The 144179-nt window shown below is 46.0% G+C and overlaps 1 protein-coding gene, 1 non-coding gene and 1 pseudogene across 2 annotated transcripts; 1 reads left to right on the top strand and 2 right to left on the bottom strand.

Moving 5' to 3' along the window:
• Window positions 1–58899: 58899 nt before the first annotated feature.
• On the bottom strand, window positions 58900–77775 carry LOC144502021 (signal recognition particle subunit SRP68-like; annotated as a pseudogene).
• LOC144502020 (uncharacterized) lies at window positions 77517–124118 on the top strand. Its single transcript, XM_078226036.1, has 4 exons — window positions 77517–77637; window positions 78259–79277; window positions 116932–117093; window positions 120658–124118. The coding sequence occupies exons 2-4, from the start codon at window positions 78604–78606 to the stop codon at window positions 121439–121441; spliced, it is 1620 nt and encodes a 539-aa protein (XP_078082162.1). The 5' UTR covers window positions 77517–77637; window positions 78259–78603; the 3' UTR covers window positions 121442–124118.
• Window positions 93134–93206, bottom strand: trnan-guu (transfer RNA asparagine (anticodon GUU)). The gene has a single exon. It is a non-coding gene; the product is annotated as a tRNA-Asn (tRNA).
• Window positions 124119–144179: the final 20061 nt, after the last annotated feature.

Genomic DNA, 144179 nt, shown 5'->3' with positions numbered 1-144179 from the left:
CTCAGTGCACTCACTGTCCTACAACAATGCTCAGTGCACTCACTGTCCAACAAGAATGCTCAGTGCACTCACTGTCCGACAACAATGCTCAGTGCACTCACTGTCCTTCAACAATGCTCAGTGCACTCATTGTCCTACAACAATGTTCAGTGCACTCACTGTCCTACAACAATGCTCAGTGCACTCACTGTCCTACAACAACGTTCAGTGCACTCACTGCCCTCCAACAATGCTCAGTGCACTCACTGTCCTACAACAATGCTCAGTGCACTCACTGTCCTACAACAATGCTCAGTGCACTCACTGTCCTACAACAATGCTCAGTGCACTCACTGTCCTACAACAATGCTCAGTGCACGCATTGTCCTCCAACAATGCTCAGTGCACTCACTGTCCAACAACAATGCTCAGTACACTCACTGTCCTACAACAATGCTCAGTGTACTCACTGTCCTACAACAAGGCTCAGTGCACTCACCACCCTCCAACAATGCTCAGTGCACTCACTGTCCTACCACAATGCTCAGGGCACGCATTGTCCTCCAACAATGCTCAGTGCACTCACTGTCCAACAACAATGCTCAGTGCACTCATTGTCCTACAACAATGCTAAGTGCACTCACTGTCCTACAACAATGCTCAGTGCACTCACTGTTCTGCAACAATGCTCAGTGCACTCACTGTCCGACTACAATGCTCAGTGCACTCACTGTCCTACAACAATGCTCATTGCACTCACTGTCCTACAACAATGCTCAGTGCACTCACTGTCCAACAACAATGTTCAGTGCACTCACTGTCCTACAACAATGCTCAGTGCACTCACTGTCCTACAACAACGCTCAGTGCACTCACTGCCCTCCGAAAATGCTCAGTGCACTCACTGTCCTACAACAATGCTCAGTGCACTCACTGTCCTACAACAATGCTCAGTGCACTCACTGTCCTACAACAATGCTCAGTGCACTCACTGTCCTACAACAATGCTCAGTGCACGCATTGTCCTCCAACAATGCTCAGTGCACTCACTGTCCAACAACTATGCTCAGTGCACTCACTGTCCTACAACAATGCTCAGTGCACTCACTGTCCTCCAACAATGCTCAGTGCACTCACTGTCCTACAACAATGCACAGTGTACTCATTGTCCTACAACAATGCTCAGTGTACTCATTGTCCGACAACAATGCTCAGTGCACTCACTGTCCTACAACAATGCTCAATGCACTCACTGTCCAACAACAATGCTCAGTGCACTCACTGTCCTACAACAATGCTCAGTGCACTCACTGTCCAACAAGAATGCTCAGTGCACTCACTGTCCGACAACAATGCTCAGTGCACTCACTGTCCTTCAACAATGCTCAGTGCACTCATTGTCCTACAACAATGTTCAGTGCACTCACTGTCCTACAACAATGCTCAGTGCACTCACTGTCCTACAACAACGTTCAGTGCACTCACTGCCCTCCAACAATGCTCAGTGCACTCACTGTCCTACAACAATGCTCAGTGCACTCACTGTCCTACAACAATGCTCAGTGCACTCACTGTCCTACAACAATGCTCAGTGCACTCACTGTCCGACAACAATGCTCAGTGCACGCATTGTCCTCCAACAATGCTCAGTGCACTCACTGTCCTACAACAATGCTCAGTACACTCACTGTCCTACAACAATGCTCAGTGTACTCACTGTCCTACAACAAGGCTCAGTGCACTCACCACCCTCCAACAATGCTCAGTGCACTCACTGTCCTACCACAATGCTCAGGGCACGCATTGTCCTCCAACAATGCTCAGTGCACTCACTGTCCAACAACAATGCTCAGTGCACTCATTGTCCTACAACAATGCTAAGTGCACTCACTGTCCTACAACAATGCTCAGTGCACTCACTGTTCTGCAACAATGCTCAGTGCACTCACTGTCCGACTACAATGCTCAGTGCACTCACTGTCCTACAACAATGCTCATTGCACTCACTGTCCTACAACAATGCTCAGTGCACTCACTGTCCAACAACAATGTTCAGTGCACTCACTGTCCTACAACAATGCTCAGTGCACTCACTGTCCTACAACAACGCTCAGTGCACTCACTGCCCTCCGAAAATGCTCAGTGCACTCACTGTCCTACAACAATGCTCAGTGCACTCACTGTCCTACAACAATGCTCAGTGCACTCACTGTCCTACAACAATGCTCAGTGCACTCACTGTCCTACAACAATGCTCAGTGCACGCATTGTCCTCCAACAATGCTCAGTGCACTCACTGTCCAACAACTATGCTCAGTGCACTCACTGTCCTACAACAATGCTCAGTGCACTCACTGTCCTACAACAAGGCTCAGTGCACTCACCACCCTCCAACAATGCTCAGTGCACTCACTGTCCTACCACAATGCTCAGGGCACGCATTGTCCTCCAACAATGCTCAGTGCACTCACTGTCCAACAACAATGCTCAGTGCACTCATTGTCCTACAACAATGCTAAGTGCACTCACTGTCCTACAACAATGCTCAGTGCACTCACTGTTCTGCAACAATGCTCAGTGCACTCACTGTCCTACTACAATGCTCAGTGCACTCACTGTCCTACAACAATGCTCAGTGCACTCACTGTCCTACAACAATGCTCAGAGCACTCACTGTCCAACAACAATGCTCAGTGCACTCACTGTCGTACAACAATGCTCAGTGCACTCAGTGTCCTCCAACAGTGCTCAGTGCACTCACTGTGCTACAACAATGCTCAGTGCACTCACTGTTCTACAACAATGCTCAGTGCACTCACTGTGCTACAACAATGCTCAATGACTCACTGTCCTACAACAATACTCAGTGTACTCACTGTCCAACAACGATGCTCAGTGCACTCACTGTCCTCCAACAACGCTCAGTGCACTCACTGCCCTCCATCAATGCTCAGTGCACTCACTGTCCTACAACAATGCTCAGTGCATGCATTGTCCTCCAACAATGCTCAGTGCACTCACTGTCCTACAACAATGCTCAGTGCACTCACTGTACTCCAACAATGCTCAGTGCACTCACTGTCCTACAACAATGCTCAGTGCACTCACTGTCCTCCAACAATGCTCAGTGCACTCACGGTCCACAAACAGTGCTCAGTGTACTCACTGTCCTCCAACAATGCTCAGTGCACTCACTGTCCTACAACGATGCCCAGTGCACTCACTGTCCTACAACAATGCTCAATGCACTCAATGTCCTACAACAACGCTCAATGCACTCATTGTTCTACAACAATGCTCAATGCACTCACTATACTACAACAATGCTCAGTGCACTCACTGTCCTACGACAACGCTCAGTGCACTCACTGTCCTCCAACAATGCTCAGTGCACTCACTGATCTACAATGATGCTCAGTGTACTCATTGTCCTACAACAATTCTCAGTTCCCTCACTGTCCTACAACAATGCTCAGTGCACTCACGGTTCTGCAACAATGCTCAGTGCACTCACTGTCCTACTACAATGCTCAGTGCACTCACTGTCCTACAACAATGCTCAGTGCACTCACTGTCCAACAACAATGCTCAGTGCACTCACTGTCGTACAACAATGCTCAGTGCACTCACTGTCCTCCAACAGTGCTCAGTGCACTCACTGTGCTACAACAATGCTCAGTGCACTCACAGTCCTACAACAACGCTCAGTGCACTCACTGTCCTCCAACAATGCTCAGTGCACTCACTGATCTACAACGATGCTCAGTGTACTCATTGTCCTACAACAATGCTCAGTGCACTCAGTGTCCTCCAACAATGCTCAGTGTATTCACTGTCCTACAACAATTCTCAGTTCCCTCACTGTCCTACAACAATGCTCAGTGCACTCACTGTTCTGCAGCAATGCTCAGTGCACTCACTGTCCTACTACAATGCTCAGTGCACTCACTGTCCTACAACAATGCTCATGCACTCACTGTCCTACAACAATGCTCAGTGCACTCACTGTCCAACAACAATGCTCAGTGCACTCACTGTCGTACAACAATGCTCAGTGCACTCACTGTCCTCCAACAGTGCTCAGTGCACTCACTGTGCCACAACAATGCTCAGTGCACTCACTGTCCTACAACAATGCTCAGTGCACTCACTGTGCTACAACAATGCTCAATGACTCACTGTTCTACAACAATACTCAGTGTACTCACTGTCCAACAACGATGCTCAGTGCACTCACTGTCCTCCAACAACGCTCAGTGCACTCACTGCCCTCCAACAATACTCAGTGTACTCACTGTCCTCCAACAATGCTCAGTGCACTCACTGTCCTACAACAATGCTCAGTGCACTCACTGTACTCCAACAATGCTCAGTGCACTCACTGTCCTACAACAATGCTCAGTGCACTCACTGTCGTACAACAATGCTCAGTGCACTCACTGTCCTCCAACAGTGCTCAGTGCACTCACTGTGCTACAACAATGCTCAGTGCACTCACTGTCCTACAACAATGCTCAGTGTACTCATTGTCCTACAACAATGCTCAGTGCACTCATTGTCCTACAGCAATGCGCAGTGCACTCACTGTCCTACAAAAATGCTCAGTGCACTCACTGCCCTCCAACAGTGCTCAGTGCACTCACTGTCCTACAACAATGAACAGTGTACTCATTCTCCTACACCAAGGCTCAGTGTACTCACAGTCCTACAACGATGCTCAGTGCACTCACTGTCCTACAACAATGCTCAGTGCAATCACTGTGCTACAACAATGCTCAGTACACTCACTGTCCTACAACAATGCTCAGTGCACTCAATGTCCTACAACAAGGCTGAATGCACTCATTGTCCGACAACAATGCTCAGTGCACTCACTATCCTACAACAATGCTCAGTGCACTCACAGTCCTACAACAATGCTCAGTGCACTCACTGTCCTACAACAATGCTCAGTGTACTCATTGTCCTACAACAATGCTCAGTGCACTCATTGTCCTACAGCAATGCGCAGTGCACTCACTGTCCTACAAAAATGCTCAGTGCACTCACTGCCCTCCAACAGTGCTCAGTGCACTCACTGTCCTACAACAATGAACAGTGTACTCATTCTCCTACACCAAGGCTCAGTGTACTCACAGTCCTACAACGATGCTCAGTGCACTCACTGTCCTACAACAATGCTCAGTGCAATCACTGTGCTACAACAATGCTCAGTACACTCACTGTCCTACAACAATGCTCAGTGCACTCAATGTCCTACAACAAGGCTGAATGCACTCATTGTCCGACAACAATGCTCAGTGCACTCACTATCCTACAACAATGCTCAGTGCACTCACAGTCCTACAACAACGCTCAGTGCACTCACTGTCCTCCAACAATGCTCAGTGCACTCACTGATCTACAACGATGCTCAGTGTACTCATTGTCCTACAACAATGCTCAGTGCACTCAGTGTCCTCCAACAATGCTCAGTGTATTCACTGTCCTACAACAATTCTCAGTTCCCTCACTGTCCTACAACAATGCTCAGTGCACTCACTGTTCTGCAACAATGCTCAGTGCACTCACTGTCCTACTACAATGCTCAGTGCACTCACTGTCCTACAACAATGCTCAGTGCACTCAATGTCCTACAACAATGCTCAGTGCACTCACTGTCGTACAACAATGCTCAGTGCACTCACTGTCCTCCAACAGTGCTCAGTGCACTCACTGTGCCACAACAATGCTCAGTGCACTCACTGTCCTACAACAATGCTCAGTGCACTCACTGTGCTACAACAATGCTCAATGACTCACTGTTCTACAACAATACTCAGTGTACTCACTGTCCAACAACGATGCTCAGTGCACTCACTGTCCTCCAACAACGCTCAGTGCACTCACTGCCCTCCATCAATGCTCAGTGCACTCACTGTCCGACAACAATGCTCAGTGCATGCATTGTCCTCCAACAATGCTCAGTGCACTCACTGTCCTACAACAATGCTCAGTGCACTCACTGTACTCCAACAATGCTCAGTGCACTCACTGTCCTACAACAATGCTCAGTGCACTCACTGTCGTACAACAATGCTCAGTGCACTCACTGTCCTCCAACAATGCTCAGTGCACTCACGGTCCAACAACAGTGCTCAGTGCACTCACTGTCCTACAACAATGCTCAGTGCACTCACTGTCCTCCAACAATGCTCAGTGCACTCACTGTCCTACAACGATGCTCAGTGCACTCACTGTCCTACAACAATGCTCAGTGCACTCAATGTCCCAAAACAACGCTCAATGCACTCATTGTTCGACAACAATGCTCAATGCACTCACTATCCTACAACAGTGCTCAGTGCACTCACTGTCCTACAACAACGCTCAGTGCACTCACTGTCCTCCAACAATGCTCAGTGCACTCACTGATCTACAACGATGCTCAGTGTACTCATTGTCCTGCAACAATGCTCAGTGCATTCACTGTGCGACAACAATGCTCAGTGCACTCACTGTCGTACAACAATGCTCAGTGCACTCACTGTCCTCCAACAATGCTCAGTGCACTCACTGTCCTACAACAATGCACAGTGTACTCATTGTCCTACAACAATGCTCAGTGTACTCATTGTCCTACAACAATGCTCAGTGCACTCACTGTCCTACAACAATGCTCAATGCACTCACTGTCCAACAACAATGCTCAGTGCACTCACTGTCCTACAACAATGCTCAGTGCACTCACTGTCCAACAAGAATGCTCAGTGCACTCACTGTCCGACAACAATGCTCAGTGCACTCACTGTCCTTCAACAATGCTCAGTGCACTCACTGTCCTCCAACAATGCTCAGTGCACTCACTGTCCTACAACGATGCTCAGTGCACTCACTGTCCTACAACAATGCTCAGTGCACTCAATGTCCCACAACAACGCTCAATGCACTCATTGTTCTACAACAATGCTCAATGCACTCACTATCCTACAACAGTGCTCAGTGCACTCACTGTCCTACAACAACGCTCAGTGCACTCACTGTCCTCCAACAATGCTCAGTGCACTCACTGATCTACAACGATGCTCAGTGTACTCATTGTCCTGCAACAATGCTCAGTGCATTCACTGTGCGACAACAATGCTCAGTGCACTCACTGTCGTACAACAATGCTCAGTGCACTCACTGTCCTCCAACAATGCTCAGTGCACTCACTGTCCTACAACAATGCACAGTGTACTCATTGTCCTACAACAATGCTCTGTGTACTCATTGTCCTACAACAATGCTCAGTGCACTCACTGTCCTACAACAATGCTCAATGCACTCACTGTCCAACAACAATGCTCAGTGCACTCACTGTCCTACAACAATGCTCAGTGCACTCACTGTCCAACAAGAATGCTCAGTGCACTCACTGTCCGACAACAATGCTCAGTGCACTCACTGTCCTTCAACAATGCTCAGTGCACTCATTGTCCTACAACAATGTTCAGTGCACTCACTGTCCTACAACAATGCTCAGTGCACTCACTGTCCTACAACAACGCTCAGTGCACTCACTGCCCTCCAACAACGCTCAGTGCACTCACTGTCCTACAACAATGCTCAGTGCACTCACTGTCCTACAACAATGCTCAGTGCACTCACTGTCCTACAACAATGCTCAGTGCACTCACTGTCCTACAACAATGCTCAGTGCACGCATTGTCCTCCAACAATGCTCAGTGCACTCACTGTCCAACAACTATGCTCAGTGCACTCACTGTCCTACAACAATGCTCAGTGCACTCACTGTCCTACAACAATGCTCAGTGCACTCACTGTCGTACAACAATGCTCAGTGCACTCACTGTCCTCCAACAGTGCTCAGTGCACTCACTGTGCTACAACAATGCTCAGTGCACTCACTGTCCTACAACAATGCTCAGTGTACTCATTGTCCTACAACAATGCTCAGTGCACTCATTGTCCTACAGCAATGCGCAGTGCACTCACTGTCCTACAAAAATGCTCAGTGCACTCACTGCCCTCCAACAGTGCTCAGTGCACTCACTGTCCTACAACAATGAACAGTGTACTCATTCTCCTACACCAAGGCTCAGTGTACTCACAGTCCTACAACGATGCTCAGTGCACTCACTGTCCTACAACAATGCTCAGTGCAATCACTGTGCTACAACAATGCTCAGTACACTCACTGTCCTACAACAATGCTCAGTGCACTCAATGTCCTACAACAAGGCTGAATGCACTCATTGTCCGACAACAATGCTCAGTGCACTCACTATCCTACAACAATGCTCAGTGCACTCACAGTCCTACAACAATGCTCAGTGCACTCACTGTCCTACAACAATGCTCAGTGTACTCATTGTCCTACAACAATGCTCAGTGCACTCATTGTCCTACAGCAATGCGCAGTGCACTCACTGTCCTACAAAAATGCTCAGTGCACTCACTGCCCTCCAACAGTGCTCAGTGCACTCACTGTCCTACAACAATGAACAGTGTACTCATTCTCCTACACCAAGGCTCAGTGTACTCACAGTCCTACAACGATGCTCAGTGCACTCACTGTCCTACAACAATGCTCAGTGCAATCACTGTGCTACAACAATGCTCAGTACACTCACTGTCCTACAACAATGCTCAGTGCACTCAATGTCCTACAACAAGGCTGAATGCACTCATTGTCCGACAACAATGCTCAGTGCACTCACTATCCTACAACAATGCTCAGTGCACTCACAGTCCTACAACAACGCTCAGTGCACTCACTGTCCTCCAACAATGCTCAGTGCACTCACTGATCTACAACGATGCTCAGTGTACTCATTGTCCTACAACAATGCTCAGTGCACTCAGTGTCCTCCAACAATGCTCAGTGTATTCACTGTCCTACAACAATTCTCAGTTCCCTCACTGTCCTACAACAATGCTCAGTGCACTCACTGTTCTGCAACAATGCTCAGTGCACTCACTGTCCTACTACAATGCTCAGTGCACTCACTGTCCTACAACAATGCTCAGTGCACTCACTGTCCTACAACAATGCTCAGTGCACTCACTGTCCAACAACAATGCTCAGTGCACTCACTGTCGTACAACAATGCTCAGTGCACTCACTGTCCTCCAACAGTGCTCAGTGCACTCACTGTGCCACAACAATGCTCAGTGCACTCACTGTCCTACAACAATGCTCAGTGCACTCACTGTGCTACAACAATGCTCAATGACTCACTGTTCTACAACAATACTCAGTGTACTCACTGTCCAACAACGATGCTCAGTGCACTCACTGTCCTCCAACAACGCTCAGTGCACTCACTGCCCTCCATCAATGCTCAGTGCACTCACTGTCCGACAACAATGCTCAGTGCATGCATTGTCCTCCAAAAATGCTCAGTGCACTCACTGTCCTACAACAATGCTCAGTGCACTCACTGTACTCCAACAATGCTCAGTGCACTCACAGTCCTACAACAATGCTCAGTGCACTCACTGTCGTACAACAATGCTCAGTGCACTCACTGTCCTCCAACAATGCTCAGTGCACTCACGGTCCAACAACAGTGCTCAGTGCACTCACTGTCCTACAACAATGCTCAGTGCACTCACTGTCCTCCAACAATGCTCAGTGCACTCACTGTCCTACAACGATGCTCAGTGCACTCACTGTCCTACAACAATGCTCAGTGCACTCAATGTCCCAAAACAACGCTCAATGCACTCATTGTTCTACAACAATGCTCAATGCACTCACTATCCTACAACAGTGCTCAGTGCACTCACTGTCCTACAACAACGCTCAGTGCACTCACTGTCCTCCAACAATGCTCAGTGCACTCACTGATCTACAACGATGCTCAGTGTACTCATTCTCCTGCAACAATGCTCAGTGCATTCACTGTGCGACAACAATGCTCAGTGCACTCACTGTCGTACAACAATGCTCAGTGCACTCACTGTCCTCCAACAATGCTCAGTGCACTCACTGTCCTACAACAATGCACAGTGTACTCATTGTCCTACAACAATGCTCAGTGTACTCATTGTCCGACAACAATGCTCAGTGCACTCACTGTCCTACAACAATGCTCAATGCACCCACTGTCCAACAACAATGCTCAGTGCACTCACTGTCCTACAACAATGCTCAGTGCACTCACTGTCCAACAAGAATGCTCAGTGCACTCACTGTCCGACAACAATGCTCAGTGCACTCACTGTCCTTCAACAATGCTCAGTACACTCATTGTCCTACAACAATGTTCAGTGCACTCACTGTCCTACAACAATGCTCAGTGCACTCACTGTCCTACAACAACGTTCAGTGCACTCACTGCCCTCCAACAATGCTCAGTGCACTCACTGTCCTACAACAATGCTCAGTGCACTCACTGTCCTACAACAATGCTCAGTGCACTCACTGTCCTACAACAATGCTCAGTGCACTCACTGTCCGACAACAATGCTCAGTGCACGCATTGTCCTCCAACAATGCTCAGTGCACTCACTGTCCTACAACAATGCTCAGTACACTCACTGTCCTACAACAATGCTCAGTGTACTCACTGTCCTACAACAAGGCTCAGTGCACTCACCACCCTCCAACAATGCTCAGTGCACTCACTGTCCTACCACAATGCTCAGGGCACGCATTGTCCTCCAACAATGCTCAGTGCACTCACTGTCCAACAACAATGCTCAGTGCACTCATTGTCCTACAACAATGCTAAGTGCACTCACTGTCCTACAACAATGCTCAGTGCACTCACTGTTCTGCAACAATGCTCAGTGCACTCACTGTCCGACTACAATGCTCAGTGCACTCACTGTCCTACAACAATGCTCATTGCACTCACTGTCCTACAACAATGCTCAGTGCACTCACTGTCCAACAACAATGTTCAGTGCACTCACTGTCCTACAACAATGCTCAGTGCACTCACTGTCCTCCAACAACGCTCAGTGCACTCACTGCCCTCCGAAAATGCTCAGTGCACTCACTGTCCTACAACAATGCTCAGTGCACTCACTGTCCTACAACAATGCTTAGTGCACTCACTGTCCTACAACAATGCTCAGTGCACTCACTGTCCTACAACAATGCTCAGTGCACGCATTGTCCTCCAACAATGCTCAGTGCACTCACTGTCCAACAACTATGCTCAGTGCACTCACTGTCCTACAACAATGCTCAGTGCACTCACTGTCCTACAACAAGGCTCAGTGCACTCACCACCCTCCAACAATGCTCAGTGCACTCACTGTCCTACCACAATGCTCAGGGCACGCATTGTCCTCCAACAATGCTCAGTGCACTCACTGTCCAACAACAATGCTCAGTGCACTCATTGTCCTACAACAATGCTAAGTGCACTCACTGTCCTACAACAATGCTCAGTGCACTCACTGTTCTGCAACAATGCTCAGTGCACTCACTGTCCTACTACAATGCTCAGTGCACTCACTGTCCTACAACAATGCTCAGTGCACTCACTGTCCTACAACAATGCTCAGAGCACTCACTGTCCAACAACAATGCTCAGTGCACTCACTGTCGTACAACAATGCTCACTGCACTCACTGTCCTCCAACAGTGCTCAGTGCACTCACTGTGCTACAACAATGCTCAGTGCACTCACTGTTCTACAACAATGCTCAGTGCACTCACTGTGCTACAACAATGCTCAATGACTCACTGTCCTACAACAATACTCAGTGTACTCACTGTCCAACAACGATGCTCAGTGCACTCACTGTCCTCCAACAACGCTCAGTGCACTCACTGCCCTCCATCAATGCTCAGTGCACTCACTGTCCTACAACAATGCTCAGTGCATGCATTGTCCTCCAACAATGCTCAGTGCACTCACTGTCCTACAACAATGCTCAGTGCACTCACTGTACTCCAACAATGCTCAGTGCACTCACTGTCCTACAACAATGCTCAGTGCACTCACTGTCCTCCAACAATGCTCAGTGCACTCACGGTCCAAAAACAGTGCTCAGTGTACTCACTGTCCTCCAACAATGCTCAGTGCACTCACTGTCCTACAACGATGCTCAGTGCACTCACTGTCCTACAACAATGCTCAGTGCACTCAATGTCCTACAACAACGCTCAATGCACTCATTGTTCTACAACAATGCTCAATGCACTCACTATACTACAACAATGCTCAGTGCACTCACTGTCCTACGACAACGCTCAGTGCACTCACTGTCCTCCAACAATGCTCAGTGCACTCACTGATCTACAATGATGCTCAGTGTACTCATTGTCCTACAACAATTCTCAGTTCCCTCACTGTCCTACAACAATGCTCAGTGCACTCACGGTTCTGCAACAATGCTCAGTGCACTCACTGTCCAACAACAATGCTCAGTGCACTCACTGTCGTACAACAATGCTCAGTGCACTCACTGTCCTCCAACAGTGCTCAGTGCACTCACTGTGCTACAACAATGCTCAGTGCACTCACAGTCCTACAACAACGCTCAGTGCACTCACTGTCCTCCAACAATGCTCAGTGCACTCACTGATCTACAACGATGCTCAGTGTACTCATTGTCCTACAACAATGCTCAGTGCACTCAGTGTCCTCCAACAATGCTCAGTGTATTCACTGTCCTACAACAATTCTCAGTTCCCTCACTGTCCTACAACAATGCTCAGTGCACTCACTGTTCTGCAGCAATGCTCAGTGCACTCACTGTCCTACTACAATGCTCAGTGCACTCACTGTCCTACAACAATGCTCAGTGCACTCACTGTCCTACAACAATGCTCAGTGCACTCACTGTCCAACAACAATGCTCAGTGCACTCACTGTCGTACAACAATGCTCAGTGCACTCACTGTCCTCCAACAGTGCTCAGTGCACTCACTGTGCCACAACAATGCTCAGTGCACTCACTGACCTACAACAATGCTCAGTGCACTCACTGTGCTACAACAATGCTCAATGACTCACTGTTCTACAACAATACTCAGTGTACTCACTGTCCAACAACGATGCTCAGTGCACTCACTGTCCTCCAACAACGCTCAGTGCACTCACTGCCCTCCAACAATACTCAGTGTACTCACTGTCCTCCAACAATGCTCAGTGCACTCACTGTCCTACAACAATGCTCAGTGCACTCACTGTACTCCAACAATGCTCAGTGCACTCACTGTCCTACAACAATGCTCAGTGCACTCACTGTCGTACAACAATGCTCAGTGCACTCACTGTCCTCCAACAATGCTCAGTGCACTCACGGTCCAACAACAGTGCTCAGTGCACTCACTGTCCTACAACAATGCTCAGTGCACTCACTGTCCTCCAACAATGCTCAGTGCACTCACTGTCCTACAACAATGCTCAGTGCACTCAATGTCCTACAACAACGCTCAATGCACTCATTGTTCTACAACAATGCTCAATGCACTCACTATCCTACAACAGTGCTCAGTGCACTCACTGTCCTACAACAACGCTCAGTGCACTCACTGTCCTCCAACAATGCTCAGTGCACTCACTGATCTACAACGATGCTCAGTGTACTCATTGTCCTGCAACAATGCTCAGTGCATTCACTGTGCGACAACAATGCTCAGTGCACTCACTGTCGTACAACAATGCTCAGTGCACTCACTGTCCTCCAACAATGCTCAGTGCACGCAGTGTCCTACAACAATGCTCAGTGCACTCACTGTCCTACAAGAATGCTCAATGCACTCACTATCCTACAACAGTGCTCAGTGCACTCACTGTCCTACAACAACGCTCAGTGCACTCACTGTCCTCCAACAATGCTCAGTGCACTCACTGATCTACAACGATGCTCAGTGTACTCATTGTCCTGCAACAATGCTCAGTGCATTCACTGTACGACAACAATGCTCAGTGCACTCACTGTCGTACAACAATGCTCAGTGCACTCACTGTCCTCCAACAATGCTCAGTGCACGCAGTGTCCTACAACAATGCTCAGTGCACTCACTGTCCTACAAGAATGCTCGGTGCACTCACTGTGCTACAACAATGCTCTATGCACTCACTGTCCCAAAACAATGCTCAGTGCACTCACTGTCCTACAACAATGCTCAGTACACTCACTGTCCTACAACAATGCTCAGTGTACTCATTGTCCTACAACAATGCTCAGTGCACTCACTGTCCCACAACAATGCTCAGTGTACTCACTGTCCTACAACAATGCTCAGTGCACTCACTGTCCTACAACAATGCTCAGTGCACTCACTGTCCTACAACAGTGCTCAGTGCACTCACTGTCCTACAACAACGCTCAGTGCACTCACTGTCCTCCAACAATGCTCAGTGCACTCACTGATCTACAACGATGCTCAGTGTACTCATTCTCCTGCAACAATGCTCAGTGCATTCACTGTGCGACAACAATGCTCAGTGCACTCACTGTCGTACAACAATGCTCAGTGCACTCACTGTCCTCCAACAATGCTCAGTGCACTCACTGTCCTACAACAATGCACAGTGTACTCATTGTCCTACAACAATGCTCAGTGTACTCATTGTCCGACAACAATGCTCAGTGCACTCACTGTCCTACAACAATGCTCAATGCACCCACTGTCCAACAACAATGCTCAGTGCACTCACTGTCCTACAACAATGCTCAGTGCACTCACTGTCCAACAAGAATGCTCAGTGCACTCACTGTCCGACAACAATGCTCAGTGCACTCACTGTCCTTCAACAATGCTCAGTGCACTCATTGTCCTACAACAATGTTCAGTGCACTCACTGTCCTACAACAATGCTCAGTGCACTCACTGTCCTACAACAACGTTCAGTGCACTCACTGCCCTCCAACAATGCTCAGTGCACTCACTGTCCTACAACAATGCTCAGTGCACTCACTGTCCTACAACAATGCTCAGTGCACTCACTGTCCTACAACAATGCTCAGTGCACTCACTGTCCGACAACAATGCTCAGTGCACGCATTGTCCTCCAACAATGCTCAGTGCACTCACTGTCCTACAACAATGCTCAGTACACTCACTGTCCTACAACAATGCTCAGTGTACTCACTGTCCTACAACAAGGCTCAGTGCACTCACCACCCTCCAACAATGCTCAGTGCACTCACTGTCCTACCACAATGCTCAGGGCACGCATTGTCCTCCAACAATGCTCAGTGCACTCACTGTCCAACAACAATGCTCAGTGCACTCATTGTCCTACAACAATGCTAAGTGCACTCACTGTCCTACAACAATGCTCAGTGCACTCACTGTTCTGCAACAATGCTCAGTGCACTCACTGTCCGACTACAATGCTCAGTGCACTCACTGTCCTACAACAATGCTCATTGCACTCACTGTCCTACAACAATGCTCAGTGCACTCACTGTCCAACAACAATGTTCAGTGCACTCACTGTCCTACAACAATGCTCAGTGCACTCACTGTCCTCCAACAACGCTCAGTGCACTCACTGCCCTCCGAAAATGCTCAGTGCACTCACTGTCCTACAACAATGCTCAGTGCACTCACTGTCCTACAACAATGCTTAGTGCACTCACTGTCCTACAACAATGCTCAGTGCACTCACTGTCCTACAACAATGCTCAGTGCACGCATTGTCCTCCAACAATGCTCAGTGCACTCACTGTCCAACAACTATGCTCAGTGCACTCACTGTCCTACAACAATGCTCAGTGCACTCACTGTCCTACAACAAGGCTCAGTGCACTCACCACCCTCCAACAATGCTCAGTGCACTCACTGTCCTACCACAATGCTCAGGGCACGCATTGTCCTCCAACAATGCTCAGTGCACTCACTGTCCAACAACAATGCTCAGTGCACTCATTGTCCTACAACAATGCTAAGTGCACTCACTGTCCTACAACAATGCTCAGTGCACTCACTGTTCTGCAACAATGCTCAGTGCACTCACTGTCCTACTACAATGCTCAGTGCACTCACTGTCCTACAACAATGCTCAGTGCACTCACTGTCCTACAACAATGCTCAGAGCACTCACTGTCCAACAACAATGCTCAGTGCACTCACTGTCGTACAACAATGCTCACTGCACTCACTGTCCTCCAACAGTGCTCAGTGCACTCACTGTGCTACAACAATGCTCAGTGCACTCACTGTTCTACAACAATGCTCAGTGCACTCACTGTGCTACAACAATGCTCAATGACTCACTGTCCTACAACAATACTCAGTGTACTCACTGTCCAACAACGATGCTCAGTGCACTCACTGTCCTCCAACAACGCTCAGTGCACTCACTGCCCTCCATCAATGCTCAGTGCACTCACTGTCCTACAACAATGCTCAGTGCATGCATTGTCCTCCAACAATGCTCAGTGCACTCACTGTCCTACAACAATGCTCAGTGCACTCACTGTACTCCAACAATGCTCAGTGCACTCACTGTCCTACAACAATGCTCAGTGCACTCACTGTCCTCCAACAATGCTCAGTGCACTCACGGTCCAAAAACAGTGCTCAGTGTACTCACTGTCCTCCAACAATGCTCAGTGCACTCACTGTCCTACAACGATGCTCAGTGCACTCACTGTCCTACAACAATGCTCAGTGCACTCAATGTCCTACAACAACGCTCAATGCACTCATTGTTCTACAACAATGCTCAATGCACTCACTATACTACAACAATGCTCAGTGCACTCACTGTCCTACGACAACGCTCAGTGCACTCACTGTCCTCCAACAATGCTCAGTGCACTCACTGATCTACAATGATGCTCAGTGTACTCATTGTCCTACAACAATTCTCAGTTCCCTCACTGTCCTACAACAATGCTCAGTGCACTCACGGTTCTGCAACAATGCTCAGTGCACTCACTGTCCAACAACAATGCTCAGTGCACTCACTGTCGTACAACAATGCTCAGTGCACTCACTGTCCTCCAACAGTGCTCAGTGCACTCACTGTGCTACAACAATGCTCAGTGCACTCACAGTCCTACAACAACGCTCAGTGCACTCACTGTCCTCCAACAATGCTCAGTGCACTCACTGATCTACAACGATGCTCAGTGTACTCATTGTCCTACAACAATGCTCAGTGCACTCAGTGTCCTCCAACAATGCTCAGTGGATTCACTGTCCAACAACAATTCTCAGTTCCCTCACTGTCCGACAACAATGCTCAGTGCACTCACTGTTCTGCAACAATGCTCAGTGCACTCACTGTCCTACTACAATGCTCAGTGCACTCACTGTCCTACAACAATGCTCAGTGCACTCACTGTCCTACAACAATGCTCAGTGCACTCACTGTCCAACAACAATGCTCAGTGCACTCACTGTCGTACAACAATGCTCAGTGCACTCACTGTCCTCCAACAGTGCTCAGTGCACTCACTGTGCCACAAAAATGCTCAGTGCACTCACTGACCTACAACAATGCTCAGTGCACTCACTGTGCTACAACAATGCTCAATGACTCACTGTTCTACAACAATACTCAGTGTACTCACTGTCCAACAACGATGCTCAGTGCACTCACTGTCCTCCAACAACGCTCAGTGCACTCACTGCCCTCCAACAATACTCAGTGTACTCACTGTCCTCCAACAATGCTCAGTGCACTCACTGTCCTACAACAATGCTCAGTGCACTCACTGTACTCCAACAATGCTCAGTGCACTCACTGTCCTACAACAATGCTCAGTGCACTCACTGTCGTACAACAATGCTCAGTGCACTCACTGTCCTCCAACAATGCTCAGTGCACTCACGGTCCAACAACAGTGCTCAGTGCACTCACTGTCCTACAACAATGCTCAGTGCACTCACTGTCCTACAACGATGCTCAGTGCACTCACTGTCCTACAACAATGCTCAGTGCACTCAATGTCCTACAACAACGCTCAATGCACTCATTGTTCTACAACAATGCTCAATGCACTCACTATACTACAACAATGCTCAGTGCACTCACTGTCCTACGACAACGCTCAGTGCACTCACTGTCCTCCAACAATGCTCAGTGCACTCACTGATCTACAATGATGCTCAGTGTACTCATTGTCCTACAACAATTCTCAGTTCCCTCACTGTCCTACAACAATGCTCAGTGCACTCACGGTTCTGCAACAATGCTCAGTGCACTCACTGTCCAACAACAATGCTCAGTGCACTCACTGTCGTACAACAATGCTCAGTGCACTCACTGTCCTCCAACAGTGCTCAGTGCACTCACTGTGCTACAACAATGCTCAGTGCACTCACAGTCCTACAACAACGCTCAGTGCACTCACTGTCCTCCAACAATGCTCAGTGCACTCACTGATCTACAACGATGCTCAGTGTACTCATTGTCCTACAACAATGCTCAGTGCACTCAGTGTCCTCCAACAATGCTCAGTGTATTCACTGTCCTACAACAATTCTCAGTTCCCTCACTGTCCTACAACAATGCTCAGTGCACTCACTGTTCTGCAGCAATGCTCAGTGCACTCACTGTCCTACTACAATGCTCCGTGCACTCACTGTCCTACAACAATGCTCAGTGCACTCACTGTCCTACAACAATGCTCAGTGCACTCACTGTCCAACAACAATGCTCAGTGCACTCACTGTCGTACAACAATGCTCAGTGCACTCACTGTCCTCCAACAGTGCTCAGTGCACTCACTGTGCCACAACAATGCTCAGTGCACTCACTGACCTACAACAATGCTCAGTGCACTCACTGTGCTACAACAATGCTCAATGACTCACTGTTCTACAACAATACTCAGTGTACTCACTGTCCAACAACGATGCTCAGTGCACTCACTGTCCTCCAACAACGCTCAGTGCACTCACTGCCCTCCAACAATACTCAGTGTACTCACTGTCCTCCAACAATGCTCAGTGCACTCACTGTCCTACAACAATGCTCAGTGCACTCACTGTACTCCAACAATGCTCAGTGCACTCACTGTCCTACAACAATGCTCAGTGCACTCACTGTCGTACAACAATGCTCAGTGCACTCACTGTACTCCAACAATGCTCAGTGCACTCACGGTCCAACAACAGTGCTCAGTGCACTCACTGTCCTACAACAATGCTCAGTGCACTCACTGTCCTCCAACAATGCTCAGTGCACTCACTGTCCTACAACAATGCTCAGTGCACTCAATGTCCTACAACAACGCTCAATGCACTCATTGTTCTACAACAATGCTCAATGCACTCACTATCCTACAACAGTGCTCAGTGCACTCACTGTCCTACAACAACGCTCAGTGCACTCACTGTCCTCCAACAATGCTCAGTGCACTCACTGATCTACAACGATGCTCAGTGTACTCATTGTCCTGCAACAATGCTCAGTGCATTCACTGTGCGACAACAATGCTCAGTGCACTCACTGTCGTACAACAATGCTCAGTGCACTCACTGTCCTCCAACAATGCTCAGTGCACGCAGTGTCCTACAACAATGCTCAGTGCACTCACTGTCCTACAAGAATGCTCAGTGCACTCACTGTGCTACAACAATGCTCTATGCACTCACTGTCCCAAAACAATGCTCAGTGCACTCACTGTCCTACAACAATGCTCAATGCACTCACTATCCTACAACAGTGCTCAGTGCACTCACTGTCCTACAACAACGCTCAGTGCACTCACTGTCCTCCAACAATGCTCAGTGCACTCACTGATCTACAACGATGCTCAGTGTACTCATTGTCCTGCAACAATGCTCAGTGCATTCACTGTACGACAACAATGCTCAGTGCACTCACTGTCGTACAACAATGCTCAGTGCACTCACTGTCCTCCAACAATGCTCAGTGCACGCAGTGTCCTACAACAATGCTCAGTGCACTCACTGTCCTACAAGAATGCTCGGTGCACTCACTGTGCTACAACAATGCTCTATGCACTCACTGTCCCAAAACAATGCTCAGTGCACTCACTGTCCTACAACAATGCTCAGTACACTCACTGTCCTACAACAATGCTCAGTGTACTCATTGTCCTACAACAATGCTCAGTGCACTCACTGTCCCACAACAATGCTCAGTGTACTCACTGTCCTACAACAATGCTCAGTGCACTCACTGTCCTACAACAATGCTCAGTGCACTCACTGTCCTACAACAATGCTCAGTGCACTCACTGTCCTACAACAATGCTCAGTGCACTCACTGTCCTACAACAATGCTCAGTGCACTCATTGTCCTACAACAATGCTCAGTGCACTCATTGTCCTACAACAATGCTCAGTGCACTCACTGTCCTACAACAATGCTCAGTGTACTCATTGTCCTACAACAATGCTCAGTGTACTCATGTCCTACAACAAAGCTCAGTCTACTCATTGTCCTACAACAATGCTCAGTGCACTCACTGTCCTACAACAATGTTCAGTGTACTCACTGTCCTACAACAATGTTCAGTGTACTCACTGTCCTACAACAATGCTCAGTGCACTCACTGTCCTACAACAATGCTCAGTGCACTCACTGTCCTACAACAATGCTCAGTGTACTCATTGTCCGACAACAATGCTCAGTGTACTCATTGTCCGACAACAATGCTCCGTGTTCTCACTGTCCTACAACAATGCTCAGTGTACTCATTGTCCTACAACAATGCTCCGTGTACTCATTGTCCTACAGCAATGCATTCACTGTCCTACAACAATGCTCAGTGCACTCATTGTCCGACAACAATGCTCCGTGTACTCATTGTCCTACAACAATGCATTCACTGTACTACAACAATGCTCAGTGCACTCATTGTCCGACAACAATGCTCCGTGTACTCATTGTCCTACAACAATGCATTCACTGTCCTACAACAATTCTCAGTGCACTCATTGTCCTACAACAAAGCTCAGTGCACTCACTGTCCTACAACAATGCTCAGTGCACTCACTGTCCTACAACAATGCTCCGTGCACTCACTGTCCTACAACAATGCTCAGTGCACTCACTGTCCTACAACAATGCTCAGTGCACGCACTGTGCAACAACAAAGCTCAGTGCAATCACTGTCCTATAACAATGCTCAGTGCACTCACTGTCCTACAACAATGCTCCGTGCACTCACTGTCCTACAACAATTCTCAGTGCACTCACTGTCCTACAACAATGCTCAGTGCACTCACTGTCCTACAACAATGCTCAGTGCACTCACTGTCCTACAACAATGCTCAGTGCACTCACTGTCCTACAACAATGCTCAGTGTACTCATTGTCCTACAACAATGCTCAGTGTACTCATGTCCTACAACAAAGCTCAGTGCACTCACTGTCCTACAACAATGTTCAGTGCACTCACTGTCCTACAACAAAGCTCAGTGCACTCACTGTCCTACAACAATGCTCAGTGCACTCACTGTCCTACAACAAAGCTCAGTGCACTCACTGTCCTACAACAATGCTCAGTGCACTCACTGTCCTACAACAAAGCTCAGTGCCGTCACTGTTCTACAACAATGCTCAGTGCACTCACTGTGCTACAACGATGCTCAGTGCACTCACTGTCCTACAACAAAGCTCAGTGCACTCACTGTCCTACAACAAAGCTCAGTGCACTCACTGTCCTACAACAATGCTCAATGCACTCACTGTCCTACAACAAAGCTCAGTGCCGTCACTGTTCTACAACAATGCTCAGTGCACTCACTGTCCTACAACAATGCTCAGTGCACTCAATGTCCTACAACAATGCTCAGTGCACTCACTGTCCTACAACAATGCTCAGTGCACTCACTGTCCTACAACAATGCTCAGTGTACTCATGTCCTACAACAATGTTCAGTGCAATCACTGTCCTACAACAAAGCTCAGTGCCGTCACTGTTCTACAACAATGCTCAGTGCACTCACTGTCCTACAACAATGCTCCGTGTACTCACTGTCCTACAACAAAGCTCAGTGCCGTCACTGTTCTACAACAATGCTCAGTGTACTCATTGTCCGACAACAATGCTCCGTGTACTCATTGTCCGACAACAATGCTCAGTGTACTCACTGTCCTACAACAATGCTCAGTGCACTCACTGTCCTACAACAATGCTCAGTGCACTCACTGTCCAACAACAATGCTCAGTGCACTCACTGTCCTACAACAATGCTCAGTGCACTCACTGTCCTACAACAAAGCTCAGTGCCGTCACTGTTCTACAACAATGCTCAGTGCACTCACTGTGCTACAACGATGCTCAGTGCACTCACTGTCCTACAACAAAGCTCAGTGCACTCACTGTCCTACAACAATGCTCAATGCACTCACTGTCCTACAACAAAGCTCAGTGCCGTCACTGTTCTACAACAATGCTCAGTGCACTCACTGTCCTACAACAATGCTCAGTGCACTCACTGTCCTACAACAATGCTCAGTGCACTCACTGTCCTACAACAATGCTCAGTGCACTCACTGTCCGACAACAATGCTCTGTGTTCTCACTGTCCTACAACAATGCTCAGTGTACTCATGTCCTACAACAATGTTCAGTGCACTCACTGTCCTACAACAAAGCTCAGTGCCGTCACTGTTCTACAACAATGCTCAGTGCACTCACTGTGCTACAACAATGCTCCGTGTACTCATTGTCCGACAACAATGCTCAGTGCACTCACTGTCCTACAACAATTCTCAGTGCACTCACTGTCGTACAACAATGCTCAGTGCACTCACTGTCCTCCAACAATGCTCAGTGCACTCACGGTCCAACAACAGTGCTCAGTGCACTCACTGTCCTACAACAATGCTCAGTGCACTCACTGTCCTCCAACAATGCTCAGTGCACTCACTGTCCTACAACAATGCTCAGTGCACTCAATGTCCTACAACAACGCTCAATGCACTCATTGTTCTACAACAATGCTCAATGCACTCACTATCCTACAACAGTGCTCAGTGCACTCACTGTCCTACAACAACGCTCAGTGCACTCACTGTCCTCCAACAATGCTCAGTGCACTCACTGATCTACAACGATGCTCAGTGTACTCATTGTCCTGCAACAATGCTCAGTGCATTCACTGTGCGTCAACAATGCTCAGTGCACTCACTGTCGTACAACAATGCTCAGTGCACTCACTGTCCTCCAACAATGCTCAGTGCACGCAGTGTCCTACAACAATGCTCAGTGCACTCACTGTCCTACAAGAATGCTCAGTGCACTCACTTTGCTACAACAATGCTCTATGCACTCACTGTCCCAAAACAATGCTCAGTGCACTCACTGTCCTACAACAATGCTCAGTACACTCACTGTCCTACAACAATGCTCAGTGTACTCATTGTCCTACAACAATGCTCAGTGCACTCACTGTCCGACAACAATGCTCAGTGTACTCACTGTCCTACAACAATGCTCAGTGCACTCACTGTCCTACAACAATGCTCAGTGCACTCACTGTCCTACAACAATGCTCAGTGCACTCACTGTCCTACAACAATGCTCAGTGCACTCACTGTCCTACAACAATGCTCAGTGCACTCATTGTCCTACAACAATGCTCAGTGCACTCATTGTCCTACAACAATGCTCAGTGCACTCATTGTCCTACAACAATGCTCAGTGTACTCATTGTCCTACAACAATGCTCAGTGTACTCATGTCCTACAACAAAGCTCAGTCTACTCATTGTCCTACAACAATGCTCAGTGCACTCACTGTCCTACAACAATGTTCAGTGTACTCACTGTCCTACAACAATGTTCAGTGTACTCACTGTCCTACAACAATGCTCAGTGCACTCACTGTCCTACAACAATGCTCAGTGCACTCACTGTCCTACAACAATGCTCAGTGCACTCACTGTCCTACAACAATGCTCAGTGTACTCATTGTCCGACAACAATGCTCCGTGTACTCATTGTCCTACAACAATGCTCAGTGCACTCATTGCCCTACAGCAATGCATTCACTGTCCTACAACAATGCTCAGTGCACTCATTGTCCGACAACAATGCATTCACTGTCCTACAACAATGCTCAGTGCACTCATTGTCCGACAACAATGCTCCGTGTACTCATTGTCCTACAACAATGCATTCACTGTCCTACAACAATGCTCAGTGCACTCATTGTCCGACAACAATGCTCCGTGTACTCATTGTCCTACAACAATGCTCAGTGCACTCATTGTCCTACAACAATGCATTCACTGTCCTACAACAATGCTCAGTGTACTCATTGTCCGACAACAAAGCTCCGTGTACTCATTGTCCGACAACAATGCTCAGTGCACTCATTGTCCGACAACAATGCTCCGTGTACTCATTGTCCTACAACAATGCATTCACTGTCCTACAACAATTCTCAGTGCACTCATTGTCCTACAACAATGCTCAGTGCACTCACTGTGCTACAACAAAGCTCAGTGCACTCACTGTCCTACAACAATGCTCAGTGCACTCACTGTCCTACAACAATGCTCCGTGCACTCACTGTCCTACAACAATGCTCAGTGCACTCACTGTCCTACAACAATGCTCAGTGCACTCACTGTCCTACAACAATGCTCCGTGCACTCACTGTCCTACAACAATTCTCAGTGCACTCACTGTCCTACAACAATGCTCAGTGCACTCACTGTCCTATAACAATGCTCAGTGCACTCACTGTCCTACAACAATGCTCCGTGCACTCACTGTCCTACAACAATGCTCAGTGCACTCACTGTCCTACAACAATGCTCCGTGCACTCACTGTCCTACTACAATTCTCAGTGCACTCACTGTCCTACAACAATGCTCAGTGCACTCACTGTCCTACAACAATGCTCAGTGCACTCACTGTCCTACAACAATGCTCAGTGCACTCACTGTCCTACAACAATGCTCAGTGTACTCATTGTCCTACAACAATGCTCAGTGTACTCATGTCCTACAACAAAGCTCAGTCTACTCATTGTCCTACAACAATGCTCAGTGCACTCACTGTCCTACAACAATGTTCAGTGCACTCACTGTCCTACAACAAAGCTCAGTGCACTCACTGTCCTACAACAATGCTCAGTGCACTCACTGTCCTACAACAAAGCTCAGTGCACTCACTGTCCTACAACAATGCTCAGTGCACTCACTGTCCTACAACAAAGCTCAGTGCCGTCACTGTTCTACAACAATGCTCAGTGCACTTACTGTGCTACAACGATGCTCAGTGCACTCACTGTCCTACAACAATGCTCAGTGCACTCACTGTCCTACAACAATGCTCAGTGCACTCACTGTCCGACAACAATGCTCTGTGTTCTCATTGTCCTACAACAATGCTCAGTGTACTCATGTCCTACAACAATGTTCAGTGCACTCACTGTCCTACAACAAAGCTCAGTGCCGTCACTGTTCTACAACAATGCTCAGTGCACTCACTGTCCTACAACAATGCTCCGTGTACTCATTGTCCGACAACAATGCTCCGTGTTCTCACTGTCCTACAACAATGCTCCGTGTACTCATTGTCCGACAACAATGCTCAGTGCACTCACTGTCCTACAACAATGCTCAGTGCACTCACTGTCCGACAACAATGCTCAGTGTACTCATGTCCTACAACAATGTTCAGTGCACTCACTGTCCTACAACAAAGCTCAGTGCCGTCACTGTTCTACAACAATGCTCCGTGTTCTCACTGTCCTACAACAATGCTCCGTGTACTCATTGTCCGACAACAATGCTCCGTGTACTCATTGTCCGACAACAAAGCTCAGTGCACTCACTGTCCTACAACAATGCTCTGTGTTCTCATTGTCCTACAACAATGCTCAGTGCACTCACTGTCCTACAACAATGTTCAGTGCACTCACTGTCCTACAACAATGCTCAGTGCACTCACTGTCCTACAACAATGCTCCGTGTACTCATTGCCCGACAACAATGCTCAGTGCACTCACTGTCCTACAACAATGCTCAGTGCACTCACTGTCCTACAACAATGCTCAGTGCACTCACTGTCCTACAACAATGCTCAGTGCACTCACTGTCCTACAACAATGCTCAGTGCACTCACTGTCCTACAACAATGCTCCGTGCACTCACTGTCCTACAACAATTCTCAGTGCACTCACTGTCCTACAACAATGCTCAGTGCACTCACTGTCCTACAACAATGCTCAGTGCACTCACTGTCCTACAACAATGCTCAGTGCACTCACTGTCCTACAACAATGCTCAGTGTACTCATTGTCCTACAACAATGCTCAGTGCACTCACTGTCCTACAACAATGCTCTGTGTTCTCATTGTCCTACAACAATGCTCAGTGCACTCACTGTCCTACAACAATGTTCAGTGCACTCACTGTCCTACAACAATGTTCAGTGCACTCACTGTCCTACAACAATGTTCAGTGCACTCACTGTCCTACAACAAAGCTCAGTGCCGTCACTGTTCTACAACAATGCTCAGTGTACTCACTGTCCTACAACAATGCTCAGTGCACTCACTGTCCTACAACAATGCTCAGTGCACTCACTGTCCTACAACAATGCTCAGTGCACTCACTGTCCTACAACAATGCTCAGTGCACTCACTGTCCTACAACAATGCTCAGTGCACTCATTGTCCTACAACAATGCTCAGTGCACTCACTGTCCTACAACAATGCTCAGTGCACTCACTGTCCTACAACAATGCTCAGTGCACTCACTGTCCTACAACAATGCTCAGTGTACTCATTGTCCTACAACAATGCTCAGTGCACTCACTGTCCTACAACAATGCTCTGTGTTCTCACTGTCCTACAACAATGCTCAGTGTACTCATGTCCTACAACAATGTTCAGTGCACTCACTGTCCTACAACAAAGCTCAGTGCCGTCACTGTTCTACAACAATGCTCAGTGCACTCACTGTGCTACAACAATGCTCCGTGTACTCATTGTCCGACAACAATGCTCAGTGCACTCACTGTCCTACAACAATTCTCAGTGCACTCACTGTCGTACAACAATGCTCAGTGCACTCACTGTCCTCCAACAATGCTCAGTGCACTCACGGTCCAACAACAGTGCTCAGTGCACTCACTGTCCTACAACAATGCTCAGTGCACTCACTGTCCTCCAACAATGCTCAGTGCACTCACTGTCCTACAACAATGCTCAGTGCACTCAATGTCCTACAACAACGCTCAATGCACTCATTGTTCTACAACAATGCTCAATGCACTCACTATCCTACAACAGTGCTCAGTGCACTCACTGTCCTACAACAACGCTCAGTGCACTCACTGTCCTCCAACAATGCTCAGTGCACTCACTGATCTACAACGATGCTCAGTGTACTCATTGTCCTGCAACAATGCTCAGTGCATTCACTGTGCGTCAACAATGCTCAGTGCACTCACTGTCGTACAACAATGCTCAGTGCACTCACTGTCCTCCAACAATGCTCAGTGCACGCAGTGTCCTACAACAATGCTCAGTGCACTCACTGTCCTACAAGAATGCTCAGTGCACTCACTTTGCTACAACAATGCTCTATGCACTCACTGTCCCAAAACAATGCTCAGTGCACTCACTGTCCTACAACAATGCTCAGTACACTCACTGTCCTACAACAATGCTCAGTGTACTCATTGTCCTACAACAATGCTCAGTGCACTCACTGTCCCACAACAATGCTCAGTGTACTCACTGTCCTACAACAATGCTCAGTGCACTCACTGTCCTACAACAATGCTCAGTGCAGTCACTGTCCTACAAAAATGCTCAGTGCACTCACTGTCCTACAACAATGCTCAGTGCACTCACTGTCCTACAACAATGCTCAGTGCACTCATTGTCCTACAACAATGCTCAGTGCACTCATTGTCCTACAACAATGCTCAGTGCACTCATTGTCCTACAACAATGCTCAGTGTACTCATTGTCCTACAACAATGCTCAGTGTACTCATGTCCTACAACAAAGCTCAGTCTACTCATTGTCCTACAACAATGCTCAGTGCACTCACTGTCCTACAACAATGTTCAGTGTACTCACTGTCCTACAACAATGTTCAGTGTACTCACTGTCCTACAACAATGCTCAGTGCACTCACTGTCCTACAACAATGCTCAGTGCACTCACTGTCCTACAACAATGCTCAGTGCACTCACTGTCCTACAACAATGCTCAGTGTACTCATTGTCCGACAACAATGCTCCGTGTACTCATTGTCCTACAACAATGCTCAGTGCACTCATTGCCCTACAGCAATGCATTCACTGTCCTACAACAATGCTCAGTGCACTCATTGTCCGACAACAATGCATTCACTGTCCTACAACAATGCTCAGTGCACTCATTGTCCGACAACAATGCTCCGTGTACTCATTGTCCTACAACAATGCATTCACTGTCCTACAACAATGCTCAGTGCACTCATTGTCCGACAACAATGCTCCGTGTACTCATTGTCCTACAACAATGCTCAGTGCACTCATTGTCCTACAACAATGCATTCACTGTCCTACAACAATGCTCAGTGTACTCATTGTCCGACAACAAAGCTCCGTGTACTCATTGTCCGACAACAATGCTCAGTGCACTCATTGTCCGACAACAATGCTCCGTGTACTCATTGTCCTACAACAATGCATTCACTGTCCTACAACAATTCTCAGTGCACTCATTGTCCTACAACAATGCTCAGTGCACTCACTGTGCTACAACAAAGCTCAGTGCACTCACTGTCCTACAACAATGCTCAGTGCACTCACTGTCCTACAACAATGCTCCGTGCACTCACTGTCCTACAACAATGCTCAGTGCACTCACTGTCCTACAACAATGCTCAGTGCACTCACTGTCCTACAACAATGCTCCGTGCACTCACTGTCCTACAACAATTCTCAGTGCACTCACTGTCCTAAAACAATGCTCAGTGCACTCACTGTCCTATAACAATGCTCAGTGCACTCACTGTCCTACAACAATGCTCCGTGCACTCACTGTCCTACAACAATGCTCAGTGCACTCACTGTCCTACAACAATGCTCCGTGCACTCACTGTCCTACAACAATTCTCAGTGCACTCACTGTCCTACAACAATGCTCAGTGCACTCACTGTCCTACAACAATGCTCAGTGCACTCACTGTCCTACAACAATGCTCAGTGCACTCACTGTCCTACAACAATGCTCAGTGTACTCATTGTCCTACAACAATGCTCAGTGTACTCATGTCCTACAACAAAGGTCAGTCTACTCATTGTCCTACAACAATGCTCAGTGCACTCACTGTCCTACAACAATGTTCAGTGCACTCACTGTCCTACAACAAAGCTCAGTGCACTCACTGTCCTACAACAATGCTCAGTGCACTCACTGTCCTACAACAAAGCTCAGTGCACTCACTGTCCTACAACAATGCTCAGTGCACTCACTGTCCTACAACAAAGCTCAGTGCCGTCACTGTTCTACAACAATGCTCAGTGCACTCACTGTGCTACAACGATGCTCAGTGCACTCACTGTCCTACAACAATGCTCAGTGCACTCACTGTCCTACAACAATGCTCAGTGCACTCACTGTCCGACAACAATGCTCTGTGTTCTCATTGTCCTACAACAATGCTCAGTGTACTCATGTCCTACAACAATGTTCAGTGCACTCACTGTCCTACAACAAAGCTCAGTGCCGTCACTGTTCTACAACAATGCTCAGTGCACTCACTGTCCTACAACAATGCTCCGTGTACTCATTGTCCGACAACAATGCTCCGTGTTCTCACTGTCCTACAACAATGCTCCGTGTACTCATTGTCCGACAACAATGCTCAGTGCACTCACTGTCCTACAACAATGCTCAGTGCACTCACTGTCCGACAACAATGCTCAGTGTACTCATGTCCTACAACAATGTTCAGTGCACTCACTGTCCTACAACAAAGCTCAGTGCCGTCACTGTTCTACAACAATGCTCCGTGTTCTCACTGTCCTACAACAATGCTCCGTGTACTCATTGTCCGACAACAATGCTCCGTGTACTCATTGTCCGACAACAAAGCTCAGTGCACTCACTGTCCTACAACAATGCTCTGTGTTCTCATTGTCCTACAACAATGCTCAGTGCACTCACTGTCCTACAACAATGTTCAGTGCACTCACTGTCCTACAACAATGCTCAGTGCACTCACTGTCCTACAACAATGCTCCGTGTACTCATTGCCCGACAACAATGCTCAGTGCACTCACTGTCCTACAACAATGCTCAGTGCACTCACTGTCCTACAACAATGCTCAGTGCACTCACTGTCCTACAACAATGCTCAGTGCACTCACTGTCCTACAACAATGCTCAGTGCACTCACTGTCCTACAACAATGCTCCGTGCACTCACTGTCCTACAACAATTCTCAGTGCACTCACTGTCCTACAACAATGCTCAGTGCACTCACTGTCCTACAACAATGCTCAGTGCACTCACTGTCCTACAACAATGCTCAGTGCACTCACTGTCCTACAACAATGCTCAGTGTACTCATTGTCCTACAACAATGCTCAGTGCACTCACTGTCCTACAACAATGCTCTGTGTTCTCATTGTCCTACAACAATGCTCAGTGCACTCACTGTCCTACAACAATGTTCAGTGCACTCACTGTCCTACAACAATGTTCAGTGCACTCACTGTCCTACAACAATGTTCAGTGCACTCACTGTCCTACAACAAAGCTCAGTGCCGTCACTGTTCTACAACAATGCTCAGTGTACTCACTGTCCTACAACAATGCTCAGTGCACTCACTGTCCTACAACAATGCTCAGTGCACTCACTGTCCTACAACAATGCTCAGTGCACTCACTGTCCTACAACAATGCTCAGTGCACTCACTGTCCTACAACAATGCTCAGTGCACTCATTGTCCTACAACAATGCTCAGTGCACTCACTGTCCTACAACAATGCTCAGTGCACTCACTGTCCTACAACAATGCTCAGTGCACTCACTGTCCTACAACAATGCTCAGTGTACTCATTGTCCTACAACAATGCTCAATGCACTCACTGTCCTACAACAATGCTCTGTGTTCTCATTGTCCTACAACAATGCTCAGTGCACTCACTGTGCTACAACAATGTTCAGTGCACTCACTGTCCTACAACAATGTTCAGTGCACTCACTGTCCTGCAACAATGTTCAGTGCACTCACTGTCCTACAACAAAGCTCAGTGCCGTCACTGTTCTACAACAATGCTCAGTGTACTCACTGTCCTACAACAATGCTCAGTGCACTCACTGTCCTACAACAATGCTCAGTGCACTCACTGTCCTACAACAATGCTCAGTGCACTCACTGTCCTACAACAATGCTCAGTGCACTCACTGTCCTACAACAATGCTCAGTGCACTCATTGTCCTACAACAATGCTCAGTGCACTCATTGTCCTACAACAATGCTCAGTGCACTCACTGTCCTACAACAATGCTCAGTGCACTCATTGTCCTACAACAATGCTCAGTGCACTCACTGTCCTACAACAATGTTCAGTGCACTCACTGTCCTACAACAAAGCTCAGTGCACTCACTGTCCTACAACAATGCTCAGTGCACTCACTGTCCTACAACAAAGCTCAGTGCACTCACTGTCCTACAACAATGCTCAGTGCACTCACTGTCCTACAACAAAGCTCAGTGCCGTCACTGTTCTACAACAATGCTCAGTGCACTCACTGTGCTACAACGATGCTCAGTGCACTCACTGTCCTACAACAATGCTCAGTGCACTCACTGTCCTACAACAATGCTCAGTGCACTCACTGTCCGACAACAATGCTTTGTGTTCTCATTGTCCTACAACAATGCTCAGTGTACTCATGTCCTACAACAATGTTCAGTGCACTCACTGTCCTACAACAAAGCTCAGTGCCGTCACTGTTCTACAACAATGCTCAGTGCACTCACTGTCCTACAACAATGCTCCGTGTACTCATTGTCCGACAACAATGCTCCGTGTTCTCACTGTCCTACAACAATGCTCCGTGTACTCATTGTCCGACAACAATGCTCAGTGCACTCACTGTCCTACAACAATGCTCAGTGCACTCACTGTCCGACAACAATGCTCAGTGTACTCATGTCCTACAACAATGTTCAGTGCACTCACTGTCCTACAACAAAGCTCAGTGCCGTCACTGTTCTACAACAATGCTCCGTGTTCTCACTGTCCTACAACAATGCTCCGTGTACTCATTGTCCGACAACAATGCTCCGTGTACTCATTGTCCGACAACAAAGCTCAGTGCACTCACTGTCCTACAACAATGCTCTGTGTTCTCATTGTCCTACAACAATGCTCAGTGCACTCACTGTCCTACAACAATGCTCCGTGTACTCATTGTCCGACAACAATGCTCAGTGCACTCACTGTCCTACAACAAAGCTCAGTGCCGTCACTGTTCTACAACAATGCTCAGTGCACTCATTGTCCGACAACAATGCTCAGTGTACTCACTGTCCTACAACAATGTTCAGTGCCCTCACTGTCCTACAACAATGTTCAGTGCACTCACTGTCCTACAACAATGTTCAGTGCACTCACTGTCCTACAACAAAGCTCAGTGCCGTCACTGTTCTACAACAATGCTCAGTGTACTCACTGTCCTACAACAATGCTCAGTGCACTCACTGTCCTACAACAATGCTCAGTGCACTTACTGTCCTACAACAATGCTCAGTGCACTCACTGTCCTACAACAATGCTCAGTGCACTCACTGTCCTACAACAATGCTCAGTGCACTCATTGTCCTACAACAATGCTCAGTGCACTCATTGTCCTACAACAATGCTCAGTGCACTCACTGTCCTACAACAATGCTCAGTGTACTCATTGTCCTACAACAATGCTCAGTGTACTCATGTCCTACAACAAAGCTCAGTCTACTCATTGTCCTACAACAATGCTCAGTGCACTCACTGTCCTACAACCATGTTCAGTGTACTCACTGTCCTACAACAATGTTCAGTCTACTCACTGTCCTACAACAATGCTCAGTGCACTCACTGTCCTACAACAATGCTCAGTGCACTCACTGTCCTACAACAATGCTCAGTGTACTCATTGTCCGACAACAATGCTCAGTGTACTCATTGTCCGACAACAATGCTCCGTGTTCTCACTGTCCTACAACAATGCTCAGTGTACTCATTGTCCTACAACAATGCTCCGTGTACTCATTGTCCTACAGCAATGCATTCACTGTCCTACAACAATGCTCAGTGCACTCATTGTCCGACAACAATGCTCCGTGTACTCATTGTCCTGCAACAATGCATTCACTGTCCTACAACAATGCTCAGTGCACTCATTGTCCTACAACAATGCTCAGTGTACTCATTGTCCTACAACAATGCATTCACTGTCCTACAACAATTCTCAGTGCACTCATTGTCCTACAACAAAGCTCAGTGCACTCACTGTCCTACAACAATGCTCAGTGCACTCACTGTCCTACAACAATGCTCCGTGCACTCACTGTCCTACAACAATGCTCAGTGCACTCACTGTCCTACAACAATGCTCAGTGCACGCACTGTGCTACAGCAAAGCTCAGTGCACTCACTGTCCTATAACAATGCTCAGTGCACTCACTGTCCTACAACAATGCTCCGTGCACTCACTGTCCTACAACAATTCTCAGTGCACTCACTGTCCTACAACAATGCTCAGTGCACTCACTGTCCTACAACAATGCTCAGTGCACTCACTGTCCTACAACAATGCTCAGTGCACTCACTGTCCTACAACAATGCTCAGTGTACTCATTGTCCTACAACAATGCTCAGTGTACTCATGTCCTACAACAAAGCTCAGTGCACTCACTGTCCTACAACAATGTTCAGTGCACTCACTGTCCTACAACAAAGCTCAGTGCACTCACTGTCCTACAACAATGCTCAGTGCACTCACTGTCCTACAACAAAGCTCAGTGCACTCACTGTCCTACAACAATGCTCAGTGCACTCACTGTCCTACAACAAAGCTCAGTGCCGTCACTGTTCTACAACAATTATCAGTGCACTCACTGTGCTACAACGATGCTCAGTGCACTCACTGTCCTACAACAAAGCTCAGTGCACTCACTGTCCTACAACAATGCTCAATGCACTCACTGTCCTACAACAAAGCTCAGTGCCGTCACTGTTCTACAACAATGCTCAGTGCACTCACTGTCCTACAACAATGCTCAGTGCACTCAATGTCCTACAACAATGCTCAGTGCACTCACTGTCCTACAACAATGCTCAGTGCACTCACTGTCCTACAACAATGCTCAGTGTACTCATGTCCTACAACAATGTTCAGTGCACTCACTGTCCTACAACAAAGCTCAGTGCCGTCACTGTTCTACAACAATGCTCAGTGCACTCACTGTCCTCCAACAATGCTCCGTGTACTCACTGTCCTACAACAAAGCTCAGTGCCGTCACTGTTCTACAACAATGCTCAGTGTACTCATTGTCCGACAACAATGCTCCGTGTACTCATTGTCCGACAACAATGCTCAGTGTACTCACTGTCCTACAACAATGCTCAGTGCACTCACTGTCCTACAACAATGCTCAGTGCACTCACTGTCCAACAACAATGCTCAGTGCACTCACTGTCCTACAACAATGCTCAGTGCACTCACTGTCCTACAACAAAGCTCAGTGCCGTCACTGTTCTACAACAATGCTCAGTGCACTCACTGTGCTACAACGATGCTCAGTGCACTCACTGTCCTACAACAAAGCTCAGTGCACTCACTGTCCTACAACAATGCTCAATGCACTCACTGTCCTACAACAAAGCTCAGTGCCGTCACTGTTCTACAACAATGCTCAGTGCACTCACTGTCCTACAACAATGCTCAGTGCACTCACTGTCCTACAACAATGCTCAGTGCACTCACTGTCCTACAACAATGCTCAGTGCACTCACTGTCCGACAACAATGCTCGGTGTTCTCACTGTCCTACAACAATGCTCAGTGTACTCATGTCCTACAACAATGTTCAGTGCACTCACTGTCCTACAACAAAGCTCAGTGCCGTCACTGTTCTACAACAATGCTCAGTGCACTCACTGTGCTACAACAATGCTCCGTGTACTCATTGTCCGACAACAATGCTCAGTGCACTCACTGTCCTACAACAATTCTCAGTGCACTCACTTTCGTACAACAATGCTCAGTGCACTCACTGTCCTCCAACAATGCTCAGTGCACTCACGGTCCAACAACAGTGCTCAGTGCACTCACTGTCCTACAACAATGCTCAGTGCACTCACTGTCCTCCAACAATGCTCAGTGCACTCACTGTCCTACAACAATGCTCAGTGCACTCAATGTCCTACAACAACGCTCAATGCACTCATTGTTCTACAACAATGCTCAATGCACTCACTATCCTACAACAGTGCTCAGTGCACTCACTGTCCTACAACAACGCTCAGTGCACTCACTGTCCTCCAACAATGCTCAGTGCACTCACTGATCTACAACGATGCTCAGTGTACTCATTGTCCTGCAACAATGCTCAGTGCATTCACTGTGCGACAACAATGCTCAGTGCACTCACTGTCGTACAACAATGCTCAGTGCACTCACTGTCCTCCAACAATGCTCAGTGCACGCAGTGTCCTACAACAATGCTCAGTGCACTCACTGTCCTACAAGAATGCTCAGTGCACTCACTTTGCTACAACAATGCTCTATGCACTCACTGTCCCAAAACAATGCTCAGTGCACTCACTGTCCTACAACAATGCTCAATGCACTCACTATCCTACAACAGTGCTCAGTGCACTCACTGTCCTACAACAACGCTCAGTGCACTCACTGTCCTCCAACAATGCTCAGTGCACTCACTGATCTACAACGATGCTCAGTGTACTCATTGTCCTGCAACAATGCTCAGTGCATTCACTGTACGACAACAATGCTCAGTGCACTCACTGTCGTACAACAATGCTCAGTGCACTCACTGTCCTCCAACAATGCTCAGTGCACGCAGTGTCCTACAACAATGCTCAGTGCACTCACAGTCCTACAAGAATGCTCAGTGCACTCACTGTGCTACAACAATGCTCTATGCACTCACTGTCCCAAAACAATGCTCAGTGCACTCACTGTCCTACAACAATGCTCAGTTCACTCACTGTCCTACAACAATGCTCAGTGTACTCATTGTCCTACAACAATGCTCAGTGCACTCACTGTCCCACAACAATGCTCAGTGTACTCACTGTCCTACAACAATGCTCAGTGCACTCACTGTCCTACAACAATGCTCAGTGCACTCACTGTCCTACAACAATGCTCAGTGCACTCACTGTCCTACAACAATGCTCAGTGCACTCACTGTCCTACAACAATGCTCAGTGCACTCATTGTCCTACAACAATGCTCAGTGCACTCATTGTCCTACAACAATGCTCAGTGCACTCATTGTCCTACAACAATGCTCAGTGTACTCATTGTCCTACAACAATGCTCAGTGTACTCATGACCTACAACAAAGCTCAGTCTACTCATTGTCCTACAACAATGCTCAGTGCACTCACTGTCCTACAACAATGTTCAGTGTACTCACTGTCCTACAACAATGTTCAGTGTACTCACTGTCCTACAACAATGCTCAGTGCACTCACTGTCCTACAACAATGCTCAGTGCACTCACTGTCCTACAACAATGCTCAGTGCACTCACTGTCCTACAACAATGCTCAGTGTACTCATTGTCCGACAACAATGCTCCGTGTACTCATTGTCCTACAACAATGCTCAGTGCACTCATTGCCCTACAGCAATGCATTCACTGTCCTACAACAATGCTCAGTGCACTCATTGTCCTACAACAATGCATTCACTGTCCTACAACAATGCTCAGTGCACTCATTGTCCGACAACAATGCTCCGTGTACTCATTGTCCTACAACAATGCATTCACTGTCCTACAACAATGCTCAGTGCACTCATTGTCCGACAACAATGCTCCGTGTACTCATTGTCCTACAACAATGCTCAGTGCACTCATTGTCCGACAACAATGCTCCGTGTACTCATTGTCCTACAACAATGCATTCACTGTCCTACAACAATTCTCAGTGCACTCATTGTCCTACAACAATGCTCAGTGCACTCACTGTGCTACAACAAAGCTCAGTGCACTCACTGTCCTACAACAATGCTCAGTGCACTCACTGTCCTACCACAATGCTCCGTGCACTCACTGTCCTACAACAATGCTCAGTGCACTCACTGTCCTACAACAATGCTCAGTGCACTCACTGTCCTACAACAATGCTCCGTGCACTCACTGTCCTACAACAATTCTCAGTGCACTCACTGTCCTACAACAATGCTCAGTGCACTCACTGTCCTATAACAATGCTCAGTGCACTCACTGTCCTACAACAATGCTCCGTGCACTCACTGTCCTACAACAATGCTCAGTGCACTCACTGTCCTACAACAATGCTCCGTGCACTCACTGTCCTACAACAATTCTCAGTGCACTCACTGTCCTACAACAATGCTCAGTGCACTCACTGTCCTACAACAATGCTCAGTGCACTCACTGTCCTACAACAATGCTCAGTGCACTCACTGTCCTACAACAATGCTCAGTGTACTCATTGTCCTACAACAATGCTCAGTGTACTCATGTCCTACAACAAAGCTCAGTCTACTCATTGTCCTACAACAATGCTCAGTGCACTCACTGTCCTACAACAATGTTCAGTGCACTCACTGTCCTCCAACAATGCTCAGTGCACTCACTGTCCTACAACAAAGCTCAGTGCACTCACTGTCCTACAACAATGCTCAGTGCACTCACTGTCCTACAACAAAGCTCAGTGCCGTCACTGTTCTACAACAATGCTCAGTGCACTCACTGTGCTACAACGATGCTCAGTGCACTCACTGTCCTACAACAATGCTCAGTGCACTCACTGTCCTACAACAATGCTCAGTGCACTCACTGTCCGACAACAATGCTCTGTGTTCTCATTGTCCTACAACAATGCTCAGTGTACTCATGTCCTACAACAATGTTCAGTGCACTCACTGTCCTACAACAAAGCTCAGTGCCGTCACTGTTCTACAACAATGCTCAGTGCACTCACTGTCCTACAACAATGCTCCGTGTACTCATTGTCCGACAACAATGCTCCGTGTTCTCACTGTCCTACAACAATGCTCCGTGTACTCATTGTCCGACAACAATGCTCAGTGCACTCACTGTCCTACAACAATGCTCAGTGCACTCACTGTCCGACAACAATGCTCAGTGTACTCATGTCCTACAACAATGTTCAGTGCACTCACTGTCCTACAACAAAGCTCAGTGCCGTCACTGTTCTACAACAATGCTCCGTGTTCTCACTGTCCTACAACAATGCTCCGTGTACTCATTGTCCGACAACAATGCTCCGTGTACTCATTGTCCGACAACAAAGCTCAGTGCACTCACTGTCCTACAACAATGCTCTGTGTTCTCATTGTCCTACAACAATGCTCAGTGCACTCACTGTCCTACAACAATGTTCAGTGCACTCACTGTCCTACAACAATGCTCAGCGCACTCACTGTCCTACAACAATGCTCCGTGTACTCATTGTCCGACAACAATGCTCAGTGCACTCACTGTCCTACAACAAAGCTCAGTGCCGTCACTGTTCTACAACAATGCTCAGTGCACTCATTGTCCGACAACAATGCTCAGTGTACTCACTGTCCTACAACAATGTTCAGTGCCCTCACTGTCCTACAACAATGTTCAGTGCACTCACTGTCCTACAACAATGTTCAGTGCACTCACTGTCCTACAACAAAGCTCAGTGCCGTCACTGTTCTACAACAATGCTCAGTGCACTCATTGTCCGACAACAATGCTCAGTGTACTCACTGTCCTACAACAATGCTCAGTGTACTCATGTCCTACAACAATGTTCAGTGCACTCACTGTCCTCCAACAATGTTCAGTGCACTCACTGTCCTACAACAAAGCTCAGTGCCGTCACTGTTCTACAACAAGGCTCAGTGTACTCATTGTCCGACAACAATGCTCAGTGTACTCACTGTCCTACAACAATGCTCAGTGCACTCACTGTCCTACAACAATTCTCAGTGCGCTCACTGTCCTACAACAATGCATTCACTGTCCTACAACAATGCTCAGTGCACTCACTGTCCTACAACAATGCTCAGTGCACTCACTGTCCTACAACAATTCTCAGTGCACTCACTGTCCTACAACAATTCTCAGTGCACTCATTGTCCTACAACAATGCATTCACTGTCCTACAACAATGCTCAGTGCACTCATTGTCCTACAACAATTCTCAGTGCACTCACTGTCCTACAACAATGCATTCACTGTCCTACAACAATGCTCAGTGTACTCACTGTCCTACAACAATGCTCAGTGCACTCACTGTCCTACAACAATTCTCAGTGCACTCACTGTCCTACAACAATTCTCAGTGCACTCATTGTCCTACAACAATGCATTCACTGTCCTACAACAATGCTCAGTGCACTCATTGTCCTACAACAATTCTCAGTGCACTCACTGTCCTACAACAATGCATTCACTGTCCTACAACAATGCTCAGTGTACTCACTGTCCTACAACAATGCATTCACTGTCCTACAACAATGCTCAGTGCACTCACTGTCCTACAACAATGCTCAGTGCACTCACTGTCCTACAACAATTCTCAGTGCACTCACTGTCCTACAACAATGCATTCACTGTCCTACAACAATGCTCAGTGTACTCACTGTGCTACAACAAAGCTCACTGCACTCACTGTCCTATAACAATGCTCAGTGCACTCACTGTCCTACAACAATGCTCCATGCACTCACTGTCCTACAACAATGCTCAGTGCACTCACTGTCCTACAACAATGCTCAGTGCACTCACTGTCCTACAACAATGCTCAGTGCACTCACTGTCCTACAACAATGATCAGTGCACTCACTGTCCTACAACAATGCTCAGTGCACTCATTGTCCTACAACAATGCTCAGTGCACTCACTGTCCTATAACAATGCTCAGTGCACTCACTGTCCTACAACAATGCTCCGTGCACTCACTGTCCTACAACAATGCTCAGTGCACTCACTGTCCTACAACAATGCTCAGTGCACTCACTGTCCTACAACAATGCTCAGTGCACTCACTGTCCTACAACAATGCTCAGTGCACTCACTGTCCTACAACAATGCTCAGTGCACTCACTGTCCTACAACAATGCTCAGTGCACTCACTGTCCTACAACAATGATCAGTGCACTCACTGTCCTACAACAATGCTCAGTGCTCTCACTGTCCTACAACAATGCTCAGTGCACTCACTATCCTACAACAATGCTCAGTACCCTCACTGTGCTACAACAATGCTCAGTGTACTCACTGTCCTACAACAATGCTCAGTACCCTCACTGTGCTACAACAATGCTCAGTACCCTCACTGTGCTACAACAATGCTCAGTGCACTCACTGTCCTACAACAATGCTCAGTACCCTCACTGTGCTACAACAATGCTCAGTACCCTCACTGTCCTACAACAATGCTCAGTGCACTCACTGTCCTACAACAATGCTCAGTGCACTCACTGTCCTACAACAATGCTCAGTGCACTCACTGTCCTACAACAATGCTCAGTGCACTCACTGTCCTACAACAATGCTCAGTGAACTCACTGTCCTACAACAATGCTCAGTGCACTCACTGTCCTACAACAATGCTCAGTGTACTCACTGTCCTACAACAATGCTCAGTACCCTCACCGTGCTACAACAATGCTCAGTGTACTCACTGTCCCACAACAAAGCTCAGTGCACTCACTGTCCTACAACAATGCTCTGTGCACTCACTGTCCTACAACAATGCTCAGTGCACTCATTGTCCTACAACAATGCTCAGTGTACTCACTGTCCTACAACGATGCTCAGTGCACTCACTGTCCTACAACAATGCTCAGTGTACTCAATGTCCTACAACAATGCTCAGTGTACTCACTGTCCTACAACAATGCTCAGTGTACTCATTGTCCTACAACAATGCACTCACTGTCCTACAACAATGCTCAGTGCACTCACTGTCCTTCTGGAGCTGTGTCTGAGAGAAAACGTCAGTTTCTCTTAACACTGGGTTCAATGTTCTTCTCATTGAGGTGATGGATACCAGTGTGGCGGAATAGGACATTCTGAGCACACAGTGTCTGCTGGAAATAATCTCCAGTCAGACACAGCATCAGTTAAATAGGAGAGTAAAGCTCCCTATACACTGTCCCCATCCAACACTTCCAGGACAGGTACAGAATGGTGTTAGATAGAGAGTAAAGCGCTCTCTACGTTGTCTTCATCAAACACTCCCAGGATCGGTAGAGCACGGGATTAGATACAGAGTATCTGTATTAGATACAGGCGGCATGGTAGCACAGTGGTTAGCACTGCTGCTTCACAGCTCCAGTGACCTGGGTTCGATTCCCGGTCACTGTCTGTGTGGAGTTTGCACATTCTCCTCGTGTCTGCGTGGGTTTCCTCCGGGTGCTCCGGTTTCCGCCCACAGTCCAAAGATGTGCGGGTTAGGTTGATTGGCCATGCTAAAAAATTGCCCTTAGTGTCCTGAGATGTGTAGGTTAGAGGGATTAGTGGGTAAATATGTAGGGAACTGGGGGTAGGGCCTGGGTGGGATTGTGGTTGGTGCAGACTCGATGGGCCGAATGGCCTCTTTCTGTACTGTAGGGTTTCATAGAATCATAGAAACCCTACAGTGCAGAAAGAGGCCATTCGGCCCATCGAATCTGCACTGACCACAATCCCACCCAGGCCCTACCCCACATATTTTACCCGCTAATCCCTCTAACCTACGCATCTCAGGACTCTAAGGGGCAATTTTTAACCTGGCCAATCAACCTAACCTGCACATCTTTGGACTGTGGGAGGAAACCGGAGCACCCGGAGGAAACCCACGCAGACACGAGGAGAATGTGCAAACTCCACACAGACAGTGACCCGAGCCGGGAATCGAACCCGGGACCCTGGAGCTGTGAAGCAGCAGTGCTAACCACTGTGCTACCGTGCCATTTCTATGAAAAAAAAATAAAGCTCCCTCTGCACTGTCCCCAACACTCCCAGGACAGGCACAGCACGGTGTTAGATACAGAGTAAAGGTCCCTCGACACTGTCCCCATCAAACACGCCCAGGACAGGTACAGCACGGGGTTAAAGAGTTAAGCTCCTTCTACACTGTCCCAATCAAACACTCCCAGGACAGGCATTGCACAGAATTAGAAACAGAATAAAGCACCCTCTACATTGTCCCCATCAAACACTCCCATGATGTTTTCCTTAACTTCTTCAGTTAGACATTGATATGTTGCTGACATATTTCCCAGATACCAAAGCTCACTTAGTTTCTCTGGAAGGTCTGGAGAGTGGGACTATTTATGAAAGTAACTGTAGATGTAATAACTGAAACAGTTCAGAGTAACAAGGAGGTGTTAGCCTTGGTTCAATGCTTTTGTTCTCTACTCTAAATTACGGTAAGTAGTCTCACAACACCAGGTCCAACAGGTTTATTTGGTAGCTCGAGCATTCGGGGCATTGCCCCTTCATCAGGTGAGTGAAGAGTTCGGTTCACAAACAGGGCATATACAGACACCAACTCAATTACAAGATAATGGTTGGAATGTGAGCCTTAACAGGTGATCAAGTCTTTACAGGTGCAGACAATGTGAGTGGAGAGAGGGTTAAGCACACGTAAAAGAGGTGTGAATTGTCTCCAGCCAGGACAGTGAGATTCTGCAAGCCCAGGCAAGTCGTGGGGGTTACAGATAGTGTGACATGAATGCAAGATCCTGGTTGAAGCCGTCCTCATGTGTGCGGAACTTGGCTATCAGTTTCTGCTCAGCGATTCTGCATCGTCGCGTGTCGTGAAGGCTGCTTGCCCGAAGATCAGAGACTGAATGCTCTTGACTGCTGAAGTATTCCCCGACAGGAAGGGAGCACTCCTGCCTGGTGATTGTCGAGCGGTGTCCATTCATTCATTGTTGTAGTGTCTGCATGGTCTCGCCAATATACCATGCCTCGGGACATTCTTTCCTGCAGCGACAGTGAAAGAACACTGATATATTTTCAATTCTGGATGGTGGGTCACTTTCATAATCCTTGAGGCCTCAGTCATGTTAAAACTCACTCTTTATCTCAGAGAAAGACATGCTTGGCATGTTCAATCTTTCTTTATAAATATAACCTTCCAGTTCTGGCATTATTCCAGTAAATATCCATGCAAACACAGCAGAGGCAGCATCTGCTCTTTCACTACCTCCCTTCACACAGTCCAGAGCTACATAAGAACATAAGATAATGGGTGGCATGGAGTTGCAGTGGTCAGCAGTGCTGCCTCACAGTGCCAGGGACCTGGGTTCAATGTCGGTGTTGTCTGTCGGTGAGCCTCCACGCCTGGGTTTCCTCCACGTCCCTCCAACAGTCCAAACAATGTCCAGCTTAGGTTGCCTGGCAATGCTAAATTGCTCCTTGGTGGTTAGAGTAGGGGGAGAGGCGAGATAAATATGTGGGATTACAGGGATAGGGTTTGGGTAAGATGCTCTGTTGGAGAGTCAGTGCAGACTTGATGGGCCAAATGGTCTCGTTCTGCACTGTAGGGAATCAAACACACTTGATGCAGGATACACTTATACTTCTTATAATTTAATATTGTTTATTTGATGCTCCCAGCATGATCTCTAAACCAAGGAGACTAAATCCTGATTGGGCGACTGTTTTATGGAACATTGTCCAAAGTCCAACAGGTTTATTTGGTAGCACATGCTTCATAAACCTGTTGGACTTTAACCTGGTGTTGTGAGACTTCTTATGTGCTTACCCCAGTCCAATGCCGGCATTTCCACATTATGGAACATCGCCATTCAGTCTGCAAGCGATACCGAGCTTCCAGTCATTTCTCTTTCTGATTATCCGCCCAGTCCAGTTTCTTTTTAAGTTTATTGCTTAGTGTCACAGGTAGACTTGCATAAACACTGCAATGAAATTACTGTGAAAATCCCCTAGTCCCCACAATCGGGCGCTTGTTCGGATACACTGAGGGAGAATTTGGCATGGCCAATGCACCTAACCAATATATCTTTCAGACTGTGGGAGGCAACCAGAGCACCCGGAGGAAACCCACGCAGACACAGGGAGAATGTGCAGACTCCACACAGGCAGTTACCCAAACCAGGAATCGAACCCGGGTCCCTGGCACTTTAAGACAGCAGTGCTAACCACCGTGCTGCTCTGCCACTGTGCCTCTGCTCTCTGTCAACAATCTCCTGCTTTGTTCCAATGAAGCTCATTGAAAGTCCAGGAAGCAGCAACTCATCTGTCAAGCAAATGTTTAATAACTGCAGCATTCATTTCAACAGTTTCAGATCAGATTCGACAATACCCTTATTTCTGGCAAACTTCCGCACATTTGAGAATATTTGCTGTCCTCCTGCAAACAAGCAGATAACTTAACCCTTTCTATTGACAGCATGGTAACAATTTAAAGTAAAATCTTTGGATTTTAAACATTTTCCTTCGTCCTATTTGTTATGGTTCAAGGAAAATGCCCAAGAACGGGAGATATGGGAGTTACTTCCCAACTGATTGAAGTATCTGTACTTGTCTTTGATCTACAAATACCATATTATGTGAATATTAAATTGGATAGTTAAGTTTCTCCAGCCTCCTGAATGAAATGTAATTCTAATGAACAGGATGTCCCATTTAGAATGAATGATAGAGAAAAATCACACCACGAATTGGGGATTTCAATAACTCATTCTAGTATTGTTCATTGCAATGGTTCAATCTGATAGCTTTCTCTTGGAGATGTTCGTATCCTTGGCCCTGTACTTGAAAAAAAGTATTTAATAGTCCTGCCACCATATGATGGTATTAGAACCCTGTAGAGAGAGAAAAACTCTTCAGACAGGCACAATCATTTGGTGAGATCGCTTGAATGTCCAAGAGTGGGCTGTATTGTGTGATACATGGGCATGCCATTAGAAGACCAGTGTACACATGAATGATTAGCGTGGACAGTAGAATGGCAGAATAGTTTAAATCATCAAGGTATTGACATATACTCCACATAGAAACTGACTTTAAAACAATCAGAATAGAATTAAACACACTGGTATCTATCAGAGTGAGTAAAATTTAAGTGAAGAGGGCAACAGAATCTGGATTTCGGAAACATTTGCAAGGTGGATGCAGGTGAACAGAGACTTGGAGAATCTTTAAAGCCCATGCACGAACTTTTGTTTGAACCGGATGTGTTTCTGACATGCCAATAATTTAGAATTGTGTGAGGTGATCAGCAGGTGGGAAGGATGAATCTAAGTTGATAGTTATCACATTTTAGTGGAAAGGTTTAGACATTTATTCTTGGTGGCAACTCTGGGGTTTGTGTTGCTGATTCTGATCATTCTAGTAGCTTTACTATGTCATTTACATTTTGTCATCAAGAAATTCGGAAAACAACTTCGTAGCTTAGAAATAAATAGTCAGGTTTGTCAGAAATCAGTTAAGTCAATAAGGATATTCCCTTCTCATGGTGGAGGGATCTTAACAAATCACTGTCTACTAATCTTTTAAATATTGGAACATTATTGGAATAGCTCTTAGCTTATATATAGAAGAATGTATCCTAATGTTGTCTCATAGGGATGCACTCGGTAGTTTGGGAATGGGATTTGTAGTGGTGAATGAAGAAAATGGCTTTGATCTTCACAGTTTTTAATTGGAGGAAATTTCTGCTAATCCAGTACTGGATGTAGGAGAAGCAGTTTGATGTTTTTTCTATTCATTCATGGGACATGGGCATCACTAGCTGGGTCAGCATTTATTGCACATCCCTAGGTGCCCTTGAACTGAGTGGATAGCTCAGTCATTTCAGAGGGCAGTTGACAGTCAACCACCTTGCTGTGGCTCTGGAGTCACATGTAGGCCAGACCAGATAAGGATGGCAGATTTCCTTCCCTAAAGGACATTAGTGAACCAGATGGGTTTTAACACAGATCGACAGTGATTTCATGGACATCAGTTCTTAATTCTAGAGATTTTTAGGGCATTCAAATTCCACCATCTGTTGTGGCGGGATTCAAACCTGGATCCCCAGAACATTAGGTGAGTTTCTGGATTAATAGTCCAGTGACACCATTCGGCCATCACCTCCCCTAATGAGGTCTGATAATTGAGTAACGGAATGGCGAGGGATGGGAGTGAGGTAGAGTTGGGTGTTGGCAGTGAACATGTGAAAACTAACAAAGTGCTTTTGGATGATGTCACCGAGTGGCAGCATGTTGTTCGGATACACTGAGGGAGAATTTGGCATAAGAGGGATAGATCATTTTCTTCGAATGGGTGATGATGGTGGGTTTAAAGGTGAGGAGGCAGTACTGGAAGAGAAACCGTTAACAATATCAGATAACGTGAGGAAGTTGGATGATCAGTAGTTTCGTGAGAATTGTGTCTATGGTGGGGCTCATTGACGAGATGGGCACAAGAGGAGAAACTAGAGTAAGATGTGGGCTCAGACAAGGAAAAACCATAGAAATTAATAGGAGGGAGGATACAGCAGAGACAGCCAATGGGATTGCCTCAATCTTAGTGACAAAGAAGCTCCATGAGCTCCTCACACTTGTAGTTGGAGGTGAGGTTGGAGGAGATAGGGGAGAGGGAGAAACCTGCAAAAGGAACTAACTTGTGTTAGAGATAATAAAAAGATCAAACAAACTATTTAACACAAAGCTCACTTATTTGATTTTTCCAGAACATTAAAACCTATCTTGGGCTCGAGTTTATTAACATCAGCAGAAACAGACCCCAATGAATATGGTTCTGTCCTGGATATGATCAACAGCAAAATCTAATCACTGTAGTTACTTATGAACCCGTTGATGTCTCAGCAGGTTGGATGAGGTGAATCCCTTCCCACAATCGGAACAGGTAAACAGTCTCTCCCTCGAGTAAATTAGCTGGTGTACAGTGAGGCTACATGACTGCTTAAACCCAGTCCCACAGTGACAGCATTTGAACAGTCTCTTGTCAATGTGAACACATTGGTAGATCATCAGCTCCCCAGAGCTTTTAAAGCACTTCCCACAATCTGGGCAGTGAAATAGTCTCTCGCCTGTATGACTTCGCTGATGCGTCAGCAGGTTGGATGACTTAGTCAATCCCTTCCCACAATCTGGTCAGTGAAATGGTCTCTCAACTGTATGAATTCACTGGTGCGTCAGTCGGTTGGATGACTTAGTCAATCCCTTCCCACAGTCTGGGCAGGTGAATGGTTTCTCTCCAGTGTGAACTTGCTGGTGTGCAGTCAGATTAAATGATTGCTTGAAGCCAGTCCTACAATGAGAGCATCTAAATGGTTTCTCATCAAGAATTTCAATGTTTGACTCTCACAAACCTATCAAACATCAAGAATTCTCATGCCTGAAATATGAGGGAATACTCACTAATTTGGGCATCTCAACAAGACACAATAAACACAATCACCTTCGAAGGGAGAATAGATTTTTGTCTGTTCAGTGCCTGTCTATAATGAGAATCTATTCACTGCCACCTTCTTCTCTGTGGATGCAGGAAGTACATCCACAGAATTGACAGCACCAAAACACCCATGTTACTTCGACAGCACCGCCCTGCACTGTGACCCTATACAATGACAAGGAGTGGAGCTACAATGCTGTGAGATGCACCATCACTAACCACCATCCTGACTTGGATAAATATCCCCTCCCTTCATCAGTGTTCAGTCAGAGTTCAGGAATTCCTTAACTCCAGTTGGAGGCACCATCAGCAGAAGGAATAATTCAGCTCAGCAAGGCGACTCATCACCAGCTTCCCCACTTACCCCTGGATAGACAATAAATGGAACTCTGTCACAATCACCCATTTTCCAAGAACATATTGAGACAAAGGGCCTGATTTTACCATTTTGAGTCTAAGGGCCCGATTTTACCAAAACGAACGGGCGCAAAATCGTGGTAAAGTTGGGCGTCAGACCCCCCCTGGGAGGCAGGTCCCCCTCGGCAGAGCACACCCCCAACCTACCTCGATCACTGGTCTCCCTCCACCATCCTTCCGTTAGCAAGATAAGCTGTATGTTCCTCAGCTAGATCCACTTTGGTCAACACAAAGATGGTCCTTCTGCCTTGTGGGTCCATCTGGCTCACCAAGTCAGTTACAATACTGCGTTCAGCATCTACTGAACCATCTTGGATACAAAGGATAATGGCATTAGGGTTCTGCATGCAAGCATTGCTTATGCTAAAAATTATATCCTTGGTGTCGGCAGCCATTCCTGGTGTTACAGTACTGATAGCACCAGGAAGATCGACCAGTACCATTCATTATCCTTTGTATCCAAGATGGTTCAGTAGATGCTGAACGCAGTATTGTAACTGACTTGGTGAGCCAGATGGACCCACAAGGCAGAAGGATCATCTTTGTGTTGACCAAAGTGGATCTAGCTGAGGAACATACAGCTTATCTTGCTAACGGAAGGATGGTGGAGGGAGACCAGCGATCGAGGTAGGTTGGGGGTGTGCTCTGCCACGGGGGGCCTGCCTCCCAGGGGGGTCTGATCCGGGGGTGGGGGTCTGCCGGGGTGGTTAGCTGGGGGAGGGTCCGTGAAGGATGGTCGAGGAGGATGGTGACTTCACAAGGGAAGAGAGGGCTTCGGAGGTTCCCCTGCAGAATAGAAATCTGCTTCGGACTTTAAGACGGTAAAGTGGGATTTGGCGGTAGAGTTGGGCACGCGGTTCATTAAGTCAATTTAAATGCATGCTAATGCATTTAAGTCGTCGGGCCACCCAATTCGGGCACGGGCCCCGATCAGGTGTCGGTAAAGCCTCGATCTGCTCGGAATCGGGTGCAGATCGCGGTATAGGCCCAACGTTACCACGATTTCGCGCCTGAAAACAGGCGGGAAGTTTTGGTAAAATCGGGCCCAAAGTGATGCAGAGTGAGATGAATAACTATCTGCAATTCTGAATAAACAATGGCTGAGACAAGGGAGGGAAATGAGGTCTGTGGATAGAAACAGTAATAGGGCCAATGGCTGGCGAGGGGAAGAACTATTCTCAAACAATGATTCCAGTTAAACTACTCACCTAACCATCTGGATTCAGTGATTCGAAGGCAAAGGGGGAGATGGTGGGAAGGAAGATAGTTGCCCAGGGCTGAAACAATATTGGATGTTGTCCCTAATTCCAGAGTTATTTGTGATCTAAATAATCAGCTCTGTTTCCATAGTAGTCATTTACTATATCCATCTAACCATAAAATCAATAAATACAAAACGTATTTCTGATCAGATATTTGGTTTCAGTTCAGACAGCAAACTGCAGATGTTCAATCAATATAATGCATCACTAACATTTATTGTGTAAAATATTCAATTAGACAAATTCACAAAAAATCAATTGCAATAAGTGATGAAATATACAAACAGTTCCTTGAACTCTTGGACTGGAGGCAGGTTGCTAACGGAGTGCCGCAGGGATCAGTGCTTGGTCCTCTGCTCTTTGTGATTTTTATTAATGACTTAGAGGAGGGGGCTGAAGGGTGGATCAGTAAATTTGCTGATGACACCAAGATTGGTGGAGTCGTGGATGAGGTGGAGGGCTGTTGTAGGCTGCAAAGAGACATAGATATGATGCAAAGCTGGGCTGAAAAATGGCAAATGGAGTTTAACCCTGATAAATGTGAGGTGATTCATTTTGGTAGGACTAATTTAAATGTGGGTTACAGGGTCAAAGGTAGGGTTCTGAAAACTGTGGAGGAACAGAGAGATCTTGGGGTCCATATCCACAGATCTCTGAAGGTTGCTGCCTGGTTTGGAGGGTAGGTCTTAGAACATAGACCATAGAACAGTACAGCACAGAACAGGCCCTTCGGCCCACGATGTTGTGCCGAGCTTTATCTGAAATCAAGATCAAGCTATCCCACTCCCTATCATCCTGGTGTGCTCCATGTGCCTATCCAATAACCGCTTAAATGTTCCTAAAGTGTCTGACTCCACTATCACTGCAGGCAGTCCATTCCACACCCCAACCACTCTCTGCGTAAAGAACCTACCTCTGATATCCTTCCTATATCTCCCACCATGAACCCTGTAGTTATGCCCCCTTATAATAGCTCCATCCACCCGAGGAAATAGTCTTTGAACGTTCACTCTATCTATCTCCTTCATCATTTTATAAACCTCTATTAAGTCTCCCCTCAGCCTCCTCCACTCCAGAGAGAACAGCCCTAGCTCCTTCAACCTTTCCTCATAAGACCTACCCTCCAAACCAGGCAGCATCCTGGTAAATCTCCTCTGCACTCTTTCCAGTGCTTCCATATCCTTCTTATAGTGAGGTGGCCAGAACTGCACACAATATTCCAAATGTGGTCTCACCAAGGTTCTGTACAGTTGCAGCATAACCCCACGGCTCTTAAACTCCTTATGAGGAAAGGTTGAGGGAGCTAGGGCTGTTCTCTCTGGAGCGGAGGAGGTTGAGGGGAGACTTAGATGGCAGATGGAGTTTAATTTAGACAAATGCGAGGTGATGCATTTTGGTAGATTGAACCAGGGCAGGACTTACTCAGTTAATGGTAGGGCATTGGGGAGAGTTACAGAACAAAGAGATCTAGGGGTACATGTTCATAGCTCCTTGGAAATGGAGTCACAAGTGGACAGAGTGATGAAGAAGGCATTCGGCATGCTTGGCTTCATCGGTCAGAACATTGAATACAGGAGTTGGGACGTCTTGTTAAAGTTGTACAAGACATTGGTAAGGCCACACTTGGAATACTGTGTGCAATTCTGGTCACCCTATTATAGAAAGGATATTATTAAACTAGAAAGAGTGCAGAAAAGATTTACTAGGATGCTACCGGGACTTGATGGATTGAGTTATAAGGAGAGGCTGAATAGACTGGGACTTTTTTCTCTGGAGCGTAGGAGGCTGAGGGGTGATCTTATAGAGGTCTATAAAATAATGAGGGGCATAGACAAGGTAGATAGTCAATATCTTTTCCCAAAGGTAGGGGAGTCTAAAACTAGAGGGCATAGGTTTAAGGTGAGAGGGGAGAGATACAAGAGTGTCCAGAGGGGCAGTTTTTTCACACACAGGGTGGTGAGTGTCTGGAACAAGCTGCCAGAGGTAGTAGTAGAGGCGGGTACAATTTTATCTTTTAAAAAGCATTTAGATAGTTACATGGGTACGATGGGTATCGAAGGATATGGGCCAAATGCGGGCAATTGGGATTAGCTTCGGGTTTTTTTTAAAAAGGGCGGCCGAAGGGCCTGTGACTCTATGACTCTAATTCCAGCCTCAGGTCACTGTCTCTGTGGAGTTTGCACATTCTCCCCGTTTCTGCGTGGGTTTCCTCCGGGTGCTCTGGTTTCCTCCCGCAGTCCAAAGGTGTGTGGGCTAGGCTGATTGACCATGCTAAATTGTCCCTTCGTGTCAGAGGGATTAGCAGGGTAAATATGTGGGGATTGTGGTCGATGCAGACTCGATGGGCCAAATGGTCTCCTTCTGCACTGCAGATTCATATGGCACATGCAAATTGAGTGAACAGAGAACAAGAGAGAAAAAAAGTACATAAAACCAAAGAGACAGTGAAATGGTACAAAACAATAAATCCAAGTCAAATCAACTTGTCGATGTCAGCAATATCTCCTCTGTTCAGTCCAGTGCTGGTATTTAGACTGAAGAAAACAAGCACACCACCTTCCACACAAACATCTGTAAGATGTAATTCAAAGGTATGTGATGCGCGTTATCACACACGAGGCTTGATGCTCAGGAAATAAAGGCTTTTATTTGCTGTAACAAGGCAGCTACTAATTATATACACGATCCCAGACTGAGGGGTCCCAGACAGAGCAGAGACCTTTATACCTCTCCCAGGAGGCGGAGCCCAACTGGGATGTACCACAATAACTATAATACAAGGTGTAACAGCTCAACCCTAACCCCAACAGCAACAAGTAGAACAAGCCATCCCTAACCCCGACAGCAACATATATACATACTTGTAGTACTGGCCAGACCCTGGCTCAGTACTATCTAGTGGGAACCAACGATGGTTTACCACATTCACCCCTCCTTTGAAGACAAAGGCCGGCGGGGTACAAAAAAACAGAATAATTTGTCATCAGTCTATCAGTTCAGACGGTCAGGGGGACCGCACCGTCGTTGTGACCTCCTCAATACCAGCGATGACACTGGAGTAGGCACTTGCAGTGGCGTTCTCCCCAAGGCGATGTCCAACTGTTCCTCCACAGACTCACGGGCTGGTTGACCCTGAGGTGATGGTAATCCATGGAGTTCCGACACGCCCTGAAGTGGCGACCATCCTCTGGACTCAGGCAAGCTGTACACGGGAGTAAAAGGGTTAAGTAATGGTCCCGATGCTGCCCGCGCCGTGTCCGGAGGGGAAACAAGAGTTATGGGGTTTGTAACAGGGGGTATGAGGGCGACAGGGGTTGCTACATCCCCTGCTGGCGCCAGGTCTCGGATCGAGACCGTGTCCTCTCGCCCGTCAGGGTATGCCACATAGGCATACTGAGGGTTGCGTGGAGATGGATATGTTCGACCAACGGGTCGGACTTGCGGGTCCTTACATGTCGCCGCAGGAGGACAGGTCCTGAGTACGTCAACCAAGACGGTAATGAGGTCCCAGAGGAAGACTTCCGAGGGAATGAAAACATCCTCTCATGGGGAGTAGCGTTGGTTGCCGTACACAGGAGTGAGCGTGTGGAATGGAGCGCATCAGGGAGCACCTCTTGCCAACGGGAGACTGGAAGGCTTTTTGACTTCAACGCCAGTAAGACAGCCTTCCAGACTGTAGCATTCTCACGTTTCACCTGTCCGTTACCCCTAGGGTTGTAGCTCGTGGTTCTACTAGAGGCAATCCCATATGAGAGCAGGTATTGCCTCAAGTCATCGCTCATGAACGACGAGCCCCTGTCGCTGTGAATGTAGCTGGGGTACCCGAACAGGGTAAAAAGATCACGGAATGCCTTGATAACTGGCAGCGGATGTATCAGAGCAGGGAATAACAAAAGGGAATCTAGAGTACTCGTCAATGATGTTGAGGAAGTACACATTCCGATCTGTTGAGGGAAGGGGGCCCTTAAAATCGACACTCAGTCTCTCGAAGGGACGAGTGGCCTTGACTAATTGTGCCCGGTCAGGTTGGTAAAAGTGCGGTTTGCATTCCGTGCATACCCGACGTCCTCCACCGAGTAGGGCAGATTGCGGGCTTTTATAAAGTGGTAGAGCCGAGTGACCCCAGGATGGCATAGGTCATTATGGAGAGCCTGCAAACGGTCCTCCTGTATACTGGCGCATGTTCCACGCGAGAGGGCATCTGAGGGCTCATTGAGTTTCCCTGGACGATACATGATGTCATAGTTATAGGTGGAGAGTTCAATTCTCCACCGCAAGATCTTGTCGTTCTTGATCTTGCCCCTCAGCGTGTTATTAAACATGAACGGCACGGACTGTTGGTCCGTGATCAGGGTGAACCGTTTTCCCGCCAAGTAATGGCGCCAGTGCCTGACGGCCTCCACAATGGCCTGGGCCTCCTTTTCCACCGCTGAATGCCGAATTTCGGGGCCTTGGAGGGTGCGGGAAAAAAAGGCGACGGGCCTGCCCGCCTGGTTAAGTGTGGCGGCCAGGGCGAAATCAGATGCATCGCTCTCCACCTGAAAGGGGATGGACTCATCAACAGCGTGCATCGTAGCTTTCGCGATGTAGGCTTTTAATTTATCAAAGGCCAATCGGGTCTCTGGTGTTAGGGGAAAAGAAGTGGACTTAATGAGCGGACGGGCTTTGTCCGCGTAATTGGGAACCCACTGTGCATAATAAGAGAAGAAGCCTAAGCATCTTCTCAGTGCTTTTGCACTCGTGGGCAGGGGAAGTTCAGAGAGGGGGCGCATACGGTCTGGATCAGGGCCAATGACCTCGTTTTCCACCACGTATCCGAGGATGGCTAAACGGCGCGTACGAAACACACTGTTGTAGGTCAGGTTCAGGCGAGATGCAGTGCGTAGGAAATTCAGGAGATTTGTGTCATGGTCCTGCTGGTCATGACCGCAGATGGTGACGTTATCCAGGTACGGGAAGGTAGCCCGCATCCCGTTCTGGTCCACCATTCGGTCCATAGCACGCTGAAAGACCGAGACCCCATTGGTGACACCAAAGGGAACCCTGAGAAAGTGATACAAGCGACCATCCACCTCAAAAGCTGTGTATTGTCGGTCCTCTGGGCGAATGGGGAGTTGGTGGTAGGCAGACTTGAGGTCTATGGTGGAGAACACCCGGTACTGCGCAATCTGATTGACCATGTCAGATATGCGCGGGAGGGGATACGCATCCAGCTGCGTGTATCTATTAATGGTCTGACTATAGTCAATGACCATCCGGGGTTTGTTCCCACTCTTGACCACCACGACCTGCGCTCTCCACGGACTAGCGCTAGGTTGTATGATCCTTTCCTTGAGGAGCCGCTGAACTTCAGATCGAATGAAGATCCGATCCTCAGTGCTGTAACGCCTACTCTTAGTCGCAATGGGCTTGCAGCCTGGCACAAGATTCTGGAACAGGGAGGGTGTGGTGATCTTCAGCATCGAGAGACTGCAGGTGGGGCGCGTTGGGCAATTTGGAGGCTGCTGTTCTCCCACTGAAAGCGAAGGGAGTGGCCCACCGTACTATAGGGTTACACTCCTCAAGTGGACCATGAAGTTTAGTCCGAGAAGTATTGGCGCGCAAAGGTGCGGCAACACCAGGAGCTTGAAACGCTCGTAAACTGTGCCTTGCACCGTTAAAGTTACCACGCAACTCCCTAGCACGGTGACAGACCGGGACCTTGATGCCATAGAAATTGTCTGTTTGACAGGTTGAATCCGGAGTCCACACCGCTTCACAGCGTCTGGGTGGATACAACTCTCAGTGCTCCCGCTGTCAAACAGACAATAAATCAAGTGGTCATTTACCTGAATGTCCATCATAGACTTGTCAAGTCTATGAGGCTTGGCCTGGTCCAGGATGATCGATACCACCGTTGGTTCATGAGCGCCACTGCAGGCAGCTGAAATCGATGAGGATGACCCCTGCTGGTTGTTCGCGGTCAGTGCCGACCAACATGGCCGCTCCCATAGGTCGCACGTGGGTGATGGCGCCAAACTCAGCGACCCCTGGTGGTGATCTAATAGAGGTATACAAGATTATGAAGGGTATAGATAGGGTGAACAGTGGGAAGCTTTTTCCCAGGTCGGAGGTGACGATCACGAGGGGTCACGGGCTCAAGCTGAGAGGGGCGAAGTATAACTCAGACATCAGAGGGACGTTTTTTACACAGAGGGTGGTGGGGGCCTGGAATGCGCTGCCAAGTAGGGTGGTGGAGGCAGGCACGCTGACATCGTTTAAGACTTACCTGGATAGTCACATGAGCAGCCTGGGAATGGAGGGATACAAACGATTGGTCTAGTTGGACCAAGGAGCGGCACAGGCTTGGAGGGCCGAAGGGCCTGTTTCCTGTGCTGTACTGTTCTTTGTTCTTTGTTCTTTGTCACACATCTCCGACTCCGTCGACCGTAATGGCGTCGTCCTGGCCTCGCACGTGGACGAAACCCTCGACGATGTCGACGACGAAGAACCGGGCTCTGAGGAATCGCAGGCCGCACTGCTGTTCCGAGAAGCAGATTTAGATTGGCACACTTTCGAATAGTGCCCCTTCTTACCGCAGGCGGAGCACAACACAGCTTTAGCGGCACACCGTTGCCGAGTGTGCTTCGCTCCCCCACAGAAGTAACACCGCGGGCCGCCCGGAGCTGCTGCCATCGTCTGGCCCGAGTGTGAGCACGCCATTACGCAGCATTTCGAACCCGAGGGACGAGGAGGGATTGGCGACTGCTCCTGCCACGTTGGTCTCCACGTGGTCTTCAGGATACAATACTAGGCTTTTGGAGGCCGTCTCCAGCATCTCCGCTAGTTCTATTGCCTGGGTGAGGTCAAGGTTACCTTTCTCCAGTAGTTTGAGTCGGATGTACGATGATCCGACTACCGACAAACGCATCTCGAGCGAGGTCATTCATACTCTGCTCTGCCGACACTGCTTTGCAGTTACAGCCCCTGGCTAGCTGTAGGAGCTCGTTCGCGTATTCCTCCATCGTTTCGCCGGACTGCCGTCGTCGAGTGGCTAAGAGGTAACGAGCATGTATTTCGTTGGGCGGTTTAATATAACGCTTCTTAAGAAGCTCGAGGGCCTTTGTGTAGTCGGTGGCCGCACGGATCGCGAGGTAGACAGTGTCGCTTACCCTCGCATGGAGGACCTGGAGTCTGTCATCATCTGTGGTGACCGCTGCGGAGGCTGCCAGGTAGTCCTCAAAACATTTCAACCAGTGGTCGAAGGTGTTAGAGGCGCCCACCGCACGTGGATCTAGTGTAAGGCGCTCAGGCTTCAGTATCTGCTCCATACTCTCTTTTTTTTTTCGACGAGAGTTTATTTACAGCAAATAAAATTGATGCGCGTTATCACACACGAGGCTTGATGCTCAGGAAATAAAGGCTTTTATTTGCTGTAACAAGGCAGCTACTAATTATATACACGATCCCAGACTGAGGGGTCCCAGACAGAGCAGAGACCTTTATACCTCTCCCAGGAGGCGGAGCCCGACTGGGATGTACCACAATAACTATAATACAAGGTGTAACAGCCCAACAGCAACATATATACATACTTGTAGTACTGGCCAGACCCTGGCTCAGTACTATCTAGTGGGAACCAACGATGGTTCACCACAGTATGGCTGGCCGATTCCTCACTGTTTCTCCCAATACTCTTGATCACCCTTTACGAATTCAAATTTCAGTTGACAAGTGTTTGAATCTTTGGAGCAAGTACCAATGAACCTTGTACTATAAAGCAAGCTCCATCCACAGGAAGCTGCATTTTCAGTAATGGCTGTAAACACAGGGTAAAAAATGAGTGCCTGTGGCATTTCCGTTCATACCAGCACTCATGCAACAACCTAACAGAAACTTCAAGTTCAAAACTACTAATGAGATCTGTCTGTATTCCCCATAGAGGATTGGACAGAGTGGGATAAAGAGAAACTGTTCTCATTGGTGTAAGGGTTAATTACCAGAGGGCACCGATTTAAGGTAATTGGCAAAAGAAACAATGGTGAGACGAGAAAAAACTTGCCACGCAGCCAGGCGTTAGGGGCTGGAACAGACTGCCTGGTGTGTGGTGGGGACAGGGGCAATTGAGACTTTCAAAAGTCTATCGGGAAAAGACAAGAGGAAGTGGCAATAGGTGAACTGCTTCTTCAGCACAGACACGGCATGGTAGCACAGTGGTTAGCACTGCTGCTCCAGGGACCTGGGTTCGATTCCCGGCTTGGGTCACTGTCTGTGTGGAGTTTGCACATTCTCCTCGTGTCTGCGTGGGTTTCCTCCGGGTGCTCCGGTTTCCTCCCACAGTCCAAAGATGTGCAGGTTAGGTTGATTGGCCATGCTAAAATTGCCCCTTAGTAACCTGAGATGCATAGGTTAGAGGGATTAGTGGCTAAAATGTGTAGGGATGTGGGGGTAGGGCCTGGGTGGGATTGTGATCGGTGCAGACTCGATGGGCCGAATGGCCTCTTTCTGTACTGTAGGGTTTCTAGGATTTCTAGGATTTCTATGACACAATGGGCCAAATGGCTTCCTTCTGTGCTGTAACCATGCTATGGTTCTAAGATGAGAAATGGGCATCAAGGATTGTTGCCCTAGTAACATCTCAATTGTTCTCATCATAATGTTCAGACAGAGAAGGTGCACTCTAACTATCCCAATGAGTCCATTGTTTTCCCATCAGATAGAGAAGGCATTCCAGAGAATCCCTCTGTCCCCTGCTTCAGTTTTATAAAAAGCCTGGGGAAGAAAAAGCGCAAAATGACTACTAAATACCTTGGTCTGGGGATAGAATCAAGTGGGATAAATACAGCTATTCAGAACAGAGGTTGTTTATTTCTAATCCCTTTGCCAAAGTCATGAGCGGAGCCATTCACTGATGATTTCAGTGCTCAGTCCTCCTTTCATAATAAAGCAGTCAATGCTAAATTGCAGATTAGCTTGGCTGTCACCCAGATTTGGTCTGCCAAGTGCTGGGTAACAAATATCTCAAACGAGAAATACCAGTCACTTGCCCCAACCTTACGCAAATGCCAAGTCCCTGCAACCATCAATATTATGCAGACTGTCATTGACCAGAAGGTTAAATGAACCAGCCAAACCAACACTGCAGCTGCAGGACACAGGAATGGTACCCTGCAACAAGTGGCTCGCACCTTGACCTTACAAACTCCTCCACCAGCTGAAAGGCTGAATGATACAATCACAACAAGATCAACACCATTCGAGTGACATTCCCTGCTATGTACCACCCTTGCCTCCATGGGAACACTCTGGTATGTACAAGGATGCACTGCAGCAAATCAGTAAGCTTATTTTGACCGCATCGCCTTGCCATGCAATCTCCATTACCAAGAACAAGACAGGCAATGACATGAAAAATTCATTTTTCCAAATTGTGGACAATTCTATTTGGAAATTTATCATCATAACCATTGAATTCCCTACCAGACTCTGTTGCGCGAGTGTCAGCATCATTTTCGCTGAAGTGATTCAAGGTGGCATTTCATCATCACCTCCTCAGGGAATTGGGAATTGAACACAGGGATAAATGCCAGTGTGCTAGTGTTGTCCACAGCCCCAGAGCCAAAGAAAAACCTCATACACCCAAAGCCTGTGGGGAGCAAAACTATTGCAAGTGGAGGAGTGGATAGATGATGCCTAAGAACCACAATTAGCAGACATCGAGAAGGCCAGAGTGAATGTAAAAGAACACTGCGGTAACAATAGAAACCACTCACTTGCATTTGTGCAAAGCCTGCATAGCACCTTTCCACTCTTGCAGCTCGAAACTCAGCATGCCCTTAAGATAGGCAGTGTACGCCTGAAAGAAATGCAGAGCATTTAGCAGGGAAATCATTGGCTATGGTATAAAAAGCAGCAACAGAGCCACTCTAGTCGATCAAACTGAATAACACAAGTGTTCATGGGAAAGATGTTCAGAGCCTGCTGATTCCACCCTGGTTTCATGCTCCTGACTGGTGTCACTGGAATAGTGCACAGAATCAACAGCTGAGGCACACCATTCGGCACAAATGGTCTCAGTCTGCATTTAGATCCCTTACAGTCTCCTGCCTCTTCTCACCATGCACTGATGTCTTTCCAGTCATAGAGGCTTACAGCATGGAAACAGGCCCTTCAGCCCAACTTGTCCATGCTGCCCAGTTTTTACCATTAAGCTAGTTCCAACTACCCGCGTTTGGCCCAAATCCCTCTATACCAATCTTACCCATGTAACTGTCGAAGTGCATTTTAAAAGACAAAATTGTACAGCCTCCTGTGAGTGAAGCAAATCAGATGGGGGTCTCAGTATTAATAGCAGAACTCTGAGCATTATAAAGGGATAAGGATTTCTGGATGCAGGAGGGTAAAACAGGGGCGATGCAGAGATCACACTCCCAAATAGGATCTAAACCCCCTAACATATGAAACAGTGAGAGAGATGCAAGCTCTACTTCCCCTCCCCACAGCCCCCTCATGAGGCAGGTTGCTAAAACCCAGATTCCCCTGCGTATGTTTCTTCTCCCAGTCTGTTTACCTGGGCTTCCAATTTTGTTTTTGCATCAACACGGTCGCACTCACACAGGCGTTCTAGCTCCTCTGCATGTTTCACAGCTTTCCTGAGTCGAGAGAACAGGTGGAATGCAAGCAGGCTTTTTCCGCTGAGGCTAGGGGAGAAAAAAACCAGAGGGCATGGGTTAAGGGTGAAAGGAGAAAAGTTTAAAGGGAATATTGGTGGGGGCTTCTTCACGCAGAGAGTGGTGGGAGTGTGGAATGAGCTGCCAGATAAAGTGGTAAATGAGGGGTCACTTTTAACATTTAAGAAAAACTTGGACGGGTTCATGGATGAGAGGGATGTGGAGGGATATGGTCCAAGTGCAGGTCAGTGGGACTAGGCATAAAATGGTTCGGCACAGACAAGAAGGGCCAAGAGGCCTGTTTCTGAGCTGTAATTTTCTATGATTCTATGGTTCGATGGAAGCGTTTGCGTGGTTCAGTGTTTGCTTCCTGTTTCAGCTGCATGGCGTAACTCCAGGATCGCTCAGCATCCATCAAAACCAGCAGCAAATACCTAAACCATAGGACAGAATTAGACAAAGCACACTGCACATCTACCAATAGATTTAACAGACCCAGCATGGTCAACATCCACAAACATACATCTGTACTAATCCGAGCAGTGCACTCAGTTCTCACAGCATCTTCCACAATTTAAGAGTTTAAATGGGCAATCTGGGCTGCATGACACATGCAACTTCCCTTTGTTCCACTCCTATTAAAACATCCAGATCCCAGAAATTGGAACATGGGATCCTACAAGCAAGAAATACTCAAACACGATGGCGTAGTCTGCGTTTGGAAGGTCAGACCTCCAGGGACATTTTGATTTTGATTTGATTTGATTTATTATTGTCACATGTGTTAGCATGTGAAAAATATTGTTCTTCTTGCACGCTATAAAGATAAAGCATACCGTTCATAGAGAAGGAAAATGAGAGTGCCGAATGGAGTGTTAGTTACAGCTAGGGTGTAGAGAAAGATCAACTTAATGCGAGGTAGGTCCATTCAGAAGTCTGACAGCAGCAGGGAAGAAGCTGCTCTTGCATCGCTTGGTACATGACCTCAGACTCTTGTATCTTTTTCCCGATAGAAGAAGGTGGAAGAGAGAATGTCCGAGGTGCGTGGGGTCCTTAATTATGCTGGTTGCTTTGCCAAGGCAGCGGGAAGTGTAGACAGAGTCAATGGATGGGAGGCTGGTTTGTGTGATGGATTGGGCTGCATTCACATAGTCTCTGAGGGTCTCAGGCTGCTCCAATGTTGTTTTACTCAAAATGGTTCTCGAGGCTGGATATCTGGAAAGGACTGTTCTTTTTCCCTCAGTGCTGCTGCTTGTCTTCACCAATGGAAAAACTCGAGATCGAAGCATCAAGATCAGTCTCCACTCAGTTACTCTACCTGTTGAGGTTAGTGAAGACAGAAATTTTGTCTGGGCAAATTCTGGGAGTGATTGCCGATCAGCAGTCACAGTGGAGGTGCACAGGTCACAGTGTTAAATACTAGGAATTACAGCCATTGCCAGGAATGAATTGGTGGCTTAGCAGAACTGTTCTGCCACTTTGTAACAAGCAACAGCACCAACTAGCACAACATGGATACACTACAATATATTTAATAAAGTTATCAAATATATTTCACCAGACTGGGCTTTTCAATGTGCTGCAAATAAATGCATCTTTGTAGAAGAACTAGAGCTACGGTTGTACAGAATATTAATTTTGTTCCATTTAATCTCAGCAGAGTTTGTTTCTCTTCTGATGAACCCTGAACCATGGTATGCCACATGAAGATCAAGTATCAAAAGAACAAAAGAACAAAAGAACAGTATAGCACAGGAAACAGACCCTTCGGCCCTCCAAGCCTGTACCGCTCATTGGTCCAACTAGACCATTCGTTTGTATCCCTCCATTCCCAGGCTGCTCATGTGACTATCCAGGTAAGTCTTAAACGATGCCAGCGTGTCTGCCTCCGACACCCTACTTGGCAGCGCATTCCAGGCCCCCATCACTCTCTGTGTAAAAAACGTCCCTCTGATATCTGAGTTATACCTCGCCCCTCTCACCTTGAGCCCATGACCCCTCGTGATCGTCACCTCCGACCTGGGAAAAAGCTTCCCACTGTTCACCCTATCTATACCCTTCATAATTTTGTACACCTCTATTAGGTCTCCCCTCATTCTCCGTCTTTCCAGGGAGAACAAGCCCAGTTTACCCAATCTCTCCTCATAGCTAAGACCCTCCATACCAGGCAACATCCTGGTAAACCTTCTCTGCACTCTCTCGAAAGCCTCCACGTCCTTCTGGTAGTGCGGCGACCAGAACTGGACGCAGTACTCCAAATGTGGCCTAACCAGCGTTCTATACAGCTGCAACATCAGACTCCAGCTTTTATACTCTATACCCTGTCCTATAAAGGCAAGCATACCATATGCCTTCTTCACCACCTTCTCCACCTGTGCTGCCACCTTCAAGGATTTGTGGACTTGCACACCTAGGTCCCTCTGTGTTTCTATACTCTTGATGGCTCTGCCATTTATTGTATAACTCCCCCTTACATTAGTTCTTCCAAAATGCATCACTTCGCATTTATCCGGATTAAATTCCATCTGCCATTTCTTCGCCCAATTTTCCAGCCTATCTATATCCTGCTGTATTGTCCGACAATGTTCATCGCTATCCGCAAGTCCAGCCATCTTCGTGTCATCCGCAAACTTGCTGATAACACCAGTTACACCTTCTTCCAAATCATTTATATATATCACAAATAGCAAAGGTCCCAGTACAGTATCGACCAAGAATGTGAGTGAAAGCACCTGAAGTTATTTTACCAAGAACCATCTGGAGTAACAGCTGTTTGTGTGGATAAAGGATTCCTCCAGCCCTGGATAGACTCCAACTTTCTATGATGGAATAGCCAAGGGTAATGGAAATGAAAATCAGGATGACAGTATCGTTTTCCAGTCTCCTACCTGTTGTCTGACAGAATTTCTGTGGTGACTTTCTTCAAACTTGTGTTTGTTTCCCATTTTAAAGCCAAGTGCCTTCCTGAGATGACGAAGTCTGCGGGAACAGTAACCCCTACAACCAAATAAACAAAGCAACAGTTAGAGACAATGCAGCCAATGCTAGCCCACCTCCAGAGATATAAGGGCTGCAGCCAAAAAGCACAACGCTTATGTACCCCCGCAAACACATTCAACGATGGAGAATGACCACAGCAAGTCTCGAGGAAGAGGGAAAAAATAACTGAACCAACATAGCATCATACAGTATAGAAGGGAGTCACACAGCCCATCCAGCCTGTCTCATCTTCATAAAAGACCTATCCAATTAGTTCCACTACCCTGCAAATTTCTCCTTGATATTGACACGGTTAGTTTTGATTTGAACCCACCTCTCATAACTTAAATCAAAGATTCACACAACATTTTTGATATATTATGAAATAGTCCAATTAATAAAAGGCTCCCAATGATCATCCCAAGCTTCTCCTTACTCAAATGTCAAAGCACACAGCCAGTGAGATTGGGTTGTACATGGGAAAACATGGAGAATTAGATGCACACTCATGAAAATAGAACCAGTGTGTGCGGTGGAAAACAGCAAAGGTGTGCAAAGGGAAAGCAGGGTGCCAGCCAAAAGTTCAGGTGGACCAAAGGAGAAAGCAGGTAATGCCTGCAGCCTTCACTGTCGGGGAAATCCAGATTGGGACTCTCAAATCTAGTTTAAAAACAGCCATTTAAAACACTCATAATAGTCTCCCAAAATATCCATTTACTCAGGGCACAGAGGGAAACTGGCCATTTAGCCCTTCAAATCTGTTCCACCGTTCAGTTCGATCATGATTAAACAGTATCTCAACTGAATTTATCCACCTTTGGTCACATCCCCTTGACAATCCTAATCAGCTTTTGACTAGACAATTTTTATTTATACAGAGGGTCAATGACTATCCTAAAACCCAAAAGGATAGTGCAAAGATGGAACTTTTATTTCAAAAAATGGCTGGTAGAAGTTCAGCTGTCAAATACAAAGCAGAAAAATAATGAGCAACTGAAGTGCAGGTGCCAGGCATTTTTTTAAAAAAGTTTATTTATTAGTCACAAGTAAGGCTGTGAAGTTACTGTGAAATTCCCCTAGTCGTCACACTCCGGTGGCTGTTCGGGTCAATGCACCTAACCAGCACATCTTTCAGATCGTGGGAGGAAACCGGAGCACCCGGAGGAAACCCACGCAGACATGGGGTGAACGTGCAAAGTCCACACAGACAGTGACCCAAGCCAGGAATCGACCCTGGCATTGTGAGGCAGCAGTGCTAACCACTGTGCCACCGTGCCGACCCATTGGCACTGTCCATTATACTTCCGGAGTTTGAGTGCACATTTGTGCTGCTTATCAAACCAAGTGAATTAACAAGGCCCTGAAATTCTGGGACTTGTTTGTTTATCGGAAGGAGGCAGATGCATGTTGGTTTGAGTGGGGAAAGTACTACATAGCATGTTCCCAATCTGAGCTATGCCATTGAGACAATGGTGAAGGACAGTTTGCCCTGAACCACTTTCCTTAATACCCTGTAACTAGCTATCAAAGTGGTGAGAGTATGCAAATCAGTTTACTCCACAAATCCTCACTCTGCAAGACAATACAATGCAATGTGGGTGCCGGAGACTTCGGGGAGTACGGAATCAGGAGGGGAGGTACCAAGCTACATAAATATTACAGCATTTCCTTACTCCATTTGCACTGTGGGAAAAACAGGCAGCTCCGAGGTTTCCAGACTACTTACTTGATTTTTAGATCCACAGTAAAGAACATAGAACATAGAACAGTACAGCACAGAACAGGCCCTTCGGCCCACGATGCTGTGCCGAGCTTTGTCTGAAACCCAAATCAAGCTATTTCCTCCCTATCATCCCGAAGTACTCCATGTGCCTATCAAATAGCTTCTTAAATGTTCCTAAAGTTTCTGACTCCACTATCACTGCAGGCAGTCCATTCCACACCCCAACCACTCTCTGCGTAAAGAACCTACCTCGGACATCCTTCCTATATCTCCCACCATGAACCCTATAGTTATGCCCCCTAGTTACCGCTCCATTCACCCGAGGAAATAGTCTTTGAACGTTCACTCTATCTATCCCCCTCATCATCTTATAAACCTCTATCAAGTCTCCTCTCAACCTCCTCCGCTCCAAAGAGAAAAGCCCAAGTTCCCTCAACCTTTCCTCATAAGACCTACCCTCCAAACCAGGCAGCATCCTGGTAAATCTCCTTTGCACTCTTTCCAGTGTCTCCACATCCTTCTTGTAGTGAGGTGACCAGAACTGCACACAATATTCCAAATGTGGTCTCACCAAGGTCCTGTACAGTTGCAGCATAACCCCACGGCTCTTAAACTCAAACCCCCTGTTAATGAACGCCAACACACTATAGGCCTTCTTCACAGCTCTATCCACTTGAGTGGCAACCTTCAGAGATCTATGGATATGAACCCCAAGATCTCTCTGTTCCTCCACATTCTTCAGAACCCTACCTTTGACCCTGTAATCCACATTTAAATTTGTCCTACCAAAATGAATCACCTCGCATTTGTCAGGGTTAAACTCCATTTGCCATTTTTCAGCCCAGCTTTGCATCCTATCTATATCTCTTTGCAGCCTACAACAGCCCTCCACCTCATCCACTACTCCACCAATCTTGGTGTCATCAGCAAATTTACTGATCCACCCTTCAGCCCCCTCCTCCAAGTCATTTATAAAAATGACAAATAGCAGAGGGCCAAGCACTGATCCCTGTGGCACTCCGCTGGTAACCGGTTTCCAGTCCGAAAATTTTCCATCCACCACCACCCTCTGTCTTCTGTTAGATAGCCAGTTACCTATCCAATCTATATAAAACCTTTCAGTGCCCAAACCCAATATCCTGCATATGCATGTACCCAGTTTGCAGAGAACAAACATCAGAGTATCATCACCAACCTGCATCTCTGGTAGTCTTCATGCCTTAAGCCATGTTGTTGCTGAGAGTCCTTGATGATCTGCAGGACTAGAATTCATACATTGCGGAAAACTAGATGCGAGGAATAAGCTTTTGGCTGCTTCACCAAAGGCTGTGAAATGTAAGGAGCAATCTATGGTACAAAGTGATGCAGTGGCAGCAAGGTCTCTAGTCCAAATCCCATTGGCTCCAGATATGGGATCTCACTGTGGTAGCTGTTCAGAGTCTGCATTGATTGGGATGGAAACAGATAGACCAGATTCTCACGTGATGTCTTATATGGTTCAGTACAACCTTGGAACAGAGTCACTGGGTTGAGAGGAGCAGAGGAAGCAGGCAATCTGAACTCACAATAGAGTCACTGGCCTGCCAGGTGTTGCAACTGTTGTAAGGTCCAATTCCGGCCATCAAACTTATCAGTTGGGTTGTGGGATTTTGAGAGCTAAGTGGTGGGAGAAGTGTACGTGCAGACTGAAGCGTAAAAGACAAAAGATGAGGCAGAGGTCCAGGTGAACAACTGCTGAAGGTTCACTACTGATCAGGCTTTGTTGAATCTTACATGGCAAATGGCTTCTGTTAATATATCTTATTCTAAGACCAACAATTTAGAGGCACCTTGGATGCTGGTCATGAGAAGATCTTACACATTTATCTTTGTGGTACTGTGCCTTCACGCAGTTTTGCAAAATAAAATGGGAAAATGGAAAAAAAATTATCCTATAGCTAGAGCTTTTGGATGTGTCAACTGTGGCTCAGCTGGTGGAACTCTCACCTCTGAGCCAGAAGGTTGTGGGTTCAAGTCCCGCTCCCAACATTCCAGGCTGATACTGCAGTGCAGTACTCGGGGAGAATTGTTTTCCATGAGAAGTTAAACCTTGCCTGACCTCTCAGGTGGATGTACAAGATCCAAATAGTACTATTTTGAAGAGTTGCGGGGTTATCCCCAGTGTTGTGGCCAATTTATCCCTCAATCAACATCACTTAAACAGATATTCAGATCATTGTCACATTGCTGTTTGTGGCAGCCAGGTTGGTTGCTACTTTTCCTACATTATGACAGTGACCACATTTCAAACATTATGTAATTGACTGTAAAGCACTTTGCAATATCCAGTGGTTATTAAAGGCATTTTATAAATGCAAGCCTTTTGTTCCAACAATACAGTGAGACTGAGGCAATGTGTAGTATCTTTGTTCCTGCAATTATGCTTCAGGAAACAGAGGTAGGTTTAAGTGATATTTGTATTGTTAAATGCTAGAAATAGGCAGTAGACTTGGCAGTCTTTATGCTTCAGAAATTTGGACTCACCAAATCAGTTAATTGTCTCTGGGATTGCTTATTGAACCATAAAACTGGGTCAGAAAAAACGAGGTTAGGAAAATGAACCCAGATCAGGCAAAAGCAAGATAGAGAGCAAGGGAAGTCCAGATTCAACTGCATTTATTTCAATGCAAGAGGCCTGACGGGCAAGGCAGATGAACTCAGGGCATGGATGGGTAGGTAGTACTGGGATATTATAGCAATTACTGAAACGTGGTTAAGGGAGGGACAGGACTGGCAGCTCAATGTTCCAGGGTACAGATGCTATAGGAAAGATAGAACAGGAGGTAAGAGAGGAGGGGGAGTTGCACTTTTGATTAAGGAAAACATCACGGCAGTACTGAGAGGGAATATATCCGAGGGTTTGGTCACTGAGTCTATATGGGTAGAACTGAGAAATAAGAAGGAGGAAATCACCTTGATAGGGTTATATTATAGGCCCCCAAATAGTCAGTGGGAAATTGGGAGCAAATATGTAAGGAGATTACAGATAGCTCCAAGAAAAATAGGGTGGTAGTAGCAGGGGATTTTAATTTTCCCAACATTGACTGGGACAGCCATAGTATTAGAGGGTTGGACGGAGAGAAATTTGTTGAGTGTATTCAGAAGGAATTTCTCATTCAGTATGTGGATGGCCTGACTGGAGAGGGGGCAAAACTTGACCTGCTCTTGGGAAATAAGGAAGGGCAGGTGACAGAAGTGTTAGTGAGGGATCACTTTGGGACCAGTTACCATAATTCTATTAGTTTTAAGGTAGCTATGGAGAATGGTAGGTCTGTCCCAAAAGTTAAAATTCTAAATTGGGGCAAGGCCAATTTTGATGGTATCAGGCAGGAACTTTCAACAGTTAATTGGGGGAGTCTGTGGGAAGGCAAAGGAACATCTGGTAAGTGGAAGGCTTTCAAAAGTGTGTTAACCAGGGTTCAGCCTAAGCACATTCCTCTTAGAGTGAAGGGCAAAGCTGGTAGAAGTAGGGAACCCTGGATGACTCAGGATATTGAGGCCCTGGTCAAGAAGAAGGAGGAGGCACATGACATGCATAGGCAGCTGAGATCAAATGAATCCCTTGAAGAGTATAGGGGGTGTAGGAGTAGAGTTAAGAGAGAAATCAGGAGGGCAAAAAGGGGACACGAAATTGTTTTGGCAGATAAGGCAAAGGAGAATCCAAAGAGCTTCTACAAATACATAAAGGCCAAAAGAGTAACTAGTGAGAGAGTAGGGCCTCTTAAGGATCAACAAGTTGCCTATGTGTGGGTCCACAAGAGATGGATGAGATCCTAAATGAATATTTCTCATCAGTATTTACTGTTGAGAAAAGCATGGATGTTAAGGAACTTGGGGAAATAAATAGTGATGTCTTGAGGAGTGTACATATTACAGAGAAGGAGGTGCTGGAAGTCTTAAAGCGCATCAAGGTAGATAAATCCCTGGGACCTGATGAAGTGTATCCCAGGACATTGTGGGAGGCTAGGGAAGAAATTGCGGGTCCCCAATCAGAGATATTTGAATCATCGATCGTCACAGATGAGGTGCCTGAAGATTGGAGGGTGGCAAATGTTGTGCTTTTGTTTAAAATGGTCTGCAGGTAAAAGTCTGGGAACTACAGGCCAGTGAGCCTCACATCTGTTATGGGTAAGGTATTTTGAGAGACAGCATCTACAGGCATTTAGGGACACAAGGACTGATTAGGGACAGTCAGCATGGCTTTGTGAATGGAAAATAATATCTCACAAATTTGATTGAGTTTTTTGAAGGGGTAACCAAGAAGGTAAGATGAGGGCAGGGGAGTTTATGTTGTCTATATGGACTTTAGCAAGGCCTTTGACAAGGTACCGCATGGTAGGTTGTTGCAAAAGGTTAAATCTCATGGGATCCAGGGTGAGGTAACTAAATGGGTACAAAATTGGCTTGCTGACAGAAGCCAGAGGGTGGTTGTACAGGGTTGTTTTTCAAACTGGAGGCCTGTGACCAGCGGTGTGCCTCAGGGATCAGTGTTCGGTCCACTGTTATTTGTCATTTATATTGATGATTTGGATGAGAATCTAGGAGGCATGGTTAGCAAGTTTGCAGATGACACCAAGATTGGTGGCATAGTGGACAATGAAGAAGGTTATCTCAGATTGCAACGGGGTCTGGATCAATTGGGCCAGTGGGCTGATGAATGGCAGATTGTCGGAAAAACCCATCTGGTTCGTTTTAGGGAAGGAAATCTGCCATCCTTACCTGGTCTGGCTTACATGTGATTCCAGAGCTACAGCAATGTGGTTGACTCTCAACTGCCTTCTGAAATGACCCAGCAAGCCATTCAGTTCAAGGGCAATAAATGCTGGCCAGCCAGCGACGCCCATGTCCCATGAATGAATAAAAGAAGTCAGCCTGAGTCTGTGGCCGCTCTCACCATTTGAAAGTCACCAGGCAGCATTGAGGAGGAGTTTATTGAATATATCCGTGATAGCTTCCTTGAACAGTATGTAATGGAACCTACAAGGGAATAAGCTATTCTAGATCTGGTCCTCTGTAATGAGACGGGAATAATTAATGATCTTGCAGTTAGGGATCCTCTTGGAAGAAGCGATCACAGTATGGTTGAATTGAAAATACAGATGGAGTGTGAGAAGATAAAATCCAATCCCAGTATCTTGTGCTTAAACAAAGGAGACTACAAAGGGATGAAGGAGGAGTTGGCTAAGGTAGACTGGGAGCAAAAACTTTATGGTGGGACAAATGAGGAACAGTGGAGGACTTTCAAAGCGATCTTTCACAGTGCTCAGCAAACGTATATACCAGTGATAAGGAAGACCTGTAGAAAAAGAGATAATCAGCTATGGATATCTAAGGAAATAAAGGAGGGTATCAAATTGAAAGAAAATGCATACACAGTGGCAAAGATTAGTGGGAACCTAGAGGTCAGCAGAAAGCCACGAAAAAGCTATAAAGAAAAGTAAGATGGATGAGAGTAAACTAGCTCAGAATATAAAAACAGATAGCAAAAGTTTCAACAAATATATAAAATGAAAAAGAGTGGTCCTTTAGAGGATGAGAAGGGGGATATAATAACTGGAAATGAGAAAATAGCTGAGGCAGTGAACAGGTATTTTGTGTCGGTCTTCACAGTGGAAGACACAAATAACATGTCAGAAATTGATGACAGGAAGACGATAGAACATAGAACATAGAACATAGAACATTACAGCGCAGAACAGGCCCTTCGGCCCACGATGTTGCACCGACCAGTTAAAAAAAAAAACTGTGACCCTCCAACCTAAACCAATTTCTTTTCGTCCATGAACCTATCTACGGATCTCTTAAACGCCCCCAAACTAGGCGCATTTACTACTGATGCTGGCAGGGCATTCCAATCCCTCACCACCCTCTGGGTAAAGAACCTACCCCTGACATCGGTTCTATAACTACCCCCCCTCAATTTAAAGCCATGCCCCCTCGTGCTGGATTTCTCCATCAGAGGAAAAAGGCTATCACTATCCACCCTATCTAAACCTCTAATCATCTTATATGTTTCAATAAGATCCCCTCTTAGCCGCCGCCTTTCCAGCGAAAACAATCCCAAATCCCTCAGCCTCTCCTCATAGGATCTCCCCTCCATACCAGGCAACATCCTGGTAAACCTCCTCTGCACCCTCTCCAAAGCCTCCACATCCTTCCTGTAATGTGGGGACCAGAACTGCACACAGTACTCCAAGTGCGGCCGCACCAGAGTTGTGTACAGTTGCAACATAACGCTACGACTCCTAAATTCAATCCCCCTACCAATAAACGCCAAGACACCATATGCCTTCTTAACAACCTTATCTACTTGATTCCCAACTTTCAGGGATCTATGCACACATACACCTAGATCCCTCTGCTCCTCCACACTATTCAAAGTCCTCCCGTTAGCCCTATACTCAACACATCTGTTATTCCTACCAAAGTGAATTACCTCACACTTCTCCGCATTAAACTCCATCCGCCACCTCTCGGCCCAACTTTGCAACCTGTCTAAGTCTTCCTGCAAACTACGACACCCTTCCTCACTGTCTACCACACCACCGACTTTGGTGTCATCAGCAAATTTGCTAATCCACCCAACTATACCCTCATCCAGATCATTAATAAATATTACAAACAGCAGTGGCCCCAAAACAGATCCCTGAGGTACACCACTTGTAACCGCACTCCATGATGAATATTTACTATCAACCACCACCCTCTGTTTCCTATCCGCTAGCCAATTCCTGATCCAATTTCCTAGATCACCCCCAATCCCATACATCTGCATTTTCTGCAGAAGCCTACCATGGTGAACCTTATCAAACGCCTTACTAAAATCCATATATACCACGTCCACTGCCTTGCCCCCATCCACCTCCTTGGTCACTTTCTCAAAAAACTCAATAAGGTTAGTAAGGCACGACCTACCTGCCACAAAACCATGCTGACTATCACCTATCAATTCATTACTCTCCAAATAACTATAAATCCTATCCCTTATAATTTTTTCCAACATCTTGCCGACAACAGAAGTGAGACTCACCGGTCTATAATTCCCGGGGAAGTCTCTGTTCCCCTTCTTAAACAATGGGACAACATTCGCTAACCTCCAATCTTCTGGTACTATACCAGAGGCCAACGACGACCTGAAGATCAGAGCCAGAGGCTCTGCAATCACTTCTCTTGCCTCCCAGAGAATCCTTGGATAAATCCCATCCGGACCAGGGGATTTATCTATTTTCAGACCCTCCAGAATATCCTGCACATCCTCCTTATCAACTGTAATACTGTCTATTCTACTCCCTTGCAACCCAGTGTCCTCCTCAGCTATATTCATGTCCCCTTGCGTGAACACCGAAGAGAAATATTGGTTCAATGCTTCACCAATCTCCTCCGGTTCCACACATAACTTCCCTCTGCCATCTATAACTGGCCCTAAACTTGCCCTAACCAACCTTCTGTTCTTGACATACCTATAGAACGCCTTAGGATTCTCTTTAACCCTATCCGCCAAAGTCTTCTCATGTCCCCTTTTAGCCCTTCTAAGCTCGCTCTTCAACTCCCTCTTAGCCAATCTAAAGCTTTCTAGTGCACTACCCGAGTGCTCACGTCTCATCCGAACATAAGCCTCCTTTTTCTTTTTAACCAACAAAGAAACTTTTTTGGTGCACCACGGTTCCCTAGCCCTACCAATTCCTCCTTGCCTGACAGGGACATACCTATCACAGACTCGCAGTAGCTGCTCCTTGAAAAAACTCCACATGTCGGACGTTCCCAGTCCCTGTAATCTCCTAGTCCAACCTATGTTTCCTAATTCTCTCCTAATAGCCTCATAATTACCCTTCCCCCAGCTAAAACCACTGGCCCGAGGTTCATGCCTATCCCTTTCCATCACTAAGGTGAACGTAACCGAATTGTGGTCACTATCACCAAAATGCACACCAACTTCCAAGTCTAGCACCTGGTCTGGCTCATTTCCCAGCACCAGATCCAATATAGCCTCACCTCTAGTTGGCCTGTCTACATACTGAGTCAAAAAACCTTCCTGCAAGCTTTGAACAAAAACTGACCCCTCTAACGAGCTAGAGCTATAACAATTCCAGTCAATATTAGTCAAGTTAAAATCCCCCATAACAATTGCAGGTGAGAACCTAAAAACTATCATTATCATGAAAGAGGTAGTGTTGGGCAAGTTAATGGGGCTAAAGGTAGACAAGTGAGTAGAACAAGGACAGGAATGGTTGTTGGACGTTCCGGGGTATAGGTGTTTCAGTAAGTGTAGGGAAGCTGGTAAAAGAGGTGGAGGAGTAGCATTGTTAATCAAGGATAGTTTAACGGCTGCGGAAAGGCACTTCGAGGGGGTTCTGCACACTGAGGTAACATGGGCTGAGGTTAGAAATAGGAAAGGAGCGGTCATGTTGTTAGGAGTTTACTATAGGCCCCCAAATAGTAATAGAGATGTGGAGGAAGAAATTGCTAAGCAGATTATGGATATGTGTGGGGGTCACAGGGTAGTTGTCATGGGGGACTTTAACTTTCCAAATATTGATTGGAACCTTTGTAGGTCAAATAGTTCGGATGGGGCAGTTTTTGTGCAGTGTGTGCAGAAGGGTTTCCTGACACAATATGTGGATAGGCCGACAAGAGGTGAGGCCACATTGGATTTGGTACTGGGAAATGAACCGGGCCAAGTGTTAGATTTGGTTGTGGGAGAGCACTTTGGAGATAGTGGCCACAATTCGGTGTCTTTTGTTATTGCAATGGAGAGGGATAGGGTTGTACGGCAGGGCAAGGTTTACAATTGGGGGAGAGGTAATTATGATGCGATTAGGCAAGAATTAGGGGGCATAAGTTGGGAACAGAAACTGTCAGGGAAAGGCACTAATGAAAAGTGGAACTTTTTCAAGGAACAAATACTGGGTGTCCTTGATGGGTATGTCCCTGTCAGGCAGGGAGGAAATGGCCGAGTGAGGGAACCATGGTTCACGAAAGAGGTGGAATGTCTTGTGAAAAGGAAGAGGGAAGCTTATGCAGGGATGAGGAAACAAGGTTCAGATGGCTCGATTGAGGGTTACAAGTTAGCAAGGAATGAGCTGAAAAAGGGGCTTAGGAGAGCTAGGAGGGGACATGAGAAGTCCTTGGCGGGTCAGATCAAGGAAAACCCCAAGGCTTTTTACTCTTATGTGAGGAATAAAAGAATGACCAGGGTGAGGTTAGGGCCGGTCAAGGACAGTAGTGGGAACTTGTGTATGGAGTCAGTAGAGATAGGCGAGGTGATGAATGAATACTTTTCTTCAGTGTTCACCAAGGAGAGGGGCCATGTTTTTGAGGAAGAGAAGGTGTTACAGGCTAATAGGATGGAGGAAATAGATGTTCGGAGGGAGGATGTCCTGGCAGTTTTGAATAAACTGAAGGTCGATAAGTCCCCTGGGCCTGATGAAATATATCCTAGGATTCTTTGGGAGGCAAGGGATGAGATTGCAGAGCCTTCGGCTTTGATCTTTGGGTCCTCGCTGTCCACGGGGATGGTGCCAGAGGACTGGAGAATGGCGAATGTTGTTCCTCTGTTTAAGAAAGGGAATAGAAATGACCCTGGTAATTATAGACCGGTTAGTCTTACTTCGGTGGTTGGTAAATTGATGGAAAAGGTCCTTAGGGATGGGATTTACGACCATTTAGAAAGATGTGGATTAATCCGGGATAGTCAGCACGGATTCGTGAAGGGCAAGTCGTGCCTCACAAATTTGATTGAATTTTTTGAGGAGGTAACTAAGTGTGTTGATGAAGGTAGGGCAATTGATGTCATATACATGGATTTTAGTAAGGCGTTTGATAAGGTCCCCCATGGTCGGCTTATGATGAAAGTGAGGAGGTGTGGGATAGAGGGAAAGTTGGCCGATTGGATAGGTAACTGGCTGTCTGATCGAAGACAGAGGGCGGTGGTGGATGGAAAATTTTCGGACTGGAGGCAAGTTGCTAGCGGAGTGCCACAGGGATCAGTGCTTGGTCCTCTGCTCTTTGTGATTTTTATTAATGACTTAGAGGAGGGGGCTGAAGGGTGGATCAGTAAATTTGCTGATGTCACCAAGATTGGTGGAGTAGTGGATGAGGTGGAAGGCTGTTGTAGGCGGCAAAGAGACATAGATAGGATGCAAAGCTGGACTGAAAAATGGCAAATGGAGTTTAACCCTGATAAATGTGAGGTGATTCATTTTGGTAGGACTAATTTAAATGTGGATTACAGGGTCAAAGGTAGGGTTCTGAAGACTGTGGAGGAACAGAGCGATCTTGGGGTCCATATCCACAGATCTCTAAAGGTTGCCACTCAAGTGGATAGAGCTGTGAAGAAGGCCTATAGTGTGTTTTTTTTAATACTTTTCCAATTCAATCAAATCAAATCCAATTCAGAGTCTCAACAAGTTGAGACATTTCAGATCCAGGCTGACAAGACAGGGCGAGCGACCAAACCACCCTGTCCTGGGCCCGATCTACATGAGCCAAGCTGATTGGAGAAGGGGGAGGTTCCTCCTCCAAGACTTGAGCTCATTTGCATCTTAGCCAAAAGGCCGAGATGCCGCTTTTAAAAATTGCTTCATATGAAACATATGAAGCCTCAGCGTAACCTAATGACCTCAACCAAGTGCGGCCAACCATGGACTGCCGACCATACTACACTTGATCTTAGCCAAAAGGCCGAGAAGAAGGCCTATAGTGTGTTAGCTTTTATTAACAGGGGGTTGGAGTTTAAGAGCCGTGGGGTTATGCTGCAACTGTACAGGACCTTGGTGAGACCACATTTGGAATATTGTGTGCAGTTCTGGTCACCTCACTATAAGAAGGATGTGGAAGCGCTGGAAAGAGTGCAGAAGAGATTTACCAGGATGCTGCCTGGTTTGGAGGGTAGGTCTTATGAGGAAAGGTTGAGGGAGCTAGGGCTGTTCTCTCTGGAGCGGAGGAGGCTGAGGGGAGACTTAATAGGGGTTTATAAAATGATGAAGGGGATAGATAGAGTGAACGTTCAAAGACTATTTCCTCGGGTGGATGGAGCTATTACAAGGGGGCATAACTATAGGGTTCATGGTGGGAGATATAGGAAGGATATCAGAGGTAGGTTCTTTATGCAGAGAGTGGTTGGGGTGTGGAATGGACTGCCTGCAGTGATAGTGGAGTCAGACACTTTAGGAACATTTAAGCAGTTATTGGATAGGCACATGGAGCTCACCAGGATGATAGGGAGTGGGATAGCTTGATCTTGGTTTCAGATAAAGTTCGGCACAACATCGTGGGCCGAAGGGCCTGTTCTGTGCTGTACTGTTCTATGTTCTAAGTCTCCTGGTCCTGATGGAATGCGTCCCAGGGTACTAAAAGAGATGGTGGAAGAAATAGCAAATGCACTAGTAGTAATTTACCAAAATTCACTGGATTCTGAGGTGGTTCCCGCAGATTGGAAAACAACAAATGTGATGCCACTGTTTTAAAAAGGAGGTAGAGGATATAAATTGCCCCATTGGTAAGACGCAGCATGAAGGGAAGGTCATGTTTGACTAATTTTGTGGAATTCTTTGAGAAGATTACATGTGCAGTGGACAATGGGGAACCTGTGGATGTGATGTATCTGGATTTCCAGAAGGCATCTGACAAGGTGCTGCACCAAAGACTGCTACACAAGATAAAGGTGCACGGTGTTACGGGTACTGTATTAGTTTGGATAGAGGATTGGTTAACTAACAGAAAGCAAAGAGTTGGGGTAAATGGGTCTTTTTCTGGTTGGTGATCCGTGACTAGTGGTGTGCCTCAGGGATCAGTGTTGGGACCACAATTGTTTACGATTTACATAGATGATTTGGAGTTGGGGACCAAGTGTAGTGTGCCAAAATTCACAGATGACATTAAGATGGGTGGCAGAGCAAAGTGTGCAGAGGACACTGAAAGTCTGCAAAGGGATATAGATAGTCTAAGTAAGTGGGCGAGGGACTGGCAGATGGAATACAATGTTGGTAAATGTGAAGTCATCCATTTTGGTAGGAATAACAGCAAAATGGACTATTATTTAAATGGTAAAAAATTGCAGCATGCTGCTGTTCAGTGGGACCTGGGTGTCCTTGTGCAGGAATCTCAAGGTGTTGGTTTGCAGGCGCAGCAGGTAGTTAAGAAGGCAAATGGAATTTTGTCCTTCATTGCTAGAGGGATGGAGTTTAAAAACAGCAAGGTTATGTTGCAGCTGTATAAGTGCTGGTGAGGCTACACCTGGAGTACTGTGTACAGTTTTGGTCTCCTTGCTTGAGAAATGATATATTGGCACTGGAGGGGGTGCAGAGGAGATTCACTAGGTTGATTCCAGAGTTGGGGGGGTTGGCTTATGTGGAGAGACTGAGAAGACTGGGGTTATACTCATTGGAATTCAGAAGAATGAGGGGAGATCTTATAGAAACATATAAGATTATGAAGTGAATAGATAAGATAGAAGCAGGGAAGTTGTTTCCAATGATGGGTGCAACTAGAACTCGGGAGCATAGCCTCAAAATAAGGGGAAGCAGATTTAGGACTGAATTGAGGAGGAACTTCTTCACACAAAGGGTTGTGAATCTGTGGAATTCCCTGCCCAGTGAAGCAGTTGAGGCTACCTCATTGAATGTTTTTAAGGCAAGGATAGATAAATTTTTGAACAGTAAAGGAATTAAGGGTTATGGTGAGCTGGCGGGTAAGTGGTGCTGAGTCCACAAAAAGATCAGCCATGATCTTATTGAATAGCGGAGCAGACTCCATAGCCCACATCGCCTACTCCTCGTTCTTGTGAAACCGTCACAATACCCGACTGATTGACAACAGCTCTGGACCAATAGGAAGAGAGGGGGCGGGGCTGAAAGCCATTTCACCCCCCCCCCCCCCCCCACCACCACCCTCCCCCCCCCCACCACCCCCCCAAACAATCGGGGTGAATGAGGGACGGTGCTGCGAGTGGACCATGCGCAGTGCGAGTAATGGCGATAGGGAGCGAGCAATCTGATATCCAATCGGTAAGAGGGGGTAGCGGCGGCTCGGAGAGAGTGATGGATCCGGCGGGTGGGCGGAAATACTTCTTAAACATGTTGTGTAAACCGCAAATCAGGTAAAATAATTTCCTGGCCTCCCGTTTACACTGAGCGGAGCCGCTGAAGTTTCCCAGTTACAGGCCCGAGTTCACGGCCACCATGTTGCCAGCGGGCAATGTGCAGTTGTGCGCCTGCGTCGTCTTAGCGAGGGGCATTGCGCAGTACCACGTCTGCGCGGTCCCCATATTTTATTGGGGGCAATGTTCTTCAATGTCAGAATGGGGATAACTTATCCATCAAACTGCTTCGCACTCTGAGCAAACTCCACAGGAACGTTGTAAACAAAATTTTGTCAGCCAGACGCAGGAGATATTAGGTCAGGTAACGACATGTTTGGACAAAGAAGTAGGATTTATGGAAAATTATTGTGGATGAGAGAGATTGAGGGAATTCCAGAGTTTTTCGTTGAGGTAATTGAAATCATGATTACCAGTGGTGGAACAATTATAAGAGGAAATGTTATCTCTCACTGTACATATTTGTTTAAAAGGGACACCCAAAACTTTATTCAGATTTCATAGTGGAGGGAATGTGTGGAGCTTTTCGGATTTAGGGAACAGATGTTGTTCCACAGAATTGTCTGTTCTGAATTTTTATCCTGTACTAACAGTGATATTTTTTGTAAACTCTTTTTACAGAGAATTAAAAGGAAGATTTACAGATGGGAAACTCAAACCACGCATCAAATCAAAATTTGACAGAGTCACATTCCTCATGGCCTGAATATCATCAGCCACCAATGTGGAAAGAGATATGTTTGATTTTTTTCATGTCTGTGAGAAAACATTTCAAACATCATCGTGACTGGAAAAGTAGCGAGACACACGCACACCAGAGTGATAATGTTCTAGTGAACTGACCAGTTACACAGCCTGAAAAACAATCTCAAGATTCATAGTGCAGAGAAACTATACAGGTATTCTCTGTATGGACCACGATTCTACTGCTCAACAAACTTGAAGAGAAACAAGAACACCAGCAAAATGGAGAAACCATGGAAATGTGAGGACTGTGGGAAAGGATTCAGTTATCCATCCAAGCTGGAAAACCATCAACGCACTCATACTGGGGAGAGGCCATTCACCTGCTCCCAGTGTGGGAAGGGATTCATTCAGTCAGCCCAACTGTTAACACACCAGCGGTTTCACGCTGGCGAGATAACATTCAACTGCTCTACTTGTGGGATGGGATTTACTCAGTCATCTGACCTGCTGAGACACGAGCGAGTTCATCTTGGGGAAAAGCCATTCAGTTGCTCCAAGTGTGGCAAAGGATTCACTCAGTCGTCCAATCTGCGGAGACATCAGCAAGTTCACACTGGGGAGAGGCAGTTCACCTGTTGTGATTGTGGGAAGGGATTCATTCGATCATCCCAATTGCAAACACATCAGCGAATGCACACTGGGGAGAGACCATTCACCTGCTCTGTGTGTGGGAGAGGATTCACTGGGTCCTCTGACCTGCTGAAACACCAACGAATTCACACTGAGGAGAGACCATTCAGCTGTACTTCCTGCGGAAAGAGATTCAGGTCTTCAGCCAATCTCAATGTACACCAGCGAGTTCACACTGGAGAGAGACCATTCACTTGTTCCCAGTGTGGGAAGAGATTCGCTCAATTATCCCACTTGCAGACACACCAACGAATTCATAACTAACTGTAGGGATGGGATTCTGGTAATCACATCCTGGACTGAACCATGTTCTGACAGTTGGGGTTTGTTTCTGCTGATGTTAAACATCCGTGTAACTGGGCTGGAGTTTCGTATAGTGGATCTGTAGCTGATTGTGTTCTCGGGGCTGCAGTGTCACTTTAAGAACTGCTGTATGTGATCTTTCCTCGTAATTCAGGAATTCTCATCAGAAATTAGTTTACAACAAGATTCTGAACCTTCACTCTAGTCCTAAATTGATCTTTGATACAAACTCTACAATTCAGTGTCTGAGAGGTTCACTGATTAACATCTCCAATTAGAAAGTGCTGATTAATCTTAGCTGACAATTCTTATTGATTGCACATTACACACAGCGATATCTCCATTATCCACCAGAAAGAAGGGGAATGGGAATTGGCGGAGAGCTCACAAATGTTACCGCTCCCGCCTGGCACAGAAATTCATTTGGAACGGGAATGGAGACAAGTTCAATTCAAGTAATGGACTGTCAAAAATCACAGACTAATACCGTTATAAAGTCTTCAGAAATTTATGGACTATTATAGAAATATCTCTTGCACTGAAAGCTTCCAGAGCAGCTTGCTGGCTGACAAACACAGATGTGGAGATGCCGGCGTTGGACTGGGATAAACACAGTAAGGAGTCTCACAACACCAGGTTAAAGTCCAACTGGTTTATTTGGTAGCAAACGCCACAAGCTTTCGGAGCGCTGCTCCTTCGTCAGGTGAGTGGGAGATCTACGTGTGTTGTTAGACTCCTTACTGTGACAAACACAGGACAGGTTTGTTATCTCTGTCAAGGATGTGTCTCTAGCACAGGCCCTAAAACAAGGCATAACTCTGATATGATTGGATCTTATGACCCACACGTAACCCAACTGCCTGTGGATTGGTTGAAACAGGCTCATGAGAGTAAAGTGATTTTGAAGTGATCCATACTGGCTTCAGTCTAACACCCACACTCTAGCTCACACTAATTATCGGTTCAGAGGAGACTATTGCCAGCCCTGGAGATCAGCATCACTCTCAACTGGAGCCAGTACCTCAATCTCACCTGTTTATATATGTTTCATCTGCCTATTTAGTTAATGTACCATTTCTAATCTGTTGCTTCTTAATGAAATGTTTGAAAATCACCAATGAATTTGACCCCTTTTTTGGATAATCTGAGAGCTTGGACTAAAATCTTACACTTCTCCATGAGAGTAACTGAAGGTGTGAGAACTGCAATAATCTAGAGCAATGATGAGGTGTTGTGGCTCAGTGGTTACATTCTCATCTCTGAGTCAGGAGGATGTGGGTTCAAATCCACATCCAGAAAACATCAGTATTAAATCCAGGCTGATATTCCGATACAGCACTGAGGGAGCCCTAACCTGTGAGATGCCTGTGCCAAGGGCGCCCCAGGCTGAGGGAGCTCCGCCCTGTCCAAGGTCCCATCTTTGAGATCAGTCCTTTAACTGTGGCGCCATCTGTCCTCTCAATTGTGTGTAAAGGTTCTCAGGATGGTCTTCGGAAGAGCAGTGGAGTTCTTCCTGGTGTTACTGTTTAATATTTATCACTGAACAGATTATCAGCTCAGAATCACATCTCCATTTGTGGGATCTTGCTGTGTACAATTTGACCACTCCATTTCCAACATTACAACAGTGACTATACTTCCACAGAACTTCATTGTCTGGAACACGGTTTTGAACATCCTGAAGTTGTGAAAGGTGTTATATAAATACAAACCTTCCATTAACAAACCTCAGTCTGGATCATCACAAACTGCTGAGTGAATGAATTGAATCTTTTTCACAAATCACCAAGATACAGACTACAATTCATGTCATAAACATTGTTTATTACTTAGAAATCACAACTTGCAGTTAAATGTGGGCACACACATTCTTACTAGAATATCTAAATGTCAGAGTTATCCAGCAGTTCAGCACTGATGGGGAGAGTTATTTCATTAAATAAGGAACATAGATTCCACCGACTATTCAGTGATTCACTATAAATTAGCACTAATAGATACTGAGTATTAATTAGAGCACCGAACAGAGTCTGAGGTTAGACATTTGTGAGTTTACTTTCAGAAGAATTCCATCAATATCTTAACAAGTCAACAGCTTTGAACAGCCCATCTATCGAATAGCTCAAGCCTATTTGTAATTAAACATTCGGAGCTCTCACAACTTCATCCTCGAATTACAAAACAGACTTTCCCCTGTCAATATAGAGCTGCAGGATTGGACTGTGATCTGTGTTCATCTTCAGTTTAGTACAGAGCGAGCAATGTCTAGTCAATTCCCATCTATCCAGCGTTTCTTATGCTGATTTCCACTGTACTGGAAATTCATTTTACCTACACAGTCCGCAGGAGAAAGAGCATAACACTGCACCACAGCAGTGGGATCAAAATAACCAAAGGGATTTGTGAAATTGTAAACGGTGTGGTCATGCTTTTTGCGATTTAAGTCCATTTATTAGTGTCACAAGTAGGCTTGTATCAACATGAAGTTACTGTGAAAATCCCCTAGTCGCCACACTCCGGCGCCTGTTCGGTACACTGAGGGAGAATTTAGTATGGCCAATGCACCTAACCAGCACGTCTTTCAGACTGTGGGAGGAAACCGGAGCACCCAGAGGAAGCCCACGCAGATACGAGGAGAACGTGCAGACTCCGCTTAGACAGTGACCCAAGCCAGGAATCGAATCAGGTTTCTGGTACTGTGAGGCAGCAGTGCTAACCACTATGCCACCATGCCGCTGTAGTTCTGGATCAGGTTTTGCAGAAATAGAATTTTTGTCATTGACACCCTGGTTTAGAATATCTTTAGTAGCTGTTATGTCAGTGTCTGTGGCGCAATTGTTCAGTGCATTCGGCTGTCAACCGAAAGGTTGGGGTTTGAGACCATCCAAGAACGGAGCTTTTACTGTTTGCCTTTGAATGCTGATGCAGAGAAAACAGTTGCAGGTTGGCAGTAGGTCTGTGAGCGTCAATAAACAATATCCCTCCAGTGCTACTGGCTGTACTACTATCCGGTGTTACCAACATTAAATAATGAATATTGATTTCGAACATATTACATATAATGTATACATGCTTCCATTGTGCCATTAAACTTAACATTTAGAATTGAAACATTAATTTGTGGCTGAGTATTTGTTTCAATTCCATATTTCTGCTCCCATTCATTCCTGGATAGATCAGAAATCTGTCTAACCCAGACTGAAATGTGTTCTATGATGGAGCGTCTATAACCCTCTAGAGTAGAGAGTTCCGAAGATTCACGATCATTTTGAGTGAAGAAATTTCTCTGATTCTCAGTCATAAATCATCAGAGCCTTGTCCTGAGATTGTGCTCCTGTGTTTTAGATTGCCTGACCAGGGAAAATAATCTCTCAGCATCCACCCTATCAAACTCCTAAAATCCTTTGCAGTACAGAAGGAGAGTATTTGACACATCAAGCCTGCATCAACAACAATCCCATCTATGTCATATCCCCGTATCCCCATGTATTTACCTTGCTAATCGAGGATTAATGGGAAGCCTTTAAAAGCGAGCAAAGGACAACTAAAAAAGCAATAAGGGGAGTGTAAGCTAGCTAGTAATATAAAAGAAGATAGGAAGAGTTTTTTTTTATATATTAAAGGTAAGAGGCAAAAATAGACATTGGACCACTGGAAAATTAGGCTGGAGAAGGAATAATAGGAAACAAAGAAATGGCAGAATAGTTACTTTGCATCAGTCTTCACGGTGGAAGACACTAGTGGGATGCCAGAGCTCCAGGAGAATCGGGAGGCAAAGGTGCGTAGAGTGGCCATCACTAAGGAGAAAGTTCTGGGGAAACTGAAAGGTCTGAAGGTGGATAAATCACCTGGGCCGGATGGACTACAGCCCAGGGTTCTAAAAGAGATAGCTGAGGAAATTGTGGAGGCATTGGTGGTGATCTTTCAGGAATCACTGGAGGCAGGGAGGGTCCCAGAGGACTGGAAAGTAGCTACTGTAACACCGCTGTTTAAGAAGGGAGGGAGGTAGCAGGCGGGAAATTATAGGCCTGTTAGCCTGACTTCGGTCATTGGCAACATTTAAGAGTCCCTTATTAAAGATGAGATCGTGGATACTTGGAAGTGGAAGATAAAATAGGAGTGAGTCAGCACGGCTTCGTTAAGGGGAGGTCATGTCTGACAAATCTGTTAGAGTTCTTTGAGGGGGTAACAAGGAAGTCAGATAAAGGAGAACCAGTGGATATGATTTACTTAGGTTTCCAGAAGGCCTTTAATTTTGATTTGATTTATTATTGTCACGTTTTAACATACAGTGAAAAGTATTGTTTCTTGTGCGCTATGCAAAGCATACCGTTCATAGAGAAGGAAACAAGAGAATGCAAAATGTAGTGTTACAGTCATAGCTAGGGTGTAGAGAAAGATCAACTTAATGCAAGGAGAAGTCCATTCAAAAGTCTGACAGCAGCAGGGAAGAAGCTGTTCTTGAGTCGGTTGGTACGTGACCTCAGACTTTTGTATTTTTTTCCCGATGGAAGAAGGTGGAAGAGAGAATGTCCGGGGTGCGTGGGGTCCTTAATTATGCTGGCTGCTTTGCTGAGGCAGCGGGAAGTGTAGACAAGAGTCAATGGCTGGGAGGCTGGTTTGCGTGATACAACCAGAAAGAATGCTTTCTATGGTGCATCTGTAAAAGTTGGTGAGAGTCGTAGCTGACTTGCCAAATGTCCTTAGTCTTCTGAGAAAGTAGAGGCGTTGGTGGGCTTTCTTAAATATAGTGTTGGCATGGGGGCATTTGACAAGGTATTACATAGGAGACTTAAATAAATTCAGAGCCCATGGTGTTACGGGTAAGATCCTGCATGGTTAGAGGATTGGCTGACTGGCAAAAGGCAGAGAGAGGATAAAGGGGTCATTTTCAGGATGGCAGGTAGTGACTAGTGGTGTGCCTCAGGGATCGGTACTGGGACCACAACTTTTCACAACATAAATTAACGATTTGAAAGAAGGAACTGAAGGCACTGTTGCTAAGTTTGCAGATGGTACAAAGATATGTAGAGGGACAGGTAGTATTGAGGAAGCAGGGGGACTGCAGAAAGACTTGGACAGGTTAGGAAAGTGGACAAAGAAGTGGTATATGGAATACAATGTGGAAAAGTGAGAGGTTTTGCACTTTGGAAGGAGGAATGGAGACATAGACTATTTTCTAAATGGGGAAATGCTGAGGAAATCAGAAACACAAAGGAACTTGGAAGTCTTTGTTCAAGATTCTCTTAAGGTTAACGCGAGCGTCAGTCAGCAGTTAGGAAGGCAAATGCAATGTTAGCATTCATGTCGAGAGGGCTAGAATAAAAGAGGAGGGATTTACTTCTGAGGCTGTATAAGGCTCTGGTCAGACCCCATTTGGAGTATTGTGAGCAGTTTTGGGCCCCCTATCTAAGGAAGGATGTGTTGGCTTTGGAAAGGATCCAGAGGAAGTTCACAAGTATGACTCCTGGAATGAAGAGCTTGTCGTATGAGGAACAGTTGAGGACTCTGGGTCTGTACTCGTCTGAGTTTAGAAGGATGGGAGGGAATCTTAATAAAACCTACAAGATACTGCGAGGCCTGGATAGAGTGGACATGGAGAGGATGTTTCCACTAGTAGGAAAAACTAGAACCAGAGGGCATAACCTCAGACTAAAGGGATGATCCTTTAAAACAGGTGAGGAGGAATTTCTTCAGCCAGAGAATGGTGATTATGTGGAACTCTGCCACAGAAGGCTGTGGAGGCCAGGTCATTGAGTGTCTTTAAGATAGAGATAGATAGCTTCTTGATTAATAAGGGATCAGGGGTTAAGGGGAAAAGACAGAAGAATGGAGATGAGAAAAATATCAGCCATGATTGAATGGCGGAGCAGACTCGATGGGCTGGGTGGCCTAATTCTGCTCCTAGGTCTTATGGTCTAATCCCGCACATCTTTGGACTGTGGGAAGAAACCGGAGCAAACCCATGCAGACACGGGGAGAATTGGCAAACTCCACACAGACAGTCACCTGAGGCCGGAATTGAACCTGGATCCTTGGCGCTGTGAGGCAGCAGTGCTAAACTCCCTCAGTACTGTGTAGGTTTCATTGGGATCTCCTCTCAGTCTGCTAAACTCCAGATTACCTTGCATTAAATTGATCTTTCTCTACATCCTAGCCATCACTGTAACACTACATTCTACATTCTCTCGTTTCCTTCTCTATGAACGGTATGCATTGTTTGTATATCGCGCAAGAAACAATACTTTTCACTGTATGTTAATACATGTGACAATAACAAATCAAATCAAAATCAGAGAATTTCAGCCCAATTTAGTCAGCCTGTCATCACAAAGCAGCCACATCATCTCAAAGAAGAATTTAGTGAACCTTTGCTATACCATCTCCAATACAAGTGTAGCCTCCTCTGACGAAGGGACATCCTGACTTGAAATGTTGACTCTATTCTCTCTCCACAGATGCTGTCAGACCTGTTGAGATTTTCCAGCATTTTCAGTTTTTGATTCAGATTCCAGCGTCCTCAGTATTTTACTATTCTGTCTTCAGTGTGGAGACCCAAGCTGTACATACTATTCCAGAAGTGGTCTCAATGAAACCCTGAACAATTGTAGTAAAACTTCAAACACTTCAAAATTTAACTCCATGCTCAAGGCTGAAAGGAGAGTGCGACTGTGGATAATTGGCACTGTGCACATTCCTATAATCAATATCTTGGAGAATCAGGAAGATGACATATCTGTGTCTCTTTGCACTATCATCTGTAAACTCCATCTCTTCCCAATACCGTGTGCCCTAAATTCACTGTCCCTGCTTTACAGGTCAAGCTCGGGTTCACCAACTGTCTGTGTCTGCATCAAGCAGCTAATTTGACCCTGGGAGCTGGACGGCCAGAGGGAGCTGGAGGAAAGGCAGCGACAGAAGCAGAAAGAGATGCGTCATGATAGTGTCTGGTAAATGTGTTGTGTCAGTTACTTTCAATGATGAACGTCTGCCATGTGTTCCCTTGTAAGTTTCACATGAGGTGCAGTGATGAAGGTGAGGGAGTTTTGGAAATTTAAAGTTACACATGAGCAGCTTGCGGGATTATTTCACGCCACTGCCAATTTCATGTTCCAGCCAACAGCAATCACTGTTTTCATTGGCTGAAGCAGTCACTTGTGTTCGAGCTAAACATGACAATTTGAAGGAGAAATTTGCTTTTGGAGAATAAAGTCTGAAATTGAAATAAAAGGCAAAGTTATGGATAAGTTAGGCTTTTAAAGAAGTAAGAAGTTTAACAACACCAGGTTAAAGTCCAACAGGTTTATTTGGTAGCAAAAGCCACACAAGCTTTCGAGGCTCTGAGCCCCTTCTTCAGGTGCCCACTCACCTGAAGAAGGGGCTCAGAGCCTCGAAAGCTTGTGTGGCTTTTGCTACCAAATAAACCTGTTGGACTTTAACCTGGTGTTGTTAAACTTCTTACTGTGTTTACCCCAGTCCAACGCCGGCATCTCCACATCATGACTTTTAAAGAAGTCACAGCAACTTCCCTGGTTAGAACCATAGAAAATTACAGCTCAGAAACAGGCCTTTTGGCCCTTCTTGTCTGTGCCGAACCATTTTTTGCCTAGTCCCACTGACCTGCACTTGGACCATATCCCTCCACACCCCGCTCATCCATGAACCCGTACAAGTTTTTCTTAAATGCCGGCAGCTCATTCCACACTCCCACCACTCTCTGCGTGAAGAAGCCCCCACCCCCCCTAATATTCCCTTTAAACTTTTCTCCTTTCACCCTTAACCAATGCCCTCTGGTTTTTTTCTCCCCTCGCCTCAGCGGAAAAGCCTGCTTGCATTCACTCTATCTATACCCATCAAAATCTTATACACCTCTATCAAATCTCCCCTCAATCTTCTACGCTCCAGGGAATAAAGTCCCAACCTATTCAACCTCTCTCTGTAACTCAGCTTCTCAAGTCCCGGCAACATCCTTGTGAACCTTCTCTGCACTCTTTCAACCTTATTTACATCCTTCCTGTAACTAGGTGACCAAAACTGTACACAATACTCCAAATTCGGCCTCACCAATGCCTTACCATAACACTCCAACTTTTATACTCGATACTCCGATTTATAAAGGCCAATGTACCAAAGGCACTCTTTACGACCCTATCCACCTGTGACGTCACTTTTAGGGAATTCTGTACCTGTATTCCCAGATCCCTCTGTTCAACTGCACTCTTCAGAGTCCTACCATTTACCCTGTACGTTCTTCTTTGGTTTGTCCTTCCAAAGTGCAATATCTCTCACTTGTCTGCATTAAATTCCATTTGCCATTTTTCAGCCCATTTTTCTAGTTGGTCCAAATCCCTCTGCAAGCTTTGAAAACCTTCCTCACTGTCCACTACACCTCCAATCTTTGTATCATCAGCAAACGTGCTGATCCAATTGACCACATTATCATCCAGATCATTGATATAGATGACAAACAACAATGGACCCAACACCGAACCCTGCAGCACACCACTAGTCACAGGCCTCCACTCAGAGAAGCAATCCTCCACAACCACTCTCTGGCTTCTTCCATTGAGCCAGTGTCTAATCCAATTTACTACCTCCCCATGTATACCTAGCGACTGAACCTTCCTAACTAACCTCCCATGAGGGACCTTGTCAAAGGCCTTGCTGAAATCCAAGTAGACAACATCCCTTCATCCACTTTCCTGGTAACCTCCTCGAAAAACTCTAATAGATTGGTCAAACATGACCTACCACGCACAAAGCCATGTTGACTCTCCCTAATAAGTCCCTGTCTATCCAAATATTTGTAGATCCTATCCCTTATCACACCTTCCAATAACTTGCCCACCACCGACGTCAAACTTACTGGCCTATAATTTCCCAGATTTCTTTTGGAACCTTTTTTAAACAACGGAACAACATGAGCCACCCTCCAATCATCCGGCACCTCCCCCGTGAATACTGACATTTTAAATATGTCTGCCAGGGCAACACTAGCTTCCCTCAAGGTCCGTGGGAATACCCTGTCCGATCCTGGGGATTTATCCACTCTGATTTGCCTCAAGACAGCGAGCACCTCCTCCCCTTTAATCTGTAAAGGTTCCATGACCTCCCTACCTGTTTGCCCTATTTCCGTAGACTCCATGCCCGTTTCCTCAGTAAATACGGATGCAAAAAACCCATTTAGTATCTCCCCCATCTCTTTTGGTTCCATACACAGTCTACCACTCTGGTCTTCAAGAGGACAAATTTTATCCCTCACTATCCTTTTGCTCCTAACATACCTATAGAAGCTCTTTGGATTTTCCTTCACTCTGTCTGCCAAAGCAACCTCATGTCTTCTTTTAGCCCTCCTGATTTCCCTCTTAAGTAGCTTCTTGCACTTTTTATGCTCCTCGAGCATCTGATCTGTTCCTTGCTGCCTGTACATTTCATACAACTCTCTCTTCCTCTTAATCAGTGTTACAATCTCCCTCGAGAACCAAGGTTCCTTATTCCGACTTACTTTGCCTTTAATCCTGACAGGAACATACAAACCCTGCACTCTCAAAATTTCTCCTTTGAAGGCCTCCCACTTTCCATTTACATCCTTACCAGAGAACAGCCTGTGCCAATCCACACTTCCCAGATCCCTTCTCATTTCATCAAATTTGGCCTTTTTCCAGTTCAGAACTTCAACCCGAGGACCAGATCTATCCTTATCCATGATCAGGTTGAAACTAATGGCATTATGATCACTGGATCCAAAGTGTTCCCTCACACTCACATCCATCACCTGCCCTAACTCATTTCCCAATAGGAAATCCAATATGGCATCCTCTCTAGTTGGCACCTCTATATACTGATGTAGAAAATTCTCCTGAACACATTTTACAAACTCTACCCCATCTAAACCTTTAACAGTATGCGAGTCCCAATCTATATGTGGAAAATTAAAATCCCCTACTATCACAACTTTGTGTTTCTTGCAGTTGTCAGCTATCTCTCTGCTGATTTGCTCCTTCAATTCTCGCTGACTATTAGGTGGTCTATAATACAACCCCATTAATGTGGTCATACCTTTCTTGTTTCTCAGCTCCACCCATAGGGCCTCTGTAGACAAGCTCCCTAATCTATCCTGCCTGAGTACCGCTGTAACATTTTCCCTGACCAACAATGCCACCCCCCCACCTTTTATCCCTCTGCCTCTAACCCGCCTGAAACATTGGAACTCTGGAACATTGAGCTGCCAGTCCTGCCCCTCCTGTAGCCAAGTTTCACTAATGGCTATAATGTCATATTTCCATGCAGAGTGCAGAGTGTAATGGTTGTCTACTGGTTAAGATTCGGCGCTCTTACCGCCGCGGCCCAGGTTCGATTCCCGGTCAGGGAATGAAAATCCTTGGCTGTGTAAAAACCCTGCGTTACTTCCTGGTCAGCACCAAATCTGTCAGAATCAGTATGAGGGAGATTTTCTCTTGTGTGTCTGAATTGGAAATGTCACATGTCAAGAACAGGAAAAAAAGGACAGTGATCGGCTGCAAAGCACCGACGATACAGATGGTGATGCAAGGAAAATCTGGCTGTTAATGGGGTAGATTTTGTTTCCAAATACCTCTCAGATCTGGGTCCAATCTCGGGCTCAATGATAAGAAAACTTTGACTAAATTAAACACTAAACTGTCCGACTTCCAGTGGAGTGCAGGCAGTTTTAATTCAGAAACCAGTAACTGTGAGATTAACAATTTGGAATGGAGAAAGACTCCATTTGAGCGGTGACACTGCCGGAGGAATGGAGAACTGGAGTTCACCCAGGAAAGCAGCAATGTTTAAAAACAATGGGTCCAACATGGGGCTTGAACCCACAGTCCTGGGATTAAGAGCTCCACCAACTGAGCTAGCCGGGCAGGTAGAACATAAAGTATTTGTTTTATTGTGAGTGCGTTGTGTTGATAGATTCCCTGCAGTGTGCCCACAGGTTCTCAAACCAAACCCATGTAAACCAATCCCGCCATGTGCACGGGGAATAAACTAACAATACCCACGACTTGACCAATAGGAAACAACAGGCAAATAAGGGCTCGTCCGTGATTCAAACTCTCTGCTTACAGCAATCAAAGCGTGAATCATACCCCGAGAGAAAGAAGCTGCCACTGAGGGAATGCCCCACTAAAGTTCCTTTCATTGCCATCTAAAGCTGTGAAAGTTTAAACTGCTGGAAAAACTCCGGAAGTCAGGTAGCATTTCTGCACAGGAAATCACATCTCATCTTTCACCTCCATGACCTTTCATTAAAAGTGGAGAAATTTAGGAAGCTTCGAACAAGTGACGTGCAGGAGAGAAAAAACATAACAACAGGAAAGGGCTCTGATCGAGTGAAAATCAGGAGGGATTCAGTGGGAAAGGACTTCATGGTTCATGGCCTCAGCATGAGGGAAACAGAGAATCACAATGATTACACCACAGAATGAGACCATTGCAAAGTACTTTGCAGGACTCATGTGCTGTGAATAGAAGGGAACCGGTGGATGTACTGTACACAGATTTCTAGAAGGTATTTGAAAAGCTGTCACATCAAAGCTTACTGCAGAAATTAAAATCTCATTGTGCAGAGTGTAATGTATCGGCCTGGATTGGAGAGCTAACAGGAAAGAGAGTTGCCACCATTGGGCAATAATCTGGTCGCCAGGATGTGATGAGTGGTCTGCCACAGGGATTGGTGCTGGGGCCTCAACTGTTTATAACTTATGTAAAAGACTGAAAGTCTGGTTGCTAAATTTGCTGACGACACAAAGATAGATGTGAAAAAACAGTGTGAAGAGAACATAAGGAGGCTACAATGGGATGTAAATAGTTTTAGAGAGGACAAATGTCTGGCAAATGGAGTATAATTTGAGGAAATGTGAAATTGTCCTTTTTGGCAGGAAGAACAAAAAATAAAGCTCATTATCTAAATGATGTGAGGTTGCAGAACTCTGAGGCATAGCACTATCTGTATACCCAGTGTATTAACCACAAAATATTACTTTAGAAATAAGGCAAGCAATTAGGAAAGCTAATAGAATAGTATCCTTCATTGTGACAGTAATTGATTATGAGGAGAGGCTGAGGAGATTGGGTTTGTACTCGTTGGAGTTTAGAAGGATGAGGGGGGATCTTATGGAGACTTATAAGATAATGCGGGGGCTGGATAGGGTGGAGGCGGAGAGATTCTTTCCACTTAGGAAGTTAAAACTAGAGGACACAGCCTCAAAATAAAGGGGGGTCGGTTTAAGACAGAGTTGAGGAGGAACTTCTTCTCCCAGAGGGTGGTGAATCTCTGGAATTCTCTGCCCACTGAGGTGGTGGAGGCTACCTCGCTGAATATGTTTAAAGCGCGGATGGATGGATTCCTGATCGGTAAGGGAATTAAGGGTTATGGGGATCAGGCGGGTAAGTGGTACTGATCCACGTCAGATCAGCCATGATCTTATTGAATGGCGGGGCAGGCTCGAGGGGCTAGATGGCCTACTCCTGCTCCTATTTCTTATGTTCTTATGTTCTTAGAGCGTTGGTTACACCACAGCTGGAGTTTTGTGTGCAATATTGACTCACAAATCTGGATTTTCTCACTTGCCAACTGACAATATTTACCAAGAAATCTCTATCCTTCCCCTTGCACCATGTCCAGGGATGAGGAAATTCAGTTTTGTGGATAAATTATGGAGACCAAGATTGCTCTGAAGTGAACCAAGAGGTTTCAATGGAAATTTCATTGTAGTATTTGAGATTATGCAGTTGGAGGCAATGGGGATGGACGGTTTGATAGAGCGGATAGTGAGAATCTCTTTCCACTGATGAGGGTCTTACTCCACAGGGTTTGGATTCAAGTTTGTTATAGAAAGACAAACTTCTATTTATATAGCACGTTTCCAGACCAGTGCATGTTACAAAGCGCTTTCCAACCAAAGAGGGACTTTTTGGAGTTCCATAATTGTTTTGATGAAGGAATAGGAGTACAAATTCATCAGTAAAATTAACAACTATCCTACTAAACCTCTCACTCGGAAATACAGCAACATTTGTAAACCATGAGGAAATATCTGGTGAAACACGAGTTACAAAATCAATGATCATGAATCTGTTTAAGCAGTAATGTTTAAGATTAGGAACACATTAAGAAGTTTAACAACACCAGGTTAAAGTCCAACAGGTTTAGTGGCATTTGCTACCAAATAAACCTGTTGGACTTTAACCTGTTGTTGTTAAACTTCTTACTGTGTTTACCCCAGTCCAATGCCGGCATCTCCACATTAAGATTAGGAATCCAGAGACCCAGAGTAATGAACTGGGGACCCAGGTTTGAATCCTACCACAACAGATGGTGAAATTCCAATTTAACAAAAAATTTGAATTCAAAGTCTAATGATTGACCATGAAACCATCGCCAATTGCACTAAAAACCCATATGGTTCACTAATGTCCTTTAGGGAAGAAAATCTGCCATCCTTATGTGGTCCGGCCTACATATCCAGATCAATGTAGTTGTCTCTTAAATGCCCTGGGAAATGCAGGGCCGTAAGGGATGGGTAATAAATGCTAGCCCAGCCAATGACGCCCACATCCGTAAAATGAGTTTTTAAAAAAGTATTCAGCAATCCAAATAATGGCAAAGTTCTATTAACCTAAATTAAACCTAAGCTGTCCAACTTCCAATGAAGTGAAGGCAGTTTTTACTCACAGTAACTGTGAGCTTAACAAAGCGGGATGGAGACAGACTCCGTTTAAGTGGTGACACTGCAGGAGGAAAGGAGAGCTGGAGTTCACCCAGGAAAACAGCAAAGTTTAAAAATAACGGCGCCCAACATGGGGCTCGAACCCACGCCACTGAGATTAACAGTCTCATGCTCTACCCACTGAGATAGCCGGGCTACTGCAATCATGATGTGTGTTCCATTTCTTAACATAACATTCATAGAACCAAATGTTGTTTTCCATCTGGTGTCTCAACTTGTTCGGATTTCAAAGTTTACAATTAACCAACCTACAAAAGCTCTGTGATTACAATGCATTCCTCTGAATCATCAATAACATCATTCACATTTCCCACTTCTCAGCTGCACCTCCTTCCAAACAATACAAACTCCTCTTGCATCTTTCACTCTGATCTTTTCTCTGTATCATTTCATGATTACACTTTTGAAATCAGGTGAATCTTTGAAATTCTGTAGCCCAGAGGTGATTACGCACACACTCACACATATACACACACACACGCACATATACACACACACGCATATACACACAGATGGGCACATACACACAAACATATATACATGCACACTTGCACACCCACATACACGCACACATTATATATATATGCACACTCACTAACAGACACACACATATATATATATATATACACACTCACTAACAGACACACATACATACATATATATATTTTATATATATATACACACATGCGCACAGACACAGACGGGCACATGCACATACGCACAAACATATATACATGCACACTTACACACCCACACGGACATACAAACACACACTCAAACACACACACAGTTCTATAATTGCCAGACTCCAGTCGAATTGTTGCTGTTGAGTGACACCAACTGCTCCTTTCTTTCAACAGAGGAGTTAAAGAGTAGCGAAAAGATGCAACAACTCCAATGTTGCAAGCATCTGGCACAAAAGGCTCAGCAATGTGCATTGTAATAGCAGTTGAACTGGCTGAAAAATTGTCCACTCGATTCGGAGTTTGTGAAAAAATTGAACAAAATGCCCGTCAGCAAATCAGTCATCAGCAGTGGCAAAGAAACGCAAGGCTCCGCAAAGACTTGAACTCGGATCACTGGATTCAAAGTCCCGAGTGCTCACCATTACACCATTGAACCCAGAACACAGCAATGGGGTGCAAATGGCCACTCAGAATTTGACCTCTATCATTCAATGTGACAGCAACAGCAAGTGTGACAACAGTGTGTTGTTATCGCCACCGTTGATGGGGTACAAGGAAATTTGGCAAATTGGATCCAGAATTGTCTGAGTGGCAGGGAGCAGAGGGTGATGATCAAGCGTTGTTTTTCAGACTGGAAGCCTATGTCCAGTGGGGTGCCAAAGGGATCAGTGTTGGGGACCTTTCATCAGTGGTTTATATAAATGATTTGGATTTTAATGATTTTGAATTGAATGTAGGAGGATTAATCAGTAAGTTCGCAGATGATACAAACATTGGCGAGGTGGTAGATAGGAAGGGAGGTGGCCTTGGGTCACAGGAGGATATAGATGGACTGGTCAGATGGGCTGATCAGTGGCCAATGGAATTCGATCCGATTCAGTGTGAAGTGAAGCATTCTGGCTGGACAAACAAGCCAAGGGAAAACATAATGATCGACAGGACCCTGGGGAGCTCCGAGGAACCTTGGTGTGCATGTACAGCAGTCCCTTAATGCAGCAGGACAGGTCGATGAAGTAGTTAATAAGGCATATGGTATATTTGTGTTTTTTAGCCTAGCCATAGAATTTAAGAGAGAGGGGAGATGATGCTGGAATCATATAAAATGGTAAAATGCATACAGGAGGGTTCTTTGGAACAATATGTAGATAGCCCGACTAGAGAGGGGGCTATACTGGACCTCGTACTGGGGAATGAGCCCGGTCAGGTCTTCAAAGTTTCGGTAGGGGAACATGTGGCAAATAGTGACCACAATTCTGTTAGCTTTAGGATAGTGATGGAAAAGGATGAGTGGTGTCCCAAGGGTAAGGTGTTGGATTGGGGGAAGGCTAACTTTAGTGGGATTAGGCAGAAATTGGCAGCTCTTGATTGGGAGAGGCTGTTTGAGGGTAAATCCACATCTGGCATGTGGGAGTCTTTTAAGGAACAGTTGTTAGGGCTCCAGGACAGGCATGTGCCTGTTAAAAAGAAGGATAGGAAGGGTAGGATTCGAGAACCGTGGATAACCAGGGAAATTGAGGGACTGGTCAAAAAGAAAAGAGAGGCGTATGGTAGGTCCAGGCAGCTAAAAATGGAGGGAGCTCGGGAGGAGTACAAAGAAAGTAGGAAAGAACTCAAACGGGGAATTAGAAGAGCAAAAAGGGGTCACGAAATGTTCTTGGCAGACAGGATTAAGGAGAATCCCAAGGCATTTTATTCATACGTTAGGAACAAAAGGGTTGTCAGGGAAAAAATCGGACCTCTCAGGGACAAAAGTGGGAAATTATGCTTGGAGCCCAAAGAAGTAGGGGAGATCCTAAATGAATACTTTGCGCGGGATTCACAAAGGAGAGGGATGTGTTGACTGGGAGTGGCTCGGAGGGAAGTGTTGAACCGTTGGAGAAAATCTCCATTACAAAGGAGGAAGTGTTAGGTTTGTTAGAGAATTTAAAGACTGACAAATCCCCAGGGCCTGATGGAATCTATCCAAGGCTGCTCAGGGAGACGAGAGATGAAATCGCTGGGCCTCTGACGCAAATCTTTGTCTCGTCACTGGACGCAGGTGAGGTCCCAGAGGATTGGAGGATAGCTAATGTGGTCCCGTTATTTAAGAAGGGTAGGAAGGATAACCCGGGTAATTATAGGCCGGTGAGCTTGACGTCCGTGGTGGGGAAGTTGTTGGAGAAGATTCTTAGAGATAGGACGTATGCGCATTTAGAAAGGAATAAACTCATTAACGATAGTCAGCATGGTTTTGTGAGAGGGAGGTCATGCCTCACTAACCTGGTGGAGCTTTTTGAAGAAGTGACCAAAATGGTTGACGAGGGAAGGACCGTGGATGTCGTCTATATGGACTTTAGTAAAGCGTTTGACAAAGTCCCTCATGGTAGGCTGGTGAAAAAGGTTGGATCTCATGGGATAAAGGGGGAGGTGGCTAGATGGGTGGAGAACTGGCTTGGTCACAGAAGACAGAGGGTGGTAGTGGAAGGGTCTTTTTCCGGCTGGAGGCCTGTGACTAGTGGTGTTCCGCAGGGCTCTGTATTGGGACCTCTGCTGTTTGTGATTTATATAAATGATCTGGAAGAAGGTGTAACTGGGGTGATCAGTAAGTTTGCGGACGACACAAAATTGGCAGGACTTGCAGATAGTGAGGAGCATTGTCAGAAGCTACAGAAGGATATAGATAGGCTGGAAATTTGGGCAAAGAAATGGCAGATGGAGTTCAATCCTGATAAATGCGAAGTGATGCATTTTGGTAGAAATAATGTAGGGAGGAGCTATATGATAAATGGCAGAACCATAAAGGGTGTAGATACGCAGAGGGACCTGGGTGTGCAAGTCCACAGATCCTTGAAAGTGACGTCACAGGTGGAGAAGGTGGTGAAGAAGGCATATGGCATGCTTGCCTTTATAGGACGGGGCATAGAGTATAAAAGTTGGGGTCTGATGTTGCAGATGTATAGAACATTGGTTCGGCCGCATCTGGAATACTGCGTCCAGTTCTGGTCGCCACACTACCAGAAGGACGTGGAGGCTTTGGAGAGAGTAGAGGAGGTTTACCAGGATGTTACCTGGTAAGGAGGGGCTTAGTTATGAGGAGAGATTGGGTAAACTGGGGTTGTTCTCCCTGGAAAGACGGAGGATGAGGGGAGACTTAATAGAGGTGTATAAAATTATGAAAGGCATAGATAGGGTGAACGGTGGGAAGCTTTTCCCCAGGTCGGTGGTGACGTTCACGAGGGGTCATAGGTTCAAGGTGAAGGGGGGGAGGTTTAACACGGATATCAGACGGACATATTTTACACAGAGGGTGGTGGGGGCCTGGAATGCGCTGCCAGGCAAGTTGGTGGAGGCGGACACACTGGGAACGTTTAAGACTTATCTCGACAGCCATATGAACGGAGTGGGAATGGAGGGATACAAAAGAATGGTCTAGTTTGGACCAGGGAGCGGCGCGGGCTTGGAGGGCTGAAGGGCCTGTTCCTGTGCTGTATTGTTCTTTGGTGGTGAGGCAACAGCTACTGTATAGTGTGCAGTTCTGGAATCCACATTATAGGAGGATTGTGATAGCACTGGAACTGGTGCACAAGAGATCCATCAGGATGTTGCCTTATGAAGTGAGATTGGATAGAGTTGATTATTTTCCTTGGAGCAGAGACGACTCGGGAGGCGGTCGGGGGGGGGGGGTGGGGGGGTGGGAGGAGGAGATGTGATTAAGATGTATAAAACTGTAAGGGTCATAGCAAGAGAAGACATGAATAAACTTTTCCCTTGGTGGAGAGATAAATGTCTAGGGGTTCATAGAATCATAGAAACCCTACAGTGCAGGAGGAGGCCATTCGGCCCATCGAGTCTGCACCGACCACAATCCCACCCAGGCCCTACCCCCACATATTTACCCACTAACCTACGCATCTCAGGACTCTAAGGGGCAATTTTTAACCTGGCCAATCAACCTAACCCGCACATCTTTGGACTGTGGGAGGAAACCGGAGCACCCGGAGGAAACCCACGCAGACACGAGGAGAATGTGCAAACTCCACACAGACAGTGACCCGAGCCGGGAATCGAACCCGGGACCCTGGAGCTGTGAAGCAGCAGTGCTAACCACTGTGCTACCGTGCCGCCCCTTAAAGATTTAAGGTAAGTGCAGGAGGTTTAGAGGGGATGTGAATAAAAGCCGTTTCACCCAGAGGGTGGTGGGAATCTGGAACTCACTGCCTGAAAGGGTCATGGAGGCAGAGACATTCTTAACATTGAAGAAGCATTTAGATGTATTTTTTTGCGATGTCAAGGCTATGGGCCAAGTGCTGGAAAAGGGGATTAGAATAGAGACGCAATGGGCCGAAGGGCTGGTTACTTGCCCCTGTGAAACATGACTATTTCTGCTCATATTTCCCGATATGGCTTGTGATAAAATGATTTGCTGTAGATTTGGAGGGCATATATCACATATCAATGATGATGCATAATGACACATTGTTGTTCACACTTGCTGTTGCTGCCACATTGAATGAAAGAGTTCAAATACTTTGAGTGACCATTTGCAGCTGGCAGCCATGTTCTGGGTTCTCTGGTGTAATGGTGAGCATTCTACACTCTGAATTCAATGATCCGAGTTCAATTCTCGGTGGAACCGTACGAAAAGCCGATGATTGGTTTGCTCACGACACATGACAACGCAGAATCGCTGAGCAGAAACTTATAGCCAAGTTCCACACACATGAGGACGGCCTCAACCGGGATCTTGGGTTCATGTCACACTATCTGTAACCTCGACTTGCCTGGGCTTGCAAAATCTCACTAACTGTCCTGGCTGGTGACAATACACATCTCTTTAACCTGTGCTTAACCCTCTCTCCACTCACATTGTCTGTACCTTTAAGACCTGATTACCTGTAAAGACTCGCATTCCAACCATTATCTTATAAATTGAGTTTGTGTCTTTATATGCCCTGTTTGTGAACAGAACTCCCACTCACCTGATGAAGGAGCAGCGCTCGGAAAGCTTGTGGCTTGTGCTACCAAATAAACCTGTTAGACTTTAGCCTGTGAGACTTCTTACTGTGCTTACCCCAGTCTAACGCCGGCATCTCCACATCATGGGGATTGAATCCAGGCCAGTGATGAAAGTGCGGAATCCTCACCATGAGACCAGCAGGGTAGCTGAACGTGACATTTTCAACCGGCTGACCATCGTCATATTCCCACCCACTCCCACCCACCTGACGAAGGAACAGCCAGTTCTGAAAGCTAGTGGCGTTTGCTACAAATAAACCTGTTGGACTTTAACCTGGTGTTGTGAGATTTCTTACGTCGTCATATTAGCCATTGTCTTCCTTCTAATCCGTCACGCAATGGCGAGGTTTCTCACAAAGAAAATACTCTATTTAATTCCACATTTTTCACTTGCCACAGAGCCCATGGTCGTGAGAACAATGACTCTGAACCATTGGACCACCGGGGCTCGGCCATCACCAGCTCAATGATGCCTTGTCCATCATTTCTCGTGTCAGTTAATCCATCCTGCCTTGTTCTCTATCACGAACCTTACTTTCTGTCCTTGTTAAGGAGTGACGCCTGACTTTACAATCAGAAAATACTGAGAAAACTCAGCAGATTAGTTAATATTTAGCAAAAATATGAATAATCGAACTTTTCCCTCTGCAATGAAAAGGACTTGGGAATATTTCTGCCTAGTTTCAGGCCATGGGAGGCGGACGCGATAACTATAGTGGAATATTTGCTGTCATTGGCTGAACTCATCACTGGTGTTGAACCAGAATGTGCCATTTTTCAGAAGTCTGGTGGTCTGGCGTGAAAATTAAAGTAAGAAAAGGATCGTGGACAAAGCAAATTGTAAAACGCGCTGTAATCTACTGCTCTGGTGCTTAGAGTTTGACACTTTCATTGCTGTTTTGAATGCAGGTCAGGAAATGAAGATTTATTGCTCTCCTCCAAACAAATTTGAAAACAAATATCAGTTATTTCCCAGGAGAACACACAAATCTCAGTCTCGCCTTGTGTCCTGTCCTTCCTGAAGTGACCACCCTGAGCAAATTCAGCAGGAAGTTTTCTTGTCCTTTCTGGCAAGAGATTGGGGACCAGGCGAGTTTAAAGACAGTTTAAATGGTGCCGGCCCTTCATTGCAGCTCAACGTGTTTCTGACTGCAGATAACTTTTGTTTGTTGCACAGTTCAGGATCATCTGATTCAGTGAAGATTTCCTAATGGCCCATCCCAACTCCACCGATTCGGATATATTCCAGTATCAAAACAAGAAAATGACATAATTATCACGTCTTTCAGTGTGGTAGCGTGGGCCAAGCAGTCAAAAGCTCTGGATTAAAGCTCTTAGCCTCTGTGGCTTCTAGAATTAGTTTGAGTTTTGGTCCATGCAGCTGAAGTCAAACAGCTCAGATTGAATGCAGGAGTTTGTGCGGTGTCGTTTTTGGCAGAATAACGAGGAGAGAGAGTACCAATGTAAACAGTTTTGGGGGTAAAGGAGCGTGTGTGTGGAAGGAGTGGAGTTGCTCCGATAGAGAGCACACACGGTAACACAGACTGAATGACTGTCTGCCCATATAAATAGCATGATTGCAAACATCGAGACTGTATTCCCAGCCCAGGGGTTAAGATGATGGACTGAAAATTTCTAACTGAAGTTCAAATCCTGTCATGTACGCTTCCCATCATTCCACCCAGATCGACACTGAATTAACCTGGCTAACCTTTTCCTTTTCATTTCGGAAATTTCTGATCATTCGTGACATATTTAAAACGATGACAACTAATTGCTCAGCTAATTAGGGCTGCGACTGCTGGTCGCTGGAACATGATATCGACAGCGAGGAGAAATAGTCCCACAAGCTGCTCACGTGTAACTGTCAGTTTCCAAAACCCCCTAACCTCATCACTGCGGCTCCTGTGACACTGACAAGGATTAGTATAGACTGGAATTTCATGGTCGGCATAGATATGCTGGGCTGGTTCCTGTGCTGTATGACACACTGAGGGAATGGGTGGAGGAGGACAAGGGTGGTGGGAGGAGGACTCAGAACCCAAATAAGAACCGCTTGGTGCCTCGTTCACTCCAATCGGGGCCGTGCCAGCAGCTGCCTGAGTTGAAGGCCCTGGGTTACCGGCTGTCATCTTTATAGGGGCAATGGGCAGCATCGTGCATGCGCGTTCATCCTGCTCAGGCAGCAGGAGGAGAGAATGTTTTGATTTGTCACATGTATTAGTATTCAGTGAAAAGTATTCTTTCTTTTGCGCGTGAAACAGACAAAGCATATCGTTCATAGCGAAGGAACATGGAGAAGGAAAGGAGCGAGTGCAGAATGTAGTTTAACAGTCATAGCGAGGGTGCAGAGGTGAATTTCTCTACTGGACTCACACTGATGGGATTTGGAAACTCCTTTTACAGGGGATTAGAAGGGGAACATTTACACACAACTCAAAGCAAGGGAAATTTTTGTCTCGTCTCTTAATTTATATTTTTGACAAAAAATACAGATTTTCTTTTTGCAGGATATTAAAATTGGAATTTCAGAGGAAAAACTCAGTCCAAACATCACATTAAAGATGGACAAAATCATTCGATTAATCAGAACCTGGATACTATCAGCCTATGTGTGTAAGTACTGAGTTCCAGGTCATACAGCACAGGAACTCATTGTTCCACAGGAGCAGGCTGAGGGTAAGGGAGCTTGTTTGTGCACTAATTTATTTATTTATCTTTTCAGTTAAATTTGTGAAAAAAATCGGAGGTTTTTTTTCAAAACAGGAAGTAGGCCCAGCAGCAGCCTGGGAAGGTTTTGGAGGGTTTAAAAGTAGGCCGCAACTTTGAGCGGGCAGCATCGTTAGCGGGCAGTGGAGTGAGCAGGGGGCAGAATGAGAGCTGAAGGGCTTTGGCTCAAAACGGGCTTCGGCGAGAACAGGCAGAGGCAAGAGTAGGTTTTTTAATTCTTTTTCAGAAAGTTTATTCCTGTATTTCCCCAGAGTAAAAGAAAATATGCCAGGCAAGATGTTGGAATGCGCCTCTTGCAGGATGTGGGAGATCAGGGAGACCTCTGGTATCCCTGACGACACCACCTGCAAAAGATGCCTTCAGCTGCAGCTGCTAGCAAAGCGTGTTAGGGAACTGGAGAAGGAGCTTGATGACCTCCATCTAATTCGGGAGAATGAGAAGTATATAGACAGTAGCTTTAGGGAGATAGTTACACCTAAGCAGCAGAGCACAGGAAATTGGGTTACTGTAAGGAGAGGAAATGGCAGTGTGAAAGGACAGGCAGAGCAGGGTTCCCCTGTGGCCATACCCCTCCACAACAGGTATACTGAATTGGATACTGTTGTGGGAGATGCTTTACCTGGGACAAGCTGCAACAGCCGGAACTCTGATACTGAGTCTGGTTCTACAGCACAAAAGGGTGGGATGAAGAAGAGGAGAGCAGTAGTGATAGGGGACTCAATGGTCAGAGGTACAGACAGGAGGTTCTGTGGTCGGGACAGAGACTCCCGCATGGTTTGTTGCCTCCCAGGTGCCAAGGTCAGTGATGTCTCTGATCGTGTGCACAGCGTTCTAAAGTGGGAAGGTGATCAGCCAGATGTCGTGGTACACGTCGGTACCAATGACGTGGGAAGGAAGAGTGAGGAGGTCCTAAAGAGTGAGTACAAAGAGCTTGGAAGGAAGTTCAAAAACAGGACCCCGAGGGTAGTAATCTCAGGATTGCTACCTGAGCCACATGCCAGTGAGGGCAGGAGTAGGATGCTTGGGCGGATGAACACGTGGCTGAGGAACTGGTGCAGGGGGCAGGGTTTCCAATTCTTGGATCATTGGGACCTGTACAAGAGACACGGGTTACACCTAAACTACAAGGGGACCAATATACTTGCAGGGAGATTTGCTAGTGTTATTGGGGAGCGTTTAAACTAGATTTGCAGGGGGATGGGAACCAGAGTGCCAGAGCAGATAGTGGAGCAGGGGTAAAAAGACAGGTCAGTTCAAGCAAAATCACAAATGGAAGGGTTGAGTGTGGTGGAAATAATTTTTTGAGGTGTGTCTATTTCAATGCCAGGAGTATTGTGGGGAAGGCAGATGAGCTGAAAGCGTGGATAGACACATGGAAATATGACATTATAGCCATTAGTGAAACTTGGCTACAGGAGGGGCAGGACTGGCAGCTCAATGTTCCAGGGTTCCAATGTTTCAGGCGGGATAGAGGCAGAGGGACAAAAGGTGGGGGGGGGTGGCATTGTTGGTCAGGGAAAATGTTACAGCGGTACTCAGGCAGGATAGATTAGGGAGCTTGTCTACAGAGGCCCTATGGGTGGAGCTGAGAAACAGGAAAGGTATGACCACATTAATGGGCTTGTATTATAGCCAACCCAATAGTCAGCGAGAATTGGAGGAGCAAATCAGCGGAGAGATAGCTGACAACTGCAAGAAACACAAAGTTGTGATAGTAGGGGATTTTAATTTTCCACATATAGATTGGGACTCGCATACTGTTAAAGGTTTAGACGGGGTAGAGTTTGTAAAATGTGTTCAGGAGAATTTTCTACATCAGTATATAGAGGTGCCAACCAGAGAGGATGCCATATTGGATCTCCTATTGGGAAATGAGTTAGGGCAGGTGATGGCTGTGAGTGTGAGGGAACACTTTGGATCCAGTGATCATAATGCCATTAGTTTCAACCTGATCGTGGATAAGGATAGATCTGGTTCTCGGGTTGAAGTTCTGTACTGGAAAAAGGCCAAATTTGATGAAATGAGAAGGGATCTGGGAAGTGTGGATTGGCACAGGCTGTTCTCTGGTAAGGATGTAAATGGAAAGTGGGAGGCCTTCAAAGGAGAAATTTTGAGAGTGCAGAGTTTGTATGTTCTTGTCAGGATTAAAGGCAAAGTAAATAGGAATAAGGAACCTTGGTTCTCGAGGGAGATTGTAACACTGATTAAGAGGAAGAGAGAGCTGTATGAAATGTACAGGCAGCAAGGAACAGATCAGATGCTCGAGGAGTATAAAAAGTGCAAGAAGCTACTTAAGAGGGAAATCAGGAGGGCTAAAAGAAGACATGAGGTTGCTTTGGCAGACAGAGTGAAGGAAAATCCAAAGAGCTTCTATAGGTATGTTAGGAGCAAAGAAAAGAACAAAGAACAGTACAGCACAGGAAACAGGCCTTCGGCCCTCCAAGCCTGTGCCGCTCCTTGGTCCAACTAGACCAATCGTTTGTATCCCTCCATTCCCAGGCTGCTCATGTGACTATCCAGGTAAGTCTTAAACGATGTCAGCGTGCCTGCCTCCACCACCCTACTTGGCAGCGCATTCCAGGCCCCCACCACCCTCTGTGTAAAAAAACGTCCCTCTGATGTCTGAGTTATACTTCGCCCCTCTCAGCTTGAGCCCGTGACCCCTCGTGATCGTCACCTCCGACCTGGGAAAAAGCTTCCCACTGTTCACCCTATCTATACCCTTCATAATCTTGTATACCTCTATTAGATCTCCCCTCATTCTCCGTCTTTCCAAGGAGAACAACCCCAGTCTACCCAATCTCTCCTCATAGCTAAGACCCTCCATACCAGGCAACATCCTGGTAAACCTTCTCTGCACTCTCTCCAATGCCTCCACGTCCTTCTGGTAGTGCGGCGACCAGAACTGGACGCAGTACTCCAAATGCGGCCTAACCAGCGTTCTATACAGCTGCATCATCAGATTCCAGCTTTTATACTCTATACCCCGTCCTATAAAGGCAAGCATACCATATGCCTTCTTCACCACCTTCTCCACCTGTGTTGCCACCTTCAAGGATTTGTGGACTTGCACACCTAGGTCCCTCTGTGTTTCTATACTCCTGATGACTCTGCCATTTATTGCATAACTCCTCCCTACATTATTTCTTCCAAAATGCATCACTTCGCATTTATCCGGATTAAATTCCATCTGCCACCTCTCCGCCCAATTTTCCAGCCTATCTATATCCTGCTGTATTGCCCGACAATGCTCTTCGCTATCCGCAATTCCAGCCATCTTTGTGTCATCCGCAAACTTGCTGATTACACCAGTTACACCTTCTTCCAAATCATTTATATATATCACAAATAGCAGAGGTCCCAGTACAGAGCCCTGCGGAACACCACTGGTCACAGACCTCCAGCCGGAAAAAGACCCTTCGACCACTACCCTCTGTCTCCTATGGCCAAGCCAGTTCTCCACCCATCGAGCCACTTCTCCTTGTATCCCATGAGCCTTAACCTTCTTAACCAACCTGCCATGTGGGACTTTGTCAAATGCCTTACTGAAATCCATATAGACGACATGCACGGCCCTTCCTTCATCAACCGTTTTTGTCACTTCCTCAAAAAACTCCACCAAATTTGTAAGGCACGACCTCCCTCTTACAAAACCATGCTGTCTGTCACTAATGAGATTGTTCCGTTCTAAATGCACATACATCCTGTCTCTAAGAATCCTCTCCAACAACTTCCCTACCACGGACGTCAAGCTCACCGGCCTATAATTTCCTGGGTTATCCCTGCTACCCTTCTTAAACAACGGGACCACATTCGCTATCCTCCAATCCTCAGGGACCTCACCCATAAGACCATAAGACATAGGAGCGGAAGTAAGGCCATTCGGCCCATCGAGTCCACTCCACCATTCAATCATGGTTGATTTCAACTCCATTTACCCGCTCTCTCCCCATAGCCCTTAATTCCTCGAGAAATCAAGAATTTATCAATTTCTGTCTTGAAGACGCTCAACGTCTCGGCCTCCACAGCCCTCTGTGGCAATGAATTCCACAGACCCACCACTCTCTGGCTGAAGAAATTTCTCCTCATCTCTGTTCTAAAGTGACTCCCTTTTATTCTAAGGCTGTGCCCCCGCGTCCTAGTCTCCCCTGTTAATGGAAACAACTTCCCTACGTCCATCCTATCTAAGCCGTTCATTATCTTGTAAGTTTCTATCAGATCTCCCCTCAACCTCCTAAACTCCAATGAATATAATCCCACGATCCTCAGACGTTCATCATATGTCAGGCCTACCATTCCTGGGATCATCCGTGTGAATCTCCGCTGGACCCGCTCCAGTGCCAGTATGTCCTTCCTGAGGTGTGGGGCCCAAAATTGCTCACAGTACTCCAAATGGGGCCTAACCAGTGCTTTATAAAGCCTCAGAAGTACATCCCTGCTTTTGTATTCCAAGCCTCTTGAGATAAATGACAACATTACATTTGCTTTCTTAATTACGGACTCAACCTGCAAGTTTACCTTTAGAGAATCCTGGACTAGGACTCCCAAGTCCCTTTGCACTTTAGCATTATGAATTTTGTCACCGTTTAGAAAATAGTCCATGCCTCTATTCTTTTTTCCAAAGTGTACGACCTCGCACTTGCCCACGTTGAATTTCATCAGCCACTTCTTGGACCACTCTCCTAAACTGTCTAAATCTTTCTGCAGCCTCCCCACCTCCTCAATACTACCTGCCCCTCCACCTATCTTTGTATCATCGGCAAACTTGGCCAGAATGCTCCCAGTCCCGTCATCTAGATCGTTAATATATAAAGAGAACAGCTGTGGCCCCAACACTGAACCCTGCGGGACACCACTTGTCACCGGTTGCCATTCTGAGAAAGAACCTTTTATCCCAACTCTCTGCCTTCTGTCTGACAGCCAATCGTCAATCCATGTTAGTACCTTGCCTCGAATACCATGGGCCCTTATTTTACTCAGCAGTCTCCCGTGAGGCACCTTGTCAAAGGCCTTTTGGAAGTCAAGATAGATAACATCCATTGGCTCTCCTTGGTCTAACCTATTTGTTATCTCTTCAAAGAACTCTAACAGGTTTGTCAGGCACGACCTCCCCTTACTAAATCCATGCTGACTTGTCTTAATCCGACCCTGCACTTCCAAGAATTTAGAAATCTCATCCTTAACGATGGATTCTAGAATTTTGCCAACAACTGAGGTTAGGCTAATTGGCCTATAATTTTCCATCTTTTTTCTTGTTCCCTTCTTGAACAGTGGGGTTACAACAGCGATTTTCCAATCCTCTGGGACTTTCCCTGACTCCAGTGACTTTTGAAAGATCATAACTAACGCCTCCACTATTTCTTCAGCTATCTCCTTTAGAACTCTAGGATGTAGCCCATCTGGGCCCGGAGATTTATCAATTTTCAGACCTTTTAGTTTCTCTAGCACTTTCTCCTTTGTGATGGCAACCATATTCAACTCTGCCCCCTGACTTTCCTGAATTGTTGGGATATTACTCATGTCTTCTACTGTGAAGACTGACGCAAAGTACTTATTAAGTTCCTCAGCTATTTCCTTGTCTCCCATCACTAGATTACCAGCGTCATTTTGGAGCGGCCCAATGTCTACTTTTGCCTCCCGTTTGTTTTTAATGTATTTAAAGAAACTTTTACTATCATTCCTAATGTTACTGGCTAGCCTACCTTCATATTTGATCCTCTCCTTCCTTATTTCTCTCTTTGTTATCCTCTGTTTGTTTTTATAGCCTTCCCAATCTTCTGACTTCCCACTACTCTTTGCCACATTATAGGCTCTCTCTTTTGCCTTGATGCATTCCCTGACTTCCTTTGTCAGCCATGGCTGCCTAATCCCCCCTCTGATAACCTTTCTTTTGTTTGGGATGAACCTCTGCACTGTGTCCTCAATTACTCCCAGAAACTCCTGCCATTGCTGTTCTACTGTCTTTCCCATTAGGCTCTGCTTCCAGTCGATTTTTGTCAGTTCCTCCCTCATGCGCCTGTAATTACCTTTATTTAACTGTCGAACCTTCACATCTGATTCTGCCTTCCTTCTTTCAAATTGCAGACTGAATTCTACCATATTATGATCACTGCTTCCTAAGTGTTCCCTTACTTTAAGATCTTTTATCACGTCTGGCTCATTACATAACACTAAGTCCAGAATAGCCTGTTCCCTCGTGGGCTCCATCACAAGCTGTTCCAAAAAGCCATCCTGTAAACATTCAATGAATTCCCTTTCTTTGGGTCCACTGGCAACATTATTTACCCAGTCCACCTGCATATTGAAATCCCCCATGATCACTGTGACCTTGCCTTTCTGACATGCCCTTTCTATTTCGTGGTGCATTTTGTGCCCCTGGTCCTGACCACTGTCAGGAGGCCTGTACATAACTCCCATTATGGTTTTTTTGCCTTTGTGGTTCCTCAACTCTACCCACACAGACTCCACATCGTCTGACCCTATGTCGTTTAGTGCTATTGATTTAATTTCATTTCTAATTAACAAGGCAACCCCGCCCCCTCTACCCACCCCTCTGTCTTTTCGATAGGTTGTGAATCCCTGGATGTTTAACTGCCAGTCCTGAACCCCCTGCAACCACGTCTCTGTGATGCCTACCACATCATACCTGCCAGTCACAATCTGGGCCACAAGCTCATCTATCTTGTTCCGGACACTGCGGGCATTTAAATATAGCACCTTTAATTCCCTATTGACCGTCCCTTTTTGTTTTCGTAGTGTGGTGGACCTTGGTCTACTGAGCCTTTCCAGACACTGTGTCATATTTTGTGAGATGGGGACTATCGTAACCTCTCCTGAGTGCTGTCTTTTCGTGATTTTTTGTAATCCTAAGCAGCTACGCTTCCCACTGATTCCTTCACCTCTTGGTTCCCTGACTTTCCCTTCCCCCCCAATCTCTAGTTTAAAGTCCTATTGACCACCCCATTTACTCTCTTCGCCAGAACACTGATCCCAGCTCGGTCCAGGTGGAGACCATCCCAACGGTATAGGTCCCCCCTGCCCCAAAACTGATGCCAGTGTCCCATGAAAAAGAACCCTTCTTTCCCACACCACTCTTTCAGCCACGTGTTAACTTCCCTTATTCTTGCCTCCCTATGCCAATTTGCACGTGGCTCGGGCAGTAATCCGGAGATTATGACCCTTGAGGACCTGTTTTTTAATTTGAATCCTAGCTCTTTATAATCTCTAAACAGGTCCTCTTTCCTAGATTTGCCTATGTTGTTGGTACCAACATGGACCACAACAACTGGATCCTCCCCCTCCCTCTCCAGTATCCTTTCAAGCCGTGTCCAAAGAAGCGACAAAGATTTCCGTCAGAGGCCCAGCAATTTCCTCTCTCGTCTCCCTGAGCAGTCGAGGATAGATGCCATCAGGCCCTGGGGCTTTGTCAGTTTTAATGTTCCCTAAAAAACCTAACACTTCCTCTCTTGTAATGGAGATTTTCTCTAACGGGTCAACACCTCCCTCCGAGACACTCCTGGTTAACACGCCCCTCTCCTTCGTGAATACCGATGCAAAGTATTCATTTAGGATCTCCCCTATTCCAAAAGGATAGTGAGGGATAAAATTGGTCCTCTTGAAGACCAGAGTGGTAGACTGTGTATGGAACCAAAAGAGATGGGGGAGATACTAAATGGTTTTTTTGCATCCGTATTTACTGAGGAAACGGACATGGAGTCTACAGAAAGAGGGCAAACTGGTAGGGAGGCCATGGAACCTTTACAGATTAAAGGGGAGGAGGTGCTCGCTGTCTTGAGGCAAATCAGAGTGGATAAATCCCCAGGACCGGACAGGGTATTCCCACGGACCTTGAGGGAAGCTAGTGTTGAACTTGCAGGGGCCCTGGCAGACATATTTAAGATGTCAGTATTCACAGGGGAGGTGCCGGATGATTGGAGGGTGGCTCATGTTGTTCCGTTGTTTAAAAAAGGTTCCAAAAGAAATCTGGGAAATTATCGGCCAGTAAGTTTGACGTCGGTGGTGGACAAGTTATTGGAAGGTGTGAGAAGGGATAGGATCTACAAATATTTGGATAGACAGGGACTTATTAGGGAAAGTCAACATGGCTTTGTGCGTGGTAGGTCATGTTTGACCAATCTATTAGAGTTTTTCGAGGAGGTTACCAGGAAAGTGGATGAAGGGAAGGCGGTGGATGTTGTCTACCTGGATTTCAGCAAGGTCTTTGACAAGGTCCCTCATGGGAGGTTAGTTAGGAAGGTTCAGTCGCTAGGTATACATGGGGAGGTAGTAAATTGGATTAGACACTGGCTCAATGGAAGAAGCCAGAGAGTGGTTGTGGAGGATTGCTTCTCTGAGTGGAGGCCTGTGACTAGTGGGGTGCCGCAGGGATCGGTGTTGGGTCCATTGTTGTTTGTCATCTATATCAATGATCTGGATGATAATGTGATCAATTGGATCAGCAAGTTTGCTGATGATACAAAGATTGGAGGTGTAGTGGACGGTGAGGAAGGTTTTCAAAGCTTGCAGAGGGATTTGGACCAACTAGAAAAATGGGCTGAAAAATGGCAAATGGAATTTAACGCAGACAAGTGTGAGGTATTGCACTTTGGAAGGACAAACCAAAGAAGAACGTACAGGGTAAATGGTAGGACTCTGAAGAGTGCAGTTGAACAGAGGGATCTGGGAATACAGGTACAGAATTCCCTAAAAGTGACGTCACAGGTGGATAGGGTCGTAAAGAGTGCCTTTGGTACATTGGTCTTTATAAATCGGAGTATCGAGTATAAAAGTTGGAGTGTTATGGTAAGGTTATATAAGGCATTGGTGAGGCCGAATTTGGAGTATTGTGTACAGTTTTGGTCACCTAGTTACAGGAAGGATGTAAATAAGATTGAAAGAGTGCAGAGAAGGTTCACAAGGGTGTTGCCGGGACTTGAGAAGCTGAGTTACAGAGAGAGATTGAATAGGTTGGGACTTTATTCCCTGGAGCGTAGAAGATTGAGGGGAGATTTGATAGAGGTGTATAAGATTTTGATGGGTATAGATAGAGTGAATGCAAGCAGGCTTTTTCCGCTGAGGCTCGGGGAGAAAAAAACCAGAGGGCATGGGTTAAGGGTGAAAGGAGAAAAGTTTAAAGGGAATATTAGGGGGGGCTTCTTCACACAGAGAGTGGTGCGAGTGTGGAATGAGCTGCCGGATAAAGTGGTAAATGCGGGGTCACTTTTAACATTTAAGAAACACTTGGACAGGTTCATGGATGAGAGGGGTGTGGAGGGATATGGTCCAAGTGCAGGTCAGTGGGACTAGGCATAAAATGGTTCGGCACAGACAAGAAGGGCCAAAAGGCCTGTTTCTGAGCTGTAATTTTCTATGGTTCTATGGTTCTATTACCACTCAGCTGCTGAGAAATTTCTTCCTCACACACTCCTGCATCTCTGGCACCAATTGATTCATATGTGTCCTGTAATCCTTTCATAATTAGTTATTGCAAATTCCTTTACTTTATCTACCTAATGTAAACCTATCATTAACTTTTACATCTCTATCAAATCTCCCTTCAATCTGATGAAAAGTCATCCAGATATCTCTCCCCAGCGACTGTCAGACTGACAGATTTTCCAGCATTTTCTGTTTTTGTTTCAGGTTCCAGAATCTGCAGTAATTTGCTTGTATCTCCCTTCAATCTACTTTGCTTCAAGCAGAACAATCCTAGTTTCCCTGACCGCAGTGGCAGCAGTGTGTGTCATCTGCAAGATGCACTGCATCATGCACCAAAACTCCTTTTGCAGCACCTTTGAAGCCAGCATCTTTATATCCAAGAAGGACAGAGGTGTACAGGAATAGCACCACCAGAAGTTTCATATCTTAGTCACACAGCACCCTGAGTTAGAACTATATCACCATGTGTAACTTGGAGGTAATGGTGTCCACATACACCTGCTACCCTGGTACTTCTAGGTGGTGGAGGATTTGCGAGATTCTGTCAGAGTTCTGGTCAAAATGTAGATATATGCAATATCTCTCATTCACCCTCTGTTCTCCCATTTGTGGCTGAATGGAGTTTTAATTTTTAATATGATCTTCAATCAAGCAAACCTGATTTTTTTGGCTAAAGTTGTTTTTTCATAATGCTGGATTTTCCTTATGGCCAGTGGCCTGGAGTTTGTCAAAGGACACAAGGTGTCAGATTCAACAATTCATTGTCCTTGGCAGGGATGAGTTATTCACAGACTCTTGGAGCCAGTGTTCCTTCGCTGGGCATTTGAATGTAAACAATATGCACTTAGATGGTGAGGCCTGAAGTGACCAATGATACTATGGTTGGATTCGATTGGCCTAATCGAACGACGCAGTTGGGGTTCTGATAAATTCATTAGCTGGTTACCAAGGAATCTTTGGAGCTTTAACTCTGCTAACACAAAGAGCTTGTTTAGAAAGGCAGTGTGGAGAACCAAGCTCACAAGGAGAGACAACATCTGGAAGGAGAAGAGAACAAAGAACTGATTCCATGCGACAACAAAATCCTGACCAGGTTTTAATTGCAAGTGGAAATCAACCTTAGATTACCCTAAGTAAAGTAACACATAGTGAGTATTTGGTTTGTGCACTGCAAGTATTTACTGTTGTTTAAGTAGCTACAGAATAAAGGACATTGTGTTTAAGTATTTAAAGTCGACTTTATGTCTTTATTTGCTAGAGGTTAAAACACACAGGTTTGGACAACATAAATGGCATCCCAGATGCGACTCAATAAGAAGTAACTGTAAAATTTGCTCTGGGTTGGACTCTTAAAACTTGAGTGATTTTGAACAAACCTGATGTTTACTCTGAGTTAATAAATGCAGTATAGGGGACCCTAGCTTAAACAGGGGCGGTGGTAACTCTATTGCCGGCCGTGAGAAGGGATTAAAGACCTATCTTTTGGTAGTATTGTGGAGGGTGGATTTGTTCACGTTCCTGATACGCCAGGCATAGGGGGAGTAGGAACTAATTTCTACCACAAAGCAAGTTTCTGGGCTAAATTGCCTGACTTCCTCCATTAGTTTAATCTAGAAGTAATGGGGGAAATGGCAGAGAGTTCAAAATGGGAAGAAATGTTAAGAGATTATCTCCATAAAAAATGGTCACATTGGGTGGAATTTTGTATCATTAGTGAAGAGGATCTGGGATCCGTGGGTCAAAAATGTTGGAACGAACAGCGCCTAGCCCAAGGGAAGCGAGCAGATAAAATGAGTAAAGTTACAGTGATTGCGAGTTGTTTAGGGCAGTTACAGGGCAGTTACAGGGCAGCTACAGGGCAGTTAAGCGTTTAAATGATGAGTCCAAAGATGTGCGGGTTAGGTTGATTGGCCAGGTTAAAAATTGCCCCTTAGAGTCCTGAGATGCGTAGGTTAGAGGGATTAGCAAGTAAATATGTGGGGATAGGGCCTGGGTGGGATTGTGGTCGGTGCAGACTCGATGGGCCGAATGGCCTCCTTCCGCACTGTAGGGTTTCTATGATTTTTTTCTATGATCTATGAACTAGAGAATGCAAGATTAGAAATAGAACAACTACGAGTAACAATGAAGATGAGACAGAAAGAGTTACAGCAGGTATAGATATAGAAGTATAGAAAGTGCAGGAGGATGCTAAAATTAAAATGGATAGCACGGAGAAAGAGATAGGAGGGCTTCGAGTTAAATGGCAGATCAAGAACAAAGAAATCAAGCTAATATGCTGTACTTGGCTTAGTTTCAGATCCAGTGTGAAAAAGCTTTTCATGAAAAGGAGCGAGCTATTATTGAAAAGGATGAGGCAGGAAAAGCTGTGTTTGTGTTAACAGAAATGCACAAATCTGCAGACAGCATTTAAGGTTTTACACCAAGTCAGTCATGAAAAGCAGGCTTCCGCAGCTGACCATTCAAAGAGCCAGTGAGAAATTGAAAAATTGAAGTCACAATTACCAATACAGCAGGGAATGATGTGTATATTTGAGACAGCTGAGGTGCAGGATGAGGGTAATGCGGTAGATTGGGGTGCCTTGCAGGCAGACTCAATGGGCCGAATGGCCTCTTTCTGTGCTGTAGGGATTCTAAGATAATCTTCATTATGGGGGTGAACCTTATGAATGCCAAGTAGAGGCAGCTAATGATCCCAAGGTCCCATTTGTGTCAAAACAACAGGAGGGACAATAGTTAGCTGTGCAGGAAGAGAATGTACAGCAATCACAACATGTTTAATGTTGATGGATATTCAAGACTGGAGGATGGTGTCAGACAGGCAGGCTGTGAGATATATGTAGAGGACCAGCAAGGAAATTTACTCCTGGAATTGGCTTTAAAATTGCCCAGTAACATGAGTGCTCAGTGGAATTAGCAACTATAGCCTATATAGTAAGCCATTCTGATGTACTCCCATCGCCTGTAGACATTTACTCCGATAGCATGTATGTTTGTAATCGCTTAACTGATTTTCTGCCACTATGGGAGGCTTGTGGTTTTGTGTCTGCAGATGGAAAACCATTACCGTCTGCAGCTTTGTTAAAATGCATTCTCTGGAAGGCTGATGGTAGGACATTTGGCATTATTAAAGTTAAGGGTCACATAATACTTCACCAAGAGGTAATGTCAGGGCTGATGAGTTGGCGAAACAAAGGACTTATTCAAGAGATTTTTGGCAGCCTCCAATTGTGGATCAGATTGATGCCGTTACAGTCAGTCAGACTAATATTGAAGATTAAAAATTGGCTCAGAGTGGAGATGCTGATTTAAAACAAACGCAGCAAGGGGTATATCCAACTTCCTATGACAGATGGAAGGATAAATTACAACTGAAAGATGGGGTGATTCTTAAAGAGGGACAGTATGTAGTACCAAGGCAGGATGGAATCAAATTATTTACCAATATCATGATGGGCATGGTCATCAAGATGTGGAGATGCTGGCATTGGACTGGGGTAAACACAGTAAGAGACGAACATCTTGCCAAGGCCATCCCCACACCCCCACTTCTTGCCTTCAAACCGCACAACCTCAAACAGACCATTGTCCGCAGCAAACTACCCAGCCTTCAGGAGAACAATGACCACGACACCACACAACCCTGCCACAGCAACCTCTGCAAGACGTGCCGGATCATCGACACGGATGCCATCATCTCACGTGAGAACACCATCTACCAGGTACACAGTACCTACTCTTGCAACTTGGCCAACGTTGTCTACCTGATACGCTGCAGGAAAGGATGTCCCGAGGCATGGTACATTGGGGAAACCATGCAGACCCTACGACAACAGATGAATGAACACCGCTCGACAATCACCAGGCAAGACTGTTCTCTTCCTGTGAGGAAGCACTTCAGCGGTCACGGGCATTCAGCCTCTGATCTTCAGGTAAGCATTCTCCAAGGCGGCCTTCACGACACACGACAGCGCAGAGTCGCTGAGCAGAAACTGATAGCCAAGTTCTGCACACGAGGACAGCCTAAACCGGGATCTTGGGTTCATGTCACACTATCAGTAACCCCTACAGCTTGCCTCCTGGACTTGCAGAATCTCATTAGCTGTCCTGTCTGGAGACAATACACATCTCTTTAACTTGTGCTTAATGCTCCCTCCACTCACATTGTCTGTATCTTTAAGACCTGTTTGGCTGTAGAGATTCACATTCTAATCAGTATTCTGTAACTTGATTTTGTGTCTTTGTGCCCTGTTTGAGAGCAGATATCCACTCCATCTGACAAAGGAGCAGCGCTCCGAAAGCTAATGGCATTTGCTACCAAATAAACCTGTTGGACTTTAACCTGGTGTTGTTAAAACTCTTACCATGGTCATCAAGGCATAGATACCACAGTAGAATGGATTAAGAGATTGTGTTGGTGGCCTAATCTCAGTGATGATGTGAGGCATTACGTTGAAAACTGTTTGATTTGTGCACAGAACAATCCCGATAGGTATGCACAAAAGGGGATGTTATGACATATTCAGCCTGTAGTGGGACCTTGGACTAATCTTCAAATTGATTATATTGGTCCTCTACCACCATGCAAGGGGAGATTACACGTATGTCCTGGTTATCATTGACACCTTTACAAAATGGATTGAGGCATTCCCTGTGCGATCTAATACCACTCAAGCCACTGCTCAAATTTTGGTACAAATTATTTTTACAAAATGGGGGTTACCGCGGAGTATAGAATCAGACCAGGGGACACATTTTACTGGGAAGGCAATGCAAATTGTTATGAAAATGTTTGGAATTACTCAAATTCCATATAGCATATCATCCTCAGTCTAATAGAATGAATGAACCATACTTTAAAGAGTATGATTAAGAAGATGGTACATCAAAATAATTCTACCTGGGACATAGCGTTGCCGATTGTTCTAATGATAATACGAAACACTGTTGTTAGTTCCACTGGATATACACCTCACATGCTAATGATTGGGCATCCTATGAGAGGTGTTGACTATCTGTTAGGGTTAGATGTCTCAGAACCAGTACTTATGGCTGTTAATCATGAGAAAGTAGTGTGCAGGCTGCACATATGGCAGCAGCTGCCAAATGGGACAGAAGAAACAACAGGGCAAGGCCTATTTTAATAGTAAGGTAAATCCAGTTGGGTATGCTGTAGGGCATAAGTTGATGCTTCAGCTTTACAATCCTGGTACATTTTTCTCTCCTAGATTTTCAGGTCCTTATGGCATAATTGACAAAGCTCGCCCATCTATGTACAAAGTGTGATTAGACACTGGGAAAGCTGGTTGGTACTATGTTAACCAATTGAAATTATATGGGGCACAAAGTAATCATTAGTATCACATGATGTTGGGAGCCTATGACATTGATGATTTTCCCTCAAGCGATTCAGACTGAAGATATTCTGAGTCCATTTCTTTCCCAATCTAGTTCAGAGGAACCTCCTTTAGATGCTTCTGTAACAAACGAGATTAGACCAAAATTATCTGCAGTTAACACACAGGTTTGGACAACACACTTCTCTCTCAGTCTCTCTTACTCTCCCTCTCCTCTCTTGCGAGCAGGAGTCTTGTGCAATCCCAGATTATCTGTCAGGTTCCCTTCCTTGAAAGGCATTACTGAACCAGTTGGGTTTTCCAAACATCCGGCAGCTTTCATGGTTACTTTTTCCTTCCCCCAGCCCTACAAATTATCAGATACATTCAGCTCAATTTCACAAACTGCCTTTGTGTTTTTCTAGATTCTCTCTCACTCCTTTGTTTATTTTAAATCAATTTAACAGGGTATTTGAAGGAGGATTTGCAGTCAGAAAACTGACACTAAACATCACATTAGGATTTGAAAGTCAGCCAATTTATCATAACCAGAATATCATTGGATATTGAAATGGAAGGAAAATGTACCGTTCACAGTGGAGAGAAACTGTACATGTGTTCTGTGTGTCAATGAGAATTCAGACGATCTGCTGGTCTATCAAAACATAAATACAGTCAGATTGGGGAGAAGAAGTACAAATGTGGAGATTGCAGGAAGGAATTCAAATACCTGAGTGATCTAAGAAAGCATCAAAACAGTCACACTGGGGAGACACCTTTCATCTGCCCCACATGTGGGAAAGGATTCACTCAGTCATTCCACCTGCAGAGACAACGGCAAGTTCACGCTAGAAATAGGCCTTTCACCTGCTCCGAGTGTGGGATGGGATTCAATTAGTCATCCCAACTGCTGTCACACCATCAAGTTCACACTGACAAGAAACCCTTTAAACACCCAGAATGTGGGAAGTGCTTTAAAAGTTCCAGGGAACTGATGTCCCATCATCAACATGTTCACGCTGATGACTGTTCAGCTGCTCTCACTGCGGGTCTGGGTTGTTCATTTTGATGGGCTCTCCCTCTCTCCTGCCTCACAAGTGTGAGGAACTCATGGAGCTTCTTTGTCACTAAGACTGAGACAATCTGATAAGCTGCTATTCCTGCTGGTGGGGAAGGAGGAAATCGGGATATTATATTCGATGATCAAAATGAATGGCGCAGCAAGCTCAAAGGACTGAATGGCCTACTCCTGCTTCTTGTTTCTATGTTTCTAATCTTTCCACTAGCCCCTGAACAAAGTGTCTCTAAAATTGCCCCTTCTCTGAGCCCTGAACCCAAATCTTTCTTTATCCTCTCCTCTTCATTCAAGCCCACTCTGTGCTCATCTTGTCCACAAGACCCATTTCCTATTCCATTGACATTTTCCCCACTAAATTGATCACCCAACGACACCAGGTTCACTGACATTTCCAATGGTTCTCTCTGTTCAGGTACCATTCCTCTCTCAAATTCTCAAATCTTTCATTGAGGAGGTGATGATGGCAGGTCATAAAAAAAAACAACCTTGTGAAGAACCCCCCCCCCCAAACAAATCTCCAACCTCCTTTTCCTCTCCCATGTTCTGCTCATCTTCCAAATCCATACCCACCTTTCCGGGAAGTCCATGTTTGAATCCTGCAAGAAGATTTGTGTCCCTGTCACAGTATTGAAGCAGCTCTTCTCAAAGTCACAATTTCAATGCAACGTGAGTGTGACTCAGGTAAACTCTCCCTCATTGTCCATCTCACTCTGTCAGCCACACCTCTCACACTGACACCTCACAATGCCCGGCTGATTGACGGCAGCTCCGGACCAGTAGGAAAGGGGCTGGAGTACCGGGCGGGAGCGGCTGGTCCTCCAACCAATCGGAGTGAATGAGCGGCGGAGCCGAACATGCGCAGTGTGGATAATGGCGATAGAATGATGCTATTGAATAAGCAATCGGTAAGTAGATTAAAATGCTGGAAAGAAGGAACGGTGCGACTGGATGGGAGGAGGAGAGGTTTCGTAGACATTTGGGGTAAACCGCACACTCCCAAAAACAATTTCCGGTCACTCATTTTGCACCGAGCAGCCCTGCTGTTTTCCAGTTACAGACCCCATTCATGGCAGCCATGTTTCCAGTGGAGAATGTGCAGTTGTGCGTCTGCGCCGTCGCCATCTTTATGAGGAGCAATGTGGAATACGGCGCATTTGTGGCCGCCATGTTCATTGTTCAATCTTTTCCAAGGACAAACAACTTGTCCACCAAGCTGCTTTACACTCTGAATTACAATGTCTGGTTGATGAGGCAGATCAACGATATATGTCCAAGTCAGAGACTATAATTTGTACTTATGCCTTTTAGATAAGACCATAAGACATAGGAGCAGAATTAGGCCACTCGGCCCATCGAGTCTGTTCTGCCATTCAATCATGGCTGATATTTTTCTCATCTGCATTCTCCTGCTTTTTCCCCATAACCCCTGATGCACTTAGTAATCAAGAACCTATCTACCTCTGTCTTAAAGACAGTCAATGGTCTGGCCTCCAAAGCCTTCTGTGGCAAAGAGTTCCATAGATTCACCACTCTGGCTGAAGAAATTCCTCCTCATTTCTGTTTTAAAGGATCGTCCCTTTAGCCTGAGGTTGTGCCCCTTCTGGTTCTAGTTTTTCCCACCAGCGGAAACATCCTCTCCACATTCACTCTATCCAGGCCTCACAGTATCCTGTAAGTTTCAATAAGATTCCCCCCTCATCCTTCTAAACTCCAACGAGTACAGACCCAGAGTCCTCAACCGTTCATCATACGACAAGCCATTCATTCCAGGGATCATTCTTGTGAACCTCCTCTGGATCCTTTCCAAGGCCAGCACATCCTTCCTTAGATATTGGGCCCAAAACTGCTCACATTACTCCAAATGGGGTCTGACCAGTGTTATACAGCCTCAGAAGTACATCCCCGCTCGTATTCTAGCCCTCTCGACATGAATGCTAACATTGCATCCTAACTGCTGACTGAACCTGCACGTTAAGTACCAAGAGGTACAAAAATAAGTCATTTTATAGACAAGAATACAAAGTACCATTTGCCAATAAGCTACATAGGGAGATATTAGGGCAGGTGGGCAAAAGCCTGGTCAAAGAGGGATGTTTTTTAACAGAATCTTAAAGGTGGAAAGTGAGGTGGAGGGATTTAGGGAGGAAATTCCAGCGCTTGTAGCCCAGGCAAATGAAAGAATGGTCACCAATGGAGGATTGATTGAAATCAGGAATGTTCATGGGACTGGTTAGATGAGTGCAGATCTCGGAGGATGTGTGTCTGGAGGAGATTCGAGAGAGAGGGATGATCACAATCATTGAGAAAAGCAAGAATGAGAATTTTAAAATGTTGTTGCTTCTCATCCTGAAAACCTTGCACGTCAGGGAGCATAGGGGTGATGGCTGAACAAGACTTGGAGCGAGTAAACACACAGGCAGCAGAGTTTTGGGTGACCTCAGGATTAGGGGCAGGTTGGATATGGGAGGCCGGCTGGGAGTGTGTTAGGATAGTTAAGTCTAGAGATGAGAGTTTCAGCAGATCTGAGACTGCGGTGGAGTCGAGAGACAATGAGGTGGAAATAGGCAGTCTTGATGATGATGTGGAGATGTGGCTGCAAGCCCATCTTGGGGTGAAATATTTTTGTGAGCAATCGGTTTGTCTTGAAATGGTGTTCAAGGAGAGCAATGGAGACAGTGGTTAGGGAGTGCAGCTTGGAGTGGAGACTGAATAAAATGGCTTCAGTTTTCCCAATATTTAAAGGGAGGAAATTTCAGCTCATCCAGTGCTGGGTGTCAAACAGGTCAGGAAAGTGTGCGATTTGGAGAAGACCTTGGAGCTGATGGTGTTCACATTACACCTGCTACGCTGGTCTTTCTAGATGGTAGAGGTGGAGGATTTGGGAAATTCTGTCAAAGCTCTAGTGAAATTTTAGATAAGATACATTTTCACCACTGCTTCTGACAGACCTCTCGCTGTCTCTTTTCTCCCCTCATCTTTCTCTCTCATCCTGAAGAGGCTCGAGACTTGTGTAGACGCAGACTGGGTGGCAGGTTCCCTTTGCTGAAGGACATTAGCGACCCAGTTGCGTTTTTACAACAATCCAGCAGCTGTAATGGTCATTTTTTTTCCGGCTCCCAATATTACCAGATTCATTCAGCTCAATTTCACAACCTGCCTTTGTCATTTTGAGAGTTCTCTCTCACTCCTTTATATTCTGCTTTGAATTTCACAGGTTATCAGAAGGGGAGGATTTGCAGTTGGGAAACTAAAACCAAATATCACATCAGGATCTGACAGCGTCACCCCATTTATCGCAACCTGAATATCACTGGATTTTGAACATGGAAGGGAAAAGCAACATTCACAGTGGGGAGAATCCGTAAAACGTGTGTGTGTGGATGGGGCTTCAGCCGATCTTCTAACATGTTGAGACATAAATGTAGTCAGAATGGCAATAAACCGTGGAATTGTGGAAACTGTGGGAAGGGATTCAAATCCCCATCTGACCTGGAAAAGCACCAGCGCGTTCACACTGGAGAGAGACCGTTCACCTGCTCAGAGTGTGGGAAGGGATTCATTCAGTTATGCAACCTGCTGACACACCAGCGAGTTCACACTGGGGAGAAACCTTTTAAATGCCCAGACTGCGGGAACTGTTATAAAAGTTCCGGAGACCTGATGTCCCATCAACGCGTTCACACAGATGAGAGACCATTCAGGTGCTCCCACTGTGGGACTGGATTCAAGAAATCATCTGATCTCACTGTACACCAGCGAGGTCACACTGGGGAGAGGCCATTCACCTGCTTTCACTGTGGGAAAGGATTCACTCAGTCATCCCATCTGCTGTCACACCAGCGAATTCACACTGATGAGAGACCTTTTCAATGCCCAGACTGTGGGAAATGCTTTAAAAGCTCTGGGGAGCTGATGCGTCATCAACGGGTTCACAGTGATGAGAAACCGTTCAGATGCTCTCACTGTGGGATTGAATTCAGACACTTATCTCAACTCACTGCACACCAGGGAATTCACACTGGGGAGAGACCGTTTGTCTGCTCCCAGTGTGGGAAGGGATTCACTACCTCATCCAACTTGCTGAGACATCAGCAAGTTCACAACTAACTACAGGGATTGGGTTTTGCTCTTAATCACATCCAGAGCTGAACCATGTTCCTTGGGGTCTGTTTCTGCTGATGTTGGTAACCTCCAACATAGTTATCAGTGCTAATATTCTGAATCAAATCAAATAAATCACCTTCTGTTAAGAACACAGTGCTGAATCTCTAACATTTCTGACACAAGTTAGTTTCTTTTAAAGGTCTCTCCTTCTCCCTTGTCTCCTCCATCCTCACCAACAAGTGTGAGGAGCTCATGAAGCTTCTTTGTCACTAAGATTGAGACAATACCATCAGCAGTCTCTGCTGATTCTCCCTTACACGAGCTCACTGGGACAAACTGTCTCAAGTTCCGCAGTGTCTGAGTCTTGAAGTGCATCTTTCTCCAGTTTCTTGCCCATTTCCCCTTATGCCCTCTGAATGCTCATGTTGTCCATGAGACCCACCTCCTGCTATGGGAATCAATTTAATTCCCATTAAATTGATCAGCCAATTTTCGCACATTCACTGTCGAAATCTTGACTTCCGAGTTTGATTTTAACACAAACACACATTAACACAAGATACTTAACTGACAGATTGTCTTTATTTTACTTGATGGCAAGGTGGTTGGTTCTCGGCACAATGGGTCACTCCAATGGACGAAGAAAATCATCCTGGTTTATACAATTCTGCAGCTCACAGCCAGTTGGACACAATCCAACCAAAAAAGTGTTACAAATGACGTATTTTACGTATTGATCCAATAGAAAAAAATACTGAACCACCTTGATCTATGAGATCATGACACCTTGTGGGATACCCCAATATATCATCCCTAAGCCTGTCCTCTGGTCTCTTAGTCAGACATCATGTCTCTATTTTTGATGTGGAGATGCCGGCGTTGGACTGGGGTAAACAGTCAGAGTTTTGATGTCTGTGTCGATATGTGCGATCTTCTTGGAGATCCTCTCCACTTGGAGCCGGCATACTCTTACTCTATTTTTGATAGCAGCCTCACAAAGCATCTTCACTAAAACAGTCTCACATGGTATCTTTTAATTGATAAAGGGGGCCTACAAAAGCCATTAGTATTTTATGGCCTTGTCAGTGAAGTTAACTGAATCTCTGAGGGATGTGGTCAACTCATCTTGTCTTCAGGATATTTCCCAATTATAGCCCTGATAAGTTTTGTTTATTGCTAACATAATGACTGAGCTTTTTATCACTACTTACAGTTTCAAGAGGTATCATTATGTTACCATTAATTCTTGTCAGTTCCCACTAAGTCCCCTGCCATAACTTTTTTGTTAGCTAAGACATTAATATCTTTCCGACTCTTGATTTGATTAGAAACTGTGAAGGCAGCTTCATTAAAACTCACTCTTGTATCAGTTGTTTCCGATAAAGTGTCTGGTGAGGCAATTAAGTCTTTATGGTCTTGTGATTACAACAGTTGGGTGCTTTAAAGGAATGTATCTAATGTATGTTTGGTTTCAAAGGGGCACTCTGTAACTGTGCATCAAAGTTTCTTTGTTTAATTTCTAAAAATGTATAGATATATTTATATGTATGAACTAATTAAGGTACCACATGTACATTTAAAACTACAAAGTATTTAAAACACCTAATTACAATTACTAACAAACTTGCTCTCCATTGATAAAGTGAATTCTACATCTAAGTTGATTAAACAAAAACTCTAGCAGAGTCTGCCAATCTTATAGTAGCCCTTTTCTTTTCTATCTTTCTACATCACTGACATTGTTAACGATTCTTCCTCTTCAGGTACTGTTCCTTTTAACCTCCAATCATCAGCCCATCATTAATAAACAAACCCTTGATTCCACCATCATTGCAAACTACTGATCCTTCTCCAACCTCCCTTTCCCCTCCAAACTCCATGAACGTGTTGTCAGCTCCCAAATCCGTGCCCATCATTCCCAGAACTCCATGTTTGAATCCCTCCAATCAGGTTTCTGCCCCTGCCACAGTACTGCAACAGCTCTTATTAAATCCACCAATGATATTCTTTGAGAGTGTGACAAATGTAATCCATCCTTTCTCGTCCTTTTCCACCTGTCTGCAGCCTTAGACAAGGTTGACCACCCCATTCTGCTCCAACACCTCTCCACTGTTGCCTAGCTGGATGGGGCTGCTCTCTTTCCATTCTTCTCTATCTAATGATAGCCAGGGAATCACTTTTATTGTCTTCACTTGACACTCCTACTGCTACCTCTGGTGGTCAAAAGATCTACCCTTGACCCGCCCGCCCGCCATATGTTTACTGACTTACGCTGGCTCCTTGTCAAAGATGATCATGATTTTAAAATTCTCATCATTGTTTTCTAATTAACTCATCCCTGCCTAACTCTTGTCATCTCTGCCACCCCGAGTTTTCTATACTACCTCATTCTGACCTCTTGAGCATTCCCAAGAATGGGTGGCTGTGTATTCCGCTGCCTGGACCCTGACATCCCCTCCCAAATATCTCCAACCTTTTATCTCTCTCTCCCTCCTCCTTGGATATCCACATTAAAATTTTCATCTTCGATCAAGCTTTTGGCCATCTGACTGAATATATGTTTATACATTGTATTTTATAATGTGAGTATGTAATACCTTTGGGTGTTTGATTATATGAAAGAGGCTTTATAACTGTTAAGTATAACTTTTTAATAAAACTAAAATACTGCAGATGCTGGAATTTGAAACAGAAAATGCTGATAAAACACAACCTTTATTTGGAGCTGTCTGATCTTTCAGCAACATTCTGTATTAAAACATCAGGTGTCAGGGACCAAGTATAAATTGGCAGACATTTATATTAACCAATTATTGTTGGATACTTAGGCTAATTCAAGATGCGATATATAGTGTGATCTTGACAGCTCGCCATGCTGATCAATCAGCGTGGAGAACTGAGAAGATGGCGTAGGAGGCAAAAATCAGATTGCTATCTTCCGAGCCTCTTTTCAACGGCCAGAACGGCTTCATGCACAGAAAGGGCGCAAACCTACTAACATAGAAAGGAGAAAATTTAAAAGGACTTACTGGGTTCAGCTGCTTCTACCTTCCCGGATTCTTCCACCCTTGGCTGCACGATGTCACGTCGGCAAGAATCGCTACTGCTCTGTAGTAGCAGAGATTAGGCGCCATGGTGGGGGAATCGGAGGCCATTAAAGCCGCTGTGTGGTCGGGGACATGGATTCACTGTACTGTCTCCAATGAGAGTGTATCCTTTTTTAAAATTTGGAGATGAAAATGGGACAATATTTCAGATGAGGTCTCACCAAAACCCGATACAACTGTGCTCTCCATTCCCCTTGCAATAAAAGTCCAGAATCCATTCACTGACCTAATTCCTGTCCGCACATGTATATTACCTTCCTGCGTTCCTTGTACAAACACACCCAATGCTCTTTGAGCATCAGCATTTGTATGTTTCTCACTATTGAAAACTTTCTTACCTGCATTTGCTTTGCTCTTAAAAACAGATGAATAGCTTTGTACTGATATATCATAGTACAGTGGTACAATGGTTAACACTGTTGCCCTCTTTTTTATACTTTTCCAATTCAATCAAATCAAATCCAATTCAGAGTCTCAACAAGTTGAGACATTTCAGATCCAGGCTGACAAGACAGGGCGAGCGACCAAACCACCCTGTCCTGGGCCTGATCTACATGAGCCAAGCTGATTGGAGAAGGGGGAGGTTCCTCCTCCAAGACTTGAGCTCATTTGCATCTTAGCCAAAAGGCCGAGATGCCGCTTTTTTAGGATGCTAAAATTCTCCCTCAGTGTACCTGAACTGGCACCGTAATGTGGCGACTATGGGATTTTCACAGCAACTTCATTGCAGTGTTGATGTACTTGTGAAACTAATAAATAAGCTTTTTATTCCCTCTACTATCTAACCTGTCAGTTTTTCTTCACAGTCTTTGAGCCCTTCCCCCAACTTATTTTCCACCTAACTTGGTATTATTAGCTAAACTTTAATTAAAGTTCCCAGCAAGAACGGAACTTGCGAGCTCGGGTTCACGGGAACAGAGCTCAAGCCACTGAGTTAAGAGGATTAACGATGACTGTGATGGCACTTATAGGTGAACAAAATCAGTTAAATGAGGAACAGGATAAAGATCCAGGTTGATAAATCTGGAAATGTTTGGGATGGATCCTGGATTCTTGAAGTTGCTAATTAACAACATAGGGGATTCCAGCTAACACCTTATCTCCTTCCTAAGCACCTTCTACACCTTTCCCATTTAGTGCATATTTTATCCTTTTTATCTTGCCTCGTATTTTTGTGTTAAATTTCTTCCTGTTCAATTAAGTCGCTAAAATTTTCCAGTTTGGATAATTTGTAAACACAGTGGGGATTTTTGCGGGGACTTTCTCCTGTAAAGTTGCGGTGATAATGAGTGTGAATCCCCCAGCCCCGGACAGAGGGGAACTGACCATCCATCTCCAGCTCTGATTCCCAAACAGAAAATGCTGCCAATAATCAGCAAGTCTGTGGCCACACCCACCATCTGAAACCGTCACAATGCTCGGCTGATTGACGGCAGCTGCAGACCAATAGGAGGGGGCGGGGCTGGAGGACCGAGCTGGAGCGGCTGATCCTCCATCCAATCGGAGTGAATGAGGGGCGGGGCTGGGAGTGGAGCATGCGCAATGTGAGTAATGGGGAGACTGATCTGATGTAGAATTGGTAAGAGGGTGGAAAGGGGGTTCGGAGGGAGTCATGCATCCGACGGGTGGGCTGAGAGGCTTCATAAACATGTGTTAACCGTCACCTCCCAAAATAACTTACCGGTTCCCCGTTTACATCAAGCGGGGCAGTATTTTTTTTCAGTAAGTAGTCTCACAACACCAGGTTAAAGTCCAACAAGTTTATTTGGCAGTACAAGCTTTCGAAACGCTGCTCCTTCATCAGGTGAGTAAGGAGCTGTGTTCACAAACAGGGCATATAAAGACACAAACTTAATTACAAGATAATGGTTAGAATGTGAGTCTTTACAGGTAATCAAGTCTTAAAGGTACAGACAATGTGAGTGGAGAGAGGGCCAAGCACAGGTTAAAGAGATGTGTGTTGTCTACGTTGTGTGTCGTGAAGGCCGCCTTGGAGAACGCTTACCCGAAGATCACAGGCTGAATGCCTGTGACTGCTGAAGTGTTCGCCAACTGGAAGGGAACACTCTTGCCTGGTGATTGTCGAGCAGTGTTCATTCATCCGTTGTCGTAGCACCTGCATGGTCTCCCCAATGTACCATGCCTCAGGACATCCTTTCCTGCAGCGTACCAGGTAGACAACGTTGGCCGAGTCACAAGAGTATGTACTGTGTATCTAGTGGATGGTGCTCTCACGTGAGATGATGGCATCCGTGTCGATGATCCAGCATGTCTTGCAGAGGTTGCTGTGTCAGGGTTGTGTGGTGGCTTGGTCACTGTTCTCCTGAAGGCTGGGTAGTTTGCTGTGGACAGTGGTCTGTTTGAGGTTGTGCGGTTGTTTGAAGGCAAGAAGTGGGGGTGTGGGTTGGCCTTGGCAAGATGTTCATCTTCATCGATGACGTGTTGAAGGCTCTGGAGAAGATGTCGTAGCTTCTCCGCTCTGGGGCACTACTGGACGACGAAGGGTACTCTGTCCGCCGTGTCCCGTGTTTGTCTTCTGAGGATGTCGGTGCGGTTTTTCGTTGTGGCACATCGGAACTGTCGATCGACAAGTCGAGCACCATGTCCTGTTCTTATGAGAAACTGATAGACAAGTTCCGCAAACATGAGGACGGCCTCAACCGGGATCTTGGGTTCATGTCACACTATCTGTAACCCCCACGACTTGCCTGAGCTTGCAAAATCTCACTAACTGTCCTGGCTGGAGACAATACACACCTCTTTAACTTGTGCTTGGCCCTCTCTCCACCCACATTGTCTGTACCTTTAAGACTTGATTACCTGTAAAGATTTGCATTCCAGCCATTATATTGTAAATTGAGTTTGTGTCTGTATATGCCCTGTTTGTGAACACAAGTCCTCACCTGAATGAAGGAGCAGTGCTCCGAAAGCTTGTACTGCCAAATAAACCTGTTGGACTTTAACCTGGTGTTGTGAGACTTCTTACTGTGCTTACCCTAGTCCAACGCCGCCATCTCCACATAATGAAGATACAGACAGCAGACATTAGGATAGTGTCTGGTTTACAGAGGGTACAGTGTTGGAGCCTAGCAACGAGTGTGTTGGAATAGCCGAGTCTGGAGGTGACAATGGCAGGAATGGGGATTTCAGCAGCACATGCACCGAGACAGGGGTTAGGTCCAGTTGTATCACAGTGGTGAAAACCAGGAATCTTAGTGATAGCAGAGATATGAGGTCAGAAACTAAGCCCAGATCAAATGTGAGATTGTGATCTGTATTCTGAGGGTCTGTCTTCCCTCATTCATTCATTGAAGAGTAGATGGGAGAGTCTCGAACAAGGGGACATAGCTGCAAGATAAAGGGCCGGTCATTTATAACTATGGTGCATAGTAATTTCTTCTCGCAGAGGGTGGTGAATATCTGGTATTCTCTGCCCCAAAGTGTAGTTGCAACTGGATCATTAAAAGTATTTAAAATGGAGCTTTATAAATATTTGATTGATCAAGGAATAGAGTGCTATGGGAAATGGCACAGAAAATGAGTTGAGCCCAGCATAGATCAGCCATGATTGTATTGAATGGCGGGGCAGGCTTGAAGTGCCTGGTAGCACAGTCCTGCTTCTATTTCTTGTGTTGAGTGAGATTGTGAGCAGACTGGCTTCATCTCAGAGTGTTTCCAGGGAAATGGATGGAGCTGGTATCTAGTGAATGGATAAAAGCAAAATACTGCAGATGCTGGAATCTGAAACAAAAACAGAAAATGCTGGAAAATCTCAGCAGGTCTGACAGCATCTGTGGGGAGAGAATAGAGCCAATGTTTTAAGTGTAGATGACCCTTCGTCAGAGCTGAAAACAAAGAGAATCAGTGGAGATTTATACTAAGGGTGGTTGGGGGTGTAGAATGGGACAGCCTTCAGCCTCCCGTATCCTCAAAAAAACTGCACCTCTGTTCTGCCATTCACACATTCTGATCACTTAATGGACACTGTTTAGCACCACCTCAGCATTTTGTATCCTCATTTACATTCCCTTTGTCCCATTCCACCTCCCTCACCCACCTCATAGTATATAAATCTCCGCTGATTCTCTTTGCTCTCAGCTCTGACAAAGGGTCATCTACACGACTCTATCTTCAGTCTGCACAATGTTTAATTTGAGTTATTAGCCATTCGGAAGAGAACCAGAATGGACTATGAGACTAATCCCAGGTTTAACTTAGAGAGTGAGAGAAAGAAGGAAGGAAACCCTGTGAGGTTTGGAGAAACCACCTTTGCTCATTGAATCTCCACACAGTGAGTGTTGTTTACACAGTTAATGCCTGCTATTCCGTATTGTTAAGGTCCGTTTTTCAGACACACTTACGCACTTGATGTAAAAGCAAAACACTGATCTTTAAAGATAACCGAGTCCTTTATTTTCAAGCAAGTACAAGCTTTTTTGGAGGATCGCTTTTCTAACTCAGCAAAGTGTTCTGAGTCTAGCCGAGCGATACTCTCCAACAGGGGGGAAGGTTCCTCCCTTTATACTATTTTTACAGCAATTAGACACATACACACAGCGTTACTTCACCCAAATCACGCGCAAGAGTAAAATACAAAGACAGTTGAAAAAACATAAATATGTCGAACCTCCCCCCCCCCCCCAGTTGCCATAGAAACTACACGTCCATCATTGTTCCAGTGTGAGATAATAAACGTTTCCCATATATCTTGAAACGCTACACCACATAGAACGAATTTTATCTTACAGAAACAAGGACACATTAGGAGTTGATATGGGGAACATGTCACCAGCACAAATTGTTCCAGACAGTTTTAAGCTTATCTGCATTTGCAAGTCCAAAAGTTTGCTTAGCTCGCACACATTTTTTTAGTTAAAAAACCAAGATCATAGCAAATTCATGGGATGTTAACCCCTTAACATCTCATTCCCTCCTTTTATCATTCCATGATAACACTAACCTCTTTAGAGGTGAACTTGTGCTCTATGATATGCTAGGCATTGGCAAACACCCTTCAACAAGCCTAGCAGTAAGCAAACTACCAGGATAATGACTCCCAGGTGCATCAGCATCCCTCCCCAGTCTCCAAAGAGGTTACTAAAAGGCCACCAGCCAGGAAGATTGTAGTTCTTAAAGTTTTGCCCTTCAGCCCTAATTTTGTTAGCGGTCTTTTTAATATGCTCAGCTAAATCAGTGATATTGTCGGAGGAGTCTGGAATGTATGTACAGCACTCAAAGCCTATTAGGGCATAGGTGCCTCCTGTTGCGGCCAACAAGTAATCTAAAGCCATTCGATTTTGGAGTGCCACCGTCCGTATAGCTACGACTTCAGCTGAAACTTCGGAGATAGCGGTGCTCACATCCTCTAATCCATCTGCAGTATCATTAGCTATTTTCTCAAGAGCTGATGCCATATTGATCAGTTCTCGAGCTGCTATGGCGGTCCCATAGGGAGGGAAGGCTATCATCCAAAACCGTTGAGCTTCAGTGATGGCTTGTTTAGATCTTAACAGATGTATCTTGGGGTGGAGATGCAGGGAGTCATAATGTCGGACATAGGGGACCACATACGCTAGATAGCAAGATCCGGACCAGTCCCAGGGAAGCCAAGGGTAGGCGTTATCTCCACAGACAAAGTAGGTGCCATTGTACGCTACCATATCGTCTGATAGGCCGGGATTGGCTGGGAAACTGTTGTCATTGGGGCATGTAATTTTTCTTCCTTCCCAACCCCAACCTTCACATTCCTTTGATGAGATGGCGTTCTGTATGAACATCTCAGTTTGTGTAATGGGACAAGAAACCTTTTTTTCTTTCCGCCTGGGATTGGTAATATTAAACTGCTAAATGCAGTAGCTACGGCCAACAGGTATGGTTCCGTTTCTTAACAGGCAGATAGATCCTCTTTGTTGATTTTTTTAGCAACAAAGTGGGGTGGGGAGTCTGATCTATCGTAGTTGGGTTGGTAATGGTTCTTAAAAGAATTTGTTATATTACACCTCTCTGCAAGTTGAGCAATATTTTTGCCCGAAAGTACCCATAGAGAGGCGCCCTGTCCGTTAACCTTTATGAAGCCTATAGGATTGAACACTGCCTTCATTCCATTTTTAGTCCCGTTTTGATGCAAAATGCACTCTACCATTTCCTGGGGATCGAAAGGAATAGGGAACATAGGGATCCCATCTTTAGCCTGTGGTGGTACGTGTGTACAGACCCAACACTTGCTTACATTAAAATTTAAAGCATACTTGTAAGACATAGACAAAAAGGTATTAACGTGAGATAGTCCATCAAATAGTTCATTTTCCCGGCTTGCTTCCGGTTGATCCGATTGTCCAGGTGACAGGAAAATAGCCAAAAGGCCGAATGTGGTGAAGATGATCCTCATGATTTATTAGCAGGAACTGGCGTCCTCTGTCCACATCCAGCCGAATGGATCCAGCAACTCCGTCCCCCGACCTCAACCGCCACCGGAGCCCGGAGAAGTACCCCAAACAGTCCCTTTCACTCCGGTCCAAGCTTGGGGCGCTCCCAATCTCGAATCAGCACAAAGTCTCCTATCTGCGGTCCAGGGAAGTAGTCCTGTGGGTCAGAATCTTGATCCGGTGTCGTGGGGTTGATCCAAAGGCGCACTGTACCTGTGAATGAAGAAACTTTAAAGACAACGTTAGCTGTCAAAAGTACTTCTGCATTTCATGTAAATGTATCTGGGTGGGCGGGCTTGTATTGGCATCCCAGGATGTTCTACTAGGTCGGCCATAAATTATCTCTGCCGCCGAGAGTCCAGTAGTAGAGTGGGGCGTTATTCTCATGTGGTACAAAGCTAGGGGCAAAACTTTTAACCAGTTAAGGCCGGTTTCAGATGTTAACTTAGTCAATTTAGCTTTAAGAGTTCCGTTAGCTCTTTCCGCTATTCCTGCTGCCTGGGGGTGGTAGGCACAGTGGAATTGTTGTTGGATGTGTAACGCATCACACAATTCCTTATTGACTTTTCCTACAAAGTGGGGGCCATTATCTGAACTAATTTGTTGAGGCACCCCAAACCTTGGTATTACTTCAGTTCGCAACAATTTTACTACCGTCGAGGCCTTGTTGTTTGTCGTTGGGAAAGCCTCTATCCATCTACTAAATACATCAACAATCACAAGACAATACTTATAGCAATGTACACGCGGCAATTCAATAAAATCGAGCTGGATACATTCAAACGGTCCACCTGGCAAGGGTGTTCTTCCTGGTGAGCATCTCACCCCTTGACCAACATTGTTTTGCTGGCATGTCAAACATGATGCTATACAAGACTGGGCTGCCTCAGCTAGTCGGGGGTGCCACCAGGTACGGAGCATAAAACTACTCATTCCCTCCTTGCCAAGGTGGGTATCAGAATGAAGACAATCAATAAGCAAAGGCAACAAAGCATCAGGTATACACACTTGACCGATTGGAGTAACCCAAAGGCCTGATGACGCAGAATGCGAACATCCATGCGCCTTCCAAATGTCCTTTTCAGAGGCAGGGACGTCCTCCTGTAAGCGCTGAACAGTGACAATATCTGGGATGCCCGTCGTGTTCGAAGAAAATTAAGCTCTTCATGTGAGCCAACCAAAGTATTACCTGTAGAACAACAAGGCAGTGAAAGATGTACCGAGACACTGCGCACTCTTAATACTTTTGTACAAATTCTAATACAAATAGTTTTTAATTTTTTAGTGATGGGAACTTCAGTGAACATGTCACAGTGAGAGATCTAACCTTTTTTTAAATAAGTAATATTATTATTGATCCTGATTGGCACATTACTAATTTGTTCCTGAAAACATCAGTTCCTTTTAGGATAAATTTAATCCCTGTTAATATTGTTCAATATTCACACTGCAGTAACTGGTTCCCAGATGCAGGCATGGAGTTATAGAGTCATAGAGGTTTACAGCATGGAAACAGGCCCTTCGACCCAACCTGTCCATGCCGCCCTTTTTTTAAAAACCCCTAAACTAATCCCAATTGCCCGCATTTGGCCCATATCCCTCTATACCCATCATACCCATGTAACTATCTAAATGCTTTTTAAAAGATAAAATTGTACCCGCCTCTACTACAACCTCTGGCAGCTTGTTCCAGACACTCACCACCCTGTGTGTGAAAAAATTGCCCCTCTGGACACTTTTGTATCTCTCCCCTCTCACCTTAAACCTATGCCCTCTAGTTTTAGACTCCCCTACCTTTGGGAAAAGATATTGACTATCTAGCTGATCTGTGCCCCTCATTATTTTATAGACCTCTAAAAGGTCACCCCTCAGCCTCCTACGCTCCAGAGAAAAAAGTCCCAGTCTATTTAGCCTCTCCTTATAACTCAATCCATCAAGTCCCGGTAGCATCCGAGTAAATCTTTTCTGCACTCTTTCTAGTTTAATAATATCCTTTCTATAATATCTCAACATCTCAGTATGGTCGCTCAAGGGGGGTTCAGATTCAAGTTTTGTCACAAGTAATGACTGAAGTGAATAATCAAACACATCGTTATCTTTAGTTGTACAGGTTTGTTAAAAAGATACAGAAAGAATTGTCCAAAACTTTGTTTGGATTTCAGCACAGGGAGGAGGGAGAGTACATGGGACAGGAATTTGCAGCTTTGGGAGAACGAGAGAGGAAAAAATGTTTCATAGCGACTAGAATTATTTGTTCTGAATTTCAATTTTGCACTGACAGTGAAGTTTTTTGTAAACACCTTTTACAGAGAACGTGAAGTGGAGGAAACTCAAATGAAACATCACTTCAGGGCCTGAATATCATTGTCGTTTGAATGTGGAATCAGAAATGTTTGCCTGTTCAATCTGCAAAAAGATTTCAGACTTAAGTCTGACTGGAAAACCACCAAGACACACACACAACCGAGTGAGATTGTTCCAGTGAACTGCTTGTGGAAAGAGCTTCAATCAGTTACAGTCTGAAAAAAAGTCACGGCATTCACAGGGAGAAACTGTACACTATGTTGTGTGTGGAGAAGGATTCAACTCATCATCATACCTGGAGAGTCACAATGACACCTGCACTATGAAGAAACCATGGATATTTGGAGACTGTGGGAAAGCATTCAATTCCCCATCCCTATTGGAAATAGCAGCCTTGGATAGATTCCATCAGGCCCTGGGGATTTGTCAGTCTTTATATTCTCTAAAAAACCTAACACTTCTTCCCTTGTGAAAATCCATTACAAAAATCCATTAGAAAATCTCCATTACAATGGAGGAAGTGTTAGGTTTGTTAGAGAATATAAAGACTGACAAATCCCCAGGGCCTGATGGAATCTATCCAAGGCTGCTCAGGGAGACGAGAGATGAAATCACTGGGCCTCTGACGCAAATCTTTGTCTCGTCACTAGACACAGGTGAGGTCCCAGAGGATTGGAGGATAGCTAATGCGGTCCCGTTATTTAAGAAGGGTAGGAAGGATAACCCGGGTAATTATAGGCCGGTGAGCTTGACGTCCGTGGTGGGGAAGTTTTGGAGAGGATTCTTAGAGATAGGATGTATGCGCATTTAGAAAGGAATAAACTCATTAACGATAGTCAGCATGGTTTTGTGAGAGGGAGGTCATGCCTCACTAACCTGGTGGAGTTTTTTGAAGAAGTGACCAGAATGGTTGACGAGGGAAGGGCCGTGGATGTCGTCTATATGGACTTTAGTAAAGCGTTTGACAAAGTCCCTCATGGTAGGCTGGTGAAAAAGGTAGGATCTCATGGGATAAAGGGGGAGGTGGTGAGATGGTTGGAGAACTGGCTTGGTCACAGAGGACAGAGGGTGGTAGTGGAAGGGTTTTTTTCCGGCTGGAGGCCTGTGACTAGTGGTGTTCCGCAGGGCTCTGTATTGGGACCTCTGCTGTTTGTGATTTATAGAAACTATCTGGAAGAAGGTGTAACTGGGGTGATCAGTAAGTTTGCGGACGACACAAAATTGGCAGGACTTGCAGATAGTGAGGAGCATTGTCAGAAGCTACAGAAGGATATAGATAGGCTGGAAATTTGGGCAAAGAAATGGCAGATGGAGTTCAATCCTGATAAATGCAAAGTGATGCATTTTGGTAGAAATAATGTAGGGAGGAGCTATACGATAAATGGCAGAACCATAAAGGGTGTAGATACACAGAGGGACCGGGGTGTGCAAGTCCACAGGTCCTTGAAGGTGACGTCACAGGTGGAGAAGGTGGTGAAGAAGGCATATGGCATGCTTGCCTTTATAGGACGGGGCATAGAGTATAAAAGTTGGGGTCTGATGTTGCAGATGTATAGAACGTTGGTTCGGCCGCATTTGGAATACTGCGTCCAGTTCTGGTCGCCACACTACCAGAAGGATGTGGAGGCTTTGGAAGAGTACAGAGGAGGTTTACCAGGATGTTGCCTGGTATGGAGGGGCTTAGTTATGAGGAGAGATTGGGTAAACTGGGATTGTTCTCCCTGGAAAGACGGAGGATGAGGGGAGACTTAATAGAGGTGTATAAAATTATGAAAGGCATAGATAGGGTGAACGGTGGGAAGCTTTTCCCCAGGTCGGTGGTGACGTTCACGAGGGGTCATAGGTTCAAGGTGAAGGGGGGGAGGTTTAACACAGATATCAGAAGGACATATTTTACACAGAGGGTGGTGGGGGCCTGGAATGCACTGCCAGGCAAGGTGGTGGAGGCGGACACACTGGGAACGTTTAAGACTTATCTAGACAGCCATATGAACGGAGTGGGAATGGAGGGATACAAAAGAATGGTCTAGTTTGGACCAGGGAGCGGCACGGGCTTGGAGGGCCGAAGGGCCTGTTCCTGTGCTGTATTGTTCTTTGTTCTTTGTAATGGAGATTTTCTCTAATGGTTCAACACTCTCCTCCGAGACACTCCCAGTCAACACATCCCTCTCCTTTGTGAATACCGACGCAAAGTATTCATTTAGGATCTCCCTTACTTCTTTGGGCTTTAAGCATAATTTCCCACTTTTGTCCCTGAGAGGTCCGATTTTTTCCCTGACAACCCTTTTGTTCCTAACGTATGAATAAAATGCCTTGGGATTCTCCTTAATCCTGTCTGCCAAGGACATTTCGTGACCCCTTTTTGCCCGCCTAATTCCTCGTTTGAGTTCTTTCCTACTTTCTTTGTATTCCTCCAGAGCTCCCTCCATTTTTAGCTGCCTGGACCTAACGTACGCCTCTCTTTTCTTTTTGACCAGTCCCTCAATTTCCCTGGTTATCCACGGTTCTCGAATCCTACCCTTCCTATCCTTTTTTACAGGCACATGCCTGTCCTGCAGCCCTAACAACTGTTCCTTAAAAGACTCCCACATGCCAGATGTGGATTTACCCTCAACCAGCCTCTCCCAATCAACAGCTGCCAATTTCTGCCTAATCCCACTAAAGTTAGCCTTCCCCCAATCCAACACCACTCATCCTTTTCCATCGCTATCCTAAAGCTAACAGAATTGTGGTCACTATTTGCCACATGTTCCCCTACCAAAACTTTGAAGACCTGACTGGGCTCATTCCCCAGTACTAGGTCCAGTATAGCCCCCTCTCTAGTCGGGCGATCTACATATTGTTCCAAAGAACCTTCCTGTACGCATTTTACAAATTCCTCCCCATTCAGAGTCCCAGCTCTAAGCGATTTCCAGTCTATACCAGGGAAATTGAAGACTCCCACTACAACAACCCTATTTTTCCTGCACCTATCCAGTATCTCCTGACATATCCGTTTGAAGACCTGACTGGGCTCATTCCCCAGTACTAGGTCCAGTATAGCCCCCTCTCTAGTCGGGCGATCTACATATTGTTCCAAAGAACCTTCCTGTACGCATTTTACAAATTCCTCCCCATTCAGAGTCCCAGCTCTAAGCGATTTCCAGTCTATACCAGGGAAATTGAAGACTCCCACTACAACAACCCTATTTTTCCTGCACCTATCCAGTATCTCCTGACATATCCGTTCTTCCACTTCCCTTGGGCTGTTGGGGGGCCTGTAGTGTACCCCCAACATAGTGACTGCACCCTTCCTGTTTCTGAGCTCCACCCACAGTGACTCGTTTCACGACCCCTCTGAATTGTCTTCCCTCTGCACCGCTGTAATATGCTCGCTAACTAATATTGCTACTCCCCCACCTCTTTTGGCCTCTCCTCTGTCTCGCCTAAAACACTTGTACCCCGGAATATTCAGCTGCCAGTCCTGTCCCTCTTTCAACCAAGTCTCTGTCACCGCAACCACATCCAAATTCCTCGTAAGCATTAAGGCCCGAAGTTCGTCTGTCTTACCTGCTACGCTCCTTACATTGAAGTAGATGCACCCTAGACCTCCAGGCCCAGTGAGGTCATCCTCCCCCAGAGTGCTCTTCTTCTTTGCCAGCCTTGTCCTGGCCCCAAGGTCGTCCCCAGCCTCGACACTTGTAGACCTAATTTTTTGATCCCCACCCCGCTGCCATATTAGTTTAAACCCACCCAAACTGCACTAGCAAAACTCCCAGCCAGGATATTCGTGCCCTTCCAATTTAGTTGTGACCTGTCCTTCTTGTACAGGTGTCATCCTCTCTTGAAAACTTCCCAATGATCCAGGAAAATGTAGCCCTCCCTCCTGGACCAGTCTTTTAGCTAAGCGTTCAATTGTACTAACTCCCTATTCCTCGCCTCACTGGCACGAGGCATTGGGAACAGCCCAGATATTGCCACCCTGGAGGCCCTACGTTTTAGCCTATTTCCCAACTCCCTGAGTTGCTCTCGTAGGATCCCTCTGCTCTTCCTATCTACGTCATTTGCACCAATGTGTACAACGACATCCGTTTCTTTATCTTCCCCTTTTAATATGCGTCCTATCCGCTCGGAGACATCCAGTACCCCAGCACCAGGTAGGCAGACTACCATCCTGGAGTCCCGTTCGCACCCACAGAATCGCCTGTCCGTGCCTCTAACCGACGTGTCCCCCACCAATATTGCTCTCCTAATCCCTCTCTTTCCTTTCCGGGCCACAGAGCCTGACTCTGTGCCAGTGACTTGGTCACTGTGGCTTACCCCTGGAGAGTCATCCTCCTCCACACTATCCAAAACAATATACTTGTTTTGGAGGGGGACAACCACAGGTGACCCCTCCACTAATTGCTCACTAAGAGTCGAGCTCTTCCTGCTATGAGAGACAGCCATTGGGATACTCTCTCGTACGTTACCCTTCTGATCTTTATTCCTCCTAACTGTGACCCACGTGTCTTCCTCCCGAGGCCCCGGTGTAACTACTTGCCTATAACTCATGTCTATTAGTCTCTCGTTCTCCCTGACTAGACTAAGGTCAGCAATCTGCAGCTCCAGTTCCATGACGCGGTCCCTCAGGAGCTGCAGTTCCACGCACCTGGCGCAAATGTGGTCCTCCGGGAGGCTCGGTGTTTCCAGTAACTCCCACATCCCACACCGGAAGCAACAAACTGGCCTATCACTCATAGTTACCCTTTTCCTTTCTAGGCTTGGATAAAAATAACTTACCCTGCTTCGCCCTTTCCGCCTAAGCCCTGTGAGCCAAAGCCCTTACAGTTCACACTCTGCTTCCCCACTCACTGTGCTGCCCGCTCCTGACGCTGCCCGCTGTATACTGTGGCCTCCCTTTTATACTTCGCGCGCTTAAAAAAAAACTACTAAAATGTCCGCCCGTGTGACCCCGCGCCCGGTCTACTTCCGGTTTAAACTTAAACTTTTAAATCACTACAACCCCGTGAAAAAATAAATAATTTGAATCTGGGGTATCCTCTTGTTTTATGTGAGTAACTTAAGGGTTAATAGTATTATTAATAAACTTATTGAACCTTTGCTTGTGTTTGCCCTTTGTCCATCTTGCAAATAAGGCACCAGGGTAAAACTTTTGAGTAAGTAGACTGGTCGAAAGTATCTGAGGTTTTACACTTACAACATTTGGCACCCCAGGTGGTCCTTCGATAAAAAGTGATACATTGCTCCGAAGTCGAACCTTCAACCCAGTATTCTCCAACACTGTCTGAGCCTGAATTAAGGGGGTAAAGCCCCACGTGACGGCCTTAAGTGAGTGAAGGACTAATACAGATTCGACCAGTAAATTGGGCCATAAACCCGGTGTCTGTAACACGGGGTGGACAAACTGTGTAGTTAGAACTACGATAGTCCAGGGAGTTTGAGTAAAATCTACGGGCGGGAATTTAGTGAAAACTGGACCCCGACCCTGATCCCTTACCCATAACCACGTGACGAACCTTAAAAGGAAATAATTATGGCCAATCATGCCAAATTGGATAAACATGTGGATGATATTGGAATAGTGTAGGTTAGATGGGCTTTAGATTGGTTTCACTGGTCGGCGCAACATCGAGGGCCGAAGGGCCTGTATTGCGCTGTAATGTTCTATGTTCTATGAATGGGAGGAAGTCCTCTGTATACATTTGAACCATAAATGGCCCAAATGGGCACAGTGGGATGATGCCCCGAAACCGGATCTGAGATCCGAGGGAGAGAATTGTTGGAGTCATGCCCATAAGGAAGTGGGTAAAAGGGCTCCCAAGCTTAGTAAGGCGATTGCGATCGTCAGTTGTCTAGAACAACAACGTGGTAGAGAAGTGGAGATTATCCGGGTTAAATGGGACAGAGAGGCCCAGGTAACCCAACTAAAGCAAGACTTAATGAGTGCTACCATGCACATACAACAATTGGAAGCAGAGGTAGTCACACGAGAGGAAAGGAACCAGATTAATATGATACACAGGCGCCAGTTCCAGGCTCAATGTAATAAAGCCTACCAAAAGGCACAGCGCACTGTCCGTGAGAGAGAGGCTGCGCTGCAACAGGTAGAGGAAGTTAAACGTAAATGCAGTGACCTGCAGGCTGCAGTAAAGGTTTTGCACCAAGCAGGAAAAGTAAATACAGCCCGCGCAACAGACCACTCCAAATGCCTGCGCGAGATTGAAAATTTAAAATTATAACTAGCCATAAAAAGGGGTGTAATGTGTGCATACACCACCGAAACCAGGGATAGTGACCCAGGGGTAGAATGGGAATTAGAAGAGGATGCCTGCCATTATGCAACAGCGAGCGTCACTGCCGACTGGGGACCCCCTACCTCCGTTCCCGGTAATGGAACCAACGGCATCACCTAATCCGGCCCCCATCCTGGAAAATTCAGTCCCAGCACCTAATCCGGCCCCCATCTTGGAGAACTCGGTCTCAGCACCTAATCTGGCCCCCATCCCGGAAAACCAGTCTCAGCCCCTAGTCTGGTTCCCATCCCAGTAGATGCCATCCCTAGTCCTATTCCCATCCCGATAACTCCAGTCACTAATCCAGTTCCCATACCAATGAATCCAGTCATCACCTGATGACAGGACAGACAGAACCACAATGTGACTGATGTAACTCCATATGCTATGACCAACTCACTGACATAGCTAAAGCGATTGGAGTATTCGAACCTGCCCCGGGATCCAAATGCTCTCTTTGACCAGATCACCCAATATTGTGTTTTAAACGGCCTAGACGAGGCAGAAAAGGTTAAACTTATTCTGTTATGTTAAGTCCCGCCATCCGTTCAGTCCTACCTGAACCCCAGAACATGGCTGGGGGACCTCTATCAGATACGAAGGCTGGCCGTCGTAGGCTACAATCAGTATGACCCAGTAAAAGGCTTAAACAACTGCCAACAAAAGAGAGGGGGACACCCGAAGGCCTATGCTGGCCAACTATGGAACCAATTTGTTGTGGTTTTGGGCCAATTAAATCGAGTTCAATTAAATGCACACCACCGGTCTACATGGATCCAGACCCTGATAGCACATGCCACTGAGGGGAATCGGAAAGTCTGTGAGAATTTTGACCCTGCTGATAATACACATATAGAAGCCTGGGCCATCTGCAAAATGACTTGCGTGTGGGAACGGGAAGTCAGACAAACAGACACCCTCAAGTCCATGAAACACAGAAAGGTGAACCCGATCCAGGGATATCCACTGCTTGCTGAAGTCCAGGTCTGAGGTGTTCAAGTCAGGCGACACTGACCTATACAAGAAAGCCAGATATGATCTGAGGAGATCCATCAAAGATGCCAAAAGACAGTACCGGACCAAGCTAGAGTCCCAGGTTAGCCACACCGACCCCCGCCAACTATGGCAAGGTCTGCAAGACATAACAGGCTACAAGACGAAGGCATGTAAAATCGCCGGCTCCAACGCACCCCTCCCTGGTGAGCTCAATGCATTCTACACCCGTTTTGAGTAAGAGGTCAGCGAGAGCAAGCCCTCCACCCTGGAAGGCCTGGATGAACCTGTATCTGGGGTCACCATTGCAGTTGTCAGAGCAGCTTTCTTGAAGGCCAACCCACGGAAATCAACTGGCCCGGATGGGGTACCCAGACGTGCACTCAGATCCTGCGCGGATCAGCTGGCAGAGGTATTCACAGACATCTTCAACCTCTCTACAACAATCTGAGGTCCCTATCTGCTTCAAGATGACGACCATCATCCCGGTACCTAAGAAAAACCAAGCAGTGTGCCTTAATGACTATCAGCCGGTGGTTCTGACATCCATCATTATGAAGTACTTCGAAAGGTTAGTCAGGGCGTGAATCAATTCCAGCTTCCCGGACTACCTGGATCCACTACAGTTTGCCTACCACCGCAACAGGTCCACAGCAGACACCATTTCCCTGGCCCGGCACTGAACCCTGAAACACCTAGATAACAAGGACACCTATGTCAGGCTCCTATTTATTGATGACAGCTCAGCCTTCAATACTATTATTCCCATGAAATTAATCTCCAAACTCCATGGACTGGGCCTCAGCACCTCCCTCTGCAACTGGATCCTGAACTTCCTAACTCACAGACCACAATCAGTCAGGATCGGCAACAACACCTCCTCCAAGATCATCCTCAACACTGGTGCCCCACAAGGCTGTGTTCTCAGCCCCCTACTATACTCCTTATACATCTATGACTGTGTGGCCAAATTCCCCTCCAATTCAATTTTCAAATTTGCTGACAACACCACCGGGTTAGAACATAGAACATAGAACATTACAGCGCAGAACAGGCCCTTCGGCCCACGATGTTGCACCGACCAGTTAAAAAAAAACTGTGACCCTCCAACCTAAACCAATTTCTTTTCGTCCATGAACCTATCTACGGATCTCTTAAACGCCCCCAAACTAGGCGCATTTACTACTGATGCTGGCAGGGCATTCCAATCCCTCACCACCCTCTGGGTAAAGAACCTACCCCTGACATCGGTTCTATAACTACCCCCCCTCAATTTAAAGCCATGCCCCCTCGTGCTGGATTTCTCCATCAGAGGAAAAAGGCTATCACTATCCACCCTATCTAAACCTCTAATCATCTTATATGTTTCAATAAGATCCCCTCTTAGCCGCCGCCTTTCCAGCGAAAACAATCCCAAATCCCTCAGCCTCTCCTCATAGGATCTCCCCTCCATACCAGGCAACATCCTGGTAAACCTCCTCTGCACCCTCTCCAAAGCCTCCACATCCTTCCTGTAATGTGGGGACCAGAACTGCACACAGTACTCCAAGTGCGGCCGCACCAGAGTTGTGTACAGTTGCAACATAACGCTACGACTCCTAAATTCAATCCCCCTACCAATAAACGCCAAGACACCATATGCCTTCTTAACAACCTTATCTACTTGATTCCCAACTTTCAGGGATCTATGCACACATACACCTAGATCCCTCTGCTCCTCCACACTATTCAAAGTCCTCCCGTTAGCCCTATACTCAACACATCTGTTATTCCTACCAAAGTGAATTACCTCACACTTCTCCGCATTAAACTCCATCCGCCACCTCTCGGCCCAACTTTGCAACCTGTCTAAGTCTTCCTGCAAACTACGACACCCTTCCTCACTGTCTACCACACCACCGACTTTGGTGTCATCAGCAAATTTGCTAATCCACCCAACTATACCCTCATCCAGATCATTAATAAATATTACAAACAGCAGTGGCCCCAAAACAGATCCCTGAGGTACACCACTTGTAACCGCACTCCATGATGAATATTTACTATCAACCACCACCCTCTGTTTCCTATCCGCTAGCCAATTCCTGATCCAATTTCCTAGATCACCCCCAATCCCATACATCTGCATTTTCTGCAGAAGCCTACCATGGTGAACCTTATCAAACGCCTTACTAAAATCCATATATACCACGTCCACTGCCTTGCCCCCATCCACCTCCTTGGTCACTTTCTCAAAAAACTCAATAAGGTTAGTAAGGCACGACCTACCTGCCACAAAACCATGCTGACTATCACCTATCAATTCATTACTCTCCAAATAACTATAAATCCTATCCCTTATAATTTTTTCCAACATCTTGCCGACAACAGAAGTGAGACTCACCGGTCTATAATTCCCGGGGAAGTCTCTGTTCCCCTTCTTAAACAATGGGACAACATTCGCTAACCTCCAATCTTCTGGTACTATACCAGAGGCCAACGACGACCTGAAGATCAGAGCCAGAGGCTCTGCAATCACTTCTCTTGCCTCCCAGAGAATCCTTGGATAAATCCCATCCGGACCAGGGGATTTATCTATTTTCAGACCCTCCAGAATATCCTGCACATCCTCCTTATCAACTGTAATACTGTCTATTCTACTCCCTTGCAACCCAGTGTCCTCCTCAGCTATATTCATGTCCCCTTGCGTGAACACCGAAGAGAAATATTGGTTCAATGCTTCACCAATCTCCTCCGGTTCCACACATAACTTCCCTCTGCCATCTATAACTGGCCCTAAACTTGCCCTAACCAACCTTCTGTTCTTGACATACCTATAGAACGCCTTAGGATTCTCTTTAACCCTATCCGCCAAAGTCTTCTCATGTCCCCTTTTAGCCCTTCTAAGCTCGCTCTTCAACTCCCTCTTAGCCAATCTAAAGCTTTCTAGTGCACTACCCGAGTGCTCACGTCTCATCCGAACATAAGCCTCCTTTTTCTTTTTAACCAACAAAGAAACTTTTTTGGTGCACCACGGTTCCCTAGCCCTACCAATTCCTCCTTGCCTGACAGGGACATACCTATCACAGACTCGCAGTAGCTGCTCCTTGAAAAAACTCCACATGTCGGACGTTCCCAGTCCCTGTAATCTCCTAGTCCAACCTATGTTTCCTAATTCTCTCCTAATAGCCTCATAATTACCCTTCCCCCAGCTAAAACCATTGGCCCGAGGTTCATGCCTATCCCTTTCCATCACTAAGGTGAACGTAACCGAATTGTGGTCACTATCACCAAAATGCACACCAACTTCCAAGTCTAGCACCTGGTCTGGCTCATTTCCCAGCACCAGATCCAATATAGCCTCACCTCTAGTTGGCCTGTCTACATACTGAGTCAAAAAACCTTCCTGCACGCTTTGAACAAAAACTGACCCCTCTAACGAGCTAGAGCTATAACAATTCCAGTCAATATTAGTCAAGTTAAAATCCCCCATAACAATTGCCCTATTACTTTCACTCCTAAGCAGGATTGACTCCGCAATCCTTTCCTCAACCTCTCTAGAACTTTTAGGAGGTCTATAAAAGACTCCCAACAGGGTGACCTCTCCTCTCCTATTTCTAATCTCCGCCCATACTACCTCAACAGATAAGTCCTCATC

Source organism: Mustelus asterias, chromosome 12 (genome assembly GCF_964213995.1).
Source record: "Mustelus asterias chromosome 12, sMusAst1.hap1.1, whole genome shotgun sequence".
Taxonomy (NCBI): Eukaryota; Metazoa; Chordata; class Chondrichthyes; order Carcharhiniformes; family Triakidae; genus Mustelus; species Mustelus asterias.
The sequence above is the reverse complement of the archived record's forward strand: the minus strand, read 5'-3'. Positions and strand labels throughout refer to the sequence as shown.

Bases quoted from the DNA above. Each gene is read 5' to 3' on its own strand.
- LOC144502020 (XM_078226036.1), top strand. From the start codon at position 78,604: ATGGAGAAACCATGGAAATGTGAGGACTGTGGGAAAGGATTCAGTTAT. The intron at 79,278-116,931 runs ACTGTAGGGATG...ACATAAATACAG, and splicing joins CACCAACGAATTCATAACTA to TCAGATTGGGGAGAAGAAGT. The intron at 117,094-120,657 runs GCAAGTTCACGC...TGGATTTTGAAC, and splicing joins TTCCACCTGCAGAGACAACG to ATGGAAGGGAAAAGCAACAT.